Source organism: Schistocerca piceifrons, chromosome 3 (genome assembly GCF_021461385.2).
Source record: "Schistocerca piceifrons isolate TAMUIC-IGC-003096 chromosome 3, iqSchPice1.1, whole genome shotgun sequence".
NCBI classification, from domain to species: domain Eukaryota; kingdom Metazoa; phylum Arthropoda; class Insecta; order Orthoptera; family Acrididae; genus Schistocerca; species Schistocerca piceifrons.
Window position 1 is genome coordinate 516075064 of NC_060140.1, and position 144179 is coordinate 516219242.

A 144179-nucleotide genomic window follows, 5' to 3' on the forward strand; every position below is an offset into this window, starting at 1 on the left:
AGAATGTATTTTGATGGGCAGACATGAGAAGAATAGAAACTTTCAAGGGCCTCGCCGGGAGGAAATGCGGGGATTTGATTTCAAACTTTTCCTTGCGGTGAGAAAGTTTGAGATATTTCGAAATTCGCAAAAAGGTATACATCCACGAGCATGGCTCGAGCAATTTGAGTTCTGTCTTCCCCCCGACTGGGCAAGTTCACATAAGATAGAATATATGTGTGGCTATCTGGAAGGCGAACCGGCGATTTGCATGAGGTCGGCAGCGCATCACTGCAACTCCACTCGGGAGTTTCGACAAGCCTTTCTGTCCGCCTATTGGTCGGAAGCGGCACAAGATAGGGTCAAGTATGGCATAATTATGCTGCCAAATTTGAACCAGTCTGGTTTCGGCAGCCCAGCGCGCCTATTCGACCACATGCTGCAGGCAAATCAATTTCTACACGACCCATACGGGCCTGCGGATGCACTTGCGCCACGTCATTCTTGCGGGACGATGCAAAGAGGACGTGGAAACGTTAAAGACACTTCTCCAAGAGTTGGAATACGATACAGGAGAATGCCCGCCTAATCTGGCACAAAGTTATTACGGGGCACAGCAGCGCGATCGCAGTCGTGGCCGTAGTACTAATCAACGGCGTGACTGGTCGTCGCAACGCGAACAGAACAATAATCAGGACCGGCCGTATAGAAACTGGGGTAACAGTCGCGAACACAGGTGGAACAACGGAAATGATCGAGGACGTGGACAGGATCGTGAATGCAACAGTTATGGCAACCAGAATCGATACTACGGTGAACATGGTGGGAATAGGACTCTAGGCGGAGCACCTCTTGATGTTGAAATTCGGCCGGCTAACCCTAGACGTAATCCAGCAAATGGAAATGAACGAAATCGGTAATGACAAACGATCAGCGCAGAAGGCGCCCAATCGGAACAAATGAGCGACATGGCAAATGAGTGCATACGGTATATAGAGAGGGAAGATATTAGAGAGGATTTGTTGCAAGAAACTACGAGTGCTAACATTTCGGGAATAAATCCAGTCGTGACAGTTGCAGTAAACGAAATATGTTTTAAGTGTGTCATTGACACTGGAAGCCCTTTCTCCATAGTGAGCGAGGCAGCATTTCAAAATTGCGAAGGGACTGGGACTTGGCCCGTTTTTCAAGTGCGAGGAATAAAGGTGAAGGGCGCAATCTACGGTAAGAGGGTAGAAATCCGAAGGCAGACTCGGCTTAATTTTACCTGCCAGGGAAGAGAGTTTGAGTACAACTTCTTCGTGCTCCCAATGCTAAATGTGGCAATGATTTTAGGAAATGACTTCATGAATGCCCACCATGCAGTAATTGACATGGGTGGACGAGTAATGACAGTTCAAGTTGGGGATCAGCCAATTAATTTAGTATTTGATGAACTATGTAAGTGAGTCGTGCTCTACGTCTGGTGAGCAGGGGAAAGATGTTTTTGCTGATGCACTGAGAAAGAGCATCGCGGGTGTCAGAACCACGGACAGGGAAGAGGAGAAATTGTATTGCCTACTTAGGCATCATGAACGGGTATTTTCTGAGACTCCGGGGGCGATTAAGGGTTTTACTTACCAATTCAGAGTACGTGACCATCAGAAGTTATCTGTTACACCATACCCTATTTCCGTGGCGTATAAAGCCCAGGTGGAGAAGGAAATAAACAAGATGTTAGAACAAGGAATAATTGAGCGGGCAGTAAACTCGTACAACTCACCCTTGCTTGTCGTGCCAAAACGCGACAACTCGTTTCGTTTGGTACTAGTCTCGAGACAGATAAACACAATTATTATGACGGAAACGGACAGGCCTGAGAGCCTTGAGGAACTCTTACAACGTTTCCACGGGGTAAACGTACTATAATCTGTCGACCTCCGTCCAAGTTCTTGGCAAATCGTTCTACACCCATCTTGCAGATTATGTACAGTGTTCCTGTGTTATGGAAATTGTTTCCAATTCCGGCGTCTCCCGTTCGCACTAAACGTCTCATCAGCTGCTTTTATAAGGGGATTAAATAGCATTTTGCCTGATGATTTGAAACAGCGAGTGACAATTTACGTGGATGACATATTAATTGCGGAAAAGTCGTGGGAGGATCATAATGACGTTCTGAGCAGACTACTGGATGTTTTTGAGAAGGCAGGTGTAACAGTCAACTTAGATAAGTCACAGTTCGGACGAGACAACATAAAATTCTTAGGCCATATTGTCTCAGCAAATGGAATACAACCTGACCCGGAGAGAATTGCAGCGATAGCGGAGTGTGCAATGCCGACAAATAAAAGACAGTTGCGAGCATTCTTAGGCCTGTGTAATTTTTATAAGCGATTTATAAATTTTAGTGTACTTGGTACACCCCGTCTATGTGGACTGACAGGGAAGAACGCTTTGTGGGTCTGGGATCAAAAGGCACAGGATGAATTTTATAAATTGAAAAAGGCATTGACAGAGGCTCTTATCCTCGTGCATCCCGACCTGACACAAGAATTCTGTTTAATGACGGACAGTTCCTTGTCAGGATTAGGTGCGTTACTGTTTCAAACGGAAGGAAATGATGATATTACAATTTGCAAAACAATCTCGTTTGGGAGCAGGGTGCTCTCTCGATGTGAAAAAAAATATTCCGTGACAGAACTCGAAGCACTAGCGATAGTTCGGGAATTCTCAAAATTTAGGTATTTCTTATTTGGGAGGACCATCAGGGTGTACACTGACCATCGTGCACTCCAATTACTTATGAGCACAAAAATCACGCATGAGAGACTAGGACGCTAGGCACTATACATAATTTCAATGTAGAATACATTCCAGGACAGAAAAATGTAATTGCTGACGCTTTATCGCGCATTCCTATAGGTTTGGTTCACACAGAAGAAGGGGAACTCGGTGAAAATAATTTTAGCATCCTATACTTACAGAACGTAGCGTTCGGGAACTTTGTTACCACCTCTTAGGGAGTATAGCGGTTGAACAGGATAAGGACGAAGTATTGAAAGATATAAAGAAGAAGTGGGAGGACAAGGAGAATGTAGGAATACGCCAGTACTACTTAGTGCGCAATAGAATACTATTCAAGAAACGAGCCCCAGACGACTCCAGATGGGTGTTGGTGATTCCGGAGGAACTCGTAAACAAAATTACATAGTACATACATTTGAGTTACGGTCACTTCGGAGCACAGAAATGTTGTGAAAAACTAAAGGAGACATGCTATTTTAATAACATGCTACGGCGTATTCGTTGTGTACTTAGAGTGTGCGGACCTTGTCAGCGAGCAAAGGCGGCCACAGTGACGTATGCTGCATCATTGCATCCGATAATACCAAGCAAACTTTGTGACTTCGCGACCGTGGATCTATTTGGGCCACTAATACAATCTAAAGCAGGTTTTGCAAATGTTTTCGTAGCGGTGGAGCCAACTTCCAACTTTGTGTGTCTGACTCCATTGAGGCGAGCCACAAGGAGGGCAGTGGCAACTGCATTTGCAAAGCAGTTTCTGCATGAAGTTGGGCGTGTGAAAAGGGTTATCTCGGATAATGGACCACAATTTAGATCGCAATACTGGCAGCGGATGCTTCGAAAGAGAAGAATTAAACCTATATATATATATCTCTATTTCACCCCACATCGAACCCCAGTGGGCGTATTATGCGTGAATTAGGAAAATTATGTAGGTTATACTGCAGTCGTAATCACCGATCGTGGGACATACACCTAAAAGGATTTCAGAACATAATAAATGAGTTGCCTAATACGTCAACAAAGCTTCCGCCAATCACTGTGCTAAAAAATAAGGAGCCCCCGAGCAAAATCAAAGAGGTGGTGCCTTGGCCACTAGAGCCGAGACTACGCCGGAACGCAATTGTTGACTCAGCTTTACGCAACATAAAGCGTGCAGCAGAAGCCAGAGTCTACATCTACATCTACATTGATACTCCGCAAGCCACCCAACGGTGTGTGGCGGAGGGCACTTTACGTGTCACTGTCATTACCTCCCTTTCCTGTTCCAGTCGCGTATGGTTCGCGGGAAGAACGACTGTCTGAAAGCCTCCGTGCGCGCTCTAATCTCTCTAATTTTACATTCGTGATCTCCTCGGGAAGTATAAGTAGGGGGAAGCAATATATTCGATACCTCATCCAGAAACGCACCCTCTCGAAACCTGGCGAGCAAGCTACACCGCGATGCAGAGCGCCTCTCTTGCAGAGTCTGCCACTTGAGTTTATTAAACATCTCCGTAACGCTATCACGGTTACCAAATAACCCAGTGACGAAACGCGCCGCTCTTCTTTGGATCTTCTCTATCTCCTCCGTCAACCCGACCTGGTACGGATCCCACACTGATGAGCAATACTCAAGTATAGGTCGAACGAGTGTTTTGTAAGCCACCTCCTTTGTTGATGGACTACATTTTCTAAGCACTCTCCCAATGAATCTCAACCTGGTACCCGCCTTACCAACAATTAGTTTTATATGATCATTCCACTTCAAATCGTTCCGTACGCATACTCCCAGATATTTTACAGAAGTAACTGCTACCAGTGTTTGTTCCGCTATCATATAATCACACAATAAAGGATCCTTCTTTCTATGTATTCGCAATACATTACATTTGTCTATGTTAAGGGTCAGTTGCCACTCCCTGCACCAAGTGCCTATCCGCTGCAGATCTTCCTGTATTTCGCTACAATTTTCTAATGCAGCAACTTCTCTGTATACTACAGCATCATCCGCGAAAAGCCGCATGGAACTTCCGACACTATCTACTAAGTCATTTATATATATTGTGAAAAGCAATGGTCCCATAACACTCCCCTGTGGCACGCCAGAGGTTACTTTAACGTCTGTAGATGTCTCTCCATTGATAACAACATGCTGTGTTCTGTTTGCTAAAAACTCTTCAATCCAGCCACACAGCTGGTCTGATATTCCGTAGGCTCTTACTTTGTTTATCAGGCGACAGTGCGGAACTGTATCGAACGCCTTCCGGAAGTCAAGAAAAATAGCATCTACCTGGGAGCCTGTATCTAATATTTTCTGGGTCTCATGAACAAATAAGGCGAGTTGGGTCTCACACGATCGCTGTTTCCGGAATCCATGTTGATTCCTACATAGTAGATTCTGGGTTTCCAGAAATGACATGATACGCGAGCAGAAAACATGTTCTAAAATTCTACAAGAGATCGACGTAAGAGATATAGGTCTATAGTTTTGCGCATCTGCTCGACGACCCTTCTTGAAGACTGGGACTATCTGTGCTCTTTTCCAATCATTTGGAACCCTCCGTTCCTCTAGAGACTTGCGGTACACGGCTGTTAGAAGGGGGGCAAGTTCTTTCGCGTACTCTGTGTAGAATCGAATTGGTATCCCGTCAGGTCCAGTGGACTTTCCTCTATTGAGTGATTCCAGTTGCTTTTCTATAAGAAAAACGAGAGAAAAACAGTGTTTCATGTAGGACAAGAAGTTCTTATCAGATAACACAAGCTGTCTAACAAACGGCCAGGTGTCTGCAAGAAATTTTTTAATCTCTTTAACGGCCCGTATCGGATAAGGAAGATTCCCCATGAAAACGCCATAGAAGTTGAAACTCTTCGATCGAAACAATCAAAAGAGCTACACTATGTGTCCAACGTAAAATCATACATTGAGTAGAAAGGATAGTGAGGAGTAGTGAGGACGGTGAAGAGAAACAATCGATTAGTTTACATTTGTGATAAATGCATTTTGGATAATACGTTCGTAAAAATAATGATAAAGATGTTTCTATGTGATTGATTGAAGTGATGTTTTTAGTTTTTCTTTCTTTCCTTGTGCAATTAGGATTTAGATTGGTTCAAATGTGAAAGTAAAAGGTTTCTTTGTGAACGAGTGAAATACTGTTTATGGCCTTTTGGTGTAAATTGAAAAGAGTCGCTCCTGAGAGAAGCAAGATCTGTGTTGAATTAATGCAAAACTCAGGGGAATATCCGATCTGTGGGTATTATGGGTCTGTCAAACCCAGGTCCCCAGCAGTTAGTAGCCTTGTTTCCGATTTTCTGCTTTCAGTGCTACTATCTATGTATTACTATTCTATATCTGTTAGCATAAATGAGGATCTCTTACTATAGTATGCGTGCTGTATGAATATTTTAAGATAGGAGAACTCTGAGAAAGGAATGAGTAAGCTTGGAATCTTGAAAACAGGATGCGATAATACGATTGTTTAACCAATGGCTTCCCAATATACGCTAATATGTTAATATTGATGATATGTCTTTTTTGTTCTTTATAGCCGAGTACGTTAAGTGCTGTCCGTGAATTTCGTAAGTAGATTCATTCCCTTCAAGGTGAAAGGAGAATTGTGGTTTGTGTAATTTACGTGGCCCCGAAATATTATTGTGTTAGTCAAGTACGAACAGTTTTTCAGCAAATGGAGAATGGAACAGAAATATGGACCCCTTTTGTAGTCTCGACTGATGTTGAGCCAGAGCCTGAAAAATTATTCTGCGTTAATACTTGTCCTAGAAAAGCGACGTTTATGTGTTTTGCTGATGCCGTGAGCATTACAGCTTACTGTTTTCGCTGGTGCGGGAAGCACTGCAGCCTATATTAGTTGAACTGAAGAAATTCCCCTCTTGAAGGTAGAGGAAGATTAAATAATTTTGATTATGGGACCAAAGGAAAGCTTGGTTTAATGTAATAAGGATGAAGCAAAACATTTGTCATTTAAACTACAGGGGGATTCAGATCTTTTGTGTCAGTTCAAAAATGGCTCTGAGCACTATGGGACTCAACTGCTGAGGTCATAAGTCCCCTAGAACTTAGAACTACTTAAACCTAACTAACCTAAGGACAACACACACATCCATGCCCGAGGCAGACTGTAGCGCCAAGACCGCTCGGCCACCAGCGGCCGGGTTTTGTGTCAGTTGTAAGTTCAATAGGATGTTAAGATGAAACTGTTTTACAGAATAGAGGAGACCACAATTTTCCATTCATGAGAAATGAATCCAGAATAACCACCACAGGCGAAATAACTGATTTGTAAGTGAAAGGCAACTTAAAGAAGGAACGAAATTGGAGCAAAATGGGTAAGAACATGTAATATAACCTGTAGGATGAAAATATTTTTACCCTTCTCAGAGTCATCTGCGTGATTAATTCTTGTGATAAGGTAATTTTAGATGAAATTGTCTTACTGTTTTATGTATAAACATATGAGTATGATAGATGTATAATTGCGAGTCTCTTGTCAGATGTGTCAACTGGTATAAATGTTTTCGCGTGTGAATAACCATTGTTCTTTTTACTATGTATGTTTAAGGAAAGTTTCTCCATATTTATCATGTGACAAGACATATGCCGTGAGCGCCAAGAAGGGGACGAATTAGAACAATGTTGTAGTGGTATAAACACTATGATGAAGTAGGATTGAAGTAGCTTGTTGGATTAACTAGTAGTGGATTGAAGTAGAATTTTGAGTAATACATGTTTATGGGTACTTAGTTTGTAGTATAGACAACAGGTGTGCATGTGTGTGTGTGTGTGTAAATAACATGTGAACCCTATGCTGTCCTGACCTATACTTCCACAAGGAATAATCCTATTCATTTTAGTGAATTAATAAGTAGCATTTGATTTTTTAAAACGCAAGTGAACCACATTAGTGATGTGGATTTAGATAGTATATTGTCAGTTCATTTAATTATTATTTTTATACTGTCAAATCATTTCACTTTTATTTTTTTATATTGTCAAGTCATTTAACTTTTATTTTTATATTGTCGATTCATCTAACTTTTTTATTTAAAAAAAATTAAGTCTCATTTTGTTCTTAAAATTTGTGAAAGACAATACTAAGTGGTATTATGTATGACGTTTTGTAATCACATAACTTTTTTTTTTCATCTTTCCACTGACTGGTTTGATGCGGCACGCCACGAATTCCTTTCCTGTGCTAACCTCTTCATCTCAGAGTAGCACTTGCAACCTATGTCCTCAATTATTTGCTTGACCTATTCCAATCTGTCTTCCTCTACAGTTTTTGCCCTCTACAGCTCCCTCTAGTACCATGGAAGCCATTCCCATATGTCTTAGCAGATGTCCTATCATCCTGTCCCTTCTGCTTATCAGTGTTTTCCACATATTCCTTTCCTCTTCGATTCTGCGTAGAACCTCCTCATTCCTTACCTTATCAGTCCACGTAATTTTCAACATTCGTCTATAGCACCACATCTCAAATGCTTCGATTCTCTTCTGTTCCGGTTTTCCCACAGTCCATGTTTCACTACCATACAATGCTGTACTCCAGACGTACATCCTCAGAAATTTCTTCCTAAAATTAAGGCCGGTATTTAATATTAGTAGACTTCTCTTGGCCAGAAATTCCTTTTTTGCCATAGCGAGTCTGCTTCTGGTGTCCTCTTTGCTCCGTCCGTCATTGGTTATTTTACTGCCTAGGTAGCAGAATTTCTTAGCCTCATTGACTTCGTGATCATCAATCCTGATGTTAAGTTTCTCGCTGTTCTCATTTCTACTACTTCTCATTACCTTCGTCTTTCTCCGATTTACTCTCAAACCATACTGTGTACTCATTAGGCTGTTCATTCCGTTCAGCAGATCATTTAATTCTTCTTCATTTTCAGTTAGGATAGCAATGTCATCAGCGAATCGTATCATTGATGTCCTTTCACCTTGTATTTTAATTCCACTCCTGAACCTTTCTTTTATTTCCATCATTGCTTCCTCGATGTACAGATTGAAGAGTAGGGGCGAGAGGCTACAGCCTTGTCTTACAACCTTCTTAATACGAGCACTTCGTTCTTGATCGTCCACTCTTATTATTCCCTCTTGGTTGTTGTACATATTGTGTATGACCCGTCTCTCCCTATAGCTCACCCCTACACTTTTCAGAATCTCGAACAGCTTGCACCATTTTATACTGTCGAATGCTTTTCCCGGTCGACAAATCCTATGAAAGTGTCTTGATTTTTCTTTAGCCTTGCTTCCATTATTAACCGTAACGTCAGAATTGCCTCTCTCGTCCTTTTACTTTTCATAAAGCCAAACTGATCGTCACCTACCGCATTCTCAATTTTCTTTTGCATTCTTCTGCATATTATTCTTGTAAGCAGCTTCGATGCATGAGCTGTTAAGCTGATTGTGCGATAAATCTCGCACTTGTCAGCTCTTGCCGTCTTCGAAATTGTGTGGATGATGCTTTTCCGAAAGTCAGATGGTATATCGCCAGACTCATATATTCTACACACCAACGTGAATAGTCGTTTTGTTGCCACTTCCCCCAATGATTTTAGAAATTCTGATGGAATGTTATCTATCCCTTCTGCCTTATTTGACCGTAAGTCCTCCAAAGCTCTTTTAAATTCCGATTCTAATACTGGATCCCCTATCTCTTCTAAATCGACTCCTGTTTCTTCTTCTATCACATCAGACATATCTTCACCCTCATAGAGACTTTCAATGTATTCTTTCCACCTATCTGCTCCCTCCTCTGCATTTAACAGTGGAATTCCCGTTGCACTCTTAATGTTATCACCGTTGCTTTTAATGTCACCAAAGGTTGTTTTGACTTTCCTGTATGCTGAGCCTGTCCTTCCGACAATCATATCTTTTTAGATGTCTTCACATTTTTCCTGCAGCCATTTCGTCTTAGCTTCCCTGCACTTCCTATATATTTCATTCCTCAGCGACTTGTATTTCTGTATTCCTGGAACATGTTTGTACTTCCTCCTTTCATCAATTAACTGAAGTATTTCTTCTGTTACCCATGGTTTCTTCGCAGCTACCTTCTTTGTACCTATGTTTTCCTTCCCAACTTTTGTGATGGCCCTTTTTAGAGACGTCCATTCCTCTTCAACTGTACTGCCTACTGCGCTATTCCTTATTGCTGTGTCTATAGCGTTAGAAAACTTCAAACGTATCTCGTCATTCCTTAGTACTTCCGTATCCCACTTCTTTGCGTATTGATTCTTCCTGACTAATGTCTTGAACTTCAGCCTACTCTTCATCACTACTATATTGTGATTGGAGTCTATATCTGCTCCTGGGTACGCCTTACAATCCAGTACCTGATTTCGGAATCTCTGTCTGACCATGATGTAATCTAATTGAAAACTTTCCGTATCTCCCGGCCTTTTCCAAGTATACCTCCTCCTCTTGTGATTCTTGAACAGGGTATTCGCTATTACTAGCTGAAACTTGTTACAGAACTTAATTAGTCTTTCTCCTCTTTCATTCGTTGTCCCAAGCCCATATTCTCCTGTAACCTTTTCTTCTACTCCTTCCCCTACAACTGCATTCCAGTCGCCCATGACTATTAGATTTTCGTCCCCCTTTACATACTGCATTACCCTGTCAATATCCTCATACACTTTCTCTATCTGTTCATCTTCAGCTTGCGACGTCGGCATGTATACCTGAACTATCGTTGTCGGTGTTGGTCTGCTGTCGATTGTGATTAGAACAACCCAGTCACTGAACTGTTCACAGAAACACACCCTCTGCCCTACCTTCCTATTCATAACCAATCCTACACCTGTTATACCATTTTCTGCTGCTGTTGATATTACCCGATACTCATCCGACCAGAAATCCTTGTCTTCCTTCCACTTCACTTCACTGACCCCTAGTATATCTAGATTGAGCCTTTGCATTTCCCTTTTCAGATTTTCTAGTTTTCCTACCACGTTCAAGCTTCTGACATTCCACGCCCCGATTCGTAAAACGTTATCCTTTCGTTGATTATTCAATCTTTATCTCATGGTAACCTCCCCCTTGGCAGTCCCCTCCCGGAGATCCGAATGGGGGACTATTCCGGAATCTTTTGCCAATGGGGAGATCATCATGACACTTCTTCAAATACAGGCCACATGTCCTGTGGATACACGTTACGTGTCTTTAATGCAGTGGTTTCCATTTCCTTCTGCATCGTCATGTCGTTGATCATTGCTGATTCTTCCGCCTTTAGGGGCAATTTCCCACCCCTAGGACAAGAGAGTGCCGTGAAATCTATCCGCCCCTCCGCCCTCTTTGACAAGGCCGTTGGCAGAATGAGGCTGACTTCTTTTGCCGGAAGTCTTCGGCCGCCAATGCTGATTATTTATCAAAATTTAGGCAGTGGCGGGGATCGAACCCGCGACTGAAGACGTTTTGATTATGAATCAAAGATGGTACGCCTAGACCATGGGTACCTCCCGTAACTACCTCACATAACTATGATGAACAATTTCTGTGAATGCAGTTGAGAACGTGAAAGGGAACCGGCTAAACTCTTACGAGACAGCGGGAGCAGCGAGGAGGAGGGCTAGTTGTAAAATGGTGGGTTTCCCAGCAGGGCGCACTGTTAATCGGGCCACTTCGGGAACGCGGTCGACAGCAAAAGAAGGGTACGCGGCAAACACTTTGCCTTGCACCCGGAGCTAATGGCCGGCCGCACCAGTGCGACCCTTCATGGAGACGATGACCTGAGATGGCCGAGCGGTCCACCGCGCGGAAATCCATCTGCTGGCAAAGCACCACACGCACGCGACCGTGACGAGACGACCGCGGTGAAACGACAGAAGACTGGGGATAAAGGGGCGTGGAGCCTTTTGACAGGTACTGTCCAGAGAAACTTGCAGACGTCAATGACGACTATCAACATTTCTTGGCGGAAGCCCATTGTCAAACGACAATAAATCATGGTTCGGTGTTCTCTGGTTGCTAAGGGTGGCACAAAGAAGAGCCACTAAGTGTCATCCTTGCCCAGGAATATCAAACCAGCGAGCCAGTTGAGGATAACTCAGGAATGTAACAACACAAGGGGCATGGAGCCTTTTGACACATACTGTCCAGAGAAACTGGCAGAATTCAACGACGCCTATCAACAATTCCTGGCGGATGCCCACTGTCAAGAGAAAGTAAATCATGGTTCGATGTTCTCTGGTAGCTAAGGGTGGCACAAAGAAGAGCCATTAAGTGTCATCCTTGCCCAGGAATATCAACCTGGCGTGTCAAACGAGGATACCGCACGGATTTGACAACACAAATATGGAACCAATTCGAGATGTACGTGACACTGGCCACCAAGAGAAACTTAATGAGAGGGCAGAGACGGCGGGATTGCACGCAACAGATAGACAACAAAAACCCTACTGACAGCTGCAGCGACGAACCCCCCCGCCCCTCCCCTTATATTGTGCCACAGAACACTGGAACTACTGATTGTGCCAGTGAACAGTGATTATACGGTTCTTAGTCCAATGCACATACATGTGTTCTTTCAGAGAAACTTTGATCGTGTATTTTGCAGGGGTTCGATTTATTGGTGTTTTTTTATTAGACTGACTCTTGTATTTTGCAGGTGTTTTATTTATTGGTGTTTTTTTTATTTAGCCGTTGACTAATATACTTTCAGAGCTGTTTTATTTCTCAATGTTTGTTTTTGTGTGTTGTATTAGATTTGTGATATTTTGTTTCGTAAATTCATTCCTGTGGGATTGCTTCGTTCATCAGTCAGATAGCTATTCATGCTCATTGGACTGTGATCGTTTAGCCTTTGCATGGGGCATATTTATAGTGAGGATCCCCTTAACGGTAACAATCACATAATTAATTGTAGTTTCAGTATAATGACACAGTGATCACTGTTTGCTAACTAACTGAAATATAGTAGAGTGATTAAATTAGTGCCACAAAGTTATTTTAATTCTACAAGTTATTAGTTTTATAAGATATAGAATTTTTTTGCGATAACCATTTTGTAAAATACGTTTTTTCTCTTATCTTTTTTTTGCTTTTGCGGACTGTGCATTGTAATGTTCTGCTTTATAATACTGATATTATTTTCATGTTTTTTAAATTGCTATGGCGCCTTTACTATTTTCATAAATTTTACTTGTTAATAATCAGCAATAAATTTTCCTGTGATCAGTTGGCTCTTGCAATGGGCAGATACTGGTGAACTCCATAAGGGTAACAACTAGAAATTGTTTTCATACTAATGACACAGGAACCATTGTTTTTACTTGCTGACCGAATTAGGTCTACACTATCTTTTAAATAGATTTCACAGATTGTTATTCTGTCTTTGAAATTGGTAGATTCTAAAGATGTGTTGAAATTATTGTGTTTTAGCAAGTAGCTGGTGACCTTTTGCCTTTTCTTTACATTTTTGGTTAAGTTGGGTGTCCTAGCATGACCAGAAAATTCCCTGCACAGTCTTTTCCCGGAGCGTTGTGGTTACGAAAGGTCTCTGTTGGACTCCTTTCATGTTAATTTCTTAAATATGTTGTCATTTACGGCATAAATTCCTCTTCTAAATTTACTGTGGTGTTTCTCACTATCTGGGAGGTGACTGAGCAGTGAAATGTGTTACTTTTACACATAAACAAGAACGATCTGACACACAACTACACTTTAAAACACAGTTTATATGTAATCCATGTCACACAGTCTCATACGTAACCTACATCCGATTTCTTTTATATACTGTATATGATAAGATGCTGTCATCCCCCTTCCCTTCTGTGTGAGAGGATGAATGAGCAAATGTATTTCTAGTTGCATGCTTGATGGTAGCAGACAAGCCTGTCTGCTAGAGAACAGTAGGACCAACGTCGGAGCAGGTAACTATTCTTTCTAAAAGCAGAGAGGTTTCTATTCTTAGTATGGTCCTGTCCGTCCCTTGTCATGTTGGTATAGGAAGCTGCCTCTCTGGTCACTTCCGTTTGTATCAGTTAAGCACACTCGGTAGGAGCCTAGGTCAGTCTGCCTGCGGCGAGCGTCTGAAGTGGTAAGATCTCCGGCTAAGCGCGTGTCTGCTAAGTCTGTAGGACAATGGATTTCTTAAGTTCAGCCTAACTGAAAATTTAATCATCTTTATTTCAGTTTTAGCTCTAAAATATCTAATGTTATCTTAAATTGCAACGCCATGTAATTCGAGTGTGAAGTTCAGAATATCTTCCGGTAGTTGCTTTGTCATTACTTTGTGAGTAAAGTGGAACCACGTGTTGATCAGTAACTCTAACTGAGATCATCAATCTTAAATGCGAATGTGCGTGAGATTATAATGCCTCGTCTTGACAACATTTTTCAATATAGCAACTTTTCTTTATGTTCAACCCACGTGGGGTGTATTTTGTGAGAGCAGTACCACGTGGTTATACAATTGTTTGACCCATCAGGTTAATAGTAAGACGATAGTAACCAGTTAGAGGTTTTTCTTTTGTAAATTGCGTTTCGATGTAATTTATTTTAATTATCAAAATTATTGTGGAGATACACTCTTTGTGTAAACCAAGTTGACCACATGAAGCATGTGGTGTAAGCATCAAAGTAGCCCTCAGCTATTCTTTTCGGGATGATTTCACAGAGAGTTGGTATGAATTTAGTATACCAGTGTGTGGTAATTTCATGACAGACAGGATTGTGCGACGAACGTAACTTCTTTGGGTGAAAATTGAACCGGTTGGTTGTGGTTAATTTCGTCTTGCACATGTTTCAAGGTTCTTCGTGTGGTATTTTATGGATGCAGTGTTGTATGTAGTCTCACCATCTTGTCTCCCTATTTGATGTGTTCCGTAAGATTACAAACTCACATTTACACAATCCTAAATAAGGCATTAGTTTAGTTATGAATGAAGTTTGATATGCTGAAATCTTAACGGGACAATGATCAATGTTAAAATAAATGTCCAAATATAAACTGATTTATTTCTTTTTATTTAAATTGTCTTTATATATATATATATATATATATATATATATATATATATATATATATATCACCGGTTATAGTAAGATGGGTACTAAAAGATTATAATTAATGTTAGTCTGGTTAGGAATTTGGTAAGCTAGACTGGATACCTGGTGAAACAGTTGCGCAGTAATGCATGGTTAACTTCCTCAGATAGCTCACAGCTTTTGACTCACTTTTATGGTCTTGAATATCAGCACCACTTACACCACAAATTAATGCAACAACATTAAACTGTCTCTTCGATAAACGTTCCATGACTCGATAAATATCTCAAAGCTTTCTAGTTTTGGTTTCAGTCGGCTCTCGGTACAGAGAATAATTTTTACATGAAAAATTTCCTGGAGGGCGGTAAATTCGGGAATGCTTTGACAATTTATTGATAAAGTTTTGACAGTCTAAATGTTATTACTCTGAACGCAGTCTGGCTTTCATATCTGCGAGTTGTCTGGCGAGTTTTCATCAGAGGACCTCAAACGACCGTCTGGCCTAAAGAACCCTATGTGACCGAACAAGTGCTCTGCTACCCGAGTAGCTGCTTCCATCGTATAGGACGCTCCTGACCTATCAAGGAGAGACCTGCAATTCCCTACGCAATAATGCAGGCCCAAATCTGCAGCCAAGACCGTCAAAGAGCAGAGGAAGCCCTTTTTTGCGACTGTCCACTCGGCTCCAGACCAAATAACCTCGAGGAACTCTAAAACAATGATGCAAATTATGAGCTCTGATTGCACCCTTTGTGCAAGGCCAGCAACGTTCACCACACACCATCTGCGTGGATGAGCTGCGGATGACCTCAGAACTCAAGCAACAGGCATCGTTGGTGTACCTGGCAGACATACCGAGTGCACATTGGGTTTCCTTCCGGCCCTGAACGCTGTTTCCCGAAGAGGCCCTTAACATGCAAAACGTTGAGTCCCCAGTAGCTAGCACACCCTTTCCCCCGTGTGCCTACACGAACGCTGCCGAAGGAACGGCCACCTGTCCACTCACAGGGCGAATGGGCGAGGCCAGACGGCCACTCTTTACATTGAACCTTCACTTCGAGCGACGCGAAAGCGTTACCACCTGCAAATCATCCTGCTGTGAGGGTGGATCCACGGAAGTATGTTTAGAAAACGCTTCCTAACAGTTAAATCTACATACGATGTTAACAAATTCAACTTAATCACAAACACTTTTTTTGCCATTGCCGGTCATCTTTTTATATCGTCTCTACTTTGGCCACAATCAATTCTTTTACTGTATAAATAGCAAAACTCATCTACTATTTTTACTGTCTCATTTCCTAATCTAAATCTCCCAGCGTCATCTGATTTAATTCCACTACGTTCCTTTACCTTAGCGTTGCTTTTATTAACGTTCATTTTATGTCCTCCTTTCAAGGCTGTCAATTTCATTCACCTGCTTTTCCTGTTCCTTTGCTTTGGACGCAGTGGACGACCTTTTTTTTCTGCAGGGTTATGTAGCAAGCTAATTGTGATTCGATAGGATGCCTGAGTGACCGTCAAACTAGTAGAAATGTATGTCCGTCGCTCTCTGAGCACGGTCGTTGTCAACTTCGATGATGGGAGTGCCTACTGCATACTCTTCTTGGAGATGTAGAACACAGGGCAACATTTGGCCTCCAAAAATGCTGAAATAAACACCCTGCTTTACGTTCATGGTCTCCTGAATCAGTGGGCCGAAGTCATGGTACGAAAGACGCCCCCAACAAAATCTGAGGATCACCTCTGGCCTGAACCACACCGTTCACAAACTGCGAGTTTGTTTGGTGTTAGCTGCTTGTTTAGTAGCAATTTATTTTACCGGACCAATTTTGGGCGTTGCTCATCATCGGCGGTATCTGTACTTCAAACGATACTTATTTTTTTTATAGTTCATTACTTACAGCATAATAATAGTGTTTTATGAGTATGCGACCTTTTATATATCGTTGTAATGTGATCTGCTTACTATTAATGCTCCCTGGCGTATACTAGTGACGATATTTCGTACTAATAGTGTAATAATAAGATTGTATGTTATGTGATCAAAACTATCCGGACACCCCCAAAAACATACGTTTTTCATATTAAGTGCATCGTGCTGCCACCTACTGCCTGGTACTCCATATCAGCGACCTCAGTAGTCATTAGATATGAGAGAGCAGAATGGGGTGCTCCGCGGAACTCACGGACTTCGAACGTGGCCAGTTGACTGGGTGTCACTTGTGTCATACGTCTGCACTCGAAATTTCCGCACTCCAAAACATCCCTAGGTGCACTGTTTCCGACGTGATAGTGGAGTGGAAACCTGAAGGGACACGTACAGCACAAAAGCATGCAGATCAACCTCGTCTGTTGACTGACAGAGACCGCCGAGAGTTGAAGAGCGTCGTAATGTGTAATAGGCAGACGTCTATCCAGACCATCACACAGGAATTCCAAACTGCATCAAGATCCTGTGCAAGTACTATGACAGTTAGGCGGGAGGTGAGAAAACTTGGATTTCATGGTCGAGCTGCTGCTCATAAGCTACATATAAGCCGATGAATGCCAAACGAGTCTCGCTTGGTGTAAGGAGCGTAAACCTTGTATGACTGAACAGTGGAAAAACGTTGTGTAGAGTGACGAGAATCACGGTACACAATGTGACGATCCGACGTCAGGGTGTGGGTATGGCTGGTGAACATCATCTGCCAGAGTGTGTCGTGCCAACAGTAAAATTCGGAGGCGGTGGTGTTATGGTGTGGTTGTGTTTTTCATGGAGGGGGCTTGCATCCCTTGTTTTGCGTGGCACTATCACAGCACAGGCCTACACTGATGTTTTAACCACCTACTTGCTTCCCACTGTTGAAGAGTAAATCGCGGATGGCAACTGCATCTTTCAACACGATCGAGCACCTGTTCATAATGCACGGCCTATGGCGGAGTGGTTGAACGACAATAACGTCCCTGAAATTGACTGGCCTGCACAGAGTCCTGAACTGAATCCTATAGAACAACTTTGGAATGTTTTGGAACGCCAAATCCGTGCCAGGCCTTACCGACCGACATCGATACCTCTACTCACTTCAGCATTTCGTGAAGAATAGGCTGCCGTTCCCCAAGAAACCTTCCAGCACCTGATTGAACGTATGCCTGCGAGAGTGGAAGCTGTCAGCAAAGCTAAGGGTGGGCCAACACAATACTGAATTCCAGCACAACCGATGGAGGGCGGCAGAAGATATTTTTTACCGAAACATTGGCAGTTGCTGTACATGCAGTGATTAACTTTGTATATACGTCACAAAATACATACAACGCTATTTGTAAGTTGTATTATCTCTGTTTAATTCGTAGTACGGTGTAATTAGTATCATGAATAGTATAACGTTTGTAACAATTTGCGTCTTCCTATCTTCGTAATGTCGTAAAATCCTGTGCCCCTTTACGGACGACTCGTTTCGGCTGAGTTCGGAATCTGTCCCACGACTAAGCTGCACCTTGATCATCTTTCTGGCGTCCTACATTAGTGGTAAAACTGCTTTATTTAGATCGCCAGCCTCACCTTCAACTGACAGACAAAGCTAAAAAAGTGGTTCTTTGTATAAATTTATCGCACTTCAAAACTTTCATGTTTCGACTACTTGACTGGAAATATAGGATGCTATCAACCTCTGTATCCTCTACGACGATATCAGTAAATAAAAGGCTTGTTACAAGAGTTCACGGACTTGGGGGCCAGAACTCCACACAAAAATTCAACTTTTTACTTTTCATATAAAGAACACAGTTTATTCAACTCCATCAAACAACACCTCTGTAGAAGAAATGCTGCTCTGTGAGGCAGTCCTCCCTTGTGGGAGTCAGATGTGTTCGACTGGATGTCGAGAATGCCTGCCGTCACGTTGCCATGTAGTCCAGCGTTCGGCCACTGTCGAATTCGAATGCCTCAGAAGTCTGGATAGAGCATGATTCCACGAGCTAGATAAATGGAGACCGACCATGAGGCCCTTTCATACTCTGTAAGGTGCTAGTAACAGAATCTCAGACGGGTAATTGGCATCTCTGTGTCCTTTACACTGGTCACTCAACAGCTGACGCTTTTGACGTCTGTTGTATACCCTATCAGACCTAGTATTAACACAAAACACGAACAACAGTACTGTACTGTGGTCTCCGTTGTACGTGCCACAAAGATCTGCACGTCTGATCCTTACACCTCAGCCGGTGGTGTGTTTGTCCGAAGACCGCTGGCATATGACCATGTCTTCTGGGTACCTCGTTTTTATTATCAGGCAGTGTGTATTGTAAGCAACACTTGCTTGGTGTAATTCTAAAATTTCGTTTACATATGTCGATTTTTCTCCGTTAAGACCGGATGTCGCGTTCCATACGGAGAAACTTCTTCAGTCCAATCACAAATTTGTTCTGGTTCTCGATTAACTCGTGCACTAAACGACGGTGCGAAATTTGTATACACTCTAAGCTGGCAAGGATAGTAAACAGGGGACATGTCGATATCAACGGGTAAAGTCAATGCGAATTTCATTCCTTGTACTCAGTTAGGCAGTAATCATGCCTCGCAGAAAGGTGCTTAACAATATACGCTGATGTCAGCATTTGAGAGAGAACGTGCAGTTGGCCTCAAAGAAGGCGGCTGGAGTAATCAGCGAATGGCTCAACAAATGTATAGGAGCGATGGCACTATTAAACAGGGTTGGAGGAATGGACTAACTACGGCCAGACACAGCGTCAGGAAGGAAGTGGTCGACGTAGAGACACGACAGAACGTGAAGACCAAGCAATCGTCAGGCAGGCACTCAGAGTCCTGCATTCATCATCATCATCGATCCAATGTGGAATGGTACTTCAGTGACCACAAGGACCGTTGATAAGCGGCATACAGAAACGGAGCTCAGTACACGGAGCCCCTTACGGCGACTACAAATGACGTCTGTACGCCAACAAGCCCCTTTGCACTTCAGCTCCGAACGTCATTGACTGGAGTCGAATAGTCTTCAATGGCGACTCTCGCTTCGAACTGAGTTCCGATGACCAATGGAGCCGTGTCTGGAGACGCCTCGGATAGCAGTGGGATACCTACCCGGCAGTTGCCCTCCATACGTCCCGACAACCAGGAGAGATGGTCTGGAGTGCCATTTCATTTCGCAGCAGCACCCCTTTCGTTGTCATTCACGGCACTCTTATAGTACAACAAGTAAATCGCCGATATTTTACCCCACGTTTGATTGCCCTTCACGGCAAGCTATCCTTTGCTTAAATTTCAGCAACATAATGCACGACGAGTGTTTCTACTGCTTGTCTTCGCGCTTGCCAAATGTTACCGTGGTCAGACAGGTCACCGAATGTCTTCCCAGTTGAGAGCGTCTGGGCTATTATGGCCAGGGCAGTCAAACGAGCTCGGGATTTTGACGACGTAACTCGCCAGTTGAACAGAATTTGGTATCAGATCCCTCAGGAGGGCATCCAAGAACTCAGTGCCAAGCAGAATAACTGCTTGCACGAGGGCCAAATGAGGAGCACTGCGTTATTGACTTTGTAAGTAGCCTGTTTGTATGTAGAATGTTGGCAGCGTTATAGACTCTATTAATATCGCTGACAGCGCTCTGCGCTTTCGGCGAGAGATTCTATGGTAGGACGGACTTGTAATTAACGAGCGGATAGAGAAGGGCTTGGACATGATTTTCTTAGTGGATAGTCAGTGTTGATAGGACATTCATTGTAAAATGAAGATGGATGTAGTTGGTAATGTTTAGGTAGTGGAATTATTGACAACTATATAATTTTGGAATTGAATGTCACACTTTACAATGACGCATCCACATACTTTGCCTTGATCTACAAACACAATTAGGTATCATCGTCACGTACGCCTTGTAAATAATTGTTAACGCTTATTGCATGAATGGTGGTGGGGTGTCATTATTATCAGAATGGGGTAATGAATGATTGCCTATACTAGCAGAGGTTGGAACGACAGTGGGAATGAAAGGGCAGGCGGAACTCAAGCCCTGGGTGGAACGCCCACACAGGTGTGGTAATCCAGCTCCACACAGGAAGTGCCAAGACGGACAGTCTGGACACCTGAGCGCGAAGACACAATACAAGGGCTGCCGGCCGCTATTGTAGTGGGGTCGGAAGGATAACTGTATAATACTTCCGAACTCTGGAAATCTTGGACGCAGCTGAAAGGAATGAAGAAGTGTCACATCGGAAACCACGCAGGCTGGATTATTTCCAAGGATTTTTACTCAGAAGCGTACCATTGTACGAGTATAGGTTTTTCCTCGCAAAGTTTTCGCGCTGAACGATAAAAGACAAATACTGTTGGTCGGCGTTCGGAAGAATCTGTAGAGAGGGAGAATATTCCGTCGTTTCGGGAATATGACTCGTTTCCGGAATTACGAGAGTAGGGAGCCGAGCCTTGCTGGGAAGCCAGCGGTGAAGAGAAGAGGTCTTCCCTTGTGAGCGCCCGTGTGTGATGGTCGCTCAGTATCAGCTCTGTTCTTACAGACGGACCTGCTGTCTTTGCACTCAGGAGAGTTTATAGTTAGAACAGTTAGGAACTGTACTGTTGCAAACCTATACAATTCTGGACTTCACCTCCAGGTTGGAAGTCGTCGTTGAGTACGCAGCTTTCAGTGATTGAGAGCACTTCTTCTGCCTTTACTTACGTTGAGACGTTATCTGGACTCCGTCCTTGTGGCTGGGAGTTCGAGTTTCTCGTCTGTAGAAAACAGACAGGAGAAGACAGTATTAGAGTATATTATTCAGCGGACCGCCTCCTGCCATCCTAGTGTTTGAAAGAATTTATTTGTGGCTGGAGTTCTTGCATCGACGCACACGTGTACGAGAACAAGCACGCCGACGCACCAGACGCAGCACATACGGGGATATCCTAATTGCTTCGGCTTATTAGGGGCTATGAAGGCTAAACAGCTGTGATCACAGTTTATTTCCACGGAGGTTCCGCACCACTGTAGGTCATTTAAAAAAAAAATGTCTTTCCAGTGTTTGGTATGTAGATGATGTCAATCATTTCGCGTTATTGATATTAGATCGTGCAGTCACAATAAGGGGCAGAGTTAGGCAATTGATTAATAACTTTAGTTAGGAAATATAGACAATTGTACTTAAAGTGTTCATTTTAATCTAAAATAAATATATATTGAACAATAACGTTTATCATTCAGGAGTTCCCTGAATCAATCGTTTATGTTTAGATTATAAATTATAGAATTAAGAGATTCTAAAATCTGCTTCAGGGGGTAGTCAGACAGGGTCAAATGTTCATTTTAGCGTTTATTATTTTCCGTTGCGCACATTCATTTTACACCCGCCTGGAGTAGCATCTAGGAAAATTAATAAGGTAAAATCTTGTAAATACATTGTTTGCTCTTCAACAAAATCTTTCTTCTGCTTACCACATGCCTCCTAGTAGCTAGAACCTATAGTAGCTAGAATCTTTTTATTTAGCTGTTTGTAGTTGCTGCCTGTTGTAATTCCTGTAGTTCGTGATATGAAGATTTTCTATGAGTTAAGTGACCTATGAACAAGTATGGGTTACTGTTAGGATTTCTTGAAATTCAGGGGCATTCTTTTGTGTGAATTATCTGAAGCCATTTTGTCACTGTATAGGAGTCAGATTGCTTTGGGCTTGTATATTGCGGGTAATAAATCAATAGGTTAAGTTAGAGGTGACTTTGTCAGGGAAAATTCCGTAGGTCAGTGTTGAAATTATAAAAATAAGTAAAGACTCAGAAGGTTCACCCACTCAGTAGTTTCAACACGTACAGTTTGTGAAGCTTCTTCTATTGAATAAATCGTCCAATTTTTCTGAAATTGTAATCATTTGTTTTTCTGTAGAAGTACATCACATCTGCCGATTTCCGTCCCATTCAGATAATTCCTTCGTGGTTCGACTTTTCTTTGTCTTAGACTTTATGTACTCGCCTTTGTGTTAAGGGATCTTTGCGGAAGTGGAGTACCGGAATTGGACGACATTTCCGAATTCGTGTGCTACGCAGTTCATTAGACTGACGTCAAACACGCACTCTATGGATAATTACACTACTGGCCATTAAAATTGCCACACCAAGAAGTAATGCAGATGAGAAAACGGGTTTCATTGGACAAATATATTATTCTAGAACTGACATGTGATTCCATTTTCACGCAATTTGGGGGCATAGATCCTGAGAAATCAGTACCCAGAACAACCACCTCTGGCCGTAATAACGGCTTTCATACGCCTGGGCATTGAGTCAAACAGAGCTTGGATGGCGTGTACAGGTACAGCTGCCCACAAAGATTCTGCACGATACTACAGTTCATCAAGAGTAGTGACTGGCGTATTGTGACGAGCCAGTTGTTCGTCCACCATTGACCAGACGTTTTCCATTGAGGATAGATCTGGAGAATGTGCTGGCCATGGCAGCAGTCGAACATTTTCTGTATCCATAAAGGCCCGTACAAGACCTGCAACATGCGGTCGTGCATTATCCTGCTGAAATGGAGGATTTCCCAGGGATCGAATGAAGGGTAGAGCCACGGGTCGTAACACATCTGAAATGTAACGTCCACTGTTCAAAGTGCCGTCAATGCGAACAAGAGGTGACCGAGGCGTGTAATCAAAGGCACCCCATACCATCACGCCGGGTGATATGCCAATATGGCGATGACAAATACACGCTTCTAATGTGCGTTCACCGCGATGTCGCCAAACACGGATGCGACCATCATGATGTTGTAAACAGAACCTGGATTCGTCCGAAAAAAATGACGTTTTGCCATTCGTGCACCCAGGTTCGTCGTTAAGTACAGCATCGCAGGCGCTCCTGTCTGTGATGCAGCGTCAACGGTAACCGCAGCCTTGGACTCCGAGCTGACAGTTCATGCTGCTGCAAACGTCGTCGAACTGTTCGTGCAGATGGTTGTTGTCTTGCAAACGTCCCCCTCTGTTGACTCGGGGATCGAGACGTGGCTGCACGATCCGTTACAGCCATGTGGATAAGATGCCTGTCATCTCGACTGCTAATGTTACGAGGCCGTTTGGATCCAGCACGGCGTTCCGTATTACCCTCCTGAACCCACCGATTCCGTATTCTGCTAACAGTCATTGGATCTCGACCAACGCGAGCAGCAGTGTCGCGATACGACAAACCACAATCGCGATGGGCTACAATCCGACCTTTATCAAAGTCGAAAACGTGATGGTACGCATTTCTCCTCCTTACACGAGGCATCACAACAACGTTTCAGCGGGGAGCGCCGGTCAACTGTTGTTTGTGTATGAGAAATCGGTTGGTAACTTTACTCATGTCAGCACGTTGTAGGTGTCGCCACCGGCGCCAACCTTGTGTGAATGCTCTGAAAAACTAATCATTTGCATATCACACCATCTTCTTTCTGTCGGTTAAATTTCGCGTCGTCTTCGCGGTGTAGCAATTTTAATGGCCAGTAATGTAAGTTACTAATTAACTATGGGCGACAATGTCCCGATGTGACGCTATGATAACAGTAATTTAGAGTCTGATTCTGACTTTTTTCATCATTGCTAGTACTGGGTCCAGTGCGTGGCGTAGCGGCGCTGGAGGAGAAGTCTCCATTGAGGGCCTCAGCGGCTGGTGGGTCGGCGGCCGGATACTTGAGACGCGGCCGCCGTGCTGCAGTGCGTGCCTCGCCGACGCGACGCCTGGCACAGCAGGCTTTCATGAATGGGAATGGCCACGGAGCGAAGGAGAGGCGAAGAGACGAGAGGAGGAGAGAGAGATGTTTTGAGACAGGCGCGGGCCGGGTACTTAGCTCACTTGTGTTAATTTGAAGCGAGGCAGCGGCGGCGCAGGCGGCGGCACCAGCTGCGTTGTCATCTGCTGCCCGATGTCTGCTGTCTGCGGCGCCCCCCACAGTTTTTTCGCCGCGGACCGCTCTCCTTTAGCAGCCGGCCTTAAGCTCGTGTCTGCCGGCGTTGCTCCATAACGTCGGCGGCCAAGACTGGAGGAGAGCTTTACCTCTCACCGCTTACGTCGTACGTCTATCGGGTTTACTACTTCAGAATTTGATAAACACCGATAGTAGACTAATACACTGCTCTCCAAAGCCTAATGACGAGATGTTAACTGCTCTGTGGAAGTGAATGAAGGTGGCCGGAGTGGCTGTGCGATTTTAAGCGCTACAGTCTGGAACCGCGCGATCGCTACGGTCGCAGATTCGAATCCTACCTCGGGCATGGATGTGTGTAACCTCCTTAGGTTAGTTAGGTTTAATTAGTTATAAGTTCTAGGGGACTGATGACCTCAAAAGTTAAGTCCTATAGTGCTCAGAGCCATTTGAGCCATTTGAAATGAATCAAGGCACGTTGTCAGAAGAGTCTTAGTTGTGCACAGAAAGCTGGGAGTCACAGAACACAGGGCGTGGCCTCACACCACATGCAGTTGCGTGCCACTGTCAACTACTGACCGCTATACTGTGCATCGGGTAAGGAGGGACCACATTCAAACAGCACGTGTGGTTTGTAAACACATTTAACAATACTACGTCATGGTTTTAAGAGCATGGAAACTGGGCCAGTTAGGAATGGGTTAGTGAGTACGGCTGAGAGCAGATTAACTATGAGTAGTGATTCTGGACAGACCCTCATAAGGTGAGAGGTGGGAATACGTAATGTATCAACGAATGTTTTCGTGGTTAAGGTGTTACGGTGAATGGAGATCAGGATGTTTCATGGGCGTATCGCTTCCACATTTCTGGACGCTTTTCGCTGACGATCAACATATTCTGAGATTGTACTCGTTCTACACGTGCTACTTTTTAGGGGTGCGTTGGGCTTTGACTTCATTTTTATGGGTGACAATGAGTGGTCGCATCAAAAAATGCAGGTGGGGGAGCTCTTGGAAGAAGAGGATACACGGCGAATGGACGGGCCTGCCCGTTTGCCCGACTTAAATCTCATCGAGACGTACTGCAGCACATCCGCTTACACTAAAGACCGTCCAGCAGTGGATGAATGGAACGCCCTACTACAAGTATTTTCCATCCTTTAGGTCGCCATATTAGCACATTGCAGAGCATGAACTGCCTTTCTTATCCTATTATAAGCCATATCCTGCCTTTTGTAATGACCAGAGGATCGTCATGAATCGCCGTGACTTCAGTGTAATTATTTGTTTTTGAATAAAAGTGTCATTTCATTTCGTCTCATTACGTATTTATTTTAGTTACGTTATTTACTATACTGTAGCTATTCTTTCTGTGTATGGTACAAGTTTCATTTAACTATATTGCTTGGCAGTGACATATCATGCGAAAGTTACTTTCGACCTTAAGTTCTGATCAGAAGTCTATTTGTGAAATTTCTGTGAAAGTATGCTGAGACTATGCGAAAGAATACTTCTGCCAGTAATTCATCGTAGATTTCTGGAGCGACGAAGAATACCTAATGATCGCATATAAACTGCAGACTACCGACGTTTTCTAAACATGCAGTAGGATAGATATAAACCAGTACCCTCACGCCGCTTCTTTAAGCAATTGAACTCCCATGCGTACAACGACATCATCCGTGTAATTACTTTACGTATGAGTTAATATGCAAAATTTTCGACGTTAAGTATGTAACGGAGAAAGTGCCTAAAACGTCTCAGATTATGTGTAAACTTTGAAGTCGCTAAGGAATTTCATTCTCAAAAATGGGCTGGATATAATCTGGGTAATTTGTGCACCATGAGTTACGCTACCTCAAGGTATGTGAAAAGGTTCGAACATCATTAATACTTATTGCGTTAAACCTTTAATATGAAGACTTCACCTGTTAATGAGCTGAGGACAGCATTTTAAATTTTCAGAGTCTTTCAGTAACTATGCAAAATAACTAAATCCAAATTTTTGTTGCCCCTCGAAACCGTTAGGCAGCCAATTTGCAACTGGGTCTGTACGCCACGAACTGGGTTGACCGTTTAGTAATATAGATTGAAACGTCCCCTTTGAAAAATTATACGTGACTGTGCTTCGACTGACACACAATATTTTTAGCGCAACGCAATCCGACTTTCAAAAATCCCTACAAAAGAATGGCCCTGACTAACATTAACCTATACCTTTCACAAATCACTTACCTCACAAAATCTTCATTACTCAAACTACTGCAATACAGCGAGCGCCACTACTGCCATCTAAATAAAAGATTCAAACTACGGAAGGCACTAACTACTAACTACTCTTGACATGCAGACAGGTAATGGGTCACAACAGAGCAAACCCACAGCAGAGTCATTCGAAGTTTTGAAGAATATTGGTAGATAGGTCATCACAGAGTAGACCCACGGTAGTCCTGGTAGAGATTGTGGTATTGGTGGGCCACCAAAGGTGCAGACCCACTGCAGTCCTTGTAGAAATAATGGTATTGATGGATCATCAAAGGTGTAGACCCACTGTAGTCCTTGTAGAGAAGGCCAGCAGCCATCTGCTGCGACTGTGCAGGTGCACAATCACCATCGAAGAGTCTTGCAGACAATATAGGAAGTCCATAACCACCACTTGTGCACTCACAAAGTTTTTGGAATTGTCCTTAGAACCAGCAATACTGTTATCCAAGCCCTTGCTGAATTATTAACACACGTGCAAACACTAACAGTCCCTACTTCTCACATATTGTCCATATACTATGACCAACAGAAACGTGTGCAGTGAAATGTAACTTACAAGTTACTTAATTTAATGAACTGGTGTCAATTACAATTTTATAACATAAGAATACAATTACAAAGGTACAAAATACATCACTAAAGAGCATAACAATAGAGATAACATTTGTAGTAGTACAGGCTTTACAAAAGAATAGAAATAAACAGATACATCAGTGTTACAGGAATTATGACATGAGTACATACATAAAAAATCAGAATAACTTTCGAAACATCAACTTCACACATGAGCAATAAAACAGAACAGAATAAATAATGTGTAAAAATCTTTACAAAGAAAATAACATAGTATTAGAAAAGTTCTACAACATAACTCTCATGAGCTAAACACATAAAGACAGGAAAAAGACAAATACGCAAGGGTACATAAACACATAGTGGAATAATACAAAAGGAAAGACAGGGTTTGTTTTACTGCAGTATCTTGCAAAGAAAACTTTTTTTACTTCTTGGAGATCTCCCTTCGTTCTTCACTATTTCAAAAAGTGCTATCTATACCTGCTTTCTGTACTTTTTTCGTAAAACTTCTCAATGCATTTCTTCCAATTCATCGCAACTCATTCTCTTATACAGTCTACATCCTCTTAAGCTAACTTAAATCTACTGAGCTCAGATGCATAAACAAAGGGACGAGGCAATGCAGCAGCACAAAACAATTAACATAAACAGCAAAGACAAAAAAATGGAAATTGTCAAAGCAAGCTGCAGTAAATCTAAATTACCAAGCAATGCAACATTACAACTAATATGAGCCAATGTGCAGCAACAAGAAAAATAAATCAGTAGTAAAACTAGATTAACAGAGTAATACAAAGTGAAATTTAATAACACTATGCCTGGCAAACAGCAGCAGCAAATGCAATAACTTATATCTAATCATGAAAAAGCTCAAGCAGAAAAAATATTACAGTAAAGATGGCCATGTCTAATAACTATATCACATCTTAACACTAGAGTGATGAATCACTGTAACTTGCTCTAGCAGACAAGTTCCCAAGTCACTGACAAAAATTATGTATGCAATTCCTGTGAAGTGGAAATGTCTTTTTGTGCTCCCTCATTTTTTTGGAGTTCATCCATCATAAAGTTATTTTTTACTGGATCTGTAGGCATAAAAAATTTATATTAGTACATCTATAAAATTTTATTTTAACCAATGCTGCAGTGCAGCTAGGAACTAGATATTAAACAAAATAGGCAAAGCAAGGCATGAAACGTCATTCACTAGCCATATGGCATTTCATAATGCAGTAAACTATCTTTCAACTAGCAAGACAATAGACATGAAATGTTTCCCATCATTTCATTTCAGTAAATATCATAAATTAAGAACTGTACAGTGTAATCATGTTTTCAAGTTTGAGGGTGTCGTATTCACGATGCTTTCTACAAAGGAATGTCAATAGCGAGGATAATGGCCTCTTTTTTGTTTTCTTCTCCACCTGTGCCTCTGAAAGGCACACACTAATAGCTTTTTTCCAGGCGTCTGTCGTGCAGCTGGGTGCCCACGACGCATTACGTGAAGGTGGCCACTTAACTTTCTTACCGAAATATTTATGACAGCAGTTTCCACTACAGTGACAGTCTCATATAAAAATATTTCACAGGTCAAGAATTTGCGTTACAAATCTGTGGAAACAAAATCCTATTGATATAACAGTGTCCATAAAATTTTCGTTGGCATTGTAATACATTCACGCATTTACATACATTTCATAACTCTTAAAGTACGATTCTTGGTTTCCAACAACCCAGAGTCCCTAAGCACTACTCATTATTCCTTACCTTATTCGTCGACACTTCTTCAATGTTTCATCATAACAGATACGTAGCATAATCAATTAACTCATATAGCATCAGCTTATTGATCATAAACATACCGCAACAGCATAATACACATAGTCATCGTAATAATAACATCATAACACCTCATTCAATTCTCCAAATCGTCGTAGCTTCCTTCAATAATTTCAAAACCTAAAAAAAATTCTCTGCTCATGTCAAAAGTGTCATCTGCCTCAAACGTACTTTAAAAATAGTGATCCCATATCAAATATATCATTCAAAGCTCTCATAATATCACAATGGGTCCGAAAAAATATGAACTGTTCACAAAGTACAGACAAAATACAATTTCGTAAGTGTGAAGTAATCCAACTCTGTAATTGCGTAAACATGTGTCACTGACATAGTAAAAAAATTTGTCTCTCTCAGTTAAATGATCAGATAGCTGTGATATTATGTGTTAGAGAAATATGGTACTGATGTGTAAAGTTGTGTAAGCAAATACCATATTAGCTAGGGCTCCTTGTGCTTGCCAAACACATGATACACAAAGTAAGCGTGTACCCCCCTGAGGATAAATGTAATTATATCCTCAGGTGTTACAGATTACAGCTATGGAATGAAATGTGTCACGGAAGACTTCCTTTGCAGTTCAAAGATTTTGAAAAATAAATGGTTTAAGTACAAAATTAATCACTCAAATGCGTGTTCTGTAGCGCTAAATGTGCTTCTTGCTGTAAGATAATCTCTGTGGAAGTGTCATAGTTATTGTCCTCCGAAAGCTAAGTTCTGCAGAAGTCAATGTACTTACCTCATGATATATAAAAGTGAAATGCTTTGCGTATAGATATCTTAGTTATTATGTTTATTACCATGATGAAGAAAGTGCTGTGCTGTAACGTATTGTTGTGCTACGGAAAAGGCTGTCTCCTTGTAGCTATACCACAAAAGTTACTACTAAAATATGTTTTACTTTCCAGAAGAATTCAGAAAAGCTGTGCAGATATAAAGCAGATACAGCACAAAAGCAGCAATGTAAATTGTGTCACACATTAGTAGCGTCGTGATATAATTGTGTAGCTGTCACAGAAACCAAGTGCTAAGTCATCTTTAATCCCACAGAAAGTACTTCAAATAAAGAATGTCTTTTCAAGTAAACCAAAATGTTGCATGAAAATCTCATTAGCAGTGCCGGTATATGTTCTAAGTATGTGAGCCTTATAGTCATTACGTGATGGTGCAACTAACAAGCAAGAATGTACAAATAACAACACTGTGTCGTCTGTTCACTATAACAATGCATTCGTAATTTCTGTTTAAATAAGATCTCTTGGTTCTTGACTGGATATTTAACTTTATTGTTGCATATTAACAGATTCTAAGTCTGAAAAAGCATACTGGTAATGTAAAGTGAAAAGTTATATGGCAAAGACAAAGTTAAAAAGCAGATTATCTTTCAATAAACGGTTTTACATGTGAAATGTGGTCTAAACCTTTACTCTTCCTAGTACGCAGAGTTACAACTTGAACGCAATTGTCATGCGGTATACGTCGGTAAGGAATACTAAAATTTTTTTGAAGGTTAGCGTCTACGTTATTTTTCTCGGAGCCAGCCGGCGCACGTGTCTGCCTGCGGTGCGAGTCATTGTCTGTCTCTTTGTTGCCGCGCGTCGTTACTGGGATTAGGAGGTCTAACTTCTACAAATTCACCTTGTCGAGAGGGCCCTGCCCTGTTTGAAACCCACCAGTTCTGATTAAATTCTGGTCTGTTGTTACGATTATATCGTCTGTCGGCATGTCGGTAGATTCCATAATTTCTTTCTTGTCGGTCACGTGGTGGAGAATTTCTCCCAGAATCGCAACTGCGCGATGAACTGTTGCGTCTGAAGTTATTCTGTCTCCCTTGATAATAATTGTTTTGGTTCCCATATTGTCTGTTTCTATGTTTATCTCTGTCATATTCATTACTACGGAAATGCGATCTTTCTCTGTAACTACTATTCTGCCAACGGTTGTCAAACGGGTGGTGTTTGTTTTGGTCACGATTTGTGTTGTGATAATAGCCTTGCCGTGTCCAGTTATTATTTCTTTCATCGCAGAATTGCGATGGATGTGACCTGTAATTGTTGTGTTCCTGTTTTTGCAATCCGCGATTGTCAGTGTCAATTTCTAATTCTTGTAAGAGTCCCTGAAAAGCTTCAATGTCGTCGTTGCAACGTCCTCCCAAAATAATATGTCGTAAATGTTCAGGCAGTTTGATTAAGCAAATGCAGATGTGTTCTGAGGGGCTGTATGGGTTTGAAAGATACTGATTCTTATGCAACATGTCTTCAAAATATTTCATAAGACTGGAAAATTCAGATTGTTCGAAACGTTTCATCATTATGATACTATGTTTTACTCGGTCTTGTGTGGCTTGAGACCAATATGCTGAGAGGAAGGCATGGTAAAACTCTCCTTCACTGTGGCAATCGTGAATGACCGATCGCATTCTTACAGCTGGTTCATTCTCTAAGTAGCCACACATAAATTCTAATCTGTGTTCTAATGACCAGTTGGGAGGAAAACAATGAGAGAATTGATGACGCCACGCTTGTGGATGAATGTCGTTGCCGGAATTCTTAAATGTTTTGAATTTACGTCTAGTAATGAACAGCTTATAGTCAAAATTATCATGTCGGCGAGTCGCATGTCGGTCATTGTTACATCGTTTCGGCGGTACCATCTCAAAATTCGGTGCACCTTGCCAATTTCTTTCATAATTTCCGAAGTGCCCTGAGTAATTATTTTGTGGCTGTTCCGTATTTCTATGTCCCTCTTCCCGTATTGGAGCGCGAGTGGCCTCTGAAATACGTAATTCTTGTATTAGCTGTGTCAGCTGATCTTGTACTTCCCGGATTTCTCTTTGGTGTTGCGTATTAATTTGATTCTGATTTTGTTTGAATTTCCTAATTTGTTCGCACTCTTCTGTGTCATTAAAGACTACCGGTTTTGTGTCATTCAGATTATCATCTACCTTCGAAGATAAATTATTTAGCTGATGCGAAAGTTCAACTACTTTCTCTGATAATGAATTAATTTCCTCCATGTGTCTTTCTGCACCAATTTTCAGAGTATCTACTGTGTCCTTTAAGTTTTCCTGAGTTTTTGCAAGTTGCGTAACCGAATCGGTAGATGCAACTGAGTCAATTTTGGCTTGCAAGGTCTCATGATTTTCATGAACAATAGTTTGCAGTTCGTTTATGGCTGCTTCGTGATTCTGTAATGCATTTTCATGACGCGAAAAAATAGGTTGGAAATGCTCACAAATTTGTGTTTTTACGTCATTACAGACTTTTTGACATTTCGATTCGATTTTATGTAACTAAGTAGTTAAATCTTCACATGTTTGTTCAAGCATGGTGTGAAGATTTTGTTCCATTGCGTCAAACCGTTGTTGTGTTTGTCTCTGGTGTTGTTCCATTGTGTCTAACGTTTGAAGATTTTGTTCCATTGTGTCTAACTTTTGAAGCTTTTGCTGTGTTTGTCCCATTTGTTGTATTAATTGTAATAACAATGCACTGGTGTCTGAAACATGTTCCTCAGTGCTTTTCGGCAGTGAATTTGCACCGGCAACATTCACATTTTGACAAGCAGAAAATGTGTCTTGACTTATTTGAGAAAACGGTGAGGACCCAAAACCTGAATCTACAGTATTTGCGAGATTGTGTCCTGTCATTTCGGATTCCTGAGGCGAGCTATTGCCGATCGATCGATCGATAATGCTTCCCTGTTCACTAATTGTTTCACTATCTACGCCATTATTTGCCGCCCGCTCCATTTCCCTATGCACAATTACCAAATTACTAGTTCGAGCATTAGTTAATTCATTACATGGTGGCGCTAACACACTGCTTTCGTCTTCACTGTCATTTCTCAGTTTACTTTGGAGCCTAGTATTACGTTTTTTACACGCCATTATTGTCACAATATTTCACACGATAACACAGAAAAGCACAATTTGAAGAGCAAAATAAGATAACACATTAACATAGCATTGAAAATAATATCTAGTTAATTGCAAGTGCAGCTGCGAAATACTTGGTGCAAATCTACATGCATGCCACAACTGTTTTACTGTACGAGAATGAAAAACTACAACTACAAAGGAAATTCTCTCTACAATTACGCGCTAGCAATAAACAAAAGCTACACTAATTACACAAACTACAAGAAAAAAATCAGAAGATTCCAGTGAGGTATCCTCGGCTAAGGGTCGACATATGAAACGTCCCCTTTGAAAAATTATACATGACTGTGCTTAAACTGACACACAATATTTTTAGCGCAACGCAATCTGACTTTCAAAAATCCCTACAAAAGAATGGCCCTGACTAACATTAACCTATATCTTTCACAAATCACTTACCTCACAAAATCTTCGTTACCCGAACTACTGAAATACAGCAAGCGCCACTACTGCCATCTAAATAAAAGATTCAAACTACGGAAGGCACTAACTACTGATAGGCATAGTTAGCAAATGAAAGATTTTAATAGAGAACAAACAATGTATTTACCTTAACAGTGTTGAAAAATCATAATATACATAGCAGTTCATGACATCCAGTCTTACAAATTTCAAAACTCCGCCATCTCTCTCCCCACATCCACCACTGCTGGCGGATCACCTCCAACTGCGCAACGCTACGCGCTGTTAACATCCAGCTGCCCAACACTACAATAGCCAACAACAATGCAAACCAGCCACAGACTGCACACAGCACAGCCAGTGATTTTCATACAGAGCGCTACGTGGCGTTACCAATATAAAAACCTGAACAGCCTACTTACAAGATAATCAGAGGCCTAAATCACTGACATCAGCCTGTTGTAGACTTATGAAAATATTTTCTACTCACGTAATGTGACGAAAAAGCTCCAGTACAAAAATTAACATGAATCCACAAACGGACATCTTGTAAAATTTTGTTCGTCCATGAGATCAGTAGTGTCGTACGCAATCGCACCCAGGATAATCCCGTGTTCCTTGACCTCACGAAGGCATTCGACACATTTTCGCAACGTCGTTCAGTGATAAACAGGTATGTAGATAGATAGAAACTGTAGATGAATTATTAACCAGTAAATGAAAAAGTTGGACTGAGATAGGGACGGCAGTTACGGGCAAATACAACGGTAGATTGTAACGATTGATAATGTCAATCCGCTTGAAGATACTAACTCGCCAAAGGTGATTTTGAAAGGATTAAGTATACTGTGGAAAATAAGAAATTCAGAGATTGAACTATGTTGCTGTGTAGAAACAAGTACTACGTGTTTTGAACAGGTACTTGATTTGGAGATAACAAAAGCAATGAATTATAACCACAATGCCCCAGGTTTGTTTACCCTATCGTTGGGAGCTTGTAGAGGTTTGCAACGTAGTTACTTGAATATATCATTTGGATCCTATTTTACTGGATACTGGCAATCCTAGGCAGCCATAAAACAGTTTCACGAGCAATTTAGTGATAGCTCAATTTTGAGCAGTTTCATGTGTCATGATACCTGCTGTGCACATTAATTTTGCAGTAATAATAAAAATCTGGTGTGGCTCAGCGGCCTTATTAGCAATGGATATTTTACGTTAGCTGGCTACAAAAAATGCTTCAAATGGCTCTGAGCACTATGGGACTTAACATCTATGGTCATCAGTCCCCTAGAACTTAGAACTACTTCAACCTAACTAACCTAAGGACATCACACAACACCCAGTCATCACGAGGCAGCTAGCTACAGAAACGATCTTAAATCAGTGACGTGTGTTAACTATAAAATTTTGCCCTTGAGTGTAGCATTTCCGCTCAGTGTCAAGTAAAAGGATTATGACACGAGATGCAGGAATATAATTACAGTGTATTATAATAGCTTTTATGTCTACTGGGGACCCTGTCTATTTTAGACAGTACTCAAATAGATTAAATAATGCTTTACAAAACGTATTTAGAAACATTTAAAACCTTTTCATGATCGTGGGGGTTTAGTGGGTAGGGGACTAGGTTCCGGGCCTGGAGATAACGGGTTCAATCCTGAATAGGAGAGGGGATTTTCCTCGTTCCAGTCTCTTTGATAGACCCATATCCACTCAGCCTGCTGTCTAAATGAATACTGACGATCTTTCTTGGGGTCAATGAGCCATCGACGCAGCGGACGCGCCACCCTTCCTCCTCATAGTGCCACGGCGGATAAAAGGTGTGCACCCTGCATCGTCACAAGTCGAGAATCTGGTCACGAGACTGCTCCACAGACTTTACCTTATCTTTTGATGCATTACAGCACTTAATTACCTGTCGCGAGACTAAAGAAATATACAGTGTGAATTGCTGTATTTGTACGTCCCTTTACGATACTATACGAGAAGAAGGTGTAGATTCTTGACCAGGTGGGCACCCTTATGGAAGGTTCTGGATTCAGAATCTTTGACTTCCGCCACTTCAGCACTGTTCTATTACTCCTTGAATTGTGTATTTGAAATCCGTACTTTGTTATTTAATTACGTCCTAATTAGGTAGACACAACATTATCTCCGAAAAATGACAGTATCTAGTGCTTTGCCGACGATGAACATCCTCGTATCTACTTTATCAGTCCACCAAATTTTCAACACTCGTCTCTAGTACCATATCCTAAACGCTTCGATTCTCTTCTGGTCGCGTTGTCCACTGTCCAAGATTCACTACCATTCAATGCTGTGCTACAAACGTACATTTTCAGAATTTCTTCCTCAAATTAAAGCCTATGTCTGATACGAGAAAGACCAGCAATGCCTTTTTTGGCTGTGCTACTCTGCTTCGTTCTTACAGGTCACTTCGCTTCCAAGGTGGTGGAATTCCTTAACTTCACCTACTTCGCAATCAACACTGTAATGTTAAGTTTCTCGCTACCTTCATTTTTACTACGTTTCATTACCTTTCGTCTTTTTCTGGTTTACTATCAATCCATGTTCTGTATTCATTACTGTTCGTTCCATCCAGCGGAAAACTTATCACTGATATCCTTTCTCCCTGAATTTGAATCCCACTTTTGAAACTTTCTTTTATTTCCGTTATTGTTTTAACGATGTGTAGGCTGATCTATATCGACGAAAGATGCATCCCTGTCTTACACCTTTCCCGTGCACTTAGTTCTTGTTTATCCAGTCTTACTGATCCTTCTTGGTTCTTGTACACTCCTGGAAATTGAAATAAGAACACCGTGAATTCATTGTCCCAGGAAGGGGAAACTTTATTGACACATTCCTGGGGTCAGATACATCACATGATCACACTGACAGAACCACAGGCACATAGACACAGGCAACAGAGCATGCACAATGTCGGCACTAGTACAGTGTATATCCACCTTTCGCAGCAATGCAGGCTGCTATTCTCCCATGGAGACGATTGTAGAGATGCTGGATGTAGTCCTGTGGAACGGCTTGCCATGCCATTTCCACCTGGCGCCTCAGTTGGACCAGCGTTCGTGCTGGACGTGCAGACCGCGTGAGACGACGCTTCATCCAGTCCAAAACATGCTCAATGGGGGACAGATCCGGAGATCTTGCTGGCCAGGGTAGTTGACTTACACCTTCTAGAGCACGTTGGGTGGCACGGGATACATGCGGACGTGCATTGTCCTGTTGGAACAGCAAGTTCCCTTGCCGGTCTAGGAATGGTAGAACGATGGGTTCGATGACGGTTTGGATGTACCGTGCACTATTCAGTGTCCCCTCGACGATCACCAGTGGTGTACGGCCAGTGTAGGAGATCGCTCCCCACACCATGACGCCGGGTGTTGGCCCTGTGTGCCTCGGTCGTATGCAGTCCTGATTGTGGCGCTCACCTGCACGGCGCCAAACACGCATACGACCATCATTGGCACCAAGGCAGAAGCGACTCTCATCGCTGAAGACGACACGTCTCCATTCGTCCCTCCATTCACGCCTGTCGCGACACCACTGGAGGCGGGCTGCACGATGTTGGGGCGTGAGCGGAAGACGGCCTAACGGTGTGCGGGACCGTAGCCCAGCTTCATGGAGACGGTTGCGAATGGTCCTCGCCGATACCCCAGGAGCAACAGTGTCCCTAATTTGCTGGGAAGTGGCGGTGCGGTCCCCTACGGCACTGCGTAGGATCCTACGGTCTTGGCGTGCATCCGTGCGTCGCTGCGGTCCGGTCCCAGGTCGACGGGCACGTGCACCTTCCGCCGACCACTGGCGACAACATCGATGTACTGTGGAGACCTCACGCCCCACGTGTTGAGCAATTCGGCGGTACGTCCACCCGGCCTCCCGCATGCCCACTATACGCCCTCGCTCAAAGTCCGTCAACTGCACATACGGTTCACGTCCACGCTGTCGCGGCATACTACCAGTGTTAAATACTGCGATGGAGCTCCGTATGCCACGGCAAACTGGCTGACACTGACGGCGGCGGTGCACAAATGCTGCGCAGCTAGCGCCATTCGACGGCCAACACCGCGGTTCCTGGTGTGTCCGCTGTGCCGTGCGTGTGATCATTGCTTGTACAGCCCTCTCGCAGTGTCCGGAGCAAGTATGGTGGGTCTGACACACCGGTGTCAATGTGTTCGTTTTTCCATTTCCAGGAGTGTATATTTTGTATATTACCCGTCTTTCCCTACAGCTTACTCATATTTTTTTTTTCAGAATTTCGACCCTAGTGTATCGTTTTACCTTATTGAACGCTTTTTCTAAGTCGACAAATCCTATGACCGTGTCTTGATTTCTCTTCAGCTTTGGTGCCAGTATCCACCCCAACGTCAAAACTGCTTCCCTAGTGCCTTTATCTTTCCTGATGCCAAACTAATCATCATCTAACTGATCCTTAGTTTCCTTTTCTTGTGTATATTATTCACGTCATTAGATGGATGCATGAGCTGTTCAGCTGACTGTGTGATATATTCCGCATTCAGCGCCGACACGCCAGTCGGGAACGAAAAAGGAAGGGACGGCTGTGAGAAAAGATCAGCCAAACGCACACTGATCGAACCTCCCACCGGGACGACAACACGACGGGACATAAGCGCCGCGACCGACTGGTGACGGCCCAGTTCAATAGCAGCTTCAAGATTAGCCACTTGGATAGCAGCGTCAACGTTAGGTACTTCGATAGCAGTTCAGGAAAGACTTTTGTCAGTTATAGATCAGCAGACACTGCAAAGACATTATTTCGTACGTCGCCCTTTGCTTGCGACACATCTATGTAATTGCCAAAGTTAAGTATTTGTCATTTTCTTATTGTAATAAAACTTATTAATACGAGTTGTTTGATTGTTTGTCTAGCGAACCGAGTACGCAGGCTTCCTAGACAAAAAGATGACGACGAGGCTGGAAGAAACACTTCGGAATTGTGTGGATGACTTTTTTTTCCGAAAGATTGTTGATACACTCTAACTTGAATAGTCATTTGGTTGTCACTTCTGTCAATAATTTTAGAAATTCCGATGGAACGTTGTCTATCCCTTGTGCCTTGTTTGATCTTAAGTCTTTCAAATCTGTTTGCTATTTTAAAACTGGATCCCCTACCTCTTCCATATCGACTCTAGTTGCCTTTTCCGTCATGTCGTCAGACAAGTCGTCATCTTATAGATGCAACATTGTACCCTTTCCACCACTCCGCCCCACCTTTGAATTTAACAGTGGAATTCCCATTGCACTCCTGATGTTACCGACCTTGTTTTTGATTCCACCAAAGGTTCTTTTCACTTTTGTAAATACTGAATCTGTTCTCCATACGATCATTTCTTTTTTGATTTCTTCACATCTTTCCTGCAGCTATTTCGCTCAGCTGTCTTGCTCTTTCTATTTATTTCACTCCTAAGGGATTGCTGTATTTCTGTCCTTCCCAGAACATTTTTGTACTTCCTACTTTCGTCGATCAAGTGAAGTATTTCATCTGTTACCCATTGTTTCTTCGCAGTTACCTTCCTCGTTCCTATGTTTGTCTCTCCAATATCTGTGGTTGCCCTCTTTAGAGATGTCCACTCCTCTTCTACTGAATTGACTGCTCTGGTGTTCCTTATAGCAGTATCTAGGTCCTTGGCGAACTTGAAACACGTCTATCTTCCTCAGCACTTCAGTATCCAGTTCCTTCCACACTGACGCTTTTGGACAATTCCCTTAAACTTCAGTGCACTCGTCAACATTACTGAATTATAATCTGAGTCTATATCTGCACCTGGGTATGCCTTGCAATCCAACATCTGATTTTGGAATCTCTTTCTAACCATGATGTTACCCATCTGGAAAATTTCCGTGCCTCCGTGTCTCTTCCAAGTATACCTCCTTCTATTGAACATCGTATTCGCTGTTACCATCTGAAATTTATTGAAGAAATCGGTTAGTCTTTCCTCTCTCTCTTTTCAACTACCCAGACATTATTCTTCCATAAAGCTTTCTTCTGTTCTTCCCTCTACAACTTCGTGCCCACCTTTAACCATTATTCCATTTTCATCTCCATTAGCATACTGAATTTCCCGTTCAGTATTCTCTCATACTTCCTTTGACTCAATATTTGCTGCTTGCGGCGTTGGCACGTTTACCTGAAATATCGTTGTCGGCGTTGGTTTGTTGTCTATTCTGATGAGATCACCCTATCGGTGATCTGTGCACTACGCTTTGTACTACTTCCCTACTCATAACAAATATTAATCTTGTTGTACCGTTTTCTGCTGCTGTTAGCATTACCATACATTCGTCTGACCACAAATCCTTATTTTTCTCCCATTTCAATTTACTGACCCCAACCATATCTGGATTGAACTTTTGCATTTGCCTTTTCAGATTTTATAGCTTTCCTACTACGTTCAGACTTCTGACATTCCGTGCTCCATGGCGGCGACTGTGGCCAAGCGGTTCTAGGCGCTTCAGTCCGGAACCGCGCAGCTACTACGGTCGCAGGTTCCAATCATACACTCCACAAAAAGGACGACCTGCGTGGAGAGAGAGAGCTAGAGGAGGCGTAGGTATTTTCGTCAGGACGACTACCACTCCTCGCCTCTCTCGCTTCCGACGACTTTACAGGCCGTCGCTGTGTCCGTGCACGTGCGTCATCCATTGACTGTCTGTTCACTTTACTTGCCCCCACACGACGCACTTGATGAAGTGGCCCTCACCGACCTTCTTACACAGCTCCCCCAGCCATTCATTATTTGTGGTTATTTTAATGCCCACAATGTGCTTTGGGGCTCTGCAATTACCTGCCCCAGGGGTAGAGCAATTGAGAGGCTTCTCCTTTCATCCTGTGCCTACTTGCTCAATGGAGGACAGAGTACTCATTTCTGCACAGCGACTGGGTCGTTCTCTGCCATTGATCTCTCGCTTTGCTCTCCAGCTTTTGCCACCAGTGCTCACTGGGAAGTGGTTGCTGACTTGCACGGCAGTGATCATTTCCCAATCTGGATACACCTGCCAGATGGCGTGGGCCCCGAAAGGAGACCACCACGATGGGTGCTCAGTGGAGGTGACTGGACACTTTATAGCCTGTTGGCCCAATTCGAACACTGAGCGAATGTTGATGTGTGGGTGGATCATATTACCAAAACGGTCCACCACGCCGCTGCAGCGTCCATTCCACAGTCCACAGGCCACCGGAAGAGGCCACCTGTGCCTTGGTGGAGTGCCGAATGCCGCTCTGCAATCAGGACCAGACGTGCGGCGCTGCGTCGGTTCAAGTGTCGGCCGACTGCTGAGAATCTTGCAGCCTTTCGGGTGGCGGGGGCACGATGTCGCCGCATTATTCGTGAGAGCAAGAAGAGGTCATGGCAACAGATCCTGAACACTATTAATCGTTCCACCAAAAGTTCCATTGTGTGGGAGACCATCAGGAGAATTTCTGGCAGAGGGAGGAGGTGCCCCATAGCTGCTGTAATGAATAACGGCGCTCTCGACAAGGATCCGCGAGACATTGCCCAGACTATGGCAGCGTATTTTGCCACAGTTACTGCAACAACCAGTCAGGATCCAGGTTTCCAGCGCCATAGAGCCGTTGCTGAGAGGTGTGATGTGGACTTCCAGTCCACCTCTCATGAAGTTTACAACTGCCAATTTTCTATGTGGGAGCTGGATTCTGCATTGTCTAGAGTTCGTGACACATCCTCTGGTCACAACAGGATCCATTACAGTATGCTATGGCACCTCACAATGCGCAACAAAGAACTCCTCCTCGCACTTTTTAATGCCATTTGGGCGTCGGGTCACTTTTCTGACGCGTGGCGTGAGGCAGTTTTAATTCCTTTTTTAAAACCTAGGAAAGACCGCACGATCCCGAATAGCTACCGTAGTGTTGCCCTCACTAATTGCATGGGGAAGACCTTGGAGCGGATGGTCAACCACCGCCTTGTCTGGATGTTAGAATCCCGGCAACTCCTTAGTCGCTTTCAGTGTGGGTTCAGGAGGTTTCGTTCCACCTTCGATAACCTTGCCCTCCTGGAGGCGGCTATACAACAAGCTTTCCTACGCCGTCATCATCTTCTAGGTGTATTTTTCGGCATCGAGAAGGCCTACGATACCACTTGGAGGCGTCTCATCCTGGAGCAGCTTCACGAATGGGGTTTTCGTGGTTGTCTTCCTCTTTTTATTCAGTCTTTCCTCTCGCCACGATATTTTAGATACCGAATTGGTGACGTCCTGTCTGATCGCTTTGAGCAGGAGAACGGTGTCCCTCAGGGTAGCGTTTTAAGTGCGACTCTCTTTGCCATCGCTATTAATAGCATTACGTCCATAGTGAAAAGTCCTGTCCAGTGTTCCTTGCTTGTGGATGATTTCTCTTTGTTTTGCTCTTCTTCAAGCCTTGCAACGACAATGCGTCAGTTGCAACTTGCTATTAGACGTTTGGATGACTGAGCGCAGAAGAGTGGTTTAAAGTTTTCCACCGAGAAGTCTGCATGTGTTCTTTTTAACCGTTCTCGTTCGATTTTAACCTTTCCTGAGTTGAGGATGAGGGACACTATTCTTACTTTTAAAGACACGGTGAGATTTCTGGGGCTCATTTTTGACTCGAAGCTTACGTGGTTACCTCATCTTAAAGACCTGAAACGGCGGTCGCTTCAGGCTTTAAGTATTTTAAAATGTCTTAGCCACAGTACATGTGGAGCTGACAGGACTTGTCTGCTCCAGTTTTACAGGGCGTTTGTGCGATCTCGGCTCGATTATGGGTGCACGGTGTATAGGTCTGAGAGGCCTTCTTACTTAAAGATGTTGGACGTTGTGCACCATGAAGGGCTTCGGTTGGACACTGGGGCATTCCGAACTAGCCCCATACCAAGCCTCTGTGCAGAGGCTGGTGAACCGCCACTTCATATGCGGCGACGGCTACTTACAGCACTCCAGGCGTATAAAACTTTGTCCACACCATACACACCTGCACACCGTACCGTTGCTCAGCCTCCTCTGGCACGGTTATTTCATAACCGGCAACGTGCGACACAGCCCTATGGGATTCGCGCACAGGATTGCCTCGCTGCGATGTCTATGGCTGGTCTTCGTGTTTTACGTCGCGGTTGGAGCAGATCTACACCTTAGCTCCTCCGGAGACCCAAATTTATTTTAGATTTGACTAATTTTAAGAAAGATGGCACACCAGATTTTACATTCCAATCTCTGTTTTTTAACATTTTAGATGTGCATCACGGTTTCACTGTCGTTTACACTGATGGCTCCAAACAGGAGAATTTCCTTGGCTGTGTTCCCTGATAATGTTGCCCGGATTCGCCTCCCTGCTGAATATACCGTTTTCGCAGCGGAGCTCCACGCGATCCCGAAGGCACTGGAGCAGATGAATCGTGTTCGGGGCGATAGATTTCTTCTCTGCTCCGATTCTCTTAGTGCCTTACAATCACTGCAGAACCTGTACCCGACTGAGAAGATAGTGCAGCTGATTTATGACCAAATGTACTTGCTCCAACGGCGGGGTAAAGAGGTATCCTTCTGCTGGGTGCCTGGTCATGTCGGAATATGGGGCAATGAACAGGCCGATCGGGCTGCCAAGGAGGCCTGCAGAGAGCAGGATGTGGTCCAGTATCCTATCCCCATGCAGTCAGTCATCTCTGCACGCCACAGGAAGTGCATGGAGTTGTGGGAGGACGAATGGCTGGCGGTGACGGCCAATAAACTGCGGTTGGTAATGTCAACCACTCGGCCGTGGCGTTCCTCCTGCGGCGGGAAGAGGTGGCCCTCACACGTCTTCGGATCGGGCACTGTCCTCCCACACATAGCTTTTTATTACGGCAGGAGGATCCTCCGTTTTGTGATGCTTGTGGTGTGCACATCTCTGTCCGGTACATTTTAACAGACTGCATTTTATACCGTGATGCAAGGGCAGAAGCACAAGTTGATGGGGATCTGCCTTATGTTTTAGCTAATGATGAGACGTGTGTGTCTAGGGTTTTTAAGTTTTGTGATGTGTCTGGACTCTGGCCTAAACTTTTAGGCTGGAGATTTTAGTGTATTGCAGAGTGGCTGACTCCTCCCCTTTTTTCCTTGCGGTCAGCCAGCCACTTCCATCTGCTACAATTTTTTAGCTCCCTCTACCATTTTCTTCCTGTGTTGTCCATGTTTTACTGCTGACACCCTGCTTCATCCCACGCTTCGGTGTGGGTGAGCACATATTTTTCAACGATTATTCCCCGTGTTTTATGTTCCGTTTTATATTCCTGTCCGGGGATTTTTCTTTACACCCGTCTCACTATGTTACTGAACGGGCGCTGAAGACCTTGCTGTCATGCGCCCAAAAACCCCTCTACTACTACTACTACTACTACTACTACCTGCCTCGGGCATGGACCTGTGTGCTGTCAGGTTAGTTAGGTTTAAGTAGTTCTAAGTCTATGGGACTTATGGCCTCAGATGTTAAGTCCCATAGTGCTTACAGCCATTTGAACCGTGCGCCGACTCGTAGAATGTCATACCGACGTTAATTATTGCATATTTCTTTCATGGTTAATACCCGTTTGGTAGTACCCTCCTGGTGATCCGCATAGCGGCTTAATTCGGATGTTTTGCCAAGGAAGAGATCACTAGGATACTTTTTCAATCGAAATACATTTCACATGTCTTGTGGATACACATTATATGTCTTCAATGCAGTAATTTCTATTACCGTCTGCATACTTCTGCCGTTGAGAAATGCTGATTCTTCCGTGTTTTGGGGGGATTTCCCATCCCAAGGGCTACATCTATCTATATCCGAATCCCGCTCCAGCTACTGCCGGGTCTGGGTGCTGACGAGTCCTCTCCATTTAGCTCGGTCCTCCCACCACTTTTCTCCCTCCACTTGCTGCCAGGTCACACCTCTCGTTTCAACAGATATTCTCACTCCCATTTTCCACCGTGTTCTTGGGCGCCCTCTAGGTCTTTTCCCATCCATCTTTAGTTCTTCCACAATTTTGAGGAGTCTCTGCCCATGCATCCTCTTAGCATGCCCATACCATCTTAATCTATTTCTTTCAATTTCTTCTCTCATACTTTTTTGTTTGAGGTCCTTTCTAATCTCTACATTCCTTACTCTGTCCATTCTTGTTTTTCCCTTAACTGCTCTGAGAAATTTCATTTCGCCTGCTTGCAGTCTGCTCCAGTCCCTTTCTGTCATTGTCCATGTTTCTCCACCATAGGTGACAATAGGAATGCAATAATTCTTATACATAAGGAGTTTTGCTCTTTCTGAAACTTCATTATTCCAAATCAGATGTTTTATTGTTTGGTAGAAATTGCCTCCCTTCTGTAACCTATTAATTTCGTTAGTTATTCTTCCATCCCTAGATATTTCACTCCCTAAATAAGTGAAACTTTCTACCACTTCGAGGGGTTCTGCATTCAAGGTAATATTTCCGTTGATTCCTTTCTCCCTTCCAAATACCATTACTTCACTCTTATCTTAATTTATTTTTAATCCATACCTTTTCATTATTTCCTTCCACGCATCAAGCTGTAACTGTACATCTACCTCTTTATCACCCAATAATACCATATCATCTGCAAAAATAATCTTTTTGCCTTTTCTTTTACTATATCTTTAACTGCCCTATTCATTCCCTGCATCACAACATTAAAAAGCGCAGGAGATAGAATACTTCCTTACTTAAGTCCTTGTCTTATTTCGAAGTATTCAGAGTTCCACAATGGTGTTCAAATTCTACAATTGTGGCCTCTGTACATTGTCTTTATAACATTAATGTATCCATCTTCTATATCTATCTTCTTCAGTTCGTCCCGGAGTCTTTCCCTGTTAACTGAGTCATATGCCTTTTCTATGTCTATCAAAACCATTATCACCCTCTTGTTATACTCCCAACTTTTTTCCATCAGTTGACGGATAGAAAATATCAGGTCGATCGTGCTCCTTCCTTTCCTAAACCCATGCTGTTCCTCAAAAAGCTCCTTTTCTATCTTTTCACTTATTCGATTTAGTAAAATTCTTTCAAAAATCTTGGCTGTATGGCTCATGAGGGTTATTCCTCTGTAGTTTTTACAAAGTCTTTTATTGCCTTTCTTGAAGATGGGAACAATGTCTCCTGTTCTCTAGTCGTCAGGTATTTTACTATTTCTCCACACGCTTGATAGTACTCTATACAGCCACTGCATTCCCACTGGACCTGCTGCTCTTATCATGTCCACTGATACTTCATCAGGTCCTGGGGCTTTCCCCCCATTCATCTTCTTCACAGCTTTTTCCATTTCTTCCCGTGTAATTTGTCCTAATTCTGCTTCCCAACTTCTCTCAATTTCTTCATTATGTTTCCTCATGTACCTGCTCCTCAGCGTTTAACAGCTTCTTAAAATGTTCTTTCCAGAGATCTTTTGTATTCCCTGTATCTTCAATAATGGTACCGTCCTCTGTTTCCATCTTTACTGGTACTTCAGAAGCCTTCCTTTTATTTTTCATCATTTTATAGAACATTTTCTTATTGCTCTTCACATCTTCTTCAAGTTTTCTTTTGTAAACTCTTCCCATGCCTTTTTCTTTGCTGTTTCCACTATTTCTTTGCACTTCTCCTTTTCCTCTATATATCTTTTATGGTCTTCGTCAGTTTTAGTTTTCCGCCATTCCACCATTTTCTCCATGCTCCATTTTTTCTTCTAACTGTTTGGATTGTGGTATCATCCCACCAACTTGCCTGTCTTATTTTATTCCTTTCCAGATGTTCTGCCACATACTTTTTGTGCTGCTTCGACTAAAGTGTCTTTGAATAAACTCTATTCTTTTTCTACTTTGCAGAAAACTTCTTTTGGAAATTTTTGTGTTATTAATTCTCTGTACTTCTCAGCACATTCACTCTCCTTCAGTTTCCAATCCCGTATCCTCATCACTTTCTTCTGTTTTCTATTTTTCACACACTGATTCATTTTCCATTGTCCCACCAGTAATCTATGGTCTCCATCTGCACTCACACTTGGAATTACCTTCACATTTGTTACTTTCTCTCCCCATTCCCTATCTACTAGAATATAATCAATTACACTCTTCGTTCTTCCATCCCAACTGTATCTGGTGATAACATGACTTTCTCTCTTCATAAACCAGCTGTTTGCTATTTTCATTCCATTCCTCTGGCACAAATCCAGGAGTCTTTCACCTTCTTCATTTCTGCCTCCATATCCAAAACATCCCAATACTTGCTCAAATCCCTTTCTGTCTTAGCCTACCTGTTCATTAAAATCTCCCATCACTATATTAGCACTCTCTATACGGTTTTCTAACACATTTTCAAAGTCCATCTTCTCTTCTTCGCTACATCCCACTTGAGATGCATAAATCTGGATTACTTTTAGTGTTTCTTTTTGGAATCTCAGGTTTAAGATTGTGATCCTGTCTGATATATATCTCACATTTTCAATACAGCTTTGTACATTCTTATTCACCATCACTGCCACACCATTTCTTCCATAACTGTTATTCCCACTCCAGTACAGTTTTCCTCCTCCTCTCAAATTCTTCTCAACTTTTCCCTTCCACTTGGTTTCGCTTAATCCCAGTATATCCAACTTCCTCTCTGTTAATACATCTGTCATTTCTTCCATTTTTCCATTGAGGGTTAATATATTAAGGGTGCCAATATTTAGGTTCTTTTTCAGTCCAGTTGGTTTCATCTTCTTGTACTGAGGAATATCATCAGGTCTCCCATAATTTGCAACGGTACTTGAAGAAGCAGTGGGGTCAAATCCTGAGTGGTTCGTTCTGAGGCTCGTCTGTGTTTTGAAAGCAATATATGAAGACTTTCCTACTGGCTTGCTAGGCCTAACGCAAGGAAGGATTTTCTGTTGGGGTTGTCTCCCTTAGCCTTTGGAGTTTCTCCTCCACCACAAGGCAGTGGTTCCCTTCTCATTTAATCCCCAGAAAGGAGGGTTGCCTCTTCAGCCAGCTACGCCGTTCCGAAGTCTTCCTTCTCCGCCGTGGCTGCCATTAAGGTCTTCACCCGTAACCCTGGGCATGGGTTCCGTTTTATACCCCACGGGATTGGGTCCCTGCCTGAACTCAGCCATCCTAGCACTCCGGCCTACTGAAGTGTAGGATGCCCACCCCCGCGACGTGAACGCGCCAGGCAGGAATTACCCCAGTGGAGGGCTACATACTGTCTTTAATCTCTGTCCCCTCCTCTTCCATATTTGACAAGGCCGTTGTCAGAACGAGAGCGACTTCGTACACTGTAAGTCTTCGGGCATCACGGCAGATTTTTTTTTTCAGAATTTAAGCATGCGCTGGGTTTGAACCAGAGATTCAGGACATTGCTAATTAGTAAATTAATTGTATTCGCAGTTGCGAATATCGAAAACCATCAGCTGTAGGATGGAATGACGATAATGTGCCAGATGGGACTCGAATCCGGATTTCCCCCTTATCGCTATCGGTCGCCCTACCATCTGACAATCCGCGCACGACTCACGGCCACATCCAAACTTCCATAAGTCGTCAATTATGTGTCGGCAATCTGTATTACTACATCCGTTATGTATATTCTCGTACAGGCGTGACATTTTACTTGAGAGTCGCTTCACCGCTTTTGGCGGATAAGTACGATATTGAAGTGCCTGTGTTTTCCCGAAATACGATGCATGTTCAAAGGTACATTGTATCGTTATTCGGAAAAACACAGGCACTGCAATTTCGTGTTTCTGATTAGCTCAAAAAATGTTCAAATGTGTGTGAAATCTTATGGGACTTATTTGCTAAGGTTATCAGTCCCTAAGCTCACACACTACTTAACCTAAATTATCCTAAAGACAAACACACACAACCATGCCCGAGGGAGGACTCGAACCTCCGCCGGGACCAGCCGCACAGTCCATGACTGCAGCGTCTTAGACCGCTCGGCTAATCCCGCGTGGCTTCTAATTAGTAGTAAAAGACGCTACACTTTTTTCCTTCGTTTTGTTCGACATTTCCTATCATCATTTAGTGTGAATGGACATCACAAGACACCCCTTCATGTTTATCGTTGATTATTTCACTCAGGTTTTATATAATATAGAGGCAGCCAACAGTCTGACCGAATGTGCTACCATGTTGGTGCCCCTAGAACACAAGTGATTTTCGCATATCATTCTAGATGAAGACTGGTCTTTACAGGCACACACATTCTTTTGGAACTTCACTAAAAAGGTGTCCCTTGACAAGAAATTTTCTTTTTCCGCAGCGGTTGTTACGGTCTTCATTCCGAAGACAGGTCTGCTGCAGATCTCAATGTTACCCAATCATTTGCAAGCTTCTCATCTCCACATAACTACCGAAAAATGCAGCATTAGAACTTGCTGATTATATTCAAGTTGTGGTTTCCCTATAAAATTTTTACCTCTATACTTCTTTCCATTACCGAGTTGACAGTGCCTTGATGCCTCAGGATGTGTCCTATCAACGGATCTTCAACTAAAGAAAGAAAATGTGAATGGTGGACTATTAATCTTAAAGTCCACAGAAAATAGATCATAGAGGTAGGCAATAGTAAACTATCACTAATAATACCATACCTAACAAATCGCTGCGCTGTTCAAAGAGCTTTCCGCTTGGGATCAGGTTTGCTTTGTACTTATTAGCAGGGTACAAGTTACGTTTCATTTTTGTGGAAACCATCTTGATTACCACAGGCATAAATGTTTCATTTTAGACAGTTCATTATAATAAGATTGATAATTTAATCTAATATTCTGAAAAGCTGTTGAATTAGGTTAATGGGAGTCGTGCTATAGCAATGACTGTACAAGTTGATTTCATTTCCTCTTCTTAACCTTCTGTAATATAACATGATTTGGTGTACATCAGTTTGCTTCATAGGTGATCTTTGGAAATGAATTGTGCTGTGAATATGAGACAGATAACTTGGAGTGATGAGGCCAAGTGAAGCGAGGTATAGGGATCTGTGGCATGCTGGCCTTCACAGAAACATCGGGAGAAGAAGTGGAGGTGCAGTGTCTTCACCATGTTGGGTGGTGAAAGTCGCTTTGCCAAATGATGAACAGGGAGAGATGTCACTGTCTGGTTTATAGCATGTTATGCAGGATAGCCAAGATAAAAAGCCTTCATTACAGAAGACTGTCATAGGTGGTAGGTGCTAGGAGTTCGATAAAAGAAGTACTTGAGCAGATAAGCATCTGCTGGCTTTCCTGAAAATATGAGAAAACGGCTCTGACATACTTAATGTTCGGAATTTGCAGCAATGTTGGCGACTAGCCTTGTGGACAGTTTTTTAACATCTTCACAGGACCTGAAATACGAGTCTGGCCGGTGGCTTAATGCGCACCGATTGGCGTGTTATTAGTGACATCAAGAGCAGTGCAAAGTTTCTAGGAAAAGAGAGTAAAATTTTCAATTCATTGACTTGCTGACATTTCGCCGTTACTTAACAAAATATTTGGCAACTGGTGGGCTCTAGTCACTTGAGAAGATTGATGGACGTGTTTTGCTCGCAGGAAGAAAGGAGCACGCTGCGTTTTGGAGACTTACAAATACCAGATGTGGCCAAGTCGCTGACAAGAGACCGTGGCATGATTTGTGGCCGCGCTCTCAAGTGGCAGAGTCGCCTGGGGTCCAGTGTCATCAGAGTCCTCTGCTGCCCAATTGTACCGCTGAACTTAAGACCAGTCCACATTACTCTGAAGGCTATAGTAAATGTCACTTACAGCTGTGGAATAATAGGACAAGGGACAGTATTAAAGTTTAATTTCAAAATAGTCTCATATTCGTCAGTGCTTCCTCAGATCTTTGGGATTCCTAAATTCTTGTTTCAGACGAACAGCCACTGTGATCATCGTTGTCAGGCTGCAGATTAGTTCATTGTGTCATATATGACATTATTAAGCAACTCCATCTCAGTTAGTGACTTCGCCACGTTAGAGTTTCAGTTTGCAATTTTCAACAGAAAGTACATCATTGTAAAATTCAAATTCACATAATTATTGTTAATGGTTTGTGATTCCAACTGTCGTTTGTAGTGAACCATAGAGTTTACTTAGTTCTGGAATTTATCATCACTTTCATTCCATATCACTGATAAATAAGACGTAAATTCTCCTACCTTCAGACTCACTGTTAGGGCCTGAATAAATGGAAGCGTTAATAAATCCGATGTGTGCATTAAATTCAGCTCTCAGTCTCAATGGTTCACGATTAATTCTGATTAAGTGTCACTTCCATACGAGCGGGGTTTTGCATAAAATGGTATCCCCTTCCAGAACTGGACTGAAATAGGATATTCTATGACGCTGTCAGATATCAAACTTTGTGAGTTTTTAATGAATCATCGACGAGCACCATTTAAAAACACAGTTGTATACAGAACATTTCCTGGTGCAAGTAATTAATAAACGTATTTTATTTCAGCTTTCTATGTATGTTTCGCCAACGGCCTTGCCGCAGTGGTAACACCGGTTCCCGTCAGACCACAAAAGTTAAGAGCTGTCGGGCTGGGCTAGCACTTGGATGGTGACCATCCGGTTTACAGAGCGTGATTGAGAAGTAGCGGCTCCGGTATCGTAAACTGACATACGGCTGGGAGAGCGGTGTGCTGACCACATGCCCCTCCATATCCGCATCCAGTGATGCCTGTGGGCTGAGGACGACACGGCAGCCAGTCGGTATCCTTGGGCCTTCCAAGGTCTGTTCGGACAGAGAGAGAGAGAGAGAGATGTATGTTTCTATTCCATGTCTGAGTGATTATCTGCGTTTAGTACCAACGGCGAATATTTTGTGTGGGATGTTTGTTGATATATTATATGGGATTTGTTGAGTAATGTGATAGATTGAGTTCTTAGTTATAATGAGATTTTTTTCTTTTTCGTGGTAGCAGTAGGGTACAGTGCATAATTTGATTGAGAGTGAGGAGTAAACTGAGAACAGATATAGAACTGTCACAGACTAAACCGATTAGTATCTTGGAGCATAGCCACCATAGAGTAGGTGGTGATTTATGGGAGGAACTGATGGTCTTTCCCACGGAACCGTCATGTCTGATCGTGAGCAATAGTGAAGTAAGTTAGTTAGGTCACATACACCTAGGTGACGAATTGAAGAATGGACACGATAACGTGGTCGCTTCGCGACAAGCCGAAGTCGTAGAGACAATTCGAAATTATAAGGTAGACGAGAGTGATGGGCCGGAAATGCCGGTGACACGAGCTACTCAGCTGAGTTTACAAGCGTCTTCTCCAATAGACAGACAGTGAATAGCGAAGGTAATTTCGGAACGCTTCAGTTTTTAAAGAAAATGAATGAGGATGCACGGAAGAGGACGGACAAGGTGAGGTAGAACATCAGACATTCAGAAATGCACAGATGAATAACAAAAGAAGTGAATGATGTTACTGGCGCAGTACTTTTCGTATTGAGTAGACCCTGGAGAGATTCATAATGTTACTAACGCTAAATAAGTAATTCACACAAAATCAGCAGCTGAATGTCTCTTTACTTCAAATGAAGCCAATAAAAGGAATTGCAAGCTGGTGTCTGGGTCTAAATATCCTTGATGACTTCCATGAAATACACAAACATCTCCTCTCACATAAATTACATACTTCTTTAGGAATGAACGGACTCCAATAATTGAGGTTACTTAAATTTTTATTGATCTGTGATCGGTCTTCTGCTTCTTGGCTTTGCATGTTAAGTCAGTGACTCGGCTATGGTATTATTTTTATATTTTCACTTAGCAAATTGCATTTGTGCTTCGGTTTTGTATATTTTTGTGACTAATGGCATTGCTAGTAAGGCACTTTAGACATAACGCTATGATAAGTGTCTGTATCCTTCGAAGTTCTTACTTACGCTTATGTGAATGTAAACTCTTTGTTGATCTGATGTACTGTTAGTACATCACTGCTGAAGGATTGTGATCCACATTAACTAACGGGTCATACCAATTCTGAAATGAAATGAGCGTATGGCACCGTTGGCCGGGAGGGCTCTTTGGGGGAAGATCGGCAGCCAAGTGCAGGTCTTATTTCATTCGACGCCACACTGAGCAACTTGCGCGCCGGTGATGAGGATGAAATGATGATGAGAACAACACAACACCCAGTCACCGAGTGGAGAAAATCTCGACCCCGGCCGGAAATCGAACCCGGGCACCTTTCATGGGAGGCAAGCACGCTAGCACTCAGCTAAGCAGGCGGACCCATACCATTCCTTATCACTTCACCTGACTGTCCTTATGACAATGTCTAATTATCTCTGCTGAAAATGTTTCAGGTATTAGGTTTAATAGTTATTGTTACTGGACAGTATTTTTTTCGTAAAAATATATATATATAGTTCTTGCTACTGGACGTTACTTTTTTCCTAAAGAAAATGCATGTTCATTTAACTCCTTTTCGCTGCGTATGTTAGTATGAATTAGGTATTTGCAGTGGGTATTCACCCCATTTTCACAATTTTTTACATTTCATTGTACAGATGTTACTCTTTAGTCTTCATGACGGCAAAGAATGTTGCCATCGTAGAGTCATTAAGTATGTAAAAATGCTTTACTTAATGCTATTTGAAATGTTTATCACTTTGTCATCTTGAAAATATGAGGTTGGAGTACAATTTTGATACGTTGTGTATGATTAGTGTTATCTTCATCTTACCTACAAACGTAATACCTTTGCAGTGCCCGTGTTATTTTGACACGCTCGTACGATTTCAGGTCGTAGACGCATGGTTGACGACATATGGAGGTTTGGGTCTGGCCGTGAGTCGTGTACGGATAGCCAAATGGTAAGCCGACCGCTCGCGATAAGCGGGTCCACAAATGGTTCAAATGGCTCTGAGCACTATGGGACTTAACATCTGAGGTCATGAGTCCCCTAGAACTTAGAGCTACTTAAACCTAACTAACCTGAAGACATCACACACATCCATGCCCGAGGCAGGATTCGAACCTGCGACCGTAGCAGCTCCACGGTTTCGGACTGAAGCGCCTTGAACCGCTCGCGATAAGCGGTAAATCCGGGTTCGAGTTCCGGTCTGGCCCAGATGGTTGATGGTTACTCGTATTCGCAATTGCGAGTTAACCGAAGACCTTTTGCAGTCCTTGATCTTTGAATTGTTTACTACAAGTTCTGGCCCTCAAATGCCACTCTATATCTCGTATTGGTCCTCTTCGGTTAGTTGGTCTTCACACAGATATCATACTTGTAATGTTCGAAGTAAACGATAATTTTGGTTCTGACATGCAATGTTGGTTGTAGATTAATTTTTCGACGTAACGAACGTTTCGGCTGTTACATTCGAAATAATCTTGTGACCGTGTAGTCATTCCCTTTCTACACTTGACATGAATCTTGCTTTGTATGTCGTACAGGAACGTGAACAGTGTTTATGACAGAAAGCGATCAGAATCAAACATAAATAAAGACAGCATTTGTGTGTCATGCATTATATACAGACCCCGATAAACCCATCAGCACTGTGTGTGAGGTTATTAAGCAGATCAACTAGAAAATTAAGATCACTGTCCACCATATGACTGAATGCCACTTGGTGGTGCTGTGACGCTGTGAGAAGGTATCTAAACGACGGAGGAGAGACACATGGGAAATAAAACTAGTGACCCTACGGGCCACAAATGGAGAAATTTACTGGCATAAGCGACTCTGACAAACGGCAGATAGTTACAGTGCCTGAAAACGAGCGCTCAGGAGAAGGTGAGGCTGGTCATGTGTTCATGTGCTATTACTGCCCGTATCTATGGAAAGTAATTGAAAGACGTTGAAACCACGAGTAGACGACAAGGTGTTTGACATCCACACCTCATCACAGAACTTCGGGGGTTAGAAGCATGCTCTGTCGCTTAGCAAGGTACGTGTCTATCCATGGCAGATCTGACGACAAAGTACAAAGCACACTGTTCTGTGCATATTGTTGATCATGGCACTCCACGGCAGATGACTTCTAACGTTATAAAACGTTTATTATAAGGGACTATGTATCCTGGCAGTCTAACACTGAGAAATGTGTGGATACAGAATGTTACATTGTCAGGGTGAGTTAAATGGCTCTGAACACTACGCGACTTAACTTCTGAGGTCATCAGTCGCCTAGAACTTAGAACTACTTAAACCTAACTAACCTAAGGACGTCACACACATCCATGCCCGAGGCAGGATTCGAACCTGCGACCGTAGCGGTCGTTCGGCTCTAGACTGTAGCGCCTAGAACCGCACGGCCACTCCGGCCGGCGTGAGTTAAATGAAAGGGGTCTACCATTAATAACGAATATGTGGGGAGGAGCTCAGTATCCTGCCAGGTTGACATACATGAAACTTATCTATTACTATGTGGAGAGGAACTAAGTAAGCTGTTACTATTTGTTTCTAACCATGTCTGAATACAAGGGCCGCCAGATACCTGAGTATCAATGGTTAACAAAAATTAAAAGAAAGTATCCCAAGGCATGTAGGTTGATGGAAACTATCCGCTATTTAAAATAAGATTTGCACCATCGATTTGTCATAAGAAAACACGTCCTTCACACAATGGTGGATACAGAAAAACCTCAAGGAGTGAGCGCTAAAGATATCTTGAACTACCTTTACTTTTACCATAATAAAAAATAATCTAGTCATATACAAAGTTTAATTCGCGAATAAACACTTTATTCGCACTGAAAAATGCGACACTAGTAGACTTAGCACTAAAACACACACGGTCAACCCCCGCGTATTTCTACGTCACTAAGCACAACACTGACTTAAGTCCGTGATATTGGCCAATGTGTATTCGGCGAATAGTCCGTATTTACAGCGCTACGCATCTAAGGTTCTCTGTGCAAGGGAACAGTAGAAAATTCGAGACTTTTCTCTAACAAATGCCAGACAGAATAACATATCGAGATCACTAGAATGACCGCAACTTTCTTCGTAGGTATGCGTTAGCTATCTACGTGCCAGACAGAAACGTATAACATACGATGAAGAGGACGAGCGCGCTACATAGGAAAGTACAACTACTCGATAACTCGATTCAGTCGAGTCGACTGACGGCGGCGCGGGTCGCCTCGCTAGGTGGCGGGGAGGGGGGGGGGGGGGGGGGAGGGCCGTCCCGCTCGCCGCCCCCCCCCCCCCCATATGTATCCGTCGCTGCCTTCACACACAGTAATGAAAAAAAAATCGCACCAACTAGAAGTAATTAATATACAGTAATGAAATTTCGGGAATACATTTCCATAGATAACATATTTAAGTCATTAACGTTGCAAGCTCACAGGTTAATGTAGGTGCGAGAAAAGCTATTGTGAATATGAAATGGTGGTACATTACTGGTGTAATCGCCAGAATGTTCAATGTGAATCGTGTAAACGTGCATGCATTGTGTCGTACAGGTGCCGTACGTCAGTTTGTGAGATGGAGCACCATACCTGTTACACTTCGTCGGTCAATAAGGGGCGGTTTATATTGGTTGTAGATGACGCTGGAGTTGTCGTCCTATGACGTCGCATACGTGCTGGGCTGTAGAGAGATAGGGTGATCAGACAGGGCAACGCAACGCCTCGACACTCTGTAGAGCATTTGGGCGAGCGTTGGCTATTGAGAGATGCCCCCTGGAATGCTGTTCATGAATGGCAGCACAAAAGGTCGAAGAACAAGACTGGCGTGCAAACTTACAATCAGAGTTCTTGGAATAATCACGAGAGTGTTCCTGTTGTCATACGAAATCGCATTCCAGACCATAATTCTAGGAGCAGGTTCAGTATGTCTAGGCAGCAGACCGGTTGTTTCCCAGAACTCACCTGGCCTCCTTCTAACCAACACACGGCTATCACTGGCACCGAGGCAGAACCAGCTTTCATCAGGGAACACAACAGACCTCCACCTCACCCTCCAATGAGCTCTCGCTTGACACTACTGAACACGCAAACGTTGGTGGTTTGTGGTCACTGGAATGCACACCACAGGACGTCTGGCTCGGAGCTGTCCTTGAAGTAATCGATTTCTAACAGTTCGTGTGTCACTGTGGTGCCATCTGGTGCTCGAATTCCTGCTACAGACTCAATACTATGCGCCATAGCCATAAGCCAAAGACGCCGAACTCCCCTCTCAGTAGTCCAGTGTCCGGTCATGTTGTGACCGTACAGTCGCGTGACTATCGCTGCTACCAGTCGTGTACAGTGTCTACATTACTGGAAACTCCTGCTGCAATATCGCAGAAGGAATATCCAGCTTCTTGTGGCCGTATTAAACGAGCTTGTTCGATCTCAGTGAGCTGTCGTCTTAAAGGCGTTCTTCACTAACATTAACTCACTGCGTCCATTTTCAAAAATAACTAACCCCCACGACAACTACAAGGCGTTTTTTAGGTGCGCCTCTGTTAACAGTGAGCCTAGAGGCCAGTGATCGAAATACCATTGGCAGTAAGGGTTCCAAGCGAAACAATGTTCCGTTGAAACGATAAACATGTGGCTTTAATTGTAAACCTAAGTAACAACATTCCTGATGAATTTAGTTTGGCATGGGGTCCACCTTGAGCATAATATAATTTTTTCTTCTCTTATCCAGACATGTTTCGCTGATGTTTCAGCATCGTCAGTGGGTTTCTATTTTCTTTTTCGTTACCACGCGCTATGATTATTTGTGGATTTTTGTGTTTTGTTCTACAGTTGCTTTTCTTCCACCGTTTGTCTTTTATCCCCCATTGTCTTCACTGGTAAAAAACTTTTTAAACGTTCACTTTTCCTCTTTTAATTACACTATATTCCATTACTTTTGATTTACTTTTCTTGACGTCCTTCTGTTTCAAGACGCTATCAATTGCGTTCAACTGGTCTTTCATGTTCTTTTACATCTCTTACAGATTTAAAATGTCATCAGCAAAGCTTAAAGTTTTAATTTCTTATTGATGAACTTTAATAACCTTTTTTAAAATTCCTCCTTGGTTTTCTTCATAGCTTCTTCATTTTTCCTTAGGTTCCTTCGTAGCTTGCTAAGTGTACAGACTGAATGACTTCGGGGAGAGACTACAACACTGTCTTACACTCTTATCAACTACTGACACCCTTTCACACCCGACTGTTTTACCTGTAGTTCCTAGATAGCCTCCGCGCCCTCTATTTTATTTCTACATCCTTCAAAATATCAGTGAGGTATTCTATTAAACATTGTCAAAAGCTTTCTGTAAATCTACAAACATTGTAAATAGGTTTTTGCCATTCTTCAGTTTGACACAAGTCGTAGGGTCAAGGCTGTCTCACACGCTCATAGAATTCTCTGGCACCCAAACTGATCTTCCCTGAGGTCGTCTTCTATCACTCTTTTTCATTCGTCCACTGCCAGTATGTAACTATAATCATTTGGGGATTGTAGGGCACTGCACCTGTAGTATAGAGATCATTTTTGCTGTAAATTCTTACCTCTATTACAGTTTTCACAGAATATCTTTAAGCATATTCTCACATAGTCTAAGTCTGTAGATTTATTTTGTTATTATCATTCCAGTCCGCCTGTATTACTCCATCACCGTCTGTTCCATCTCATCTTTGTCTGGGAAATGGTGGCATTCCTTCAGTGATTGAAACAGACAAAACTCAATAGGCGTAAAAACCCACGAAGCCGCAGACGTGTGTAGGCAGTTTATGTAGAGCTGCGCGGGTGGGCAACAGCAGGTAGCCGCCCACCCCTGTACCGCGCCGCGACAGGCATCTGTTTGTCCGCTCGGCGCCGCAAAGCCGCTACCTGTCCGGCCAACTTCATTGTTGTAGCTTTGCTATGTGCATCTCGTTCAACTTTAACAAACATCTTTCTGTAGAGAACCCTGGCCGGAAGTCCTATTACCTGCCTTGTCCGACCGAATTCATTTCACCCTTTGAAAACCGTCCTCCCACATTTCTCTCCGGTTTCAGTATAGTTGTGCACGGATAATAGCAAGACCGTTAAACTTCTCAACTATGCGAACAGCTCTTTTTAAACTTGGAAAAAGGCCAGCTAACAAGGAGTTCTCTCCGCCTGCCTCGCCTCCAATTTCGAGGAAGCAGAGAGAAAGTCATGCTTTGGAGCAGATTACTAAAGCTTATCCGTAATGGATAAGCTTAAATTTAACAAGTTGCAAAAGTATTACCGTCGTTCCTTGAACTTCTTCGGTATTATACATCTAAGTTCCAGAAATAGTACTGGTGGCCATGAACTGTCTATTACTCATACCTGGTCAGAGATGTTGTTGTTGTGGTCTTCAGTCCGAAGATTGGTTTGATACAGCTCTCCTTTTTATACTATCCTGCGCGAGCCTCTTTATCTCAAATAACTACTGCAACCTACATCTTTCTGAATTTGCTTACTGTACTCATCCCATGGTCTCCCCCTACGATTTCTACTGCCACACTTCCCTCCAGTACTAAATTGGTGAGCCCTTTATGCCTCAGAACGTGTCCTGTCAACGGATCCCTTCTTCTAGGCAGGTTGTGCTACAAATTTCTTTTGTCCCCAATTCAATCTAGTACCTCCTCGTTAGTGATGTGATCCACTCATTTCACACATTTCATAAGCTTCTGTTCTCTTCTTGTCTGAACTGTTTATTGTACACCTTTCTCGTCCATACATGCCTACACTCCTCACAAATACTTTTAGAAAAGACTTACTCACACTTAGATCTGTATTCGATGTTAACAAATTTCTCTTCTTCAGAAATGTTTTTCTTACCATTGCCAGTCTACATTTTATATCATCTCTACTTCGGCCATCATCAGTTATTCTGCTGCCCAAATTGCAAACGTCACTACTACTTTTAGTGTACCATTTCCTAATCTAATTCCCTCAGCGTCACCTGATTTAACTCGACTATATTCCAATACCCTTGTTTTCCTTGTGTTGATGTTCATCTTATATTCTCCATTTAGGACCTTATCCATTCCGTTCAACCGTTTTTCCAAGACCGTCGCTGTCTCTGAGAGAACTGCTATGTCATCGGCAAAACCTGAAAGTTTTTACTTCTTCTTCCTGGACTATAATTCCTACTCCAAAATTTTCATTTGTTTCCTTTACTGCTTGCTCAATGTACAGATTGAATAACATCGGTGGTAGGCTATGGCACTACCTCCCTCCTTTCTCAACCATGCTTCCCTTACATGCTCTCGACCGCTGTCTGTTTCCTGTACAAGTTTTAAATAACATTTTGCTCCCTGTATTTGACCCTCAGTATTTCAAAGACAGTATTCCAGTCAACATTGTCAGAAAATTTCTCTAGTTTACAAATGTTACAAAAGTAGGCTTGGCTTTCCTTAAGCTATTTTCTAAGATAAGTCTTAGGGTCAGTTTTGCCTCGCCTTTTCCTACATTTTTCCTGAATCCTAACTGATCTTCCCCGACGTCGGCTTCTAACAGTTTTCCATTCTTCTCTAAAGAATTCGTGTTAGTAGTTTGAACCATGAATTATTAAACTGATAGTTCTGTAATATTCATAACTGTCAGCACCTTCCTTCTTTGGAATTGCAGTAATTACATTCTTTTTGAAGTCTGTGAGTATTTCGCGTGCCTCACAAGTTTCTCAGCGGATGGAAGAGTTTTGTCATGGCTGACTCTCCGAAGACTATCACTAGTTCTGACGGAATGTCGTCTACTCCCGGGTCTTTTAGACATTCCAGTTCTCTGTCAAATTCTTCTCGCAATATCATATGTTCCACCCGATTTTCGTGTACGTCCCCTTCCACATATATAATATTGCCTTAAAGTACATCTTCCTTGTCTTCCTCCTTTCAGCTTTCCCTTCTCTGCATAGGACCGCTTTCGCATCTGAGCATTTGATATTCATGTAGGCCATTTTGTACTTTCTGTTAATCTCATTTTTTAGACGTTTGTATTCCCTTTCGCCTGCTTCATTTACTGTATTTTTATATTTTCCCCTTTCATCAATTAAATTCATCGTTTCCGATGTTATCCTAGGTTTTTACAAGGCCTTGTCTTTTTACCTATTTGATCCTCTGCTGACTTCACTATTTCATTTCTGCAAAGTTACCCATTCGTGTTGTACTGTATTCCTTTCCCCTATTCTTGTCAATCGGTGCCTAATACTCCCTCTCAAATTCTCAACAATCTCTGGTTCTTTCAGCTTATCCCGGTCCCACCTCCGTAACTTCCTATCTTCTTGCAATTTGTTCAGATTTATTGTACAGTTCATAAACAATAAATTGTGATCACAGATAACATCTGTTCCTTGAAATGTCTTACAATATTAAATCTGATTCCGAAATTTGTGACGTAGCATTACATAATCACAGCTAGAGCAGCAAAAGCAGTGGGGAAAATTCATCAGGCGCAACACTTATGAACCGTACTGTGTCGATAGATCCGTAAGCCATCCTTGCCTCTAGCGGAGTGTATGCCGTTTTGCCGTAAGCAAGCGGCAGTGTGAGTGACTGGACTGGGCTTTGATATTACACTTGAGGTCGCGTGTCCGAGAATAAGGTTTCATCCTAGCGGCTCCAGAGGACGCGAGGCGGCCAAAGCTGTTCCTACTGCGGAAGTCCCTGGTTGCTGCACATTGGAGGGACGTGGGTCGTCTCAGAACTATGCTGAGGTACCTCGCTTCTGGTGAGTGGATTTGGGGAGAGCGTGATGTTCGCAAAATGTCCCTTTCCATTGTCTTTACCAGTGCGTCGTCGTCTGATCATTCGCCTTACCAACATTCACGGCTATTAGAAATCAAAAATACCAGCCCAATCTTCCTGCTTGCTTAAGCCTGAGTGATGGGTACATTGAGCGCGAGTTCAAGAGGCCTGCACATGTCTATACCAACTGCTTAATACGCAAAAGTAAATTTGTGATTTTCTGTAATTAAGACATATTGAGTTTTTACCTTCTTGTATATGATAGCGTTGTGGACTTTGGTTTAAGTTACCTCATTTATTTGAATGGCTGTGATGCTTTCTAGTTAGGATTTATGTCAAATTCCTGGTATTTAAGGTACTGTCTGCTAATGTAATTGAGGTTCGTTTGCCAACCATGTGCGTTCACTCAAAGCTTGTTGATTATCCGACCCGCATGGCGGTCCCTTGATACTGATACGTCACTGCGCGTTTTTTGGAAAGTTAACTGAGGTTGGTGGTGAATCTCGTTTTCTCGTTGTTGAGATTTTGGTGTATGTTCAGTAATAAGGTCCTGAATGATTTTTTTTCTGTTAATGCTGAGGGCTCGGTTTCTGCTTCTTTATTGATATATGGGTGCGGTAATTACGCTTGTGGCTGTATTGTGCTCAGGTCCATGATTGAGGGGTTAACAGTCATTTATGATTTGATTATTTCTTGAACTTAAAGATCCTTTCTCTCGCCAGGTAATATTAGCAGTTACTAGTACCATGGATAGCACTGTCTCGATTATCTGTGTGTTGTTTGTAGCTGATTTACGCTGAGTGACTAACTACCTGACTGCAGCCGATTGGATTCTGAGATCGTGGGTTGCGCTGCCTCTGGATCAACATCAACGTACCCGTGTGGCCAAGTAAAAAGTTACTTGACTCTACACTGTACCTATCTTGTTTTTTTTTTTTAAATCATGTTTTTCTTAAATGTGTGTGTATGTGTCCTTTTGGGGAACTGAACGTAAATTTTAAGATCATTGTCTTAGTTCGTTTTCATTCCTTTGATTAGTAGTGATGTGGAACATTCTGTGATACCAAACAATTGAGAATCACTAGACAGACTGTCAGGGAATACGACAAGGTGAGTTGTCAAAATGTTTGTAGCACAAATTGTTTTTGTTTAGGCTGTCCTTTTGAAGCATAGATACTGTATTAAATTTTTGCATCATTTTTCTCGCACATAAGTTTGTACTAAAAAGTTTTTAATATTCTAATAATTACATGGTATCTCATTATAGGAAATGCAACTTAGTGATAAATGATTAATTCTCAAGGAACTGCAAAAAATTCCTTTGCTTCTGTGTTATGGGTTGTTGAAAGTATTTGCGTCCATAACTGTGATATTTAAGTTCAAATTTCATTTGTTGTCTTTGAACATAGATATTTTCCTAACCATATACAACATTTTGTGTTTCCTATGTTTTTAACTGTACACTGTGCGTCATTGTGACAGTGTATTAAAGTCTTACTTGAATGAAAAGTAAACAGTGCAGCACATGTTCGGGGATGTGCACTTTTATGAAACTTGGTCACCTTTGAAACTTGTTATTATTATTCGTAACGCGTTTTGTAATTAGCTGTTGAAAGCTTACAAGTAAATTTATCTTAATTGGTTTGAATTATCTTTTCTGCGTTGTTTAATAGAGATTTTGGTCACGAATGATGTTCAACCCTTACTTGGGGCCGGCCGGAGTGGCCGAGCGGTTCTAGGCGCTTCAGTCTGGAAGCGCGCGACCGCTACAGTCGCAGGTTCGAATCCTGCCTCGGGCATGGATGTATGTGATGTCCTTAGGTTAGTTATGTTTGAGTAGTTCTAAGTTCTAGGGGACTGATGACCTCAGATGTTAAGTCCCATAGTGCTCAGAGCCATTTGAACCTTACTTGGGCCTAGTCCCCCCCTCCGGACAATCTCATGCAGTAGCTGTGTATCAACTCACCCGTATGGCTTTCTGCAATTTCTTCATTCTCGTCAAGTCGTTTATCTGTAATAAACTTTCCTTTTTCACATTAAAACTTTGGAAGGTAACGTTACTGCTTGTCTCGACATGCGATTCACCGTACACATAACATCAACTGCGCAAGTCCTCGTTATAGACATGGAGAGCACATCATTGTTTATAAGTGTGTATCACGTCCTTGGTGTTTGGTGCTGTGCAGTGAAAATATACACAAATACAGAACTGGCAGATGTATAGATTAGCATGAGGCAATGGGCGTGCCGCACAACGTTTATATCGAGACACACACTGACAAACCAAAACTGCTCAGCCCAAGATTTAATGCCACCTGGTGGTGTTGCAGACATGTGACACAGTGAGGAATGTATACGAGCGAAGAAAAGGAGAATGGGCAACCATTCTAGCTACAGTGTTGAACGCAACGGTGAAATCCACCGACATAAGCTGCTTTGACAAAGCGCAGAGTGTTATGGACCATCGTCTGCGAACGAGCCTCAGGGAACCGGGAGTTCGTGAGAAGCCGTTCTGTGAGACCAGCATCGGGTATGTTGAGTGACTAACGTTCATAAAGTCATAAGAGAACCAGCTTGGTCATTTAGTACGAACCGATACTAGTAGTAGCAGTAGTAGTAGTAGTCCTGTTCATCCATATATCACTTTTACAAGGATATTGGGTATGCTATGGTACTAAAATTTAAGAACAACAAAAATGGTTTAAACGGCTCTAAGCACAATGGGACTTAACATCTGAGGTTATCAGTCCCCTAGACGTAGAACTACTTAAATCTAACTAACATAAGGACATCACACACATCCATGATTCGAACCTGCAACCGTAGCGGTCTCGCCGTTTCAGACTGAAGCTTCTAGAACCACTCGGCCTCAGTAGCCGGCTACAATGATATAAATTGGTTGAATGGTTCGCTGGTACTGTCTGCTAAATTTGTTCCGAATTGAGTTAGTATTAAAGAAGCAATAAATTAAACCGTCACACCTAATGAAGTTTTACTGCGAGAGCAACAAAAAGATGGTGAGCGATAAACTTTCTCCCATTTGTTTGTGGAGGGTATCAGAGAGAGGAAGTGCCGTGAAGGTTTTAAATTGTGTGTAAAGGTTGTTCGAAGTTGCAAAGTGTGCGACGGATCGCCTATTCGACCGTCATGACCTACAATTAATATTTGAGTACGCGATCAAGTTCCCAGGGTTTAATAGCACGAGTACAGAAATTCCGACGAACTACAGGTGTGGGGAATTATCTGTGTGTGCAGTGGATTAAAATATTTCAGAATCGTATAATTTCTCGAGCCATGCTGCTACTGATGCGACCGGTGGAGCTGGTCGCTGGCAGCGAGCTATCCGACAGCGAGGCGATAAGGCAGAGGCGTCAAGGGAGGCCAGACTGCGCCCGCGGAAGACTCAGAATATGAGTTATTTGATGATATTGTTAAAAAACAGCCTTGTATTGCCTTTTCCTCAACGATGTCTTGCAATGCACGTAGGCACCAAGCCAGGACTAACAGACATTAATGTGAAATGCATTTAATAGTGATAGATAGTCAGGGAATCAATGGTGCTATATTTGTAATAAGAAGAACAACGTAAGTCACTGATTTACAACGTTCGCCGACATGTGTTTGGTATTTGTCTGTTACTATATTGGTTGATTTGAAGTTTAATATTGATCTATTATATTCTTACAGTTCAAAAGAATTGTTTACGATAGAGTGGTAGTCTATTTATGCTTTGGAATGGCTATAGGTTCCGTGGAAATAGCAGTTTCTGGCAGTCGCGATAGTTTCTGATCCCTCTCCACGTTGAGTGCAAAGTTAGATAGTTGAAAAGTGTATCCAGAGCTAGTTAACAAAGTATTGGGGGATGTATATTTTTTGGTGTCTTTGTGTAGCATCTACTTGGAGAGTGACTCTAACTATGTGCATCCAAGTGCAGATGGGCTATTTCTAAATTTAGACCTGACCACACAGAAGAAATGAAACATCGATGGGAGGCACGCTACAAGTGCTGTCATTCTCAAACACCGAATGAATATAGTTTGGTTAATTCGCCTGTCAGGAATTATGCTGCCTCAAGACGTAAACACTGCAGCTGCGTTTAGTACTGATCTTACTGTGTCAAATCTGTAACAAAAGCCTGCACCTCTTAATGAATGGATTATGACCCCATTTTAAATTTATAAGTTGGACGAAAAGTTATATAAAATACTGAAACTTATTTTGCCCGTGGAATTCATTAGACTGGCAACCTGCTATTGGGACTGTGCACCATGAAAGATGAACTATGAACTCCCTTAGCCGTTTAGTAATAGAGAGCGTGTGAGATGTGGGTAGACATCTGGTTGCACATACTTTCGGTAGCCTAAAAAAAATGTTTCAAATGGCTCTAAGCACTACGGGACTTAACTTCTAAGGTCATCATTCCCCTAGAACTTAGAGCTACTTAAACCTAACTAACCTAAGGACATCACACACATCCATGCCAGAGGCAGGATTCGAACCTGCGACCGTAGTGGTAGCGCGGTTCCAGACTGTAGCGCCTAGAACCGTTCGGCCACATCGGCCGGCTCGGGAACCTACTAACGACTTGTCGAATCCATGACACACTGATTAGTTTGTTGCGCTGCGTTCCAAAAGAAGACCAACACGCCGCTAAGAAGGTTCTTATAATGTTTTGGCTCTTCGTATGTTTATTTCCAGGGCGACGATGAGCCGACAGCAGAAGGTTTGAAGAAACTGAGGGTCTTCCTAGGGAGCATGGTAGATCAGGCTCTTGATTTGCGACAGGTGGAAGCCTTGAAGGACGAAAACACTGCCACCGGGAGAACCAATTCTTCACTTAGTTGACAACGGCTCTAGTGTCAGCAAAAACAAGTGTTAGGTTGGTGCGTAAGTTCGTAGCATTTTTGTTTTGCATCTTGGTATTCAGATTTCAATGGGTTTATTTATCGATTGTCACTTTTTACTAGTGGTATGCTGTTGCTATTTGACTTTACATATTGTAATTTCGTCATTTGCAGATAGTGAGTGGAGACATGGACGCTAGAAAATGGAGTCTCAAGTGAAGAAATCGGAACATTTCGATATAGTGTTCCGTTTGAGTTCAATAGAGGGGTGGCAGCAGCAGAAGCAGCCAGAAACATTTGCGCTGTATTTGGAGATAATGTCACTGGACATGTAGCGGTAGGAGCGGGAAAGAATTCGAAACCAGAACAGCTGTTAGCATGAGTGACTTAAAAGTGGATATCTTAGGAGTTGCGAAACAACTCAAATCGCCGGCCGGAGCGGCCGTGCGGTTCTGGGCGCTACAGTCTGGAACCGAGCGACCGCTACGGTCGCATGTTCGAATCCTGCCTCGGGCATGGATGTGTGTGATGTCCTTAGGTTATTTAGGTTTAAGTAGCTCTAAGTTCTAGGGAACTGATGACCTCAGAAGTTAAGTCCCATAGTGCTCAGAGCCATTTGAATTTTGAACACATTTTCACACGTTGATACAGACTCCGCGTTAAATCCTGATGCAGTTGACATCGACTGTCCCTTCCCTTCCCTTTCCTCCCCCTCCTTCCCCCATCCACCTTCAATTTACGTACAGGTAATAACCGTCTTAGACACACTACAGCCAACTGTCCCAGCGCCTGTCGTTACAGTCGCATCATTTCCTGCATCTCGAGGGGAACCACCACTAAACCGTCCGCCCCCGGTAGCTGAATGGTCAGCGCGACAGACTGTTAATCCTAAGGGCCCGGGTCCGATTCCCGGCTGGGTCGGAGATTTTCTCCGCTGAGGGACTGGGTGTTGTGTTGTCCTAATCATCATCATTTCATCCCCATCGACGCGCAAGTCGCCGAAGTGGTGTCAAATCTAAAGACTTGCACCAGGCGAGCGGTCTACCCGACGGGAGGCCCTCGTCACACGCCATTCTATTCTACCACTAAACCAAAGGCGATACTTTAGAAGAGAACCGCACGGCAATGGGCACTAGCCGTAATAGCCTGGCGATCACTGCACAGGAAACCCTCTGACGGGAAAATTTCTAAAGAATTCAAATTGCTCTGAGCACTATGGGACTTAACATCTATGGTCATCAGTCCCCTAGAACTTAGAACTACTTAAACCTAACTAACCTAAGGACAGCACACAACACCCAGTCATCACGAGGCAGAGAAAATCCCTGACCCCGCCGGGAATCGAACCCGGGAGCCCGGGCGTGGGAAGTGAGAACGCTACCGCACGACCACGAGCTGCGGACTTCTAAAGAACAATCGAAGTACGAAGAGGTTAAAGACGCAACAAAACCACCACAAAAGAATTTGATAAAATTAAACCGGACGATTCAGGACACAGCACGGTAAAAACAGTGATTTTCTCGTTGTGAGGATCTTTTTGACATCGGTAACTCTCCATATTCAGGTAGATCTTCGGGGTTTGATGAAGATCGTTTAAAAACGTTAATCCCCAATGATCCACGTCAGCGTACTCGACAACAGCCAAATATGGTGAGCTGTAATCATTTCACCATTTTGAGACTTTTGCATGCGATTGGAAACGTTGAAAATTGTGTGTATGGGCACTGCATGCCCTAAATCAAAATCAAGAAAATCAGCGGGTGGCCATATATGCATTTCTGCCTGTTCGTTATCAATTTCTCGTGAACAATACCAACCATTCCTATCTCGTATCGTTACTGGTGACGCGAAATAGTGTCGCTACGCTAACATGAGGAAAAGTAAGGACTGGCAGACCTCAAAGAAAGCAGCAACTTCCCTTACAAAGACTGAGAGATTCCACAAGAGGTTAATGTTATGCCTCTGGTGGAACAGCGACTGTGTGCTGTACTAAGAGTTGCTTCCCCGATGTGCAGCCATCACTGCTGACATTTCTTGTCAAAAACTTAGACGTCTTACAGACGCACTCCAAGCTCAACTACCAGGAAGGGATGCTACTCTACGATAACACCCGCCCGCATTCTGCTATACTCACCAAAAACGCTATACCAGAGTTAGGTTGGGAAGTCAGTCTGCGCTCACCTTACCTTGCTCCCTCAGATATTCGCCCCTCTGTCGAACAGCCTTCAAGGAAATTCCATTCCGGGTAAAAATGCGCTCCGGACACGCCTTGACGAGTTATTCGCTTCAAAACCACGTAATTTCTGCAGTAGCGGAATAGAAAATTTACCCCAGCGTTGATGAAACTTCCTGGTAGATTAACATTGTATGCCGCACCGAGACTCGAACTCAGGACCTTTTGCCTTTCGCGGACAATTGCTCTACCAACTGAGCTACGCAAGCACGACTCACGAGGCCCCCCCCCCCCCTCCCTCCACCTCACAGCTTTACTTCCGGCAGTAACCCAGTTGGTAGAACACTTAGCCGCGAAAGGCAAAGGCCCCGAGTTCGAATATCGGTCTGGCACACAGTTTTAATCTGCCAGGAAGTTTCATAACACACTCCGCTGCAGAGTGAAAATTTCATTCTACCCCAGCGTCGCTAGACTGTTGTAAATAGTGAATAATAGTATTGATGACTGAGGTTTCTGTTATGTTTATGTGCCGTGTTTATTAAACTCATGGAAAAAGGCTATGAAATTATGCAACAACCCAACAATAGCTGCAGTGAGTAATGTTGACCACATGGCTGGCGAGCTCTACATCGTGATAACTTACAGCGTGTCCGGTCTGTGTTGTTGACAGATGAGATAACATTTCGACGTGATAACACTGTAAATTTTCACAGCCAGTGAACTACAAATTTCGTTTAATGTGAAAGTTGCAGATATCGTGCTACTTTTAAAAGGTGGCTTGTCAGAGGCGAACGATACTGGATAAGGCATTAACAGAGAATCACAGTCAAAATTACAGTCTATAGGAGTGTTAGGATTATCATTGTCCCCAGTGTGACTTGCAGTATTTAATCATCTCTGAGCCAGTACACCTTGATTTGTCTTAAACAAAGAATCTACAGTATCCATTCCACATTGATAATTACCGGTTTACAGAATTCTTTCTCGCTGGCACTGTTTCAATACAGGAGACGCAGTGCACTCTGTGCCAATATGGATAAGAGCACTGTCGTGAGCCACACGCGTATGTGTGGAATACACAGTTGTGCAGAAATTCTTCTACGACGTTCGAGCTGCATTCAGTTGCTCTAAGAATATTCGCCACCTCATTTCCACCTTGTTAACTCCATCGTTACGATACAGTCGAACGACAGAACGAGTATCGCGTACACGCATTCAGTCTAAGAGCCTCTAAAACTTTGTTATATGGTGTATTCTTCGCCAAGAAGACGTTTGTATTCTCGAACAGAGACACGCGTATTTACATTGCATTGGACGAAGGCGTACACCATGCCTGCATACTCTGCACATGTACGTATTCTTGGCATCACAGGGCAGAATACGAAATACACCTGTAAACTGCTCCAACTTTACAAGGTCGAACAAGTTAGAACCCCTCACACTGTCTCTTTGCGCAAAATGGTGTTTATACGTCAAGGTTAATGATGTGGCCTACTTAACAAAGTAAATGTTTCTTGGAAACAGTTGGAAATAAAATCTACTCGCACGTTTATAACACACTTCTTTGAAAATGTCATGCACTTTTTAACGTACATACTGAAGCACCTTCTACTTGAATGAAGAGAATATGCAAAACAGTCGGCAGTAAACTGTAATTACTTTATTGGTAGTGTCGTTTAACAGCTGTACCCATGTGGGTAGTAAACTATATTACTGCATAAAAATACTCTGATGAGCCAAACGTTATGACCAATTTTTTTTTTTTCTTGAGCATACGGTTTTAGTTAATGGTCACAGTGTTGCTCCTACTTCACACTTTTAATTCGTTGGAGATCAAAAAAGTTAATTTTAAAAGTGCTGCTATTAGGTTAATGTACTTACAGTGTCCCAGGTTATATTATTTGTCTGCATCGTCACGCGATCTTTTTATGCACATTTCAAAATAATATTTGTATTATGAGTTCAGTGACTTTTTCTGATTTACTTTTATTTATTTATTTTTTGTGCTCTACATACTTCCCACGTAATGGACTTAGTAAATGTTGTATAGGTTTTGTTTATCTGTACTGGTTTTGTTGAAATCTGTGTTACGTTGGTTCGAACTATTTGGTATCGAGTTTAAAGGAATGCCGATTTAACAGCTACATTCAGTACTTGTTTTGTTTATGGATTTGGTGTGTCTGAATACGTGTGTGTGTGTGTGTGTGTGTGTGTGTGTGTGTGTGTGTGTGTGTGTGTGTGTGTGCGTGTGTGTGCACGTACGGATGGTGGATGGAATACTGAGAGGATTGTATTGGCATATGAAAACAAATTGGAGGCAGCACTTCATTGCCTAGGAAATATACAGTACTGTAAATAAAAGTGTGGGCAAGACAACTAGCGTCAAATCTGAAAATCTTCTGAAACATACGTCAATAAGCCGCGCGCCCATTTAAACTATAAAAAAACGAAGAAAGCCTGAAGTAGTGAACTCCACTTTAATAGTTTGACAGTCATCTTGCTTTTTCGTACATGCGATGATGAAATGTTACTGATGGCGCTTCATTTTATCGTCATACTTGTTTATAACAGTCAAAAGCTCGAAAAACTGTATCTTTTTATCATGGCAGAATTTACACAGAAATACACTACCTGACAAAAAAGTTGTGCACCCAAAGGACACGGTCGGATGTCAGTATCACTTCGCATACGTACACACCTTCAGCTGGTGCGTAAATGAGTAGCGTTCCAATTCTCTGAGACGTGTAGAACGGCCCCCAGACTATTGTTCCTGATAGTGTTGTTAACAGGCCTTACACGGTAGACAGGGTGATTTTTTTCCGTTCTAGGGCTTGATCGATGAGTGGATGCGGAACAAAAAAGGTCTAATGATGAACTTTTGACCGGAAATGCGTGGTTTCCATGCTAGAGACCATTTTTTCAGTTATACTTTGTTATAAAGACTGTACCGTAATACGAGCTGTACCTTGCAGCCACAGTTGCAGTACGCATGGTTTCTCCTAGGATGTGGCACTGTTCCTCATACGCCATGCCCTAGCGCCTTCTCCTACCATAGTCATTGGTAATGTTGTGGCCGATTCACTTCTCTTGCTGACTCACCTCGTATACGATGTGATACAGCGTTCTACGCAATGGTTCCGTATTCGGATCGAGAGCTTTCCAATACGCTGTTCACCTACGGAAAAGCAAATGGCAACGGGCGGCGGGTCGCAAGGCTTTATCAGGAGACCTGACCCCGCTGACAACAACCACAGCATTCATTGTTTGGAACAGTGTTTCACCGTTTGTCTGAGATATAATCGTTTCACGAAGCAGGAGATCATTAAGGTCGTACCCGACGTGCTCGAACAGCAGACGTGGAGGAAAGTGTGATTAACACTGTAAATGACGACCGCATGTCGGAACCAGACAGCTGGCCCGCCACTACAGTGTAAGCCAGACGACCGTGTGGAACATTCTCCATGACAAATGTTACTACCGTTATCACTTACAGCGAGTACAGGGTTTACTAGCGACAGACTTTCCCACATCGGAAGCAGTTTTTTTCACTGGTTTCTTCACCAGATAACCACCACATTGCGGGATTTGTGTCATCCATCCTATTCACAGATGAGGCCACCTTTCCACAGAGTTGTATCTTCAACTTTCGTAACAGTCATCTGTGAGGCAGTATGCAGAACCCCATTGATATGGTAACAGTGAGTCAGGAGAATCGGTGCAGCCGGAATGTTTGGGCCGGGATAATTGGCGACTGTGTTTTGGGACCAGTCGTCCTTCCACGTAGCCTAACAGGCCGGAAATATCCGCGTTTCTTGCGGTGACTGTGCCTTCCCTGCTGGAAGAAGTGCCATTGATGATTCGAAGGGTTATGTGGCTGCTACGTGATGGTTTCACTGGTTTCACTTCGCCGTTAATGTCTGGAAGCATCTCAATCGTGTCTTCCCCGGTCGATGGAACGGACAAGGTGACTGATCGTTCACGTGATATCAAACATATCGTGTGTACAGAAGCCATTCCAAATGTGGAGACACTGAAGCAGCGTATTCACGCGGCCTTTGACACTGTCCGGATGCTGCCTGACTGATGTGAACGTGTGAGACAGAACATGCGCACGTGGAAACCATTTTCAACATATACTGTAACTGTGGCTGGATGGTACAGCCCTTATTGGACCTCATGTACGACTGAATAAATGGTCTCTAGCACGGAAACCATGCATTTCCGAACGTAAGTATATCGGACTTTTCAGTTCTGTATCCTCTCATTGATCAATCCCTAGAGTTCGCACACTGTGGAAAAAAGCACCCTGTATATGGGTTTGAAGAGTGTCAGATGTTCAGTGTTCACTGTGAAGGACACGAAGACGCAGCACACCTATGTCAACAGAGTTTGAAAGGGGCCTAATCATGGGCTTCCATTTGGCTGGGTGCTCGAATCATGCAATGTGTGGACTCGAATGTTACAGTAGCCCATCTGCATGTTAAAGTGAGGGCAGACACAATCGTCGTCAAGGTTTCGGTCGACCACTTCTGGCTACCACAATGGAGGACAGCCATACTGCCCAGCAAGCACATCCTGATGCCTCCATATATCCGGTTCCCATCCGGGAAGAAGTAATGGACTCACTGCTATATTCTGTGTCATCCCACACCATTTGTCCAAGAGCATCACCAACCGGACTGGGAGAAAACCGTTCCAAGCACAGGCTACTGTTAGCACCACAACAGGAGCGGCTGCATTATGAGTGATGCCGTGCCTCGGAAGCATGGACTGCTGATGATGTCATCACGTTGTGTTTAGCGGTGGGTAGCAATTCTCCACTACCACAGGTGACCAACCTCAGCGTGTATGGCGGTGACATGGGGAGAGGTCCCATTTTTGCAATGTTTTGGAGAGCAGTGTTACTGCTGGCGTCTTGATGTGTGCAGCCATGAAGTATGGTTTCAAGCCACGGTTGGTAATGACTGAGAGAACAGTGAAGGCATAATCGTAGGTCGCGGACATACTATGTCCTCACGTGTTACCACTAATGCTACGGTATGATAGTGCCATTTTCCACACCTGTACGTGTTTACTTGACTCTATGAACTCTTTTCGTGATGTTGGAGTATTTCCTTGGATAGTAAGTTTCTCACATCTGTCCCTAATAGAACATGTGTGGGACCAACTCGGACGTCAGCTCTGCGCCACTGCAAGTACCTGGATATCAAGCCCAGTTACAACAGTTGCGGGACGTCGTGTCTCAGCACAACGTCACATTAATAAATGGGCTTATACTCCAGGTCCTTTGTAAACTTGACTCGATTTTGTAATCAGTAAAAAGAAATGTCATAGCTTCTCGATCCGTATAGTTTCATTTCGTCTGCTGCTTCAGTCCCCCCCCCCCCCCCACTCCCCTCCCCCCCTTAGGCAGTGTATCTCTAGCCAGGGCATACATCCTTATCATAATAATTGACTTTTTAACACCTACAATGCGTTTCGAGAGATATTGCTCTCATCATAAGGTTGTTAACATTAAAACTACAAGCGATTAATCCATTCAAATTCCAACAACAAATTCGTGGCGTTCATTAAATAAAATAAACTAAAAACACGTTGGACTATGGGTCCTCGTCTTACCTTATAATCGTTCACTTCTGTCCTTAACCGTCCCATCATATTTCGTAACCGCACACAAGGCTGCCTCGTCATCAGCTGTCTACTTCAAGAGAGCTTAGTTGCCGCTGCTGCCGGCGTCTGGATATAGCAGCCAGCTGCTATTTTCGAGGAACGACTGCAAGCGCAGCTACTTCCAAAACGACATCGCTGTTCCATTGTGTACCTACATCTGCTTCATTTCCAAAGATGATCTCTCAGAAGTCAGCTCTGCCTCAGAGTCAGTACCCACGATACCATGGACCATTTACACTGAAGCGCCAGAGAAACTGGTATACGCATGTGTATTCAAATACAGAGATACGTAAACACGCAGAATACGGCGCTGCTGTCGACAATGTCTATATAAGACCAATAGTGTCTGGCAGACTTGTCAGACCGGTTACTGCTGCTACAACGGCAGGTTGTCAAGATCTAAATGAGTTTGAACGTGGTGTTATAGTCGGCACACGAGCGATGGGACACACCATCTCCGAGGTAGTGATGAAGTGGGAATTTTCCCGTGCGAACATTTCCGAGTGAACCGTTAATTTCACGAATCCGGAAAGCATCAAATCTTCGACATCGCTGTGGCTGTATAAAGATCCTGCAAGAATGGGACCAACGAAGACGGAACAGATTCGTCAACGTGACAGAAGTGCAACGCTTCCGCTAATTGCTGCAGATTTCAGTGTTGGGCCGTCAACAAGTGTCAGCGTGCGAACCATTCAACATCGATATGGGCTTTCGGAGCCAAAGGCCCACTCGTATATCCTTGATGACTGCAATACACAAAGCTTTACGTCTGGGCCCGTCAACACCGACATCGGACTGTTGATGAGTGGAAACATGTTGCCTGGTCTGACAAGTCTCGATTCATATTGAACAGACGGACGTTTACGGGTCTGGAGACAACCTCATGAATCCATGGACGCTGCATGTCAGCAGGAGAGTCTTCAAGCTGGTGGAGGCTCTGTAATGGAGTGGAGCTTATGCAGTTGAAGTGATATGGGAACCCTGTTACGTCTAGATACTACTCTGACAGGTGAAACGTACGTAAGTATCCTTTTTGATCACTTTCATCCATTCTTGTCCATTATGCATCCCGACGGATTTGGGCAATTCCAGCAGGAGAATGCGACACCTAACACGTCCAGAACTGCTACAGAGTGGCTCCAGTAACACTCTTAAGAGTTTAAACACTTCCCCTGGCCACCAGACTCCCCAGACATGAACATTATTGAGCATATCTGCGATACATTGCAACATACTGTTAAAAGAGATCTCCACTCCCTCGTGCTCTTACGGATTTATAGACAGCCCTGCAGGATTCATGGTGCCAGTTCCCTCCAGCACAACTTCAGACATCAGTCGAGTCCATGCCACGTCATATTGTGGCACTTCTGCGTGCTCGCGGCGGCTGTACATTAGGCAGGTGTGCCAGTTTCTTTGGCTCAGTTGTGGGTCAGACTGCCTCGGCAGAGTATACAACGACTTTACGACAAACCCATAATCGGATTAGTACATGCATCCAGACTTCAAGAAGAATGTAATAATTCCAATCCCAAAGAAAGCAGGTGTTGACAGATGGAAAATTACCGAACTATCAGTTTAATAAGTCACAGCTGCAAAATACTAACACGAATTCTTTAAAGACGAATGGAAAAACTAGTAGAAGCCGACCTCGGAGGAGATCAGTTTGGATTCCGTAGAAATATTGGAACACGTGAGGCAATACTGACTCTACGACTTACCTTAGAAGTAAGATAAACCTACAATTCTAGCATTTGTAGACTTAGAGAAAGCTTTTGATAATGTTCACTGGAATACTCTTTTCCAAATTCTAAATGTGGCAGGGGTAAAATATAGGGAGCAAAAGGCTATTTACAATTTGTACAGAAACCAGATGGCAGTTATAAGAGTCGAGGGGCATGAAACGGAAGCAGCGGTTGGGAAGGGAGTGAGACAGGGTTGTAGCCTCTCCCCGATGTTATTCAATCTGTATATTGAGCAAGCAGTAAATGAAACAAAAGAAAAATTCAGAGTAGGTATTAAAATCCATGGAGAAGAAATAAAAACTTCGAGGTTCGCCGATGACATTGTAATTCTGTCAGAGACAGCAAAGGACTTGGAAAAGAAGTAGAACGGAATGAACAGTGTCTTGAAAGGAGGATATAAGATGAACATCAACAAAAGCAAAACGAGGATAATGGAATGTAGTCGAATTAAGTCGGATGATGCTGAGGGAATTAGATTAGGAAATGAGACACTTAAAGTAGTAAAGGAGTTTTGCTATTTGGGGAGCAAAATAACTGATGATGGTCGAAGTAGAGAAGATATAAAATGTAGACTGGCAATGGCAAGGAAAGCGTTTCTGAAGAAGAGAAATTTGTTAACATCGAGTATAGATTTAAGTGTCAGGAAGTCGTTTCTGACTATTTGTATGGAGTGTAGCCATGAATGGAAGTGAAACATGGACGATAAATAGTGTGAACAAGAAGAGAATAGAGGCTTTCGAAATGTGGTGCTACAGAAGAATGCTGAAGATTAGATGGGTAGATCACATAACTAATGAAGAGGTATTGAATAGAATTGGGGAGGAGTTTGTAACACAACTTGACAGGAAGAAGGGACAGGTTGGTAGGACACGTTCTGAGGCATCAAGGGATCACAAATTTAACATCGGAGGGCAGCGTGGAGGGTAAAAATCGTAGAGGGAGACCAAGAGATGAATACACTAAGCAGATTCAGAAGGATGTAGGTAGCAGTAAGTACTGGGAGATGAAGATGCTTGCACAGAATAGAGTAGCATGGAGAGCTGCAGCAAACCAGTCTCAGAACTGAAGACCACAACATCAACAACAACAACAACAACATGCATCTAGACGAGAGGGGACCCTGCAACGTCCTAGTGATAGGTACGCTCGTACTGCCAAATTATTCGTAAGTCGATCTCGAATTTGTAATCTATGGAATAACGTGTCATACCCTCCCAACGGGTGGAGTTGCATTTCGTGTCCTCCTTTCCCCCTGGGTGCTTCACCTTATTGTTGTGAGATCGTGTCAATGAATAAGCGTTCACTCCGCGGCCGACGAGAGCACTGCGGAGGACGGTGGAGGTCGCGCCTCGCGACTCTCGCCGACAGGAAGCGCGGCGGGCGGAGTCCGCTCCGCGTCCGTCCGTCAGCATCGCGGAGGCGGCGCGCGGCGGCCGCCCAGGAATGCGCCCCCTGCCCCTCCCCCTCCCGCCCACCCCACACCTGTTGCGGGCCGTGACGCACGCCGCACACACCGCTGCGCCGCGCCGCCTGCATTCAGATGCGCCTCGGCCGAGACGCCGCATCGGAAGCGGACAAAGGCCCGGCCCCGGGGAGGATGTGCTGTAAATCAAGTTCCATCTCGGGGCCCCGCCGCATACGTATGGACTGGCTGACACACCCCCGGATCTAATTCTGTCACCGGTCACAAACATTGAGACATGTCGTTTCCGAGTTTGTATCGAGGATCTTCCGGCCTACTAAACTATCCTACCCGGATGTTATTACGAGCACCAATTTTTTGCACAGTAAGTGTGGTGCAAGATACCGCCCCAGGTAGGGACGTGGCCCCTGCTATCTTTCAGACGAGAGCGGCCGTTCGCTGCGTTTTCTGCAGAACGTGCGAGATGTCTGCACTGCGGCCGACAAACCGATTGGCCGAAAGTCAGATTGCCATGGCCATGGATGACGTCCGGATGTTGGGGATAGATGTCATGTATGGCGCGAGTGTAGACACATCATCTCAGCAGTCTGCTAAAGACATCTGTGGTGAACGTTACAGCAAGTTGAAAGTTAATCCACTTTGGAAGTGGGATTATGATCGGTGCAAAAGGAAAGCAAGATTTAGAGTGTATCATCCCGTTGACGTTGAGGTCATTAAGGACCGAGCACAAGCTCGCAATACGAAAGGATAGGAAAGGAAATCGGCTGTGTCTGTTTCAAAGGAACCCTTCCGGCGTTGGCGTGGAGCGATTTAGGGAAATCACGGAAAACCTACATCTGGCTTGCTGGACGTGGCAAGCGGTTCTAGGCGCTTCAGTCCGGAACCACAAAGCCGCTACGGTTGCAGGTTCGAATCCTGCCTCGGGCATGGATGTGTGTGATGTCCTTAGGTTAGTTAGGTTTAAGTAGTTCTAAGTCTAGGGGACTGATGACCTCAGATGTTGTCCCAGAGTGCTTAGAGCCATTTGAACCATAGAACTGGACGCGAATTTGGACCGTCGTCCTCCTATCTGTGAGTCCACTGGTCTAACTAACCGCTGTGCCTCATCGCTCGCTGGTAGTCGGGGCATGGCTCATAAGGTATTGGAGATTAAGCAGGAATTCCGAGGTAAACAGTTTCTATGGTCCATGACGTGACGCAGAAGCTATATTTATGTGCAAATCGACGTACAGGCTACCGCAGGTGCTTAGCGAGTGGACGCACATCGTCTCCGACAAGTATGTGGGGCGACTGGAAAATAAATAAGTAAAAGTCCTCAGCTATACGATGCTGTACTGGTAACAAAGCTCCAGGTAACGACGGACAGTATCTAGTATCACATATCAGGTTCCCCCGTCTGTCTCTCCTGTCTGCAGTGTCTACTGGAAGCGGTTGTTATTCTGGATACAAGGAGATGTTTCCAGTTAGGTGCTACGGCAACGTATGGGAAAATATTTTATGAAGTTAATATAGACACCGACATTTAAGGGTGAGCGTCGACAGTAACGCCGGAAGGTTGTAGACGATTATAAGGAGCTAGGCGTCACCATCGTATCCTTTTATTCCTCAGCGGTACTTGTTGATGACACAAATTATTTTCCATGGTCTTGTGCAAAGGCTAAGACACCGCTCTTGATTCCCCTCCCGAAGAGTGTTTTTAGACTGGTTGTGACGGTGCGTTGATATGCATGAAAAACTGTATTAAAATTATATTGAACAATTTACACTGTTGCGTTTACAAAGTAGATTAAAAGGAATTTACAGTAAAACCGTTTAATAGAAACTACGTTCAGATAAATCTTAGGTCTACAACTTGGCTTCATCCGTTGGTCTCGAAATTCGAGGCTTTATTATGAAAAGCTTACAAAAAATTTACCATTCAATGTACTTGCTATCGCTAGTCACTTTCTCCCGTATTTCGGCCAGTACACGAACCCCGCGGAAGAACTGGGCGTCCTTTCACGACTGGAAGTACTGATCAGCCAAGCCGTGTGCCATTGACCAAAACAGGTGACAGACAGAGGAAGCAATGTCTGGAGAAACGGTGGTTGCGGTATTATCGCATTTCAACGCCTGCAAGAATATTTTGACAGGTTTTGCGAAATGGGGTCGAGTAATGTCATGCTGCAAAATCAGCTTTTAATGTCTGTCGCAGTATTGTGGCAGTTTGTCTTTCTGTGCTCGGTTCACAACCATCAGTTTCTTTCGATAATCATCTACTGCGATTGTTTCCTTCAGTTTCAGTAGCTTCGAGAACCTTCTCTTTTCCACCATCATACCGTTGTCCGACGTTTAAATCACCGTTCTTGAAGCGTTGAAGCCATTCACTGCAAGGTTTTTCACTATTAGAGGCCTCCCCATAGGACTTATTCAGCATCTTATGAGCCTCAGTTGCAGATTTTTTTAATGTTAAATCAGAAAACTAAAACATCCCGCAAATGACGAGAATAACTTTATGACACAATCTTAAATTGATTAATAATGCTTATTGTATGACTCTTACTAGCTACCACATGCACTACCACTTGCCGCTACTACCATCTGTTGCAAAACGGCAGAAGCAAAGCTGTAAAACCAATGTAAAAGATAACGCGTTTCGAATTGTTTCAACTTTACCATTACTTGCTCGATTATAAAACTGAACTTTAGGCTTCATTTCCCTGACAGAACAATTTAAAACATTATTTTTGGTGACTTCCGATGATATGAGACCATTGCTCGAGGACAATCACTACATACTGCCTCAAGACTATAAAATGTGAGGATTAAAAAGAAAATTAGTGCAAAAAAAGTAATTTCATCTCACCAACAATTGTCTAACAAACTTTCAGTAGAGTGAATAAACGAGGAGGTACTCAAAAAGAAAGAACTTCATTGTAAAGTTCATCATATTAGATGTTTCAGGACAGTCTGCACCTGTGGCATTCACGATTTAGTTAATGAAAACTGCACCAGTTACTTATGTTTTAATGCTTAGCACAACGTGTTTCGAGAATTATTCGTATTTTCAAATGAATTTCTGCATTTGTTTACATGAATATGCTTGTTGGTATTAACATGTGTAATTTACTGGCTCTTGCGTATTTTTGCGGTTAGATGGTATCATCACGAACACTGTTTGTTGTAAACAAGGTAGAAGATATCATCACTTATATTGTTTGTTGTAAACAATGTAGAATGTATCGTCACTTAGACTATTTGTTGTAGACAAACAGTGTAAGTGATGATACCTTCTAACTGCAAAAAGACGCGAGAGAGGCAGAAAATCACACACCAAATATATTCATGTGAACAAATGCAAAAAGTCATTTGAAAATGAGAATAAATTGTCGAAAGTGTCGTGCTAAGCATCGAAACATAGCTGGTGCCGCAAATCGTAACTATGTTTTCTAAAGGTACGCCTGAATAAATATATTTTAATCAGCCAGGAAGGAATAGAAAAAAGGTGCATAATTTTCATAGTCAGTAGTTATATTTCTTAGTCCATTTTTAATATACCCCGCGCCCAGAATAGCTTTACCACTTCATCTCCGAAAACAAGCAGGCGCTTGGCTTGCCAGTAGTATAGGGTGGTTGCGCTGGCAACTCCACAGTAAACTGTCTGCAAAACAAATAACTTGCAGTACAGCGCAACAACATGTGACGAAATGTGTGGTGTTGCACGAGAGCATTGTGCAAGAAAGAGGGCGACAAACACAAAGGTGGTAGTGGAAACACGTGCGAACAGTCAACAAGTCGAGGTGGAGGAGAAAGTAGACCTCATGTTACTATGGACTCATGCAAAATGTGGAGAGAGAGAGAGAGAGAGAGAGAGAGAGAGAGAGAGTGAGTCGTGAGAGGGGGGTACTCGTGCTAGACTAAATTACCAAATATAATACAGAAATATGATTTCAAATTTGCCGAACTTATTAAAGGTATTTGACATTGCTGTGTTGTGTTTGTTGTACAAGCTGGATACACCGAACTTCTGTGACATATGTTACTTGCTCAAAACACTCATCAGGTCAGGCTTTTGCTTTTTAAGAGTTATCCAGTGCAAATAAACTTATTATTTAAAGCATTAATGACAGCAAATTTATTGACTGTGAAAAGTAAATACAAGTACTTTAATGAAGGAGTTACCTACAAGCAAAGTTCCAGCTTGTTCTTACGGCGTAGTTGTATAAAATGTTTTAAAACAATCCTTCTAAAATTTTACATTGCATGCGAAAAAAGTTAAATTTATAGAATATCTTATCAGTACATCGGGGACCGTAGACTTTTAAAATCTGAAATACTCAGTATTAATGTTTTGTAGACTGGCAATGGCAAATTTGTTAACATCGAGTTATGGAGTGTAGCCATGTATGGAAGTGAAACATGGACGATAAATAGTTGAGACAAGAAGAGAATAGAGGCTTTTGAAATGTGGTGCTACAGAAGAATGCTGAAGATTAGATGGGCAGATCATGTAACTAATGAGGTACTGAATAGATTTGGGGAGAAGAGAAATTTGAAGCACAACTTGACTAGAAGAATGGATCGGTTGGTAGGACATGTTCTGAGGCATCAAGGGATCACCAATTTAGTATTGGAGGGCAGGGTGGAGGGTAAAAATCGTAGAGGGAGACCAAGAGATGAATACACTAAGCAGATTCAGAAGGATGTAGGTTGCAGTAGTTACTCGGAGATGAAGAAGCTTGCACAGGATAGAGTAGCATGGAGAGCTGCATCCAACAGTCTCTGGACTGAAGACCACAATAACAACAACAAAAGCATTTATTTTATAGCTTGTAGTGAACCAACTTTCAGCTTTATAAGATACTGTAAGATAACTGAAGACTGAACAAGGAGTCCACACAAGCGACAGCTTCTTGCTCTAAAAATTCTGTATTTCCATATATATATACGTGGCATATAAAGATTATCCACCTACATGAAAGACACAAGATTGGAATGCTTCAATTTGCCATGGTTAAAAAGGAATAGTATAACGAATATTTTAGACTGAAGGTATGAATATAAATGCGTAAACCCAATGCTTGAGTGACATAAAAATATTGAACAACACAATTCATACAGATATCAGTTAAAATCTCTAAATTAAACAAAACTAACTCCATACGAACAAGCCGCGGGAAGCCCAACGGTACCGACCGACCACCGTGTCATCCTCAGATGATAGGTGCCACTCGATGCGGATACGTAGGGGCACGTAGTCAGTACATCGCTCTCTCAGCCGTTGTCAGTTTTCGTGATTGAAAATCTCCAAACTGTACACAAACATTGAAATACAGACACGGCAGGTATGTACCAATAAACCGTATATTACATTGTGCACAAAAATTAAAAGTATATGAATGTGAAGAACAAAACAGTACGCCATTTGAGTTCTGACACAGGCTATTGTGGTATATGGAGGAAATACAGAGGTCGGTGAATATGATGATCGGGGAAAGGTAGAGGTAACAGAGAAATGGGGAAGAAAATTATAATTTACAACAAGCATTTCATCATAGGGTGAGGCCAATGCTAATTGGCTGTTACAGTGACGGCTGTGAACTGTGCAGCCTTATAGCAATTACCCATCGAGAAGCTTTGGAACTGTGGAATCGATTGAATCTTCCATACTTAACAACGTGTCAGGAATTAAAGAGACTATAAACCGAAAACTGTATTCTGATTGTAAGTCCGTGTAGTAATGCGTCAAAAAAACTGCAGAGGAGCAACTTTTTGACTTCATGCAATGTGACATATTTAATGACGGGGCCGTCAACTAGTCCTTGTTGCTTCGCGCCTGTAATTTAAGACGTTTAGCATTTTCAGCACTTTGCTGAAGCCATGGAGAGAGCCTGATGGTGACGGCAGCGCTGTGTGTGAGAGCAGAGGGCGACGAGGAGCTGGTGTGGGGGTTTCGGGCGGAGGCGCGACAATGGCTCACAGCGGCACGGGGGCTAATGAAGAGTTATAGGCCGGGGGCGGCCACCACTGGCTGCTCATAATACGCACTTATTTAATTACTCCCGCTTCAGACCGGCCGCTCTTCAACGATCCATCACAGACATGAATCAAGCCGAAGACCTGAAGTGGGGAATTTTATGTGCTACCAGGAAGGTAATCCAGCGACATACCGCAGCTTTTTGGTTCTGCAGTTCTTCCGCTGACAGCTGAGCATGCTAAAGAGCATCGAAAAATCATAATTTCAGCATCAGAAGACATCTATGTCTCGGTTTATTATTGCACGGGTTAGGGACCAGAAGCTGCCGGCTTCCAATGGAAGTCACCCCTTTAAATTTCATCAGGCAATCGTAAATATTCACGCTTCTTGAAAAATCCTAAGTAGCATATCTGTACGACTCAATGTTCAGGTTAACAGTTGGATGGCAGAACTGTCGCACTGCTCGAAGGAAGGGTTGGGTTGTTGGGTTGTTTGAGGGAGGAGACCAGACAGTGAGGTCATCGGTCTCGTCGAATTAGGGAAGGCTGAGGAAGGAAGTCGGTCGTGCCCTTTCAAAGGAACCATCCCGGCATTTGCCTAGAGCGATTTAGGGAAATCACGGAAAACCTAAATCAGGATGGCCGGACGCTCGAAGGAAGGCGACGGCGTCCAGATGTTGAATCTAGGATAAATATTTTGTTGTTCCAGCTACATGTAAAATCCACTGCCTGATAATAAAATTGAAGCACCCAGAAGTTATGGTCAGATATCACACAAACCATCGACGGGTAGGTGAATGACGTGTAGAGCGACCACCACAGTGTTATTCTGTTTACTGTCGCCAGCAGGTATCGTATGGTACATAAAAAGGCATGAACAGCGTCAGATGTTGAGTGATCACTTGGCTGTCTGGTCGAATCATGCAACATCAAGATTTGTGGTGCATTCAGCTGTGACAGTGGACCGATGCTGGACTGCATGGGAACGTGAGGGCAACGCATATTCACCGTCAAGGTTCCGGCAGCCTACATCTGGTCACCACAAGGGAGGATCTCCAAATTGAGCACCAGGCACATCGTAACCCAATCACAGCTGCATCTGGCATCTGCTCAGCCCACATTATTGGTCGGAGACCAGCAACAGCTGGGCTAGGGAGTTGCCATCTCATGAGTAGGCTCCCACAACACAAATGGCTGCGTTTGGAATGATGCCTTGACGAGGAAGCGTGTATTGAGGACGAATGGCGTTGCATTGTGTTTAGCGATGAATCGCCGTTCTGCTCTTCCCTCGTTAACCATGGTCGGCGAGTATGACTGCACCTGCAGGAGAGGTCACGCTCTTCCAATTTTCTGGAGAGGCGCAGCTGTGTTACTGTGGGCGTCATGGTGTGGGAGCCTTCGGATATGAGTTCAGGTCATGACTGTTAGTGATTGAAGGAGCTCTGAAAGCACAGTGGTACGTCCAGGACAGTGAGGGCCCACAAGTGGCACACGTCTCTATGACTTCTCTGTGTCGTGATGAGGCCATCCTTATTAGTGTTAGGTTGATTATTTTATGCCTTAAACTTCCATAGCCTCATGTAATGTAAATGAACTGGATGCAATACATAAAATTAATTTGAAAATAGTTGCCATAATGAAACATGAAGCATGCATTGGCCATCTAGTTACATATACAGCACATTTCACTATTCATGTTATGCACTTCAAGGTGTAGTAGACGGGACTTAAAAGATCAAGCTGAAAGGATGGACGGTACTGGGTACTATATGTGACTTCGTTTCAGTATTCACAAGAAAGATTCTTAGTTTTACATTCGCGATTCACCATAAAGTGAAGGAAGTTGGAAACTAACTAACTTTCTAATCTCTGCCGTCACTGAATACTGTTTACTATAAATGGGAACATTCATCAACTAACATCGATCAGACTCAATCAGAATGAATTAATGTGAAGTATGACAATAAAACCTGGGACGTGTCAGTCCACCAACAGGCTGTCACGTTTCATCCAGTGACTCAATACAACAAGTGTGGGACCAGCATAGATGTCAACTACGTGCCAGTGCCATTATCCAGTACATTAAAGCGCCGGAGACGATACAACGGTCTCATGACGTCCTTCTCGAATGAATCACTGTATGTATTCAAGTCCCAGGCGATGCAAAGTCATACTAGTAAGTGGACTCATACTGCTAAGTTCTTTGTAATCTTGACTGTTTTGTAATTACTGAAATAACTTCGCATTCGCTCTCAACAAATGAAATTTCATTTAGTTTTCTCCTCTCTTTCTGGTGCATCACTTCTTTTTTTTTTTTTTTTTTTTTTTTTTGCCAGGCAGTTTAGATGACTTCTGTAGCTTTTACTGCCAGATCCAAGCAGTTTGAGGAATATTAATGACATTTTATGAGATACGCCATGATCGTTTGGATATTTCCTCTCTCAATATTTTTGCCAGCTCTCTAAAATATGGAAAATCTTTCCATGAATTCGTCATACGTCTACGCTCTTCATTCACACAGCTTTTAGTGTATTTTAATCTTCATTGCCATTTTAGATCTCTTTTCAATATTTCATCCCCAGTGACACAAAACATGTCTGGTGGCAGTAAAGTGTCCCATATAAGAACACCAGAGGAGGCATCACACTGACACTGCCTCTAGCCTCGATAATGGACTCAGCTCAGTGACGGAGACAGCCTACAAGTTTCCTCTGCTACTCCATGTACAGCTGAAGCTACTCGCTGATGATTATACTCCGTACAGATATAAAATTGCGGGATGTTGATTCATCCACTGTTGATTCGCCCATTGTTCCAAATTGTCGGGTATTTTATAACTGAATAAAATCGACTGACTTAGCAGGCTAGTCGAGGGTCGACGGGGTGTGTCAGTATTCATTAAATGTATGCATGCTTCGCTGCGAACACGGCTGTTGTCATTTTTGGAAGACAGGACTGGTGGTAAGTTCCTATGGGATCAAACTGGTGAGGTCATCGGTCCCTACACTTATACGCTACTTGATCTAACTCAACTATATTACGCTAAGGACAACCTCGGGGTGGGGGGGGGGGGGGGGGGGAGTTGGATCCGCGCGAACCATGGAACCGCCCAGGACCGCGCGGCGGAAGACAACAGTCTCTACACTACACCCATCATGAAGATGTAGAAGAACGAGCACCATATGCTCATCGAAAATGCTGTAATGAACATCCTGGTTAATGTTCACGGTAACCAGAATGACTGTGACGAAATCATACTACAGAACACACGACCATAACATTACAGAACCAGCCCCGTGATGACTGCACTCCGTATGCACTGCGGATCAAACGCCTGATTGGGTTGTGGGTGAGCTCGACACCTTGCATCATTTGAAAACACGTAAAAGCGAGAGTCTTTAGACAGTACCAGACACTTCCAACCAGCTACTATCACATTCCCGTGTTGTTTGACCCAATGAAGATGTGCAGCTCCATGTCCCGACATGCTTTTTGTGTGGTTCGCGAATGCAAATACCCACTGCATATAATCCGCTTCACTACCTGCTTTCAATGTGTAATACTCCTGATTTTAAGAAGCAGCGCTGACCTTATTTTCCGCTTGAGTGAAATTATGTAAGTGAAATGCATTAACTGTTCATTTACGTATATTGTAGGCCTACAATATGTGCGTATTAAAGATGGCTTCCTACTTTTGTTAGTTGTGCTGAACGAGCAAGTTCCCGGCAAGGTGATGCAGTGGTCCCCACTGACGCAGCAGTGAGCAGTGCAGTTCACTGAAAGAAGGAGCCAATGATTCGCAACGGAGTGAACAGCTGGGGATCACTGTCGAGAACTAGTATACTGTCTATTAAGAACAAAATTTTTTTAAAAAAGATTGTGAATTAAGCCCCAATCCTCTATGAGACTTGAAAAAGTCTTTCATATGCAGTGATCTATGTAACCTCTATCAGTGTGAGATGTGTATCTTCATTAATTTGTGTCGAGCACACGTTTTGAGTAGATTAGTACCTATACAAAGGCATAAAAGAAATATTTGTTCAGTGTACTGGCAAATAATTAAGTGATCTTAAAAGGAATTTATTTATTTATGAGATTATCCTCAACAGGCAATGAACACTCAGAAGTCATTACTGAGAAAATACGTACTAATTTGCAAAATATCATGACCGTCAAGTAATACTGTTAAGTGTATTCATCTTTGGAAAGTACTTATTACACTGAAAGAAGTGTTTTAGTCGCAACAGTGACATTTTAAACAGTGATAATCTCTTTAATAGTGATAGCTGGGGATCAAGTCCATAAAAATATTTCATTTAAAAATTCAAATTAGAATGTGAGACTAGTTGTACGCAAACCAATTTATGGTTCAAATGGCTCTGAGCACTATGGGACTTAACAGCTGAGGTCAGCAGTCCCCTAGAACTTAGAACTACTTAAACCTAACTAACCTAAGGACATCACACACATCCATGCCGAGGCAGGATTCGAACCTGCGACCGTAGCGGTCGCGCGGTTCCAAACTGAAGCACCTAGAACCGCTCGGCCACTCTGGCCAGCCAAACCAATTTATCTTACAACATAACGCGTACGTTACGTTTGCAAAGAATCATCTTACGTCTATGGATTGCCGGTGATAACTCATTTAATGTTCGAAAGCGTTCTGAAGCCGGTTAACTGGGAAGAACTGGGAGGAAGATCCAGTATTAGATTCTACGTTGAAACTTGGAACAAATTCTAACAGGGAAACTGGCTGGAGTAATATATGGAAATATTACGGAACATTTCAGCCAAACAGCATCTGTAAATTGCCGAACGCAGATGCTAAGCTTTGTTTTTTTTAAGAGAACGCTCACAATTTACGCTTCAACGGCGGCTTGCATTAAGTTTCTGAGGCAATCCAGTCTCTTCTATGGAGATTAACGGCCCTGGTTGACATTTGAAGAATTATTTAACCTATTCACAATTCATAGGGGCACCGGAACATAATACAGGGCTATTACAAATGATTGAAGCGATTTCATAAATTCACTGTAGCTCCATTCATTGACATATGGTCACGACACACTACAGATACGTATAAAAACTCATAAAGTTTTGTTCAGCTGAAGCCGCACTTCAGGTTTCTGCCGCCAGAGCGCTCGAGAGCGCAGTGAGTCAAAATGGCGACAGGAGCCGAGAAAGCGTATGTCGAGCTTGAAATGCACTCACATCAGTCAATCATAACAGTGCAGCGACACTTAAGGACGAAGTTCAACAAAGATCCACCAACTGCTGACTCCATTTGGCGATGGTATGCGCAGTTTAAAGCTTCTGGATGCCTCTGTAAGGGGAAATCAACGGGTCGGCCTGCAGTGAGCGAAGAAACGGTTGAACGCGTGCGGGCAAGTTTCACGCGTAGCCCGCGGAAGTCGACGAATAAAGCGAGCAGGGAGCTAAACGTACCACAGCCGACGGTTTGGAAAATCTTACGGAAAAGGCTAAAGCAGAAGCATTTCTTAAACAGGAGATTGGAAAACCGTGGTATCGGTCGTGGTGGAGATCATGATCAACAATTCATGTCATGGCCTCCACGCTCTCCCGACTTAACCCCACGCGATTTCTTTCTGTGGGGTTATGTGAAAGATTCAGTGTTTAGACCTCCTCTACCAAGAAACGTGCCACAACTGCTAGCTCGAATCAACGATGCTTTCGAACTCATTGATGGGGACATGCTGCGCCGAGTGTGGGAGGAACTTGATTATCGGCTTGATGTCTGCCGAATCACTAAAGGGGCACATATCAAACATTTGTGAATGCCTAAAAAAACTTTTTGAGTTTTTGTATGTGTGTGCAAAGCATTGTGAAAGTATCTCAAATAATAAAGTTATTGTAGAGCTGTGAAATCGCTTCAATCATTTGTAATAACCCTGTACAGAACTACTTAAAGAGAGATTTTCTACGTGTTGTTAGCAAGAGGCTGAAACCCTATAGGAGAAGAATTTGCACAACATTATCTATGTAGAAGTCATTCTTACGCAGAACGTGTAGTAGAGGGACACAGAATGGGTTGGGAAAGCATAAACGGAGATGTAAGTGAACTGTTTATTGAAGACTATATACATGAGTGCCTCAAGGAAGCCTTCTGCAAACCAAAAGCGTACTGAGTCACCGCATATGACAGTAGCATTATCTACCCTTCAGTTCCATGACGCCTTACATAATAACACATCAGAAACATGGACTAACAGATAACATTGTCACAATACAGCTCAAACGGCAATAAATGGAAAAGACGCTAACTGAGGCGGTCCTGACAAAGGCTGCATTGTGAGGCGAAGCTGTCGGGAAGGATTGTCACGACAACGGAGAGACTTGTCACATGTTCACGTACTGCTGTCACGAGTATCTATCGCAGGTCTACAAACGGCGACCAGGCGGCTGCTAGCTGAAAGTCTTCGGACATGAGTGCTTCGCATAAAAAACTAGACTTAGACGGTTTTGCACACAGTATAGCACATTGAGGGCACAATTGTCGGGCAATTACAGCGTTAACGAGTGTTTCAGAGTGCGTCGGTTGACACCGAACTTAATCCGAAACAGACGTCTTGCTTCCTATTAGCTATCACCGTATTTTCCCGAGAGCGGATGTATTGATTCCCAGTAGTTGCTGTCAACAGTGCCATAATATTTCCGTTCCCGTTTTACACAGACTTAGAACTATTTATACGCAGTAGGTCCGGCTATAATTATTTGGCTTTCCGATATTCTCGTAATCTAAGTACAACACAATCTAAGCTGGAACTGTCGAGGATGAGCAATAATTCCATTACTATTAAATGGCTACAGATAGAGAAATTGTTAAATTGCGTGCAGTATCAAAATGAAACTAAAACAAGGACAATCAAAATTTGAATAGACTTGGAGGCGTAATCGGATAGCGTATTTGTTAAGGGAATTGCTCGGGCCGACCGTTGTGGCCGAACGGTTCTAGACCCTTCAGTCTGAAACCGTGCGACCGCTATGGTCGCAGGTTCGAATCCTGCCTCGGGCATGGATGTGTGTGATGTCCTTAGTTAGGATTAAGTAGTTCAAGTCTAGGGGACTGATGAACTCAAGTCCCGTAGTGCTCAGAGCCATTTGAACCATTTTGGAATTGCTCTAGATAAACAGGAAATCTGGGTTCGAATCGCAGTCGGACACAACGTTTCAGTTATACCTACGGAATTAAATAAAAGCAACATGAATTATAAATCATGAAACCTTCATACTCGTAGGTGTTACAAGTCACCATTGAGAAACTTGAAATCGTCACTAATTATTTTCGTATTTTGTTGAACAGTCGGATAAAAACAAATGGTCCGTGGTGATTGTAATGTAAATTTATCAGAGATGTGCGACGGAACCATTCAAAGTCAAACACGTTCCCGAATATTAAGAAGATCTCGGCCTGTCTTCGTAGCTCGAGAACGCTTATAGCATTTTAACTCACGTCAGTAACGGAGGCGGGAAAGAAAACAAGGTGACCAGGCGAGTGCTTTCGGCCTCGCCGTGCCGGGCCGCCCCCTGGGATATAACCGTAAAGCACACTTGATGAATGGTAGCGCGCCGCTGCCGCCGCCGCCGCACCCCAGATTAGAGCAGCAGATGAGAGCGCAAGAATCCACCGTATACAATATTCATGAGTAGCGGCCGAGGCTACGTCTGCGGCAGGTAGAGGCCGTAATGATATCCCGTGGGGGACCGGCGCCGCGCTAGTAATGATAGCGACTGCCCGGCGCGGAGATCACACGCCAATCCGCCGAACACGCACCACCTCTGCCGCTGGAGAAGAAGAAACGTCATCTCGCTTCTCTTCAGTCTGCATGTTTCTGTAACGTGTTGATCTGAACAAACATCGTACCTTCAGAGACATTGCAGTTTCTGTGTACGGCTACCTCACACTGAGGTGACAAAAGTCATGGAATACTTCCTAATACCGCGTCGGACCTCCTTTTTCCCGGCGTAGTGCAACGACTCGACGCGGCATGCACTTTCGAGGTTTCCTGCCGAATTATTGAGCCATGCTGCCTCTATAGCCGTCCGTAACAGCGAAAGTGTTGTCTCTTCAGGATTTTGTGCACTGACTGACCTCTCCGTTATTTCCCATAAATGTTGGACGGCATCATGTCAGGCGGTGTGAGTGGCCAAATCATTCGCTTCAATTGTTCAGAAGCCGCGCGGAGTAGCCACGCGGTTTGAGGCGTCATGTCACGGATTGCGCGGCCCCTCCCGCCGGAAGTTCGAGTCCTCCCTCGGGCATGAATTCAAATACCTAGTGGCACTTTTCACTGAGAACTCATCAATGCCAGAATACAAGCAGGAAACCGATCTTACCACAGCCTAGCACAACTGCTTCGGTCCCGATACCTCTCCAGACAGTTCAAGACTCGACTGTACAAAACCCTGATCCAGCCTGTTGTTCTATATGGCTGTGAGACATGGAGTATCCGGAAACAGGACTTCCATAAGTTCCTTGTTTTTGAGAGAAAAGTGCCTCGGAAGGTCTTCGGTCCGGCTCTGGATGCAGATACAGGGGAATGGAGGACCATATACGACCAAGAGCTTGAGGAACTATACCAGCAGCCCAACATAGCAAGAACTGTCAAAGCCAAATGAATGCAGTGGGCCGGCCATGTGGCCGGAATGATCACAGATGGCCTCGGAAGCTCCTGGATTTCACACCTACAGGAAAGAGACCGCCAGGGAGACCCAAGAAGCGTTGGAGGGATGGACTCCATGAAGATTTAAACCAAGTGTCAATAGATGTGAACGGATGGCGGATAGCAGCAATGGACAGAATACAGTGGAGGAGGAAACTTGTAGATGCGTGCGGTCCACTGGGCCTGATCACGTAGTAGTAGTAGTAAGTCTAGGGACTGATGACCTTAGCAGTTTGGTCCCCTAGGAATTCACACACATTAATTGTTCAGAATGTTCTTCAAACCATTCACAAACAATTGTGGTCCGGTGATATGGCACATTGTCCTCGGTAGAAATTCCATCATTGTTTCGGACATGAAGTCCATGAATGGCTCCAAATGGTCTCCAAGTAGCCGAACGTAACCAGAGGACCCAGTCCATTCCACATAAACATAGTCCACACTCATATGGAGACACTACCAGCTTTCACAGTATCTTGTTGCCAACTTGGGTCCATGGCTACGTAGGGCTTTTACCATCTGAAATCAGGACTCATCTGATCAGGCCACGGTTTTCCTGTCTAGGGTCCAACTGATATGGTCATCAGCTGCAGGCGGTGTCTTGCTGATAGCAAAGGCACTCGCATCGGTCATCTGCTGCCATTGCTAATTAACACCAAATGTCACTGCTCTGTCCTAACGGATACTTTCGTTGTACGTCCCACATTGATTTCTATAATTATTTCCGGGGTTGTTGCTTGTCGGTTACCACTGACAACTCTTTGCAAATGCTGCTTATCACCGTCGTTAAGTGAAGGCCGACGGTGTATGCGTTCTTCATGGTGAAAGGTACTGCCTAAAATGTGGTATTCACTTATGGACGCCAGAATACTGAGTTCCCTAATGATTTACGAAATGGAATGTCTCATGCGTCTAGCTCCAAGTACCATTCCACGCCCAAATTTTGTTAATTCCCGTCCTGCGTGCATAGCCGCGTCGCAGCCCTTTTCACATGAATAGCATAGGTTTCTAGAAGAGCAGAGCGTTCCAAAGGATTGGAAAAGGGCACAGGTCATCCCCGTTTTCAAGAAGGGACATCGAACAAATGGGTTCAAATGGCTCTGAGCACTATGCGACTTAACTTCTGAGGTCATAAGTCGCCTAGAACTTAGAACTAATTAAACCTAACTAACCTAAGGACATCACACACATCCATGCCCGAGGCAGGATTCGAACCTGCGACCGTAGCGGTCACGCGGTTCCAGACTGAAGCGCCTTTAACCGCACGGCCACACCGGCCGGCGACATCGAACAGATGTGCAGAACTGTAGACCTATATCTCTAACGTCGAACAGTTGTAGAATTTTGGAGCACGTATTATGTTCGAGTATAATGACTTTTCTGGAGTCTAGAAATCTACTCTATAGGAATCAGCATGGGTTTCGATAAAGACGGTCGTGTGAAACCCAGCTCGTGCTATTCGTCCACGAGACTCAGAGGGCCATAGACACGGACTCCCAGGTAGATGCCGTGTTTCTTGACTACCGCAAGGCGTTCGATACAGTTCCCCACAGTCGTTTAATGAACAAAGTAAGAGCATATGGACTATCAGACCAATTATGTGATTGGATTGAAGAGTTCCTAGATAACACAACGCAGCATGTCATTCTCAATGGAGAGAAGTCTTCCGAAGTAAGAGTGATTTCAAGTGTGCCGCAGGGGAGTGTCGTAGGACCGTTGCTATTAACAATATACATAAATGACCTTCTGGATGACATCGGAAGTTCACTGAGGCTTTTTCCAGATGATGCTGTGGTATATCGAAAGGTTGTAACATTGAAAAATTGTACTGAAATGCAGGAGGATCTGCAGCGAATTGGCGCATGGTGCAGGTAATGGCAATTGAATCTCAGTGTAGACAAGTGTAATGTGCTGCGAATACATAGAAAGATAGATCCCTTATCATTTAGCTACAATATAGCAGGTCAGCAACAGGAAGCAGTTAATTCCATAAATTATCTGGGAGTACGCATTAGGAATGATTTTAAATGGAATGATCATATAAAGTTGATCGTTGGTAGACCAGATACCAGACTGAGATTCATTGGAAGAATCCTAAGGAAATGCAATCCGAAAACAAAGGAAGTAGGTTACAGTACGCTTGTTCGCCCACTGCTTGAATACTGCTCAGCACTGTGGGATCCGTACCAGATGGGGTTGATAGAAATATAGAGAAGGTCCAACGGAGAGCAGTGCGCTTCGTTGCATGATCATTTAGTAATCGCGAAAGCGTTACGGAGATGATAGATAAACTCCAGTGGAAGACTCTGCAGGAGGGACGCTCAGTAGCTCGGTACGGGCTTTTGTTGAAGTTTCGAGAACATACCTTCACCGAAGAGTCAAGCAGTATATTGCTCCCTCCTACGTATATCTCGCGAAGAGACCATGAGGATGAAATCAGAGAGATTAGAGCCCACACAGAAGCATACCGACAATCTTTCTTTCCACGAACAATACGAGACTGGAATAGAGGGGAGAACCGATAGAGGTACTCAAGGTACCCTCCGCCACACACCGTCAGGTGGCTTGCGGAGTATGGATGTAGATGTAGATGTAGAATTAAGTCACTACAAATGATAGCTCCGCCAATGCACTGCATGTTATACCTTGTATAGCGATACTACCGTCACCTGTAAATGTGCATATCGCTATCCCATGACTTTCGTCACCCCCGCGTCTGTCGTCTTTGTCGGACTGTGGTTTGCCAACCACAGCTGTTAATGACGTAAAAGGTAAATGAAATTTAATTATCTGTGTCAGTCACTTTTATTTTCTTCAACGACGTTTCGAAGGCTTACGCATTTATCCTCAGATGAATCAGTAGATCACGTTATACATTCATTTTCGAGAAGTAGCAAGTTGTCAGTTTTGAACTTCATTTCAAAGATCTCTCCTTTTACTGGAACATCTTCGAACTGAAGTTCATAACAGACAACTACCTACATCCAGCGAATGAAATTGTATGTGATACACTGATCCAACTTGAAGATGAGAGTGCAAGCCCTTGAAAAGTGTCATGAAAGACAATAAAAGTGATTGACGCAGTTAATTTTTTTAAATTATCTTTTGTGTTCGACTAGCTCATAATTAATTACTGACCCCCGATCAATGTCGAAAAATGCATACCTCAACATACTACACCTTGCTGCCAAAAAATAATAATAAATATCAGTACTGTGGCACTAAATTTTGACGGCGGTTCACCAATGTCAATAATGCGGCACCGCATACATGCGATGGGAGTGGAACTGTTAAAAATTAAATCTATATTTTTTTATATGAACTTAAGTGCTTCTTTAATTCTATGATGTATGCATCCCAACCCTCTCTCACTTATAAAAGCTGACACAGTTTTCAGCTGCCAGTTCATTCCAGATAAGCGCGAGGCTCCTTAAATTGCAGTACACTCCAGTGTCGTACAGTAAACAGTCCAAATAAGTCACAGGAGAACCGCAATATGCAGCAAATAATCTCTAAGTACAGTTCTCAGCCGCCTCAGCCACCTACCGTTCTACACCTTTTTAACAACTAATACAATACACTACATTATTACAAATTTGGATACAATTCACATAAATATATTTCAGTAATTTTTCGTGGTTTATTGGATTGTAAGTTGTTGTTTATTTTTTTCCTTTTCGATTCCATGATATCATAAGTTTAAATAAGAATATTACTTTTTCCTTCTTCAACTGACAACTTTACAGTTACATATTTTTTTTATGGTACCGATAAATGTCTTTTTCCTCTAACACGGGGCCCCAACATTTGCCCATATTTATACGTTATTTACTTAAACAGTTTCATTTATTCATATGTCTGTTTTTACAATACAATTTAATAATCGTTTGTGATTTTAGATTATACACAATACGAAAATTTTTTTCAGGCACCATGCCAGACTAATAGAAACGAAATAAAATATTTAGCAGCAAGGAAATTGACTTTCACTGGAATAAATAAAAAAAAACAAGTTAGAATCCTATAGATATGTGGTATGTAGCCGACGCAACGAAAATAGATTGTTCATAACCTCTCTACAAAACCTGGCGTTGTTTGAAGCTTGCGAGTACTGGATTTTGGCGATAAGGGAAGGGATTGACAAATACCAGATGACAGCCCATACTACTACGCAAAAACGGAATCCATGAGCGTGAATATGAGCACAGTGTAAAAGGACCGAAAAGCGGTCTATGGGGTTACGTAATTTATTAATTGAAGCGTCCGTCTGTTTGCAGGAAGAAAAAAAAATCGCGGTAAACCAGTGTAGGGCCCTATTTATCGCATTTTGTTCTTTTCAGTTACGTTTCATATACTTTGTAAGATGTATCAATTGAGACGTTCCATATGCTTTGAAGGATGTATCAATTGAGATGTAACTGATTTAGAAATTGTGTGATACCTGTGTACTATTGAACTGACTGATGCCAGTGAATATATGTTTCTGACTTCGATGTGTAAGTAATATTACATCCAAGAATATAGATTACTCCACAATCAATGAATGTAAGTGAAAGTGAATCATTTTTGGCAGTTCATAGCCATCTTCAGATGTGAATAACACACTAATAGTTTCGTCATGGTAGATAAAACTTCAAATTACGCACTCTGAACGCCATGAAGTGATATAAAATATGCCACTGAATTGTAAATCATGTCCCCACATAGTAAAACAGGGTCTGTTTTACTATTTGAGACACTCTTTTAGTGTGTGGCGACATGATGTATAATTAAGTCATATGTTTTATACCACTTCGTTTTGTTCTAAGCGCATAATTAGAATTTTTGTATATCATGGCGAATATGTTAGTGGATTAATCACGTATGAATATGAAATTGTCGGTATAAGGTCTTGACTTAATAAATTACGATATAAGCATTTATAAGATCACATACTTCAGTTTGACAATATGTCAACTCACAAAACATTAATTTCAGATTCTTCCCTTGATTTCCTTCCACTCGCCCCACAATATTAGATCTATCCGTGAATAAACTTAGAAGTGGGACCTGACAGCGAATTCTGATCGCTTACGTACTTGCGTAGTTATGTTTACCACGGTAACAGAAGCATTTCTACATCATTGGCGCTCGATTATGTTATGATCCATTCCCGTTATAAGGATGATAGTAATTTTCTTCTTTGAAATGTGATCGGCACAGAGAAGTAAATTGGTGGCGCATGGAGAAGCGCAGCCCCCGCCCCCAATCCACAGACGTTTATCTTGAAAAACGTCAACACGAACACCAAAGCAGCTGGTTTCGTAGTGTTGGTACTGCATTTATTTCTACAATTAGTTTTGATCCAAGGGACTACCACCAGCAGGATACGTTTTATATAGAGTATGTCACACAGATTCGTCCGATTTGACAAAACTGAGTCTCCCACATGAATGAGGAGAGAAACTTAGGGTAAATTTTAACTTAATTTCATTTACGAAAGAACCATCCGATTTTTACAGAGGTATAACTGTTAGAACCTCTGATTACATTGTGCAATTAGATTAAGAATCGACGCTGTCATTTACTTTCCTCAGTGTTCCTACATTATATCATCAATGTGGTTACATATCTAATACTCCACCCGGAGTTTCTACCGTGCAGAAATTGTTTTCCTGAAGATGAGTTTTACTCTCTTAAAGCGTTAACGCACTTCCATCAAAAATTCAAACTCAAGCTACCTATAAGTTCACTGACATTGTATAAATTGATTGCGAGTGTGAGTCTTAGTCAGGACGTTATTTTTAAGTATAAATAGTATACATTGAATTTTCGATGTATGGGTTCATATGTGACAAGGTTTGCATTTCCAAAGAACATGGTTTTCTTCAGTTAAACCTGTGTTACACTTGCATAGTCTGTATTCGGAACATGGTTTTAACGTTCGCAGACTTTTTTCTTCTACCTCTCGCCAGAGAGCACAAATTGTGCACCCGCAGCAACAGCTGACTGTCGTAACACGAAGAATCTCTGATGTCATTCATGGAAGTTGATTTCTTCGATTACAATATGGACACTGTTTTATTGGACATTATATTTAACGTGATTAACGAATATGTTTCGAAATATTCAGTTCCTTAAAAACATTCACAATGACTTCTGCAAAGGTAAAAATTCATGAACTGTAGTACCTGCATTGATGAGGAGGAAGCTTGCAGTTTAATCAGACACATATTAAAATACTGTTTTCCTACATGTTTCACAGCTACCAGTTCGACATGCCTGCCTGACAGTTTATTGACACAAAAATTTGAAATTCACTGATAGGAGTATCACGTTTAATGGTACTGCTCGCCGCTGTTATTTGGTTGCATACTCAGGTAAGATTACTTTAAGTACAAGAACTTCAATCAAGTAGTGGTAGGTTATTGCGCTTTTGCAGAAAGTATCTGCCTCTAGCGTAAATATACTTTCTTTCACAAGCTTCCTGCCTATTATCCTCATTCTTTTATATGGAATCAATGAAAATTAGTTAGCTTTCATGTAAATGGAGCATACCTTTGTCCACATTTCGTGGGAGCACTATCAGTCCCGCAATGATGTATTATATTCTGCTCATTTGTTTCTGTTACAACTATTTACACTCTTACAAACAATTTTCTTGAATGCCAGTATATCCAGTGTGGATGATGAACCGTGACTGTGATTTAAATTGGTGATTTGTCTGTTAATAAATATGCAATAGTGGCAATAAATACGCTTTCGAGCCACTGCAGGCTCATCATCAGATGGAGGTGTTGCAAGAACATTACCCTGTTGACCAAGCGTAGCTAGATGCTGCGCTGCTGCTGCCAGAAATGACGGAAATTTAGTGATCGGTGACGAAGTGTTTATGAAACCGAAAATCTGTTATGCATTAAGTACTTACAGTGCGCTGCCTTGTGGTATTCATATCAAATATGTTCCTATAATATACATTATCAATCTCACTCGGTTTTACACTGATTCACTAAAAGTAAACACAAGATGTTTTTATAAAGAATGTAGATGTGGTAGATATTACACTTCACTAGATCATGGTATTTTGTATGAGACACAGTATATTACATCTCAAATACTACTAGTACAGATACTATGTTCAGGTAAATTTTGCTAGCTGCAGTGGTGTTTTATATAGGCAATATAAGTATAATATGAGTTAAAAGCTACAACAAAAAGGTTCACACATAGAGCGGAATATTTACTATGTAATTAAATTTCTTTTTAAGTTACAGAATTCCATAGTTGTTACATGTCAACGAGAACAAAATTTGTGCAAGAAGATGAATATGTGTTACTGTTGTTATTTTTTGTGTTTTGGTGCCAGCATGTCTTGGAAATTCTGGAAGAAAAGTTCTGCGTTAATTCAGTTGGTTCATTAAGGATTTTTTAAGATGGTTTTAGTTTGTATATGTAAATCTCTCACTGTTCAAGGAGGTCCATCTGTATTCCTATCTCAGGAATTATCATTGATATCTACAGCTACATAGATACTTCGTAAGCCACCGTACGGTGTACCACTATTTGTCATTTCCTTTCCTGTTCCATTAGCAAATAAACTGAAGGAAAAACGACTATCTGTATGCCTCCTTACGAGCCCTAATTTCTCGTACCTTATCTTAGTGACCTTATGTGCAGTGTATCTTGCCAGTAGTACAATCGTTCGGCAGTCAACTTCAGATCGCGGTTCTTCAAATTTTCTCACTGGTGTTCCTCGAAAAGAACGCCGCCTTCCCTCGAGGGATTCCGATTTGAATTCCCGAAGCATCTCCGTAAAAATTACGTGTTGTTCGAAGCTACAGGTAACAAATCTAGCAGCCCGCCTCTGAGTTGCTTCCATGTCTTCCCTCAGCCCGACCTGGCACAGATCCCACACACTCGAGCAGTACTCAAGAATACGTCGCACCAGCTTACTATAAGCGATCTCCTTTACAGGTGAACCGCACTTACCTAAAATTCTACCAATAAATCGAAGTCGACCATTCCCCTTCCCTATCAAAGTTCTTACATTCTGGTTCCATCTCTCGAACAGAGTGTTCCTTATGAGAAATAGGTGATGCAAAGCTGCACTTATTTAGGTTTTTGAGTCGAAGGGCGTCCATTGTTCTTTGTAGTGGGTTGCAAAATTTCTGCTTGTTTGACCAATGTAGAAGCAAAAGCAGGAGCATGTGAGTTTGTATTTGACAGAATCTTTATGCCAATCTCCAGTGGATTTATTATTGTGAAAAATTTTATTTTATACTTTATTGTCAATGTAGATAATTTTGTGTTGTGTTGTCTGAAAATATTTGCAAGATTATATGACACTTTGCCACGGAATGGAAGACAGACAAATTTTGGCATTTCTTTTTTTAGTTTATAGTGTTGATGGTGGTTGCTTAAGTTTACTTTGGATTACTTCAGTTACGGCGCTTATCACAGAGGTGTTATAACCATTATTTTGGGCTATAGCTTTAAGTATGTTTATTTCTTTACATGCATATTCTTCACTGATAGGGGTGCAGAGCATATGGTTTACAGCTGACTCGAAGAAAGCGGTTTTATGTCGATTCAGGTGGCATGATTTATTGTTAATGGTAACATCACTGGTTGCGGGTTTTCAGTGTATTTGGGTGATACGCATGTTATTGTGCGTTGAAATAGTCATGTCAAGGAAATTAATTCCTTTAGTGATCAGGTTCAACTGCGAATCTGATATTTGAGTGCATTTTATTCGTTTCATCTGCTAGGTTATTTAGTTCCTCTTTTGAACCATTGAAAAGTATTATTGCGTCATCAACATATATTTTATAATACATAATTTTGGGGAAATTGTGGTTATTTTAAGACGAATTCTTGTTCCAAGTTATGTATAAATATATCAGCAAGCAAGCCTGCAAGGCTGTTACACATTGCCTGACCATTGTTCTGCATGTAAAATTTGCAATTGAGTGAAAAATAGCTGTCAGAGGATTAAATCAAGTAATATCATGAGTTCATAAATTTCTGCATTGCTTAGATTTTTGTATTTGATTGGATTTTTTTCAATTATTATGAGAGTGTCTTTCCAGAGGATACTGGTACAGGCATTTACTATGTCCAAGGAGCCAAATGTTGCTGTGTCTGGCACTATTAGGTCCTTAGTGTTGTTGGTTAACTCAAAAATGTTGCTTACTGAATAGCTATTTTCAACAGGGTAATTTTTCTTCAGTATATCATGAAGTTTTCTGGTAATTTTGTATCTTGGGCTGTTTATCGCATTTACAATTGGACATACAAGACAACCGCTTTGTTGAATCTTAGGCTGGGACCTTAACCTAGGGGTCTGTGGATTCATAACAACACAATACTGAGCTCCATTATTGCTCGGTAGAGAACTACAGTTTTTATGCAGCCTTTTCTACTTCTCTTGGTACCTTAGGTTGGGTCTGTTTGTAGTTCAGTTATATTGTCAGATTCAGCAAATTCTAATATTATGTTGTTGTACTCTCTTTGCTACATTATCACTTCTGCGTTGCTTTATCTAGAGCCTCGTAACTAGTCAGTTCTTTATTGATGCTTGTAAGCATTATCTGTTCACTGTGTGTCGACATTGTAATTTTATTTTCTATAATATTTCCCCACCCCCATGAACCATGGACCTTGCCGTTGGTGGGGAGGCTTGCGTGCCTCAGCGATACAGATAGCCGTACCGTAGGTACAACCACAACGAAGGGGTATCTGTTGAGAGGCCAGACAAATGTGTGGTTCCTGAAGAGGGGCAGCAGCCTTTTCAGTAGTTGCAAGGGCAACAGTCTGGATGATTGACTGATCTGGCCTTGTAACAATAACCAAAACGGCCTTACTGTGCTGGTACTGCGAACGGCTGAAAGCAAGGGGAAACTACGGCCGTAATTTTTCCCGAGGGCATGCAGCTTTACTGTATGATTAAATGATGATGACGTCCTCTTGGGTAAAATATTCCGGAGGTAAAATGGTCCCCCATTCGGATCTCCGGGCGGGGACTACTCAAGAGGATGTCGTTATCAGGAGAAAGAAAACTGGCGTTCTACGGATCGGAGCGTGGAATGTCAGATCCCTTAATCGGGCAGGTAGGTTAGAAAATTTAAAAAGGGAAATGGATAGGTTGACGTTAGATATAGCGGGAATTAGTGAAGTTCGGTGGCAGGAGGAACAAGACTTCTGGTCAGGTGACTACAGGGTTATAAACACAAAATCAAATAGGGGTAATGCAGGAGTAGGTTTAATAATGAATAGGAAAATAAGAATGCGGGTAAGCTACTACAAACAGCATAGTGAACGCATTATTGTGGCCAAGATAGACACGAAGCCCACACCTACTACAGTAGTACAAGTTTATATGCCAACTAGCTCTGCAGATGACGAAGAAATTGAAGAAATGTAAAGATGAAATAAAAGAAATTATTCAGATAGTGAAGGTAGACGAAAATTTAATAGTCATGGGTGACTAGAATTCGAGTGTAGGAAAAGGGAGAGAAGAAAACGTAGTAGGTGAATATGGATTAGGGCTAAGAAATGAAAGAGGAAGCCGCCTGTTAGAATTTTGCACAGAGCACAACTTAATCATAGCTAACACTTGGTCAAAGAATCATGAAAGAAGGTTGTATACATGGAAGAACCCTGGAGATACTAAAAGGTATCAGATAGATTATATAATGGTAAGACAGAGATTTAGGAACCAGGTTTTAAATTGTAAGACATTTCCAGGGGCAGATGTGGACTCTGGCCACAATCTACTGGTTATGAACTGTAGATTAAAACTGAAGAAAGTACAAAAAGGTGGGAATTTAAGTCCGAAACCTGAGGGTACGCATATTTCCTCCTTACACGAGGCATCACAACAACGATTCACCAGGCAACGACGGTCAACTGCTGTTTGTGTATGAGAAATCGCTTGGAAACTTTCCTCATGCCAGCACGTTGTAGGTGTCGCCACCGGCGCCAACCTTGTGTGAATGCTCTGAAAAGCTTATCATTTGCATGTCACAGCATCTTCTTCCTGTCGATTAAATTTCACGTCTGTAGCACGTCATCTTTGTGGTGTAGGAATTTTAATGGCCAGTAGTGTAAATAGAGCAAAACTATCGGTGGTCACTGTGGCAGACGGCCGAGGTGGCCGAGCGGTTCAAGGCGCTACAGTCAGGAATCGCGCGACCGCTACGGTCGCAGGTTCGAATCCTCTCTCGGGCATGGATGTGTGTGATGACCTTAGGGTAGTTAGGTTTAAGTAGTTCAAAGTTCTAGGGGACTGATGACCTCAGAAGTTAAGTCCCATAGGGCTCAGAGCCATTTGAACCATTTTTTCACTGTGGCGATAGCTGGGTGTCCTCCTCTCCATGTAGAGTACTTCGAAAATTCGGGGGTTAGGTTTAGCGGAGGATAATTTTGGGGACTGGTCGTGGGGAAGCTGTCTGTGGCACCCATTGTCCAGAGGTCGTCGGACTCAGCCTTTCTCTGCTGCCATCTCGGCCGTCACTATCCGGTGCTGACTGGTATGTTCTGGTGTGCGTTTGTTGTGTTTCGAGTAAGTGACGCATTTTTCATTAGGGCAGTCCACTTTCTGAGAAGCTCACAATTGGCAGGATTTGTTGCGTGACTTGAGTTGCCTTATTAATTGTATTGATTCGCGTTTCTTGCACTTGTTTACTTTGTATCTGCGAGCGCACAGATTAGGAAAACTAGTAGTGTATTAGTAGCAGTCTTCCACGTAGATGAGGTACCTCCCCATAGTGTTAGCGGGATATTCATGATTAAAGTGAGCTTCTAGTTTTTATTTTAGTATTTTAAGTGACTTTCTGCTATTGTTTTGGAGCAGTATCTCAGTCAACACCATGAGACATATCTTCATTTGGTCTGAAAATTGTTTTCTGTGAATGTAATTTGGTATACACCGAGAGCCTAGAAAAACAAGTATAGCCCCTGCATTCATAATTCTTTACCTCACTCTGACGGTGTTCCACTGCAAAGCAGGTGCCAACCACTTTGTTCATATATTAAATGTGAGAGTATTTTGATCTGTGACGAGGAATTATGAATCACTAACATTGCATTAAGCTCGTCTTAGATGTGCTGAAGATTTGTTAAATAGAGAAAAAGTAAAGAGAGCAAGTACAGGTTTTGTTCGTCATGACACAGATGCAAGGACCCACAAGACATTAACTTTTTTCAGCTTGCTAGGTTGAATTTGACGGTAAACTGATGGTCCTCTATATCCAGATGTGTAATTGGAAAATCTGAATCTGAGTGTCTGTCCCTGTTGTGAATTGGGTCTTCAGCATGATAGGATGCTTTGTTTTATTAAAAAGCCATAAATACTTCGGTTCTTTCCAGATACCTTTTTATTCGTAGGCAGATATAAATAATGCGCTATATGCATTAATTAAAACTGCACTAACCCTACCTATCAACTAATCAAAGTGCAATGTTACTGGCAGTGCATGATTTAACTCTTTCCTGGCGATCCAGCTCGTGTGCAAGACAGCGTAATCGTTAAGATAATGCAGACGTGGCTGCGAGAATTAGAGCTGCTTGTGAGCCGTTAAAACTTAATTCTGTGCGTATTTGTGTTTTTGCAATATCCATGTTTCGTTTCTGAGGTGGAGAAACATGCCATCATTTGTCTCGTTAAGTTCGAACAATCACTTAAAAATCACACTCATGTTTGCATGTATATCGGACCGAAACCAATTAACGGTATCTTAGGCTTTGAGACTCGAGACGTCATCGTGGTGTTTCCGGACACAAGTATCTTAGCCGTGGCTTTTCCGATCGTTAAAGGAAGCCGCAGCAGTGAGGGAGACTTGGGTAGGAAGTATCACGGGGCAAAACTAATTGGTGTTGCTTAGCACCTAGGCATGTAAAAATGTTTTTATTTTTATTTTTACTCTGATTAAAAAACGAAAGTGTAAACAGCTGCGGATGAACCTTCCACAATTATTTGGCTGTTTCTTTCTTTTTTTTTCGAAAATGTCGCAATTTCCGGGCGTGTCGTTAAACGAAACCTAAGTTCACAGCTTAAACTGATTGCGAGTCATTACCTAAGTAAGCCGAAACTGTGGAGGAGGTTGTGTTAGGAAGTACCACGGTGCAAAACTGGTTGGTCGGACGTGCCCATGAGGAGCTAGTTGGTATATAAACTTGTGCTACTGTGGCTTAGTGTCTGTTTTGGCTGCGATAATATGTTCTCTACACGGTCTGTATTAGCTTACCCGCAAACTTATTTTCTTATTCATAATTAAACTTACTCTTGCACTATCCCTGTTTGATTTTGTATCCATAAACCTATATTCACCTGATAAAAAATCCTCCTGCCACCGAACTTCACTAATTCTCATTCTATCTAACTTCAACCTAACCATTTCACTTTTTAATTTCTCTAACCTACCTGAGCAGTTAAAGAATATAAAATTCTATGCTCCGATGAGTTGAACGCCACGTTTGTTTTTCCTGATGACGACATCCACCTGAGTAATCCCTACCTGGAGATCCGAATAGGGACTCTCTCACCCCTGGAATATTTTAGCCAAGAGGATGGCATCATCCTTTAATCATACAGTGGAGCTGCATGCTCTTAGGCCAGCCGGTGTGGCCGGGCGGTTCTGAGCGCGTCAGTTTGGAACCGCGTGACCGCTACGGTCGCAGGTTCGAATCCTGCCTCGGGCATGGATGTGTGTGATGTCCTTAGGTTAGTTAGGTTTAAGTAGTTCTAAGTTCTAGGGGACTGATGACCTCAGTAGTTAAGTCCCATAGTGCTCAGAGCCATTTGAACCATTTTTTTGCATGCTCTTAGGGGAAACTACGGCAGTAATTTCCTCTTGCTTTCAGTCGTTCGGAGTATGAGTACAGCAAGGCCGCTTTTGTTGGTGTTACAAGCCCCGACCAGTCAATCATCCAGACTGTTGCCCCTGCAACTACTGGAAAGGCTGCTGCCCCTCTTCAGGAAACACACGTTTGTCTGGCCTCTCAACAAATAGACCTACGTTGTGATTACACCTGTGGTACGGCTATCCGTATCTCCAGGCAAGCAAGCCACCCACCAACGCCAAGGTGCACGGTTCCTGAAGCGTACCGGGAAGGGTTGGAGGGGAAAATTCTCCTTCACGCCGGTAGCCATCCACGTGTCAAAGGGAAGGGTGGGTGATAAGGATATTCCTTCGCCTTGTTATTTAGAAGAAAGTACGTGCCCAGTTATGAATGGTTGAGGGCCATTTTCGCCAACAGCTCCTGCCACTGACGCATGGTCGTGCGTCTCAACAGCGGGGATCCAGCGTACTGAGGGACTCACATTTTCCAACTTTCGCATAAAATGTTCTACACAGCGTGTAATGGATGTAATCTTACCCTGTTACAATTAATTGTTGCAATTAACAGGGTAAGATTACATCCTTTACTCGCTGCACCCACTACTCGCTGCGTGGATGGCTTAATACTCCTGTTAAATTCCCCCCCATGAACCATGGACCTTGCCGTTGGTGGGGAGGCTTGCGTGCCTCAGCGATACAGATAGCCGTACCGTAGGTGCAACCACAACGGAGGGGTATCTGTTGAGAGGCCAGACAAACGTGTGGTTCCTGAAGAGGGGCAGCAGCCTTTTCAGTAGCTGCAAGGGCAACAGTCTGGATGATTGACTGATCTGGCCTTGTAACAATAACCAAAACGGCCTTACTGTGCTGGTACTGCGAACGGCTGAAAGCAAGGGGAAACTACAGCCGTAATTTTTCCCGAGGGCATGCAGCTTTACTGTATGATTACATGATGATGGCGTCCTCTTGGGTAAAATATTCCGGAGGTAAAATAGTCCCCCATTCGGATCTCCGGGCGGGGACTACTCAAGAGGATGTCGTTATCAGGAGAAAGGCAAACCCACGTTTCTAGCATTTGTAGACTTAGAGAAAGCTTTTGACAATGTTGACTGGAATACTCTCTTTCAAATTCTAAAGGTGGCAGGGGTAAAATACAGGGAGCGAAAGGCTATTTACAATTTGTACAGAAACCAGATGGCAGTTATAAGAGTTGAGGGACATGAAAGGGAAGCAGTGGTTGGGAAGGGAGTGACACAGGTTTGTAGCCTCTACCCGATGCTATTCAATCTGTGTATTGAGCAAACAGTAAAGGAAACAAAAGAAAAGTTCAGAGTAGTCATTAAAATCCGTGGAGAAGAAATAAAAACTTCGAAGTTCGCCGATGACATTGTAATTCTTTCAGAGACAGCAAAGGACTTGGAAGAGCAGTTGAATGGAATGGACAGTGTCTTGAAAGGAGGATATAAGATGAACATCAACAAAAGCAAAACGATGATAATGGAATGTAGTCGAATTAAGTCGGGTGATGCTGAGGGAATTAGATTAGGAAATGAGACACTTAAAGTAGTAAAGGAGTTTTGTTATTTGGGGAGCAAAATAACTGATGATGGTCGAAGTAGAGAGGATATAAAATGTAGACTGGCAATGTCAAGGATAGCGTTTCTGAAGAAGAGAAATTTGTTAACATCGAGTATAGATTTAAGTGTCAGGAAGTCATTTCTGACAGTATTTGTATGGAGTGTAGCCATGTATGGAAGTGAAACATGGACGATAAATAGTTTGGGCAAGAAGAGAATAGAGGCTTTCGAAATGTGGTGCTACAGAAGAATGCTGAAGATTAGATGGGTAGATCACATAACTAATGAGGAAGCATTGAATAGGATTGGGGAGAAGAGAAGTTTGTGGCACAACTTGACCAGAAGAAGGGATCGGTTGGTAGGACATGTTCTGAGGCATCAAGGGATCATCAATGTAGTATTGGAGGGCAGCGTGGAAGGTAAAAATCGTAGAGGGAGACTAAGAGATGAATACACTAAGCGGATTCAGAAGGATGTAGGTTGCAGTAGGTACTGGGAGATGAAGAAGCTTGCACAGGATAGAGTAGCATGGAGAGCTGCATCAAACCAGTCTCAGGACTGAAGACCACAACAACAACAACAAATTCCTTCAAGTTTGTGTTACATCCACACAAACTTGAAGGAATTTAACAGTTGTAATTAAGCCACACTGTTGTTTTCTTTATTCAACCATAGTGGCACGTCCTATCTTTTGGACCTGCAACACTGTGCTGTAATATTCTATAATATAGTTCTAAAATTAAAAATTGGGACTTGACTGTAAAAATTACAAGCACTTCTTCACCTGCATGCTGCTGCCCACCGAGCTCTAGATATTCACTATACGATTCATTTATGAAGCACATGTTGAGTTATTTAACTGGGTAATTGATGGTAGTACTTACTAAAATGTATAATAAAAAGCATAGTGCATCGAAGATATTAGACTGAATGAAGTAGTACGGAAAAAAAGAAAGAGAAAAAAGATTTTACGAGTGCAATGTAAATTGTGTTAGAAGTTCAATGTTGTGAACTAAACTGGACTGAACAGGACTGGATTCGTATTCTTTATAACTTCGTGTGTGTGAATGTGTCGTAATCCTGAACAATGCAAATGGTGTAGTTACGAAAACGCTGTCTAATGAAAGCAGTTGCCAAATGTCTGAAACTGTATAACTGTGTTGTAGCTAACTTCAACCTAATTACAAAACCTAAAACTGTAAATTAAACGAGCTGTCGTGTGTAATTTTGAATGTGCAGTGCAGTGGACAGTGCTACGATGTTTGACGTCACAGTGCGTGACTTGGAATTCCAGAACATGAAAGGTAATTGTACATCCAATTTCGGAAGAATACGTAACCAAAATCTTTCTGTGAAACTGCCCTGAGATTTTACGTACGCAAACTGGCTAAAGAAAATTTCATCATTAAATAATGGACTCGAATAATAAGGTCTTCATACTTTATGTAATGTGGATCTGATATTAATTTTTAAATGCAATGCTTAACTGTGAATTATCTTACTGTGTTCTGACTGGTCCTAACAAATTTTCGTGGCTCGTCTGAGGCAACAGAAACTCGGTACTGCTGAAAGTGATGAGCATTAAAATGAAGCCTAGCAGGAAACCATTCAAAGAAAAGATAACCTTGCGCGGTTCAGTGCAAGGACATGTAACTAAGCTAAGCACATTAAAGTTTAATTTTACTCGCTGTGTTTCCCAGAGTGCAAACGGAGCTTGGGGTCGGCGTGGCTAGCACACTGGACTCGTATTCGGGGGAACAACGGTTCAAACCCGAGTCCGGCTATCCTGATTTAGGTTTTCTGTGCTTCCATAAATCGCATCAGGCAAATGCCGAAATGGTTCCTTTGAAAGGGCAAGGCCGTCCTCGTTCCTCATCCTTCCCTAATCCGATGGGACCGATGACCTCGCTGTTTGGTCTCCTCCCCCAAATCAACCAGCCAACCAACCACAGTGCAATGTAGAGAGACGCAATTAAGAATCGAAGTTCTTGTGCGGAGACGGTGGAGAATATTACATTTCTTGAATGATGTAGAATGGTAGTATTCAAACACTGTATTGAAATTCTGATACTTTAACAATTACCAACACCTATACATAAAATGTATTACTTTGTCATGAGATTAGTTACTGAAATGGTAATGGAGTTAACAATCTATACCTCTGAGTGCAAGTTATGTGAATAGATGATACTTAATCTCGCCTGAACAGTCAAACTAACCCACACCAATAAAGAAAAACCATGGAAAATTTGCCTTTTTGAAACACATCGTAATACACGTGCAAACAAGCAATGCAGCGACAACAATACCAGAAAATCTTCACACTCCTTAAATCAGTCTTTACAGAATCGTATTTCCAGAAATCAACATCCTCTGCATTTGTATCTCTGTGCTCTGTCAGAAATTTCCAGACCGCTTAGTAGTGTGACCAACACCCATCACTTACTTCTCACAGAATGCTACTGGCAGTAACAATGCTACTGGCAAACAAAGATCAGATTACTTGAACTCAGAAGCTCTGTGTCACAACATATCGGCTACTGGAAACTTCTGTTTGAAAAATATCCAGTGTAAAAGCATATATGACACATCAAAGTAAAACAAAGCCTACACCACTTCCATTGAATGACAAAAATAAGCTGAAAATCTTACACTACATTCAAATTTCAATATATGATCTGAAACATTACAAGCCTCCATAATGGATTCAGAAGTAGTCAGTTTGTTTCAGTTTGTGACAGAATATTTCGTCGTCAGTCTTGCGACAACAAAGGGTTAAAGCGAGGACGCCAACAATTTCCAGTAAGCAGACTGCGGCTATACGCCAAAGTCCTATGGGAAATCGCGATCCTGTTCGCACTGTATCATAAAATGAGAGCACAGGCGCGGATCCAGGGTCATATTCCGGTGGCGGCAAGGGGGGAAGGCAGAGCGGGAGTGGAGAAGGAGGCAGGTGGTCCCTTTCAACCCCTCCCCACCCTCACAATAAGACTTGTTTTCAGTGCCATTTTAAAGTCCTACAAAAGTCAGTGATTTCAATAACAATAAACTATATAAGACTTCCGATAATACCCTGCCTGACGAGAAATATGAAGCATCCGGAGGACATGGTAAAATCTCAGTAGAACTTCATACAAGTTGAAACGTCTCTGTGAAGTCTTTCATAAGACGCTTGTCTAATTCCGTACAACCTATTCATTTTACTACCTGATTTTAGCTCAAATCCTGAACTCTTCCAGAAAGACTGAGCACTCAAATAAGACCTGTTAATTATTATATTTGTGTTTTAATGTGGGTTTCGATTTTGTTTTGTGGGAATCGCTGAATTGGTCATCGTCTGCTGGGAGCAGACGATGTTGCTTCTCGTTCAAAGGAGAGCACAGGATGACCAACTTAGGTTTCCAATACTTGAACAGAGAGGTTTATCCATCTTATCGAAGGCTGTTTTTGTGTGTGAGGTTGGTGACGGAGGCCTACCCCTCCGGTAGCTTCCGCTGCACGGGGAGCTAGGTAATCTCGTGTGAGAAAGGGGCACTCTTCGGTGAACGCTTGGTGGGTACGGATCGTAGCTCTTAAGGGGGGTTTCAGGTGATAGGAATCAGGTTGAGTTAGGACTTCGTTATGTTTAACTGGTGAAGTACGTAAGAACTTTAGCTTATCTGAAGCGTGTGAACCGAGTTATTTTTTTAATGATTTTTAATCTTATATTTTGTGGAAATTGCTTTTGCCTTTTTGTGTCGATTTTGTGCCAGGTGTTTGGTAATCAATGACCCTTCTGGTTCACCATGGCACCGCAATAGGCTTTATTTTAACAGTTTGCTTGTTTAATGAGCTACAATTTCTGCAAGAATATGTGATCTGTCGTGCGCTTTCTAGAAAGCAGCACAACAGTTTGAGTCAGAATGCACCACGTGCTCTAGTTCGGCCTTTTGCAAGAAGCAGACGCAGTTAGTATGTTAAATAATTATCGCACAGCCTTGTGTATTGCTTAAACCTCTGTCCAGAATAGAGCATGCGTAGAATCATAATGCAAATCTCAATTAGATATTTTTATGGTATTAATGCAAAGGAGATGATAGTATAATTGTCTCCTACCCCCGTCTTCTGTGGTTCTTCTTGCTGTAATTAAATTGTGCTCTGTTTCATTCTCACGTAATTCTTAATTAAATATTTCAGTTGTGTGTAGTTAGGATGTGCAACGAAATATTTGGTTACAATAAATAATTTACGTGAAAGATAAATCCTTTGGTGTCGATCTTACCCCCTTACTCTGATTTCCATTCCTGAATTAATCAAGTTGCTTGATGCACGACATGGAGTGCTATTTATCTGGCTGCTTAAAGAAATTTCCGTACTTGTAATTTAAATTATTATAGTAATTAAACTAATAATTTTCCAGGTTCGTTTTTTCTAAATGTTTAGGAAGCGCTTGGGCTGGTGGCGACCCTGAATTTTTTACTTTTTTATCATTATTTGTGTGAGAGAAGCAACTAGAAATATGAGATACGGCTCGACGAGAAACGTCGTAAACATAGTAATACGTTACAAAGTACATACCATCGACAGATATTAGAGCTGCAATTCGCTATGACAGGTGGTGAAGACACTCTGAAAATATCTGTGAACAGTCTCCGAAATTTTGTCGGCGAAGTTCAGTATCACCATATACATCACTGGGTTCACCTCCATAACCAGGAATTTGATGACTTAACGGCTTGGTGGTTACATGGATGGGTGCCAGCTTCGTACTTCAAGGTTCAGTGCTCGGTCACCTGTCGGTAAAGGGACATTTTCTAGAACATAACACTGCTTTCTTCTCTGAAACTGAAAAACGCTTTCTCTGTGGATTGGAACTAATCAAGTACGACAGTTACAAGTCGGAGGAAGGCAAAGGAATGTCATATTAATTAAAATAAGTATATTGCGTCTAAACGAATAATCCGGTGGGGAAACTTATCTTACTGTAGTGAAGCTCACGGTATTCTTAGACGGAAGATTGCTGCATGCTGGAGGTACTGTGGAATGTGCCAGTCACAGGATTTCTTTAAAGATTAACGAAAGGTCGTAGTTTTTGCTCTAGGAATTCCTAGTAGCTAAAACCTAAGGGTTGATGAGCTCTCATTATTGGAGCGATTAGCGGTTAATATTGTACATACAGAAAATTAAAAAAGAAAAGAAAAAGTTTTAAATACTCTCGGGGAAAGAGAAGAGACGACCTGTGGGCACGCACAAGGCTCTCTAATAGCTACGGACGCTCTAGCTGCGGGAGAACGTCGGCTAAGAGAACAGAAAAAGCGGTGCCGGAATTATGGCGAGTATTAAAGTGCAGCGAATGGCCAGAGTAAAAATGAGCAACTCCCGTTTAAGTCGTCCGCGCTGTATCGAGCGACTAATCCGCGGCGAGGCGCAACAATTTCACGGTAGCCGCGCCGGCAGCTAATGGCCGGGATTCGCCACACGGACCGCCCTGCGCTGCCACTGTGCGGATGCAGCGGGCTGCCACACGGCGGCGGTAATTGCGTCGCTTTTTCTGGCGCAGCGCGGAGCCTGATTAGAAAGCGCGGGCGGCGCTGGCGGCGTGACGCGGGGGCGGGCTGTGGGCGAGCCGCCGTCTGCATGGCGCCCAACAGCTCGCGAGTGACTCTGTACTCACAGATCTAATCGCTGGCGGACGCGGCCGCGCAGCTCTGTCACGTACAGCGCTACCGCGGTCCTCATACGGGACGCGAAAGCGACCGAGGACGTGGAGCTGCTAGCTGTTTGTGGCGCCACAACACGACATTTCTCGTTGCAAAGCACATCCAAGCGTGAAAAAGAGAATCAAACGCATCAGATATTTCCTTCGTGCAGAGGAACGTGCACAAAGTGGTACGAGATACTACGTCGCAAGCAGATCTTAGGTGACGCCATATTGGATTACGTCGTTTCCAGTTGAATCTTGTATTTGGGTTCTCTTGTATTGTAATTTACGTGCTGAGATTTACCTTCTTTCTTCGAAAAAAAAAAAACGCGTGACGTAAACCAAACTACCTCGCTGCAAGAGTCTTGGCTCCTTCACACAAGTCGATAGAGGTACATCATGAAAAACGCACTTCTGTAGCTCTCAAAGTGCCTAGTTCCTACACCGGTGGATACGAGTGCCAAGATTCTGACGACCGCCGTCCGCATTGAGCTGAGGCTTCTAATTTTATACAGGTGGCTTGCGATATGATTTCCATGGAGTCAGACAAGCCTACATCACAATTTCCACATGCCTTATGACTCAAATAAAGTTTCTCGTGATTTTAAGCCTTGCTGATGGCTAATTATAAGGATAATCGAGTGGATCTAAATGACACTCGGAGTCCCTCACAAAATGCCTGTTCCGTACGCATGCAATTATTTATATTGATCACAAGAGTATGAAGCTCAAGTTGGAATTCATCTAGGCAAACTATTATGCAAATTATAGGCGTGTTTTATGTATGTTTTAATTAATTAACTAAAGAAATTAAAACATAATCTTTTAAATGGAACTACACATTCAGAATCAACATATTTTGAACTCTTGCTACAGCTGAAATATCTCAGTTGCTTCAAAAGGTTTTTCTAAAAGTAAGCGCCGAAATTATGATTAGCAGTGTTCTCAAAAATACGTAATTTTTTGCTACAATTTGTTATAACTTAATTCATTTAACGGCGTATCGGCGGTTAAGGCAACCGCGGCATCGCAAGATCAAAGACTTAACTAACATAATATTTTCATTTGTTCTGTCTTGGATAGAAGAGCATACAGTGAACTGTCTGGCTCCTGGTTCGTGTCCTGCTTGCTGCAAATACTTTATTGTTCTCTTTTAATTTTTTGTAAAAGATTCTGGGCGTCTTAATTTAATAAAAGTATGTTTCGGTATATTCAGTGTTATGTATATATAAGAGAATTCTCTGTTCAGAAGCGAGCTTCGTCGATTCTGTAAAGTGCCATGGAACATGTAGCAACGAATTACAAGATAGCTTACGTCACTGGCTCATCCCTCACACCAATACACTATACACTACAGACATAGTAGACAGAACAACATGTTTACTATATGGACATGGGAGCAAATGTTCATTTTAACAGGTTCACTGAAAAAGAGCAGTGCAACAATTACCACACGAAATACTGAGGAGCCGAGGTGCTCTCCTGCGTATTTCAAAAGGTAATGTGCACAAGGACTGGGTTAATAACTGCAAATGAATGCCAAAACAATTCTTTTTATTTGGTCAATAGTACGTTGTTCGACACATCAATGTATCTACAATGTTCTTTGGGAATCTCTCCACTCACCTTCGATCGCTAACAAAGCTAATGTAGCTATTTTAAGCACACTGATTTTCGTGGATAAACTTAGTGGTTTCGTCCAGATAACCTCCAACAACTGCCGCAGAACAGCGCTGCAGTCACTTATTACGTTGAGTAACACGTTCTGTGCGAAGTAACATCTCGTTTCTAAGCGTGCACCCGTGACGTTGAAAATCATGTTCGGCGTGCGTCACGATGAGAAGCCCGACCCGTGTGAGGAGGGTTTTAAGGAAAGCATGGGCAGCTGGCCGGCGGCCATCATGTAGGACCCACCATGCTGCTGCTCATAAATCAGTACGTTTAGCCATTTCTATTAAAGAAGTGGTCTCGGCTTCCTCATTTGTTGCTAAAGTGGTGCACTGGTTCCCAACTGAGCTTTTTGAATCCCCAGCAACAAAAGAATGTGGGTAACAGAAGTTGAAAAATAACATTCGTGAAGATAAACCTCACTTTTAGTGTTATTGTCACATATTAATAACGACAGAGAGAGATTTCACAGTTCCTGTTTCGGAAATGAACTCAAATACATGTAAGTGATATCGCGAGTAGTTTTGAACTAATCATCTTACTTCCTCAGCAACAACAGTAGGAAAAAATAACCAATATTAGTTTGGAAAACTTTGTTCTTACAAGAAAAAGTCGAAGCTGTAATCAAACTTCAGAGTTCTAGAACAGTTTTCGCTAAAAAAAGCTAATATAACTACTTATAATTGTAGAAACTATTAATACTATTTCTCTTGCAAACTTTCTTAAAACGCTGAATTCATAAGTTCTCATTTACCAAGATAAAATCGTGGTATATTATGTACTATGTCTGTAGAGGCATTGTACTTTTCTCAGAGAATATTCACGGCATCAAAGTACCCTGAAGAACATAAATACCTTAGGGGTAATGGGCAAGAAATGAATAGTATCCTTCACACAGATGTATCACCAAAGCATGAAGATTTCATAATAAACGTTCTATAGAGCTGATACCCATACATACTTGTCGCTACTACAGTGTAACTGATACTGTTTTTAGATTCTGAACTTCCTGAAAAAATGTACAACGAACATTGATTGACACATATATTGTACCTAATCTTTGCGCCAAGAATTTGATATTAACTACGGAACGAGAGGGTAATCAGTATTGGGTCAGATACATGTAGTCCTTTCTTGAGCGACCGGCAGACAAAAAGACAGCATCTATCTCTGCATTAAGGATTTAACCTCACACCGTTAGGAAACATCTTTGACTGCGGATTTATGCATGTTAAAACACTACAGTTCTCTGTTACATGATATTCTTGTCGCCAAATGTAAAATCTTAAGATCATTAAAGCAAATGCGAAAAAAATGTTCTTGCTGCATGTCTCCTTTGAGAAGGCATCTTACAAAGATCCTTCTTTTCTGGTACCCGTCTTCCCAGCCCGCACCAGTGAGGGCGAAAGAAAACGCTGTGAAAATATTTCAGGTGAAACTTCCGAAAATGTATTATGGCCCCAGTGCACACGTAAAACGAGTGCCCAATATGGTCGGCAGTGTCACGTGATTCGATTTCAGCCAATCACGAACTGTAGACGGTGATAAGTGGAGGGGAAGGGTTGGTCATATTTTCCGTGTAGAGTATTTCATTCGGCGCAGCCAACGGCGGAGCACCACGTTAGGTGTATACGGCTCCCACAGCCTAAAATTGTAGTAATATGTAGAGAAAAAAGAACGCACCCGAATAAACAGAATACCGCTGGGATTGAAGCGTATCGCCAGTACAATTTGACCAAGTAATCAAATTTTAAGTGTTGTAGCTCTGCTGAAATTCCGTTCTTGGTCAGCAAAATTTAAGGCAAATTTTGTGCGATACTATACGCTATTAGTGCAGCTCAGATTTACCTAAACATGTTTAATCAGTTTTTCTGCTTTCTACAGTGGATTTTGTTTATCATTCTGCCTGAAAATAATATTGCGTGATCTTGCGATGGCTTCAAGCTACACTGAGGCGCCAAAGAAACTGGTATGGGTATGCGTATTCAAATACAGATATATGTAAACAGGCAGAATACTGTGCTGCGGTCGACAACGCCTATACAGGGTGTTACAAAATGGTACGGCCAAACTTTCAGGAAACATTCCTCACACACAAATAAAGAAAAGATGTTATGTGGACATGTGTCCGGAAACGCTTAATTTCCATGTTAGAGCTCATTTTAGTTTCGTCAGTATGTACTGGAATCACTCAATAGAGGAAAGTCCACTGGACCTGACGGGATACCAATTCGATTCTACACAGAGTACGCGAAAGAACTTGCCCCCCTTCTAACAGCCGTGTACCGCAAGTCTCTAGAGGAACGGAGGGTTCCAAATGATTGGAAAAGAGCACAGATAGTCCCAGTCTTCAAGAAGGGTCGTCGAGCAGATGCGCAAAACTATAGACCTATATCTCTTACGTCGATCTCTTGTAGAATTTTAGAACATGTTTTTTGCTCGCGTATCATGTCATTTCTGGAAACCCAGAATCTACTATGTAGGAATCAACATGGATTCCGGAAACAGCGATCGTGTGAGACCCAACTCGCCTTATTTGTTCATGAGACCCAGAAAATATTAGATACAGGCTCCCAGGTAGATGCTGTTTTTCTTGACTTCCGGAAGGCGTTCGATACAGTTCCGCACTGTCGCCTGATAAACAAAGTAAGAGCCTACGGAATATCAGACCAGCTGTGTGGCTGGATTGAAGAGTTTTTAGCAAACAGAACACAGCATGTTGTTATCAATGGAGAGACGTCTACAGACGTTAAAGTAACCTCTGGCGTGCCACAGGGGAGTGTTATGGGACCATTGCTTTTCACAATATATATAAATGACTTAGTAGATAGTGTCGGAAGTTCCATGCGGCTTTTCGCGGATGATGCTGTGGTATACAGAGAAGTTGCTGCATTAGAAAATTGTAGCGAAATACAGGAAGATCTGCAGCGGATAGGCACTTGGTGCAGGGAGTGGCAACTGACCCTTAACATAGACAAATGTAATGTATTGCGAATACATAGAAAGAAGGATCCTTTATTGTATGATTATATGATAGCGGAACAAACACTGGTAGCAGTTACTTCTGTAAAATATCTGGGAGTATGCGTACGGAACGATTTGAAGTGGAATGATCATATAAAACTAATTGTTGGTAAGGCGGGTACCAGGTTGAGATTCATTGGGAGAGTGCTTAGAAAATGTAGTCCATCAACAAAGGAGGTGGCTTACAAAACACTCGTTCGACCTATACTTGAGTATTGCTCATCAGTGTGGGATCCGTACCAGGTCGGGTTGACGGAGGAGATAGAGAAGATCCAAAGAAGAGCGGCGCGTTTCGTCACTGGGTTATTTGGTAACCGTGATAGCGTTACGGAGATGTTTAATAAACTCAAGTGGCAGTCTCTGCAAGAGAGGCGCTCTGCATCGCGGTGTAGCTTGCTCGCCAGGCTTCGAGAGGGTGCGTTTCTGGATGAGGTAACGAATATATTGCTTCCCCCTACTTATACTTCCCGAGGAGATCACGAATGTAAAATTAGAGAGATTAGAGCGCGCACGGAGGCTTTCAGACAGTCGTTCTTCCCGCGAACCATACGCGACTGGAACAGGAAAGGGAGGTAATGACAGTGGCACGTAAAGTGCCCTCCGCCACACACCGTTGGGTGACTTGCGGAGTATCAATGTAGATGTAGATGTAGATGTACTTCCTCGATTCACCGCCAGTTGGCCCAATTGAAGGAAGGTAATGATGATTTCGGTGCTTCTGTTGACATGCGACTCATTGCTCTACAGTACTAGCATCAAGCACATCAGTACGTAGCATCAACAGGTTAGTGTTCATCACGAACGTGTTTTTGCAGTCAGTGCAATGTTTACAAATGCGGAGTTGGCAGATGCCCATTTGATGTATGGATTAGCACGGGTCAATAGCCGTGGCGCGGTACGTTTGTATCGAGACACATTTCCAGAACGAAGGTCTCCCGACAGGAAGACGTTCGAAGCAATTGATCGGCGTCTTAGTGAGCACGGAACATTCCAGCCTATGACTCGCGACTGGGGAAGACCTAGAACGACGAGGACACCTGCAATGGACGAGGCAATTCTTCGTGCAGTTGACGATAACCCTAATGTCAGCGTCAGAGAAGTTGCTGCTGTACAAGGTAACGTTGACCACGTCACTGTATGGAGAGTGCTACGGGAGAACCAGTTGTTTCTGTACCATGTATAGCGTGTGCTGGCACTATCAGTAGCTGATTGGCCTCCACGGGTACACTTCAGCGAATGGTTCATCCAACAATGTGTCAATCCTCATTTCAGTGCAAATGTTATCTTTACAGATGAGGCTTCATTCCAACGTGATCAAATTGTAAATTTTCACAATCAACATGTGTGGGCTGACGAGAATCCGCACGCAATTGTGCAATCACGCCATCAACACAGATTTTCTGTGAACGTTTGGGCAGGCATTGTTGGTGATGTCTTGATTGGGCCCCATGTTCTTCCACCTACGCTCAATGGAGCACGTTATCATGATTTCATACGGGATACTCTACCTGTGCTGCTAGAACATGTAGCTTTACAAGTGCGACACAACATGTGGCTCATGTACGATGGAGCTCCTGCACATTTCAGTTCGAAGCTTCTCAACAACAGATTCGGTGACCGATGGATTGGTGGAGGTGCACCAATTCCATGGCCTCCATGCTCTCCTGACCTCAACCCTCTTGAATTTCATTTATGGGGGCATTTGAAAGCTCTTGGCTACGCAACCCCGGTACCAAATGTAGAGACTCTTCGTGCTCGTATTGTGGACGGCTGTGATACAATACGCCGTTCTCCAGGGCTGCATCAGCGTATCAGGGATTCCATGCAACGGAGGGTGGATGCATGTATCCTCGGTAACGGAGGACATTTTGAACATTTCCTGTAACAAAGTGTTTGAAGTCACGCTGGTACGTTCTGTTGCTGTGTGTTTCCATTCCATGATTGATGTGATTTGAAGAGAAGTAATAAAATGATCTCTAACATGGAAAGTAAGCGTTTCCGGACACATGTCCACATAACATATTTTCTTTCGTTGTGTGAGAGGAATGTTTCCTGAAAGTTTGGCCGTATCTTTTTGTAACACCCTGTATACACTGAACAGCCAAAGGAAAGGTTACACCTACCTTATATCGTGTAGGGTACCCGTTAGCGCGCAGAAGTTCCGCAACACGATGTCTGAATTAGTGCTGGAGGGAATTGACACCATGAATCCAGCAGGTCTGTCCATAAATACGTAGGAGTACGGGAAGGAGATCTCTTCTGAACACCACGTTGCAAGGCATACCAGATATGCTCGATAATGCTCATGTCTGGGGAGTTTGGTGGGCAGCGAAAGTGTTTAAACTCAGAAGAGTGTTCCTGGAGTAACTCTGTAGCAATTTTTGACGTGTGGGGTGTCGCATGGTTCTGCTGGAATTTCCCAAGTCTGTCGGAATGCACAGTGGACATTAATGGATGCATGTGGTCAGACAGGATGCTTACGTGCGTGTAACCTGTCAGAGTCGTATCTAGACGTATCAGGGATCCCATATCACTCCAACTGTCCACGTCCCACACGACTACAGAGCCTCCACCAGCTAGAATAGTCCCCAGCTGACATGCAGGGTCCATGGATTTGTGAGGTTTTCTTTATACCCGTACACGTCCGTCCGCTCGATACTATTTGGAAGGAGACCCGTACGACCAGAAAACATGTTTCCAGTCATCGACAGTCCAGGGTCGGCATTGACGGGTCCAGGCGAGGCGTAAAGCTTTGTGTCGTGCAGTCATCGAGGATATACGAGAGTGCCTTCGATTCCGAGAGCCCATATCAATGATGTTTTGTTGAGTGGTTCGCACGCTGACACTTGTTGATGGCCCAGAATTGAAATCTGCAGCAATTTGCGGAAATGTTTCACTTCCGTCATGTTGAACGAATCTCTTCAGTCGTCGTTGGTCCCGTTCTTGCAGGATCTTTTTTCGGCAGCAGCGATGTCGGTGATTTGATTTTTTGCCGGATTCCTGATATTCACGGTAAGGTTGTGTGTGTGTGTGTGTGTGTGTGTGTGTGTGTGTGTGTGTGTGTGTGTGTGTGTGTGTGTGTGCATTTACAAGAAGATGACGAAAAAAGAAAAGGTAAGTGAAACTTAATGAAATAGATACACACAAACACACAACTTTTCACATAAATTATTAATCTCGGGCATAGCCATAACAGTTTAGAAATCTTAATTTTTGCATAAATATTTTGCCTACATTAAATTCTATATAGTCGCAGGTGACAAACTGTAAAGAAAAACAGACACTGTAAAAATGTAATACAGCAGGAAAGCCACATCAATGTGGTAAGAAGGTATGAATACACAATTTTATGTGCTTTCAGAAATTTGTAACTACGATTTAGAAAAAATGGTTCAAATGGCTCTGAGCACTATGGGACTTAACAGCTGTGGTCATCAGTCCCCTAGAAGTTAGAACTACTTAAACCTAACTAACCTAAGGACATTACACACATCCATGCCCGAGGCAGGATTCGAACCTACGACCATATCAGTCGCACGGTTCCGGACTGCGCACCTAGAACCGCGAGACCACCGCGGCCGGCTACGATTTAGAAACTAATATTTACATGTATTTAAACAGGAAAGAACATTCCTTATGTTTAACAGCCATAATAATAAAAATCCCACTGATGATGCAGCAACTGCAGTGAAACATGTCTGCGACAAAAAACAAAACTTCCATGACTTTAAAACGGCAAGTTATGAACTGTATAGTTACTTACTGAACCTCCTGTAGAAAGCACTGAACCTCAGATCGTTAAATGCTGAAGTTCAAAGGCTAAGGCCAAATTTTTTCAAAGACTAAATACAATTGCTGGTGGAGTGTTTATCACTGTCAGATGTATTTTGCCCTTGTAGTGGAACTGAAGTAGATAGTTCCTGCGAATTAGCATGAGAAGAGGTTATATTTGACAACACGAATAAATTAATAATTAGTTCCTTTTACGGACTCCAGCCCCTTCCCAGACCATACAGTTGCTGAACATTTCAAATAAAACTTGAGTTTCATTTTAAATATGTCCCTCCCATACCATTACAGTTAGTGGTGACTTCAGTTTACCCTCGATGTGTTGGCGAAAATACTTGTTTGATGTCGGTGGTAGCCATAAACCGTCGTCCGAAATCGTACTGAATGCTTTCTCCAAAAACTACTTTGAACGGTTGTCTTAGAAGCCCACTCAAGTCTAATGGTTACGATAATACACTCATGCTCATAAATTAAGGATAATTGCAGAATGTGGTGCCACACAACGTGGCACTACACAGAACTGCCGCTAATAACTTAGGCACATAGAGAACATACGCGAAACAGATCTGTATGTCCACGGTATTGGTGATAAGTTGAGAAAACCGTCCCGAAACACATATGCTACAAAACGCCACTGTTCCCTGCGCATGCACCCCGACATCAATTTGGGACATGGTGACCATGTACGCGTACAAAGGCAGCACAACGGTTTGGCATACTCTGTATCAGGTGGTCGAGCAGCTGTTGGGGTATAGCCCCCCATACTTGCATCAGTGCTTGTCGGAGCTCCTGAAGTGTCCTAGGGGTTTGAAATACAGCGATACGTCGACCGAGAGCATCCCAGACGTGCTCGATGGGATTTAGGTCTGGAGAACAAGCAGGCCACTCCATTCACCTGATATCTTTTGTTTCAAGGTACTCCTCTACGATGGCAGCGTTATCATCCATCAGGAGGAAGGTGGGACCCAGTGCTAACCTGAAAAGGCGGACATACTGGTGCAAAATGACGACCCGATACACCTGACCTATTACAGTTCCTCTGTCAAAGACATACAGGGGTGTACGTGCACCAATCATAATCCCACCCCACACCATCAAACCACGACCTCCATACAGGTCCCTTTCTAGGGCATTAAGGGGCTGGTATCTGGTTCCTGGTTCACGCCATATGAAAACCCGGCGAGAATCACTGTTCAGACTATACCTGGATTCGTCCGTGAACATAACCTGGGACCACTGTTCCAATGACCATGTATTGTGTTCTTGACACCAGGCTTTACGGGCTCTCCTGTGACCAGGGGTCAGTGGAATGCACCTTGCAGGTCTCCGGGCGTATAAACCATGTCTGTTCGTTCGTCTGTAAACTGTGTCTGGAGACAACTGTTCCAGTGGATGCGGTAAGGTCCCGACCAAAGCTACCTGCAGTACTCCGTGGCCGTCTGCGGGCACTGATGGTGAGATATCGGTCTTCTTGTGGTGTTGTGCACTGTGGACGTCCCGTACTGTAGCGCCTGGACACGTTTCCTGTCTGCGGAATCGTTGCCATAATCTTGAGATCACACTTTGAGGCACACGGGGGACCTGTGCGTGCTACGACCTGCCGTGTTTCACCAGCCTCCAATCGCCCTAGTATCCTACCCCTAATAACGTCATCAATATGTGTTCTTTGAGTCATTTTCAACACACAGTCACCATCAGCACGTCTGCAAAGATCTGCACACTTACTCGCTGCACCGTATTCTGACATGCGCCACCACACCTCTGCGTATGTGGACTGCTCCACCCTGCGACGACCGCAGGTCAAACGCTCCGCATGGTCATACTCCGAGGTGATTTAAACCCGCAAACCGCCCACCAGAGCGTTGTTTCACTATTTATCAGAATTGTCCTTAATTTATGAGCATGAGTGTATTGTTTGATTTCTTAGCAACAAGTAGTCCTGAGCAAATCACGAAGGATACAGGGATTAGTGAGCACAAGGTAGTTGCGGAAAGACGTAACAAACAAATCCCCCGAAAATGAATGCGAAATATATCAATTTAAAACGAACAGACGATTCAGAGAAATAGTAATGACTGCAGTTGAGAGATATATACCAAATAAACTAACATGATGTGGTCCTGGTCCCCCCATGGTACACAAAAGTGATAAGAACATTGTTGTGGAAGCAACGATAAACTCATGCAAAATTTAAAGTATGCCAAATCTCCAAGACTGGCGATGTTTTACTAAAGTACGAAGCTGAGCGCAGACTTCAGTGCGACAAGGTTTTAATAGTTTCTACAGCGAAACTCTGCCTCGAAATCTGGCAGAAAATCCAAAGAGGTTCTGGTCTTATGTAAAATACAACAGTGGCAAGACACAATAAATTCAGTCACTGCGCTGTAGCAACGATAATGTTATTTATGGCAGAGCCACTAAAGCATACTTACTAAACACAGTTTTCCGAAAGGTCGTGAGCCGGCCGAAGTGGCCGTGCGGTTAAAGGCGCTGCAGTCTGGAACCGCAAGACCGCTACGGTCGCAGGTTCGAATCCTGCCTCGGGCATGGATGTTTGTGATGTCCTTAGGTTAGTTAGGTTTAACTAGTTCTAAGTTCTAGGGGACTAATGACCTCAGCAGTTGAGTCCCATAGTGCTCAGAGCCGAGCCCGAAAGGTCGTTACAGTGCACAGCCTTGGATTAAGGAAGGATGGGAAGGAAGTCAGCTGTACTCTTTCAAAAGACTTATCCTGGCATTTGCTTTAAGCGTCTTAGCGAAATTGTGCAATGACTGTTTCATACCCGCCGGAGGGTGCATCAGTCAATGTGTTCTAGGTGCCTCACTTGTTTTGTCAGGTAGTGTATTTTGCGGACGTGATTCATCTCAGTTAGTACGTATTGAAAGAAAGTCATGTTTGTGACCACCAAGGGCTTCTAATAAAAGAGGCCTTAATTTTCTACCAGTTCCATCATCAACCAATATAAAATTATAACAGCAGTATATGCAGTATCTCTCTCAGTGTGGTGACAATTCAAGCATTGGCTTTCTATGATTTTATTTTTATTAATGTCGCATAACGCCAAGCGGTTAAAGGCGCTACAGTCTGGAACCGCGAGACCACTACGGTCGCAGGTTCGAATCCTGCCTCGGGCATGGATGTGTGTGATGTCCTTAGGTTCGTTAGGTTTAAGTAGTTCTAAGTTCTAGGGGACTGATGACCTTAGAAGTTAAATCCCATAGTGCTCAGAGCCATTTAGCCATTTCGTCGCATAACAGTGACAACGCGTAGACTGCTGTAATTATTTTATGTAGCCTAACGACAATCGAAACTGGATGTGAATGAAAGCTCGTTTTAGCAGCATGTTTTGGTAGTCCATAAATATGACTTTCTTTAAGTATTTCAGGTAACTCTCTGAATGAAAAATCTACATGTGGGACGAAGGCATGTTGTCATATTGTTACATTTCCTGTAGCTCCATGGAGACTACCTGCTGTGGCAAATTTGATAATGCACGTCCGAGACAAGAAGCCGTACGTAAAACCCGGGAGTATTAGAAGCCTTTGTGGCCTGCGAGTCGCTGTGGGAGGTCTGGAGGCGCAGAGAATCACCTAGGCCCTAGGTGCTACAAGCCTCAAATAACACGGGACTGCCGTGGCTTGACTCGGCACGAGCGGGGCTTCCTGCCTGTTTGCACGTGACTGCTCTTGTACATCATCATCTACGCGCACTTCTAGTTTATCTTATCAGTCCACCTAATTTTTAACATTCTTCGTGTCACCACATCTCAAATGCTTCGATTTTCTTCATCTCTAGTTTTTCCACAGCCTATGCTTCACTTCCACGCAATGCTGTACTTCAAAATAATATTCTCAAAAATTTCTCTCTTCTTTAGTACCACATCTGAAACGCTTCGATTCTCTTCCGTGCTAATTCTTTGCTAATTCTTCTACAGTGCGTGGTTACTTTCCATACAGTTCTCTGCTCCATACGTACATACAATACATATCTTCCTCAAACTGAGGCCTTTATTTTCTGTTAGCTGACTTTTAAACATGAATAATATTTCTCATATGTTCGTACTTAGTACGTTATCCATTTTTTCTTCCAAAGTAACAGAGTTGTTTGCCGTTGTTTATTTCGTGACCTTCATGTCTGATATTAAGTTTATTGCTAATTTCATTTCTGCTACCCCTCATAACTTTCGTCTTCCTTCTGTTTACTCTCATTTCAAAGTCTGTGCTCATTTGACTTTTCGTTTCGTTCAGCAGTCTTGTAATACTTTTTCACTTTCATTGAGGATAGCAGTGTCACGAGTGAATCCATTCGTAGGTATCCTTTGATCCTGAATGTAACTCCCACTTCTAAAACTTCCTTTTACCTCCGTCATTGATTCTTCGATGTGTATTTTGAAAAGTAGGGAGGGGGGGGGGGAGAGAGATTGCACCCCTGACTTACACTCTTTTTAATCGGATAACTTTTATTTCTTTTACTCTTATTGCTCCTTTTTGGTTTTGTATACATTTTATGATACCTGCGTTTCTCTGTAGCTTGTATCTATTGAGAATATCAAACATCTTGTACCATTTTCTGCTGTCAAACGCTTTTTCTCGGTGGGCGAATCCTATTAAACTGTCTTGATTTTTCTTATATCTCGTCCCCATTATCCGGCTTTACGTTAGAGCTGCTTCTCTGATGCCTATCACATATTTTCGTAAACCAAAACAGGACGTTGTCTAACAGTCCTCAGTATTATTTTCTATTCCTCTGTATTGTCGTATCATTCTTGTTAGCAAGCTACAAGGAAAACTGGCAACCCTAGCGCAACGCACTCAGATTTAGTGGTAAGTTGGCCCATCGGATAGCCCATCAAAAACTGAACTCAGGTCAAGCACGAAAACAGGAAGAAGTTGTATTGAACTGTGGAAAGAACAAACAAAATAGAAACAGTGAGTGGTCCAAATCTAATAAATACAATACCGAGCAACACCAGTAACCATCGTGTCGTGGTTGTGTGGTCATGGTAATAAACTGCGACGGGAGAGATCCGGCTTCAGATCTCCGTCGTACCCCACATACCCACATACATTTTTCTCACAACATTATGAACGGTCTGTCGGATCATTGACGTATCTGTTCGCTACATTCAAATTTGTGTATGTGTGTCGTGTAATGTTCGTTTGCAACAGCGACGTGTAACGATGGGACCTCCAGATGTACGTACCTCCTATTTGTCGTACACAGGTACTACATGTTATGCCTCTTGCGTTCCATTTTGTAAGTTTTGAGTCTCGAATTCCTTCGTTGTAACATTTCACACCCGTTTCTCTGTTGTTCTGTGACAGGTCTATGCGGCATCTCGCCTGCTCTCACTATTCATCACAGAATATGAGTCATGTGGTAAGAACACATTACCGTCGCAAGTAAATGTTATGCATACTGAGAGCAGTACAGATGCCGCATATACCTCTCACAGAAATGAAAACAACAAATTAAAGGGTGTGAATTGTTTTACAACGAAGGAATTGTGAGAGCCCGACTTACAAAATGTAAAGCAACAGGACAGGGACAACATTTGGTACCTGTCTACATCAAATACTACGGACGTCTGGAGGTCCACCGCTACACGTCGCTGTTGGAAATGGGCGTTACACCACGACACACATACAAATTTGATTACAGCGAACAGACATTTTAATGACTGGACGGACGGTTCGTAATTTTGTGAAAAAAACCCTGATAAACGAAAGATTTGAACCCGAATCTTCTCAGTCGCGGTCTGTCACTGTGACCGCACAACCACGACGCGACGTGGCTACCTTCCCTCGATGTTGCACTTATTAAATTTGGACCAATCACTGTTTCTATTTTGCTTCTTTTTTTCCATAGTTCAGTACACCTTCTTCTTGTTTTTATGCTTGATCTGTGTTTACGATGGGCTGTCCAAGCGGCCAACTAACCACTAATTCTGAGGGGGATGCGATGGGGATTTTCCCTTGTTGGAGAGAAGTATATACTGTTAACGTGGTTGTGCGGTGGTTCTCGCATTTGTCTGCCTTACATCTTCTGGATTGTGTGGATGACATTCTTCCAAAAGCTCGATGGTATTTCTCCAGTCCCATAGATGTTACACTCTAATTTGAGTACTGGAAGCCGCCTGGTTGGCACTTCCCCCAACGATTTTACAAATTCCGAAGAAATGCTTATCCTTCTGCCCTGTTCGATCGCCGTCCTTCCAAAGCTCTGTCAATCTCTGACGCTAATATTGGATAGAACAACATTTCTTGCTCTGTCACATCGATGACTGATTCTCCACTTCCTAGACGCCCTCGGCGTTGTCTTTCCAACTACCTGCTCTCTCCCCTGCGTTTAACAGTGGAATTCCTTTTGCACTCCTAATGTTGACGCCTTTATTTTTAATATCATATAGGCGTGGGTGCAACTTCGGGCACTACTGTCGTTTTTAGGAGAGTGTGAGTGCCATGTCGAAAGCTTTGATGTATACAAACACGGAGTCTCCAAGCGCAGTTTTTTTCCAATTTCCAACGTGCCTCACAGTGAAGAAGCACGCCGTATTCAAGTTAAGAATGCCCTCCTAAACATTTCTTAAATGATTCCACGCCATGTGCAGCTGTTGAATTTAAGGTTTATTTATCCACTATTGAAAAATTTCGGCTTTGGCCCTTTTTAAAGTAGCATAATTTACCTCTTTAGCCGATAAAGTTCCGGGATGACAGATACTGACACACGCATCTATTTCATGTGTTGTACGTGAAGCACTTCATTAGCTTAGCAGTCTTTACTACAAACTAGGAGCTGCGTATTGTATCTACCAACTTCAAATGATAACATGAACATGGTGATTGCAAGTAGTAATTTAATACAGTTATGAAATACAATGGCAGTCACTATAGTATGGATCACAAATTGACAGAGCTGACTACATCTTGATAACAACTTAAAACAAATATCTCTCGCTCGCCTGGAATATCGCAGGAAGGCTTTCACAACACACCTTAACATAACCTGTAGAACGGCGATTGTTTCATGCCGAGTGGAAGTCTTAAGCTGATCAGGTTACTGCAAACGATTGGCGAATACTCTGTCCTTCGCATTACTTAATCTATCGCTTCTAAATCTGTAGGTAAGGAGACCAACAATCCCATAGTTTCCAACTGTAAACCATACGATAACTTTTGAACTCGTCTGAGGCTTTTCGTGTGAAAGTGGTTGATTTTCGTGAGACCAGTGTCAGAAATTTTGCTTCTTAACACATGTAGTCAAGAAAATGCTTCACCGAACATCTTCAGTTGTTAAAGAAATGGTGGTTCTCTGTAAATCATTGCAAGAATCTCAGAGCAGATGGCTAGTGTGTTTTGTCTATCTAAGTCTAACTCTCGAACCAACAGCAGTTTATGCAAATGCAACACCAAACCGTCAATGTCTCTCAACTCTAGGACAACCTACACTTCATAAGGATGAATCTTCAAATCAACCAGGAAGCGGATAAATGAACGTCACGTGAGTTGTAGAGCTTGTGCATGTCACCATGTTGAACGTCTGGGACTGTCTCCAAGTGATAAGTGCACTCGTTCCAGATTTTCCACACGATCGAACACGTCCACCCTGGCCTGCTGACTGCCGGTTCTAAACACTATCCATGGCTCTCTGCTGTCTCGGCCCCCTTAGAATACTGTGCCTTGATTGCACAGTTAAATGGCGAACGTCACAATACTTGATGAGTCTCCGTGACAAAACCAGCAGGTTTCCACCGCTCCGCCTCGTGCTGACTGGGTGTTGTGTGATGTCCTTAGGTTAGTTAGGTTTAAGTAGGGGACTGATGACTATAGATGTTAAGTCCCATAGTGCTCAGAGCCATTTGAACCACCGCTGCAGTTAGCATCTACGCAGACCAGTGCTTCACAGCATTCTAAATGACTGATTTCCTTCTAAAGGGTGTTCCGAAACTATTCGTTCAAATTAATACAGGAGGTAGAGAATATCAGAACAAAAATATTTTTGTGAGTAACATTATTATGGTGTCTTAAGTCAACTAATGTCAGGGAATATTTTGTTAGTGGTGCTGACGTAAGCTGTAGTGTCGGTGTCGCTGACTGCTCTTTGTACGGATGGCTGGCCATGAACTCTGCTTGGAAATACACTGATTCATTCACATGCATCATCTCCTTGTGAGAACAACGCTCACATCCTTCTAAACACACCGATTCAGTCGCAGTCATTACCGTCCTATGACAGTAACTGAGAACTTCGAGCAGTTTACGTGTGCTGAAATGGCTGACATGCAACTGGTTTACGGATCCGTAAATGGAAATGGACGAGCTGCAGTGAGAGAATCTCGACATCGCTTTCCCAAAAGACTGGGTCCACAACAGTAAACATTCGGACGTCTGCATCGCCTGCTATACAAAAAAGGCACTTTCCATGCAATTTTGCATGATACAGGTCGGAATCGAACAGTGCGAACTCCCGAAATGAAAGACAAGATTCTGCGACATATTAAAGACACTCCACGTACAAGTAAACGACATACTGCGCACATCCTTGGCGTCATAAATAGTCTTGTGTGGAATGTGTTACACAACCACCAGGTTCAACCTTTCCGTCTTCAACGAGTGATAGCACTAGCACCTGGAGAATTTCCCACAGGGCGTGCAGTTCGCACAGTGGTTTTTGCAGCAGACTGCCTTGCACCCCTTATTTCCAGCCGAGATCGCTTGGACCGTCGACGCTTTGTTTACTTGTGAAGGCTGTTTCAATATCCACAGTTCACATGTTTGGGCACATGAAATCCATGAGATACTCTACCGCCTGCTCATCAACAGAGATTCGGTGTTAATATGTGGGTCGACTTTCTCGTTGATAGGTTGACTGGACTATACATTCTTCCATTGCGTCTCAGCGGACGGAAATACCGCATCACCGTGGAACACATGTTGCCAGAATAGCTCTAGGATGTACCTCTGAATGTTAAACAAAGGATGATCTTCCAGTAGGATGAGACCCCAGCCCATTTCAGAATAGTTGTGAGGAATTATCTGAGAGTCACTTCCAGGAATCGATGGATCATCCAAGGTGGCCCTGTGGCCTGGCCACCCAGCTCACCTGACCTCAAGTGCTTGGATTCCTTTCCTCTGGCGGCATACGGAGCAGCTGGTGTACAAAACTGTTGTGGGAACACAAAAATAACCTCGTCGCTAGAATTGCTGTTGCTGCTGGTACCATTGCGGACATGTCAGGCATCTTCGAACAGACCCGACAATCAATGTTACGACGATATCCTGCGTGCGTACAGTACAGTGGCAGCGCATTCAAGCAGTTCCTGTGAATGTCACTGCTGCAGTCAGCATGCTAAACTACATTATGTGTAAATCGTCACTACCATCACGAACTGCCGTCAGGAACCGTATGTACCATAACTAAATATATTTGTTTTAATGTTCTCTACCTCCTGTATTAATTTGAACGAATAGTTTCGGAACACACTGTATTCATGTATGTACGCATATGCAGCATTCAAAGCGCATTTGGTTAGAGTTGTCAACTGAAGATGACAGGACTGATAGTGGCCACTCTATGCAATAAACCAATATGGCAATACGTGTCATCGCAGAAGACTGATGGCCAAACAGTAGCTGAATAGCACTTTAAAATGGCCGAAGTTCTAAAGTAATAATATGATGTCTGAAGCATAAATTTATCAACTTTGTTATGAAAGAAGTAAATATGTATAAGACATAAACAGTCATGACGGAATTACCTAGTTTCTTTCATAAGACGAGTAACAAAACAAGATGTTTACATTTCCTGGATGGAAACTGGTATAAATGCACTCAGGAACCCTGTGTGCCATGACTAAATAACCTTATCCTGTTAACGTTGTTGCACTGTTAGTATTTTGTCCAAGATCCGATCTTCCTAACTACCTCAAAAATTCTCTTCGGTGTTGATGTTGTTAGGGTTTGTAGTTGTCGCCCACTCTTCTCGTATCGCTCTTTTCAGCTTATTTACGCCCTCAAATTGCCTTCCATTGCTCTTAACACGCCTTGCAAGTATTCCCCACAGGTCTTTCACGGGGTTCAAATTCAGATTACGTGCAGGCCAGGGCAAGATCTCGAGATTTTTATCTACATATCATTTTTTGGTTGTACCAGAAACATACACAGACGCATTATCCTGTTGAAACATTAGACTTTCGTGCCGTAGGTGCTCATAAATCCCAATCAGTTCAGTCTCCATCACTCAATGTAGGTATTGAGAATTAATTCTACTGTTCGTCCAATAAATGCGTGATTTACCTTTGGCGTAGAAGGCTGCCACAAATCATAACACTTTCACCACTGCTCATTCTTACTCGTTGCTCTATTCTCACATCAACCCTATTATACTGAAATTCATCTGGCCTACCTAAATTAAACTTCTCATAACTGAAGACCACTTCATCCTATTATTAAGTACATGACATACGTTTTTCAGCAAACTCCAATCTAGCCTGTCCATGTTTGGGAGTTGGAGCAGGTTTCTCCAGTCGTTTCTTGAATGCAAGGTGTTTGTCTTCTGACAAAATCCGTCGTACGCGTCTGGCCGTTACTGGCAACTGTAAATCAGCGACAAGGTGAGAAGAATAATGGCGTTGTACAAAATCAACCGTTTCGATGCCTCACATAATTTTATACTTTGCCTATATTTGCCGTTTCGTCCATATTGTCTAACGAAATTATCAATCACTGTACTTGAACGGTTCAGTTTCTTTCCGATTTACAATTAGTGAGTCCTATTTTCTTGTACGCACTAATTTTTGCTTTTTCATCACATAATAACTGTTTTCCGCGCAACAGTACCACAATCGTGGTTTACGTATGCAACATGCATAATCAATAATGGTGGCTGTATCCTATCTGCGGTAATGACAAGTGCCGACAAACTAACACCGCACCGAGCCGACTGCTTTTATACCAAGTTCCACTCTCTCTCACCTAAATCGCTGATGTCTTCTAATAAACTGTGCTACTGGCGTCACATACCAAACCATCCGACTGCATTTGTCGACATAGTGGATCTCATACTATTGCGTATACACTCGTCCGCAACAATTCCAACTGACGATGTTAGTTTTCCTACAAATATTCGTGCCTTTGTATTGATTTCACAACTGTATCTTTCCACGGACGGAGGACAAAAGTCCTGCACTCCGGAAGGAGAGACTAGTATTCATAGACACATCAATAAAGAACTACCTGGAAGCCACACAATAGTTCACCGGAACACCTGTAGCTGCCGATTCCGAGACGCATTCGCATCACCGCCTCCGGGAAGAGCTGAATGCAAAACACGCCAGGCTCAACACCGCCGGATGTGAATCCGTCCCACGTATTTGCAAGCGGGAATATTCAGCTGGCTGCCAATCGATAATCGGCGTCCCGCGCCTGCATGCAGAACATGTGTGGGCGTAACGGTGCGCAGCCGGCGCCAACCCTTTGGGCAGCAACCTGATCCTGGGAAGGCCGCTGCCCCACATACTGCGTGTCGGGCCAGGTGGCCCTGAGGAGCGGCTCCAGCCGGCCTCCGGCTTTCAAACCCTTCCGGGCCGCGCGGTGGGAAATCGCGAACTCGCACACGCAGTTCTCATGCCGGGCTCATGCTGCTGCCGTATTGATCCATTGTACTGACGATTGCTCGCGCGCACCCTATTATTATGAAGCCTTTCAGGGCAGCTGCAGTGCTCGTGGGAAGTGTTCTCGTAGATTAATAGGTCACCGGTGGGCTGCCGTACCGCACCTGTTTTGGTGCGCAACAGGCCTCTGATCCGAAGTGGTGCAGTTAAGATGGGAACAGCACAGCTCCAGTTTCCACCCGATCATCGTTTTATGGTTTCGCTAAAGTACGTACCATCAATTATGGGTCATGACCGAGTCCTTCCTCTACCATCCACTGTGACAGTACTTTAGTCCTAATTAGCACTATTTCGACGTTACGCTAAACCTAACTTTCTAGAAACTGCTTTCATTATTCAGGTGCCTCTGAATTCTGACTGCACCACCACTACGAGAATTCTCTATCATGGGATCTGTCCTTGACAATCCTGAAAAAATTGCAATATTTATTCAGTGAACACTAGATCCAATAATAAAACATACATGGATAACATTCCTGTAATCACTTTTCAGATAGGTGTGTTCAGCAGGTTTCATTTTCAAAAAGCTACCACGATAAAGGAAAAGAATTAAGTAATAGACCTCAGATATAAGTTAAAAAGCTTCATTGTGGCACAATGGGTCCACACTGTTCAAGATGACCACGCTATAGGTTGTCCCCTTAGAAAAATTATACAAGACTGTGCTTAAACTGACACAATATTTCTTAGCGCAACGCAATCTGACTTTCAGTAATCCCTACAAAAGAATGGCCCTGACTAACATTAACCTATACCTTTCACAAATCACTTACCTCACAAAAATCTTCGTTACTCGAACTACTGCAATACAGCGAGCGCCACTACTGCCAGCTAAATAAAAGATTCAAACTACGGAAGGCACTAACTACTGATAGGCATAGTTAGCAAATGAAAGATTTTAATAGAGAACAAACAATATATTTACCTTAATAGTGTTGAAAAATCATAATATACATAGCAGTTCATGACATCCAGTCTTACAAATTTCAAAATTCCGCCAACTCTCTCCCCACATCCACCACTGCTGGCGGCTCACCTCCAACTGCGCAACGCTATGCGCTGTTCACATCCAGCTGCCCAACACTACAATGGCAGACAACAATGCAAACTAGCCACAGACTACACACAGCACAGCCAGTGATTTTCATACAGAGCGCTACGTAACGTTGCCAATAAGAAAACATAAACAGCCTACTTACATAGCCCCCATGCAGCCCACAAAAAATTTTACAAATTGTTTTGGGCAGTGGCCAATAATGATTTGATAAAATTTTTCGTAATTACAATAACAAAGATATCAAATGCACACACTTATTGATACAATGTTGGTCAACAGCTAAAATTTTCTCACAGTCCATAAAGACAGTCCCGATCATTTATCACAGTAAAATTGCAGTGTTTTTCTCAAAGGATGAGCAGTAAAAGAAAATGCACACGGAAGTAGTGGATTTCCATGCAGTCTTGAAGAAGTAGTGTTGTCCTTCCAACGGAAAGACGGTGCTGACTCTCGACATGCAGACAGGTAATGGTCCACAACAGAGCAAACCCACCACAGAGTCAGTCGAAGTTTTGAAGAATATTGGTAGGTAGGTCGTCACAGAGCAGGCCCACTGTAGTCCTGGTAGAGATTACGGTATTGGTGGGCCACCAGAGGTGCAGACCCACTGTATACCTTGTAGAAATAATGGTATTGGTGGGCCATCAAAGATGCAGACCCACTGTAGTCCTTGTAGAAATAATGGTATTGGTGGGCCATCAAAGATGCAGCCCCACTGTAGTCCTTGTAGAGATGGCTAGCAGCCATCCGTTGCGACTGTGCGGGTGCACAATCATCATCGAAGAGTCTTGCAGAGAATATAGCAAGTCCATAAACCACCACTTGTGCACTCACAAAGTTTTTATCTAATTGTCCTTAGAACCAGCAATGCTGTTAACCAGTCCATTGCTGAATTATTAACACATGTGCAAACACTAACAGTCCCTACTTCTCACATACTGTCCATATACTATGACCAACAGAAACGTGTGCAGTGAAATGGAACTTACATGTTAATAATATGATGAACTGGTGTCAATTACAATTTTATAACATAAGAATACAATTACAAAGGTACAAAATACATCATTAAAGAACATAACAATACCGATAACATTTGTAGTACAGACTTTACAAAAGAATCGAAATAACATATACATCAGTGTTACAGGAATTATGACATTAGTACATACTTAAAAGATCAGAATAACTTTCGAAACATCAACTGCACACATGAGCATTAAAACAGAACAGAATAAATAATGTCTCAATATCTTTACAAAGATAATAACATATTATTAGAAAAATTCTACAACATAACTCTTATCAGCTAAACACATAAAGACAGGAAAAACACAAATATACAAGGGTACACAAACACATAGCGGAATAATACAAGGAAAGGACAGGGTTTGTTTTACTGCAGTATTTTGCAAACAAAACTTTTTTTACTTCTTGAAGATCTCCCTTCATTCATCATTATTTCCAAAAAGTCCTATCCAAATATGCTTTCTGTATTTTGTTCTCATCCTCTTTCAAAAATAGTTTTTCTCCACTGTGCAGTACTTTCTTTTTTTGCCAAACCATTTCTTATAGCTTCTCAATGCATTTCTTCCAATTCATTATAGTTAGTTTCTTATATGGTCTACCCCCTCTTAAGCTAACTTAAATCTACTGAGCTCAGATATATATACCAAGGGACGAGGCAATGCAGCAGCACATAACAAATTAACACAAACAGCAATGACAAAAAAATTCAAATTGGTAAGCCAAGCAGCACTAAAATAAATTAGCAGAGCAATTGCAATATTACAACTAATATAAGGCAATGTGCAGCAAAGAATAAAAATAAATCATTAGTAAAACTGACTTAACAGAATAATACAAAGTCAAATTCAGTAACACTATGCCTGGCAAACAGCAGCAGCAAATGCAATAACTTATATCTAAACATGACAAAGCTCAAGCAGAAAAAATAGTACACTAAAGACAACAATGCATATAAGGGAAACGTCTATTCACATCTTAATGTCTATGTAATTAAAGTGGTGCACCACAAAAACTAATTCTACAAAAATTACCAAGTACTTGAAAAGAAAATTATATATGCAGTTACTGTTATTAGTCCCTTCTTATTGTTCTTTCCATTCCAAGAGCTCCTTTTTTCGAAGAATGTGGATCATAAAATAATTATTTAATAGATCTGTTGACAGAAAGTTTTCACATTAGCAAATGCATTTAAGTTTATTTTATAAAACCAATGCTGCAACACAGCTGGAAAACAGATATCAAATGAAACAAGCAATTACGCAAACCAAAGCATAAAAACATCATTCAATAGCTATGTGGCATTTCGTAAGTCAGTAGCTCTCAACTCTCGTAGAAAGACAGTTGGCATTATCAGGTTTGTAGATGTAAGAATATTTCCCATCAATTCATAAGCATTTCAGTAAGTAGCACAAAGTACGATATGTTTCCAAGTAATGAGAGTGTCGTATTTGCGATGCTTTCTACAATGGAATGTCAATAGCGAGGTTAATGGTCCCTTTTTTTTGCCTAATGTCTTTTCCTCCAGGCGAGTCGCACAGCTGGTCGCCCATAATGCATTACGTCAAGGTCACTTAGCTTTCTTACCGAAATATTTACGACTGCAGTTTGCGCTACAGTGACAGTATCATATAAAAAATTTCGCAAGCCGAGAATTTGCGCTACAAATGTGTAGAAACAAAATCTTATAAATACAACAGTGTCCAAAAAAATTTCGTCAGCATTGTAATACATTCAGGCATTTACACACATTTCATAACTCTTAAAGTACGATTCTTGGTTTCCAACATGCTTTTTCACAAATCAGCATCCTTAACCACTACTCGTTACTCCTTACCTTATTACACATGTACATATTCGTAGACATTCTTCAATATTTCATCATTATAAATATGTAGCATAATCAAATTCCTCATGTAGCATCGGCTTATTGATCATAAACATACCTCAACAGCATAATACACATCGTTGTCGTAAAAACAACATCATAACACCTCGGTCAAATTTCAAAAACATCGTAGCTTTCTGCAATAATTTCAAAACCTAAAAAAAATTTCTCTGCTCATTTCAACAGTGTCATCTACCTCAAACGTACTTTAAAATCATGCTCCCTTACCAAATACATCATTCAAAGCTCTCATAGTATCACAATGGTTCCGAAAAAATATGAACAGTTCACAAAGTACAGACAAAATACAATTTCATAAGTATGAAGTTATCCAACTGTGTAATTGAGTAAACATCTGTCACTGACATAGTAAAAAAAATGTTTGTTTCTCTGTTAAAAAATCAGATAGCTGTGTAATTCTGTGTTAGAGGAATATGGTACCGATGTGTAAAGTTGTATAAGCAAATACCATATTATCTAGGGTTCCTTGTGCTTGCCAAACACATGGTACACAAAGTAGGCGTGTACCCCCTTGAGGATTATTGTATTTATGCCCTCAGGTGTTGCAGACTACAGCAATGGAATGAAATGTATCACGGAAAACTTTCTTTGTAATTCAAAAATCTTTAAAAATAAATGTTTTAAGTACAAGATTAATCACTCAAATACGTGTACTGTAGCGCTAAATTATGCGTCTTGTTGTAAGATAATCTCTGTCATTACTTAAGGGTAAAAAATGTGCCAAGTGTCGTAATTATCGTCCTCTGTAAGCAAAGTCCTGCTCAAGTCAATGTACTTACCTCATCATAAACGAAAGTGAAATGCTTTGCGTATATATATCGCAGTTATTACGTACCTTACCGTGATCAAGCAAGTACTATAATGTGACCTAACTTCTACAAATTCACCTTATCGAGAGGGCCCTGCTTTGTTTGAATCCTGCTAGTTCTGATGCAATTCAGGTCTGTCGTTACGATCATATTGTCTGTCGTCATGTCGGTAGATTGCATAGTTTCTTTCTTGTCGGTCACGTGGTGGAGAATTTCTCCCTGAATCGTAACTGCGCGCTGGACCGTTGTGTCTATTCTGTCCCCTTGATAAGAATTGTTTTGGTTCTCATATTGTCTGTTTCTCTGATTGTCTCTGTGATAGTCACTACCACGGAGAGGTGATCTTTCCCTGTAATTATTACTATTGTGCCAACGGTTGTCATACGGGTGGTGTCTGTTTTTGTCACGATTTGTGTTGTGAGAATAGCCTTGTCGTGTCCAGTTATTATTTCTTTCATCGCGGAATTGCGACGGATGTGACCTGTAATTGTTGTCTTCTTGTTTTCGCGTTCCGCAATTGTCAGTGTCAATTTCTAATTCGTGTAAGAGTCCCTGAAAATCTTCAATGTCGTCTTTCCAACGTCCTGCCAAAATAATATGTCGTAAATGTTCAGGTAATTTAATTAAGCAAATGCGAATGAGTTCTGAGGGGCTGTATGGGTTTGACAGGTACTGATTCTTGTGCAACATGTCTTCAAAGTATTTCACAAGACTGGAAAATTCAGATTGTTCGAAATGTTTCATCATTATGATGCTATGTTTTACTCGGTCTTGTGTAGCTTGAGACCAATATGCTGAGGGGAAGGCATGATAAAATTCAGCTTCACTGTGGAAATCGTGAATGACCGATCGCATTCTTACAGCTGGTTCATTCTCTAAATAGCCACACATAAATTCTAATCTGTGCTCTAATGACCAGTTGGGAGGAAAACAATGAGAGAATTTATGGAGCCATGCTTGTGAATGAATGTCGTTGCCAGAATTCTTAAATGTTTTGAATTTACGTGTAGTAATGAACTGCAAAATACTAACACGAATTCTTTACAGACGAATGGAAAAACTAGTAGAAGCCAACCTCGGGGAAGATCAGTTTGGATTCCGTAGAAACACTGGAACACGTGAGGCCATACTGACCTTACGACTTATCTTAGAAGAAAGATTAAGGAAAGGCAAACCTACGTTTCTAGCATTTGTAGACTTAGAGAAAGCTTTTGACAATGTTGACTGGAATACTCTCTTTCAAATTCTAAAGGTGGCAGGGGTAAAATACAGGGAGCGAAAGGCTATTTACAATTTGTACAGAAACCAGATGGCAGTTATAAGAGTCGAGGGACATGAAAGGGAAGCAGTGGTTGGGAAGGGAGTAAGACAGGGTTGTAGCCTCTCCCCGATGTTGTTCAATCTGTATATTGAGCAAGCAGTAAAGGAAACAAAAGAAAAATTCGGAGTAGGTATTAAAATTCATGGAGAAGAAATAAAAACTTTGAGGTTCGCCGATGACATTGTAATTCTGTCAGAGACAGCAAAGGACTTGGAAGAGCAGTTGAATGGAATGGACAGTGTCTTGAAAGGAGGATATAAGATGAACATCAACAAAAGCAAAACAAGGATAATGGAATGTAGTCTAATTAAGTCGGGTGATGCTGAGGGAATTAGATTAGGAAATGAGGCACTTAAAGTAGTAAAGGAGTTTTGCTATTTGGGGAGCAAAATAACTGATGATGGTCGAAGTAGAGAGGATACAAAATGTAGGCTGGCAATGGCAAGGAAAGCGTTTCTGAAGAAGAGAAATTTGTTAACATCCAGTATAGATTTAAGTGTCAGGAAGTCATTTCTGAAAGTATTCGTATGGAGTGTAGCCATGTATGGAAGTGAAACATGGACGATAAATAGTTTGGACAAGAAGAGAATAGAAGATTTCGAAATGTGGTGCTAAAGAAGAATGCTGAAGATTAGATGGGTAGATCACATAACTAATGAGGAAGTATTGAATAGGATTGGGGAGAAGAGAAGTTTGTGGCACAACTTGACCAGAAGAAGGGATCGGTTGGTAGGACATGTTCTGAGGCATCAAGGGATCACCAATTTAGTATTGGAGGGCAGCGTGGAGGGTAAAAATCGTAGAGGGAGACCAAGAGATGAATACACTAAGCAGATTCAGAAGGATGTAGGTTGCAGTAGGTACTGGGAGATGAAAAAGCTTGCACAGGATAGAGTAGCATGGAGAGCTGCATCAAACCAGTCTCAGAACTGAAGACCACAACAACAACAACAATGAACAGCTTATAGTCAAAATCATCATGTCGTCGAGTCACATGTCGGTCATTGTTACGTCGTTTCGGCGGTTCCATTTCAAAATTCGTTGCACCTTGCCAATTTCTTTCATAATTTCCGAAATGCGCTGTGTTATTATTTTGTGGCTGCTCCGTATTTCTATGTCCCTCTTTCCGTATTGGGGCGCGAGTGTCCTCTGAAATACGTAATTCTTGTATTACCCGTGTCAGCTGATCTTATACTTCCCCGATTTCTCTTTGATGTTGCGTATTAATTTGATTCTGATTTTGTTTGAATTTCCTAATTTGTTCGCACTCTTCTGTGTCATTAAAGACTACCGGTTTTGTGTCATTCAGATTATCATCTACCTTCATAGATAAATTATTTAGCTGATCCGAAAGTTCAACTACTTTCTCTGATAATGAACTAATTTCCTCCATGTGTCTTTCTGAACCAATTTTCAGAGTACCTACTGTGTCCTTTAAGTTTTCCTGACTTTTTGCAAGTTGCGTAACCAAATCGGTAGATGCAGCTGAGTCAATTTTAGCTTGCAAGGTCTCATGATTTTCATGAACAATAGTTTGCAGTTCTTTTATGGCTGCTTCATCATTCTGTAATGCATTTTCATGCCGCGAAAAAATAGGTTGAAAATGTTCACAATTTTTTTTTATGTCATTACAGACTTTTTGACATTTCGATTCAATGTTAAATCTTCACGTGTTTGTTCAAGTGTCGTGTCTAACTTCCGAAGATTTTGTTGCATTGTGTCTGACTTTTGAAGCTTTTGCTGTGTTTGTCTCTGATTTTGTTCCATTGTGTCTAAGTTTTGAAGATTTTGTTCCATTGTGTCTAACTGTTGCTGTGTTTGTCTCTGGTGTTGTTCCATTGTGTCTAACTTTTGAAGATTTTGTTCCAGTGTGTCTAACTTTTGAAGCTTTTGTCCCATTTGTTGCATTAATTGTAATAACAATGCACTGGTGTCTGAAACATATTCCTCAGTGCTATTCGGCAATGCATTTGAACCGGCAATATTCGCATTTTGAAAAGCAGGAAATGTGTCTTGACTTATTTGAGAAAACGGCGAGGACGCAAAACCTGAATCTACAGTATTTGCAGGATTGTGTCCTGTCATTTCGGATTCCTGAGGCAAGCTGTTGCCGACCGATCGATCGATAATGCTTCCCTGTTCACTAATTGTTTCACTGCCTACACCATTATTTGCAGCCCGCTCCATTTCCCTATGCACAATTACCAAATTACTACTTTGAACATTAGTTAATTCATTACACGGTGGCGCTAACACACTGCTTTCGTCTTCACTGTCATTTCTCAGTTTACTTTGGAGCCTAGTATTACGTTTTTCACACGCCATTATTGTCACAATATTCCACACGACTACACAGAAAAGCACAATTTGAAGAGGAAAATAAGAAAACACATTAACATAGCATTGAAAATAATATCTAGTTAATTGCAAGCGCAGCTGCGAAATACTTGGTGCAAATCTACATGCATGCCACAACTGTTTTACTGTACAAGAATGAAAGACTGCAACTACAAAGGAAATTCTATCTACAATTACGCGCTAGCAATAAACAAAGGCTGCACTAATTGCACAAACTACAAGAAAAAAATCAGAAGATTCTAGTGAGGTATCCTAGGCTAAGGGCCGACATATGAAACGTCCCCTTTGAAAAATTATACAAGACTGTCCTTAAACTGACACACAATATTTTTTAGCGCAACGCAATCTGACTTTCAATAATCCCTTCAAAAGAATGGCCCTGACTAACATTAACCTATACCTTTCACAAATCACTTACCTCACAAAAATCTTCGTTACTCGAACTACTGCAATACAGCGAGCGCCACTACTGCCAACTAAATAAAAGATTCAAACTACGGAAGGCACTAACTACTGATAGGCATAGTTAGCAAATGAAAGATTTTAATAGAGAACAAACAATATATTTACCTTAATAGTGTTGAAAAATCATAATATACATAGCAGTTCATGACATCCAGTCTTACAAATTTCAAAACTCCGCCATCGCTCTCCCCACATTCACCACTGCTGGCGGCTCACCTCCAGCTGCGCAACGCTACGCGCTGTTCACATCCAGCAGCCCAACACTACAATGGCAGACAACAATGCAAACTAGCCACAGACTGCACACAGCACAGCCAGTGATTTTCATACAGAGCGCTACGTAACGTTGCCAATAAGAAAACATAAACAGCCTACTTACAAGGCGAGAAATTGTACTGTAATGTGCTGTTTATTTCTATGCTGCTTCACTGCCTATTGAACAGTGATGTTCAAACTAACCTTAAAGCTGATGACAGCCATACTTACCCTTTATTCTTTCAGAAATTATCATATTTTATTAATTTCATAGTTTCTTTTGTGTATAAATTTTATAATCAATGTTCTGTGAAGTATAGACTGTGTCATTGCGTCGTTAGAGTGCACTGACTCACGTGGTCCCACGGAACCAGACTTTTAAATAAAAATTAAAGAAAAATCCTAAACTCACAGAGCAAAAACTGTCCATCCATTAGAAAGAATAGGATTTCAATTCGTTGTTGTGTGGAGTTGATTACTGAGATTAATGCGTACCCAATCTAACACAGTTATAACTTGACATATCTTCAGTTTAATGCTGGACTGTAATAATACGTTTCTTTCACCTAAATCTTTTGATGTAGTTCCGTTCATTTCACGTTAGACTAGGAAAAACGAACTAGGTAACATCCTAAAACCTTGCAGTTGTAGAAATCTATGGGGAAGGGGGGGAGGGTATTTTTTTTAGGTATAAGGCGATTTGGTGGAACTAATTCGCCTGCAGTTCCAGAGTTCACAGAAATACTAACATTGGTGCGGTCCAGCTCCATTGAAAGGCGATCGACTGGACTCGGAGTCGTATGAACAGTCTGATTTACGCAGTGTATTGTAAGTAGCATATCTCCTATGATGCGATCTGCATTGATAGCTTTTAAGTTGTCACCTTGCATTAACTCAGTTTTCGTACCAGACGGAAATGAACGATCAAATGTGCATCCTCCACCAGTCGGCGAACCATTGAAGCTCATTGCCATCGGTGAAGTATAGGCTTTACACATACGTTCCCGAGGTGATAACCCGTAGAAGCTATAACTACTAGTGCTTGATGACCATTCGTCAAATACTATTCGACGCATCCACTTTATACAACAGCTTCATTTTTCCCATATTTCCGATGAGCTAGTATTCTGGACGACGTTGTACTGCAAGCTAAAACGCAACGTGACACTACAATGTCGACTCACCGTCTTTTGCAAAGTGTTGATTTGTTGAAACTTCCTGGCAGATTAAAACTGTGTCCCCGACCGAGACTCGAACTCGGGACCTTTGCCTTTCGCGGGCAAGTGCTCTACCATCTGAGCTACCAAAGCACGACTCACGCGCGGTACTCACAGCTTTACTTCTGCCAGTATCTCGTCTCCTACCTTCCAAACTTTACAGAAGCTCTCCTGCGAACCTTGCAGAACTAGCACTCCTGAAAGAAAGCATATAGCGGAGACATGGCTTAGCCACAGCCTGGGGGATATTTCCAGAATGAGATTTTCACTCTGCAGCGGAGTGTGCGCTGATATGAAACTTCCTGGCAGATTAAAACTGTGTGCCCGACCGAGACTCGAACTCGGGACCTTTGCCTTTCGCGGGCAAGTGCTCTACCATCTGAGCTACCGAAGCACGACTCAGACGCGGTACTCACAGCTTTACTTCTGCCAGTATCTGTAAAGCTGTGAGTAGCGCGCGTGAGTCGTGCTTCGGTAGCTCAGATGGTAGAGCACTTGCCCGCGAAAGGCAAAGGTCCCGAGTTCGAGTCTCGGTCGGGCACACAGTTTTAATCTGCCAGGAAGTTTCATATCAGCGCACACTCCGCTGCAGAGTGAAAATCTCATTCTGTTGATTTGTTGCACTGGCCTTGCGATTACATATAGTGACACCATCTAGGGCGGTGCAAGCTTCCAAGGTCACTTCCACATACAATATAGCATTCGCACCCAACATCAACAGGAGAAGCAAAAGGGTATTCACCAGAATGATACGAGACACCTGTATGGTCCACGTGTGC